At 37.3% G+C, this 144,179-nt stretch overlaps 1 protein-coding gene across 3 annotated transcripts; it reads right to left on the bottom strand.

Annotated features, from left to right (window-relative positions):
• FHL5 (four and a half LIM domains 5) lies at nt 92,540-140,755 on the bottom strand. 3 transcript variants are annotated; one of them, XM_021084440.1, is made up of 7 exons: nt 140,520-140,755; nt 137,846-138,070; nt 108,184-108,355; nt 107,125-107,299; nt 105,061-105,230; nt 100,043-100,229; nt 92,540-94,796 (listed from the first exon to the last, which is right to left on the bottom strand). In XM_021084440.1, the coding sequence occupies exons 2-7, from the start codon at nt 137,866-137,868 to the stop codon at nt 94,633-94,635; spliced, it is 891 nt and encodes a 296-aa protein (XP_020940099.1). In that variant the 5' UTR covers nt 137,869-138,070; nt 140,520-140,755; the 3' UTR covers nt 92,540-94,632.

The raw sequence follows: 144,179 nt of genomic DNA, 5'->3' as shown, positions 1-144,179 counted from the left end.
TGACTTAGCTACATTTTGGTTCTTGTACTTTTGTAAAATCAACAATAAAAGAGTAGCATATTACCATTTAAGATTAATGTGCTATATCTTGCTCTAGTGTATGTGCCATGCTGATCATTATTTTAAATGTTTATAGTATTCATATGTATTTTATAGATGGAGAAATTGAAGTACAGAAAACTTAAACATCTTGCCTATAGTCACTTTAGTCACTTCATCTAGAACTCATAATTCTTTTCACTTAAGTATTTGCCAGTTGGACCACTCTGCTTTTAGGTAGTTTTAAAATCTGAGCCATTTTATTATATGTATGTGTATATATAAAATAAAAAACATATGTATACTTATATTTTATATTATATTTTATTGTGTATATATATATGTATGTATATATATATACACACACATAAAGTCCCATAGAGATAATTTTTTCCTCTATTATAACTATTATATAAGAGAGTATAATCTGCTTACCTTATTGAATATATTTTTATGATGAAATACTTAACGTAAACATTATATTTATTAGTGAATTTTGCAGTGACCTATAAAGTAATTTAAGCATAAAATTCAATTCTTTAAGTATATGTTGAAGTGAACTTTACATACTACTTTCTCATTAGTTCCCTTCAGAATTGATAGAGTGTTTTTATAACATAAAGCTTCATTCGAACTTCCAAATTGACATCTTTCCCTTACTTAAAGCTTATCAGTTCTTTAGACAGAGAAAGTGTTGTTTCTTATATTTAGTAAGCTCAGTAGAACAATAAGAACTTCTTGCAGCCTTGGAGTTTTATAGTGGAAAATAAAATGACTGTCTTCTTAAAACACAAATGGAGGATTATGTAATGAGTATAAAAAAATAATTAACAATGATTTTTACACATATTGAAAAGGATACACTTTAGGAGAGTGGCCATATACCAATTTGGTTATTAAGGATAAACATGAAATTAATAACGAGTGAATTTAAATATATATATTTGAGATCTATTCTGGCTTACTCATATTTTCAGCACAGGAATAGACTAAGAAAACAGTATTTCTTAATGAAGTCCTTCCCTGGATAATCTCTGGATCCTCGTTCAAATCCTAAACTTAAAAATCCATACCTGCTAGATGTTAGATCGTGGACATCTGACAAACCCCAATGGATATCTATTCTCCTTGATCTCTTTGATTTTTTTTTTTTTTTTTTTTTTTTGCTTTTCTGCTCCTCTCCTCCTTGGGAAATGTTCTCTTTCTCTTTGACTTAGGGTCTCTGAGAGCTTGGTTCTCCTCCTGTCTCCATCACTGCTTTCTTTCAGTCTATACCCTTTCCTCTTTTGCTCCTGCTTTGTTGCTAGTCCCCAGTTCAGCCCTCAGCCCTTTGTTATTTCTCTTTCTCACTCCTTCAGCTTTCATTCATGCACTCAGCTTCCACTTTCTCTTCTGTTTCTATAGACAAATAAAGCTTTTGAAATGGCTTCCAATGGATTTTTCCTTCTCAAGTATTTCTTTTTCATTCGTTGTGTTCCAGCCTCATCAAGGCTAAGTCAGAGACCAATACTTATTGCTCAAAGGAAGGAAAGAAGAGAGACTGTCTACAAACCAGAAGTCATTGTTCAACTTTTAATTTCAGATCTGACATTTTTAAAGCCATAGAGAGGCTATATGTTAAAAAGCTAAGGGGCTGTCTTTAAATACTCAGATAAATTCAGAAGATCCAAGGTTTCCCAAAGTATAGCTTGAGGGAGCATGCATGGCTCTCAGAGAAGTCCAGATTGATTCATCACCATGCCCACCAAGATGTGAAAATGATTAACAAAGAGGAAGGTGGGTGGTCTAAGCAGTTGGGCTTAATAACAACTTCACTGGATAGAGAATACATCAGAATGATGCAGAGAAATCAACTGAGAATTCCAAGGTCCCTAAGAGGCAAGTGACATAGATATGCTGAGAGGACGGCAAGAGGCCTTTGATAAGGATAAGGATGAGGTGGTTGCACTATCCTGCAGCTGAAGGCCGTTGCATCTGCATCAGTGTCAGAGTGATGCTGAAATATCCACATGGGATGGTCTCAACTCAGCAGAGACCAGTGTAGTACACCCAGGGACCTTGTTGTAGGGTTAGGGTTAGGGTAGACATATGAAGATTCAGAACAAGGCATTAAGGGCTGAGCATCTCTTCCCATAAAAGCTACATGGATATGTATGGTTTCTAGAATCCTCATATAGAAGTGGAAAGAGAAGGGGAGGTCCATTAAGAAAGAGAGAAATCTGTACAACTAGATGGTTATCACAATGAGGCTATTTTAAAATCAGAAGTGTTTGCAATATGTTTGATTAGCAAGATCAGATATTTTCCTCATCAACAACCATGTCCACCATATACTAGGTGCAGCTGGCTGTGTTTGGATTTGTGGTAATGAGAAAAAGACTATGTTCCCACTTCCATGGAGTTCAGGGTTAGTTGGCAGTACTTCCACGTCATCTTTCTCTCTCTGTTTCTGACCAATGGATTTGACCTCAGTACGCTAAACTTAACCTGTGCAACACTTAACTCATTGTTTTCCTTAGCACTTCCTGTTCTGACTAAATTCTCTATTCTATCAAATATACTTTAAAAATTGAAGTATATTTGATTTACAATATTGTGTTTATGGAGTTCCCGTTGTGGCTCAGTGGTTAATGAATCCGATCAGGAACCATGAGGTTGAGGGTTCGATCCCTGGCCTTGCTCAGTGGGTTAAGGATCAGTGTTGCTGTGAGTTGTGGTGTAGGTTGCAGATGTGGCTCGGATCCCGCGTTGCTGTGGCTGTGGTATACGCCGGTGGCTACAGCTCCGATTAGACCCCTGGCCTGGGAATCTCCATATGTTGCAGGTGCGGCCCTAGAAAAGACAAAAAGACACACACACACGAAAAAACCCAACAAACAATATTGTGTTTCAGGTGTATAGCAAAATGATTCAGATATATATATATATATATATATATATGTTTATGTATATATATCACATTATTTTCCATTATGGGTTATTAGAACATACTGAATATAGTTCCCTGTGCTATACAATAAATCTTTGTTGCTTCAATTGTACTTCTTACACTTATAATTTAGATATCTTCTTTGAATTTTCCTTCTTTCTTCCAAGTTCCTCAGAGACAATTTATAAGACACCATATCTACGTTTCTTTCTCCATTGCTACCACAATAGTTCAGAAAGCCAGGAATAAATGTAACATCATGGTTTATCTTCAAAATGTGAATTTATTCCCACCCCTATCTTAGAAACAAACAAAAAATGCATGCAGGGGATATTCCTGGTTATTTAGTACAGTCCTCCAGTTTCCTGAGACCTTATTTTTAAGGTAACATATTACCACAAACGGGAGTGGCTTAAGACAACCCATATTTAATCTTTTCCAGTTCTGGAGGTTAAAAGTCGAACATCAAAGGATTGGCAGGGCTATGTTCCCTCAAAGGAGAGTCTGTTCCCTTGTCTTTTCAGGTTCGAAAGGCCACCTGCCCTCCTTGGCTCATGGCCCTTCCTTGTATCATCCAACTTCTTGCTTTCGTCATAACATCTCTTTCTACTCACCCTGACCTCCTTAAATCCCTATATAAGGACCCCGGTGATTATATAGTGCCCATGTGGATAATCCAAGATAATCTCCTCTCAAAATTCTTAAATTAATCACTTCTGCAAAGTTCCTTTGTCATATAAGGTTAACATTCACAGGTTTCAGGTATTGGGCATGGATATCTTTGGGCGGGGGGGGGGGGGCATCTCAGTTTCGTCTCTCATACCCACTGACCATTCTAGGCTATCTTCCACTGTACCAACCTCTGTTGTAGCCAGAGTCTTGCAACTGGTGTCCCATAAATGGGACCCTGTGCATTCTTATCTCAATACCTTTGCTCTTGACTTTTTGCATAGTTGAAATGCTTTTAATTAGTGATACCAGCAACTAAAATTCTGCTTACTCTTTGGTTCTCAGCTTCCTTTCCTCACCACCCCAACCCACTCTGCCTTTCTTCTTCCTAACCTCTTCTCATTGCTGTTTTTATATGCCATGTGGGGAAGAAGGTATTTACTATATTGTATCTTGCATTATTATAATAATTACCATGAAAAAATTAATCAAGTTCTAATATGCATAAAGCATTAATTTCAGATGTTCAGGGAAATACAGACACATGTAAAAGGGTGATTCCCTACCTAACAGAATTTGTAATCTATTAAGAAATTTAAGAATCATTGTTAGGTCAATGTGATGTGTTGAAAAGAACAGACTTTTTCATTTTAACATCCTGAGTCGAATTATTGCTCTAGCTTGGGCAACTTACCTATCTCCACTGAAATTCAAATCTTCTCATCTATGTAATAGAGATTTTTCACTATAAGATTCAAAGTGCAAAAAAATAATAGTTTGTAAAATATCTGGTTCATAATATAAACTCAGTAAATTTTCCTAAATGAGTTTTTAACATTAAAAAAAAAAATCTGTGGAGGAGAGTTCCTGTTGTGGACTCAGTACATTGCAAACACAACCAGTATCCATGAAGATGTGAGTTCGATCCCTGGCCCTGCTCAGTGGGTTAAGTATCTGGCGTTGCTGTGGCTATGGTGGAGGCTGGCAGCTGTAGCTCCAGTTCGACCTCCTAGTCTGGGAACCCTCCATATGCTGTGAGCACGGCTCTAAAAGGTAAAAAAAAAAAATTCTATGGGTGTTCAGGGGACAGAGAGAACACTGAGTCAGAGAAGGCTTTGTGGAGAAAGTAGGCCTTAAAATCTGGATGTAATTTACTTCTTATAGATATAAAATAGGATCCTGGACATGGGAATTTGGTTTCAAATGATATATGCAGACAACCACTTGGGGAAAAGCATAGTATACTCCCTCAAGGAAGACATAAATATAGGCTTAAGAATTTGAAGGACAGACTAAGGGTTCATCCTATTGTCAAAAAAGGCTGATTTGTTCACAAGCCTTTGTTTAGGCTTTCATCATTTCTTACCTGTGCTATTAAAAGTTCTATAGTGATAGGAACTATTCTGTCTTATGCATTTCTAGCATCAGGACAGGGCTTGGTACGTATTAAGTACTTAGGAAATAAGTACTTCTTAAACAAAGAAGCATAATGTTTATCTAAACATTACCATGTAATAATTATTATTTTTTCATCTCATGCAGAACAAAATGATCTGAAAATAGAGACATTTTGTACACCTTTTCCAGGCTTTCACTCTTCCTAAAAAATGGTAGTGAGGACTATAAATTGAGAGAAAAATGATCTGCTGTGTTAGAAGCCAGATACCTACAAATATTTAGTCCTTTTAAAAATACAATAAGCAAAAGTATCATGCATTATAAGACTCAAAGTCTTTTCTGTGAAAAACAGTTATTAACCTTATTCCTATGATTCTGAAAGTTTGACTGCTTTGGTAATTTATAGTGATAGTTTTGTACATAGACTCAGGAGGATGGGTTTCATAAATAATTGAAAAAGAATAAACAGATTCAATTTGCTGATGCTTTATGGTTTTTAAACAAATGTGTGTGCTTGCATAATTCATAATATCTCTCACCAAGTCTATCTTCCCAGTAAGTCATAATGACTGTATGATGCATCAAATGCTTATCTCTTTGAAGACTGATTGCTGGAGCTGATAAGGGGAAGAAAAACCTACACCACAGACAAAGAGAAAAATCTTTTACATATCAGAGCCTGAATTGGTTTCTAATATTCAAACTTCTGTTTGAGAACTTTAGATCTTACAACCTGCTAATAAACTGAAATCGCTCCTCAGCTTTTAATGTATATTTTCTAACGAGCAGAAGGAAGCAAGTTTAATCATTAATAGGTAGATAACCATGGCGACACCATAGTTACACTGCTATAATCACCATCATTTTCTATCTGAACTAAGAATAGCATAACATGTTGAGAATTTTATTTTAAATATGATTTCTAAGACTGGAGGTTGGTGGATGAGAAGGTTTAAATGTCACATTATAATTGCTCAGCCAGCAGTTTGCATTTTCTCGCAGATAATGGGAGTGATTTATTGAGATGCCGGTGATATCTTCATCAAATGTCAGTTGGTATATTTTCACCACATCAGGCTACATTAGCCTAAAGGAATATGTAAGATTTTTAATTAATAATTTCTTTCTAGTCAGCATCAGAAAAGTAGTCACTTGGGAAGTAAAAAAAAATTAAAGAAGGTCACAGAATAAGGGAAATATAGAAACCTTTTTTTTTTTTTTGATGTATATGGCAAAAACTAGTTGGTTACTATGAGAATAATTCTTGCCAGTGGAACATGAGAACTAAGTGTCACCATCCTGGCTGAGATGATCAGACCAGGTGTCACCTTCCTTCTCTTACCACTTGTCAGCTGTCCAGATGGAGAGGAGCTAACAAAGGAAGAATGGTGGGGTCACTAGTCAGAGGGACCTATGGTCCTGGAATCATTGCATAAAATAGAGCTCACCACCTACCCTCACTGCACTGCCACAAAATGAGCAGGAAATCTTGTGTTAAGCTCTAAAATTTAGATTTTGTTTGTTTCAGGGATTATCCTGAAACAAAGGATGGAAGATTTTGAAAGTCAAGGAAATCCCACCTTCTTCTGATGCCTCAGGCTAAGGACGGGATGTTGGCATACGCATCAAAATATATTCACAGGAATTCATCGCTTTTCTCTTTGTCCAGTGAGCCATGGCAGGGGCTGTGGATATCCTGTCTTTCCCCATCTCATCACCTGTGCTTCTGGGGTACCTATTTTTAATCAACAAAGGCCATACCATGTGTCCTGCCTTGAGTGCATGACACAGAGCTGAGCTTGGTTGAGGTGAACTGCCAAAACCATTATGTGTGGAAAAATTAAGAAATTTAGCTAAGCTGCTGCTTGAAACTCATTTAATCCACTGATGTTTTTGCTAGTAAATACAAAGCCATTAGAATAGCTTCATTTCTTTTCTTATTTATGAGTGTTTGAGTCTCTGTATTTACTATTTCCTAAAATATTGTACAGAGATATTGATAAAATCTTTGGGAAACTTTTTTTGTAATATAACTTCCTTTAATAATACACCTAATGTCAAGAAGGAAAGCACTCAACAAATTTTAACTTAGAGTGCAAATTTTTTTTTTTTTTTTTACATTTGGTAGTTCTGAATAAACCTTGGGTGTATTTATTCCCATGTATGAATTTTTTAATTAGCCAAAATATATTTGCCTTACCTTAAAAATGTTTCTTCAAGAAATAGAAAATCATATAATCACCTGGGTCATGGATTACTTATGGTTTATATTTTATTTATTTTTAATTTTATTTTTGGCCATGCCCATATCACAGCAGCTACCCAACCCACGGCAGTGACAACGCTGGATCTTTAACCTGCTGAGTCACCAAAAACTACTTGGATGACTTATTTGGGGTTTAAATTTAAAAAGAAAATATACTTTCAGCTTTCCCTTAAGAAGTCATCTATGAAGGTGCTGCTGAGAATATTTGTAAGAGAGTGAAAGTGACCCACAGGAAGCTGACATACAGGATGATTTAAAAGAAGCCTTTCTACATAAAAGACACCTCCTCCCTAGTTTTTGGATTTATGGCTTCCACCTGCTTGATTCATAGTAAGAAGTATTTGTGGCTCCAAATTCAGGCATCAGACATGGGTGCATTCTGTCTCTTGCAGAACTGAGAGTGACAGATGATCTTCGATCAAGGCTACTGAGAGGCAGAGAAGAGCAGGGGAAAGGCAGACAGAGAGATGTAGGAATGTCTGGGTGCTGCCTCTCATCTTTCAGTGCTTTAAATGATACAGTCTTTTCTTTAAACTTAGGGTGCCATAGCAAGCCCAAACATACTCAGTTTGAAGAAAATATATTCCTTAAGAATTAGTTATATATTTTCCTAAGGAATGACTGTTCTTAAGGCCCCTGAATAGTTTCTTTCGACAATAACAACTGCAAAAGTGTTATGTAGAATACTCAGCAAAAACAATATTTACTTTATTTTCCCTTCTGAAGAAAAGAGGCCGATAATGAAATGTGCATACCTGAGTATGGGGAACATATCAATAAACTGTGTTTTACTGCCCTGGAGTATTGGGAATTATTCCAGCTATCTCTTTCTGTGTAATGAGACATCCTCCCCTCCAACTTAGTGGGATAAAACAACAACCATTTTATTTACCTAACACTTTTTAAGGGTCAGAAATTTGCCCAAGGCACTGTGTTTGTTCCCCAAAGTTTGGTGCCTCAGCTGGAGTGATTCAAATGGCTAGGGCTGGAATCACTTATCTGGTGCCTTGCCTGAGATGTTTCAAAAGCTGTGTCTCTGTATGCAGATGACATGATACTATATATAGAAAACTCCAAGGACTCAACCCCAAAATTACTTGAACTGATCAACAAATTCAGCAAAGTAGCAGGATATAATAAGGTTAACATCCAGAAATCAGTCGCATTTCTGTATACCAACAATGAAATATTATAAAAGAAATACAAAAATAAAATACCTCTTAAAATTACACTCCAAAAAATCAAATACCTGGGAATACGCCTGATCAAGGAGGTAAAGGACTTATATGCCAAGAACAATAAAACATTAATCAAGGAAATAAAGAAGATGCAAAGAAATGGAAAGATATTCCATGTTCCTGGGTTGGAAAAATTAATATTGTAAAAATGGTCATACTACCCAAAGCAATCTACAGATTCAATGCAGTCCCTATCAAATTACCCATGACATTTTTCACAGAACTAGAACAAACAATCCAAACATTTATATGGAACCACAAAAGACCCAGAATTGCCAAAGCAATCCTGAGAAACAAAAACCAAGCAGGAGGCAGAACTCTCCCAGACTTCAGGCAATATTACGAAGCCACAGTCATCAAGACAGTGTGGTACTGGTACCAAAACAGACAGACAGACAGACCAATGGAACAGAATAGAGAACCCAGAAATAAACCCAGACACCTATGGTCAATTAATCTTTGACAAAGGAGGCAAGAACATAAAATGGGAAAAACACAGTCTTTTCAGCAAGTATTGCTGGGAAACCTGGACAGCTGCATGCAAATCAAGGAAACTAGAACACACCCTCACACCATGCATGAAAATAAACTAAAAATGCCTGAAAGACTTAGATATAAGACAAGACACCATCAAACTCCTGGAAGAGAACATAGGCAAAACATTCTCTGACATCAGCCTTACAAATGTTTTCTCAGGTCAGTCTCCCAAGGCAACAGAAATAAAAGCAAAAATAAACCAATGGGACCTAATCAAACTGACAAGCTTTTGCACAGCAAAGGAAACCCAAAAGAAAACAAAAAGACAACTTACAGAATGGGAGAAAATAGTTTCAAACGATGCAGTGGACAAGGACTTAATCTCTAGAATATACAAACAACTTATACAACTCAACAGCAAAAAAACCAACAACCCAATAGAAAAATGGGCAAAAGACCTGAATAGACATTTCTCCAAGGAAGATCTACAGATGGCTAATAATAACATGAAAAAATGCTCAACATCCCTGATTATTAGAGAAATGAAAATCAAAACTTCCATGAGATACCACCTCACACCAGTCAGAATGGCCATCATCAACAAGTTCACAAATAACAAATGCTGGATGGGGTGTGGAGAAAAGGGAGCCCTCTTGCACTGTTAGTGGGAATGTAAGCTGGTACAACAACTATGGAGACCAGTATGAAGGTACCTTAGAAATCTATACACAGAACTACCATATGACCCAGCAATCCCAGTCTTGGGCATATATCCAGATAAAACTTTCCTTAAAAAAACACATGCACCCGCATGTTCATTGCAGCACTCTTCACAATAGCCAAGACGTGGAAACAACCCAAATGTCCATCAACAGGTAATTGGATTAGGAAGATGTGGTATATATGCACAATGGAATACTACTCAGCCATAAAAAAGAACCACACAATGCCATTTGCAGCAACATGGATGGAACTAGAGACTGTCATCCTGAGTGAAGTAAGTCAGAAAGAGAAAGACAAATACCATATGATATCACTTATATCTGGAATCTAATATACAGCACAAATGAACTTTTCCACAGAAAAGAAAATCATGGACTTGGAGAATAGATTTGTGGTTTCCAAAGGGGTGGGAGTGGGATGGATTGGGAACTTGGGGTGAATAGATGCAGACTATTGCCTTTGGAATGCATTAGCAATGAGATCCTGCTGTATAGCACTGGGAACTATGTCTAGTCACTTATGATAGAGCATGATAATGGGATAAAATAGAATGTATACATGTATGTGTAATTTGGTCAACCATGCTGTACAGTAGAAAAAAAACTTATTGGGGAAATAACTTAAAAAAAAAAAAGCTGTGTCTGTTGACTTGCATTCCTGCATGATACCTCTTCATGGTGTCCTCAAGGTAACTGTATTTCTTCCCTGGTAGATTAGGGCTTCCAAGGAAGGTTTTCTGCAAATCAGGCAGAGGTGCCATGGGTTTTTATGATTTATCTTCAAAAGTTACATTGTGTTTCTTCCTACATACTCTATTGTCCAAGAAGCCACTGCCTATCAGATTCCAGGGGAAGGGGCATAGACCACACCTCCTGATGGGAGAAGGATGGAAGAATCTATAGCCCTATTTTAACATCACCACAGTAGAAATAGATGCAGATGAAATTTAGAATTTAGCAAATTATTTTTCTTGATCTCTCAGTATTCCGAGGACTAGGTGTAAGGATATTAGTTTTCTCCTTTGGCCCATTCCTACCTTTCATACCCTCACATTTTGGATTCCTGAGAATGTTAATAATTTTTTCTTGTGATATTCTTTCTGTTTCTGAGCATTAGCAAGCATCTACAAAGTAACATTAAACAACATTAAACATTGTTTCCTCTGTGTTTAACTGGTCACATATCCTTAACAAGACTAGAGAGTCTTGCTTAGAAAGTTAGACACTGATACAGTATTATACATCCCCTGGAAGAAAGAGAACCACTTGGGGGAATCTCAGTGTTTGATGTGCTCCCCTCTATTAGCTTACCCTGCAGAACTGATTGTTTGCTCTCCAAGGTTTTCTTTCTCAGGAATTGGCTTCCCCTGATTGGAAAGAGTAATGCAGACTGAATGGTGGCATCCATCTGCCTCAACCTTCCAGGCATTGACTGGATGTGTGTTTGTACTTAAACCTGCCTTTTTTTTTCTCTTGCTCATATACCTCTTGATTTCTGTCTAGTCTTCTAGAAATATCCTCTAAACCTAATCATTGAATATATCTATCACAAAAAGACTCCTGATCAGCTGACTTCCTCTGAGCTTGCTTGTACTTACAACCCTCCTTGTATATGTGACAAATCAGCTAACTCCTGAATCCTGGTATTCTCTGGTCACTTGTCATTCACCATAATTTCTGCCTGCGTGACACCAACAGTGGCTCACCCTCCCCAGAGACCCATGTGACTGTAAAGAACAGAATGCTAACCTATGGAGAAAGTCTTCCCAATGTGCATCCTGGCCAGATGGTAGGAAAAGTCAGAGTGGGAAGGTTTCTTTTTTCTTTTTTTTTTTTTTTGACAAATTTCACCCATCAAGGTGAGTTATTGCTTCAGTTCAATTATAAGATCACACAGCCCGTGAGACTAGCACTAACTTTCTAAAGAAAAATATCTAGTCCTATGCTTTTTTTTATTTACTTGTGAAATAATCAAGGAATTTGTTGTTATAGTTTAAATCAGTTGTACTCATTATTGTAATTTTTAAATTTAATTAAATAATATGGAAGTGAATGAAATATAAATGCAAAAAGACAGCTGTGGCTTCTTGGGAAAATTAATTAAATGCATAAATTGCTTTATTAAATGCTTTATTAGGCAAAATCTTTGTACGATTAGGTGAGAGAGAGGTAAGTATAAAAGGTAGTAAGATTATTGTAAAATAGAAGGATCTTGCACTGAGTTTGCTACTTCATATGAGATTTTGAAGTCCTCATTAAATGATAGCTATTTTGTATTACATTTAAGGATAAAAAACCAGGTGGACAAAGTACATATTAGGTTCTTTTGTTTTTGGACTAATACTTGAAACAGAACTTGGGTGGGAGGGAAGAGATTGTGTTTCACTTTCAAGGCATAAAAAAAATGTGTCTTTATCAAAAAGCTTGATTCTTCCAAGCTTTGATGGGCACAGTCTGTCAGATGGTGATAAATTGTATGTTTGCTCAAATGATGTGTCCTGGACCCAAGACCTTGTATCAAGGAATTTTTGTAATCTAAAATTGAAGAACAAGAGAGTTCCCGTCGCGGCGCAGTGGAAACGAATCCGACTAGGAACCATGAGGTTGCAGGAACCTTGGCCTTGCTCAGTGGGTTAAGGATCTGGTGTTGCTGTGAGCTGTGGCGTAGGTTGCAGATGTGGCTTGGATCTGGCATTGTTGTGGCATAGGCCAGCAGCTGTAGCTTCAATTAGACCCCTAGCCTGGGAACCTCCATATGCTGCGGGTGTGGCCCTAAAAAAAAAGACAATAAAATAAAATAAAATAAGATAAGATAAAATAAAATAAAATAAAATAGAAGAACAAAAGTTTCACATGATACAGCCTCATTTCTATAGGTAAAATTGTCCACCGGCAGGATAGCCATGTGATTAAACAACACACAGTGATTAGATATGCACAAGACAGTGGGGACTTGCCTAATCCCCTTACTTAAAATTGCAACCCTTACCCCATCCCTTGTCCATGGTTCTCCCTACACTCTTTCCTGCTCTTGTTTTTCCCTCATAATAATGATCATCTTATTATATACTATAAAATATCCTTATTTATTTTATTGCTTCTTTTCTCCCACACCCTAGATTATAAATTCATATGAGCAGTGATTTTTCATGTTTAACTCACAGCTATAACATAGCATTAAGAACATATGGTAAATACACCCTCATGCACATGTGCACCTGCACACACACACAGTTATGAATAAATGGATTTATGAATGAAAAAAATGTGGTTAGTTATACTAGTAATTAATAGAAAGTTCCCACTCTGTAACATAATAAAGCTTACCTTGAAGTCACTGCAGGATTAGACTAGATTATTTCATTTTTTCTTATTTGGCTGCCCTGCAGCATATGGAGTTCCCAGGCTAGAGATCAGATCCAAGCCACGATTCTGACCTATATGTTGGGCCCTTTAATCCACTGTGCTGGTCCAGGGATTGAACCTTGTCTGGTGTTGCAGAGATGTTGCTGATCCCTTTTCACCACAGTAGGAATTCCTAGGCTAGATTATTTTATATTAAGTTGGACTGTAGACACAAACACACATAAAATCAGTAAGTGATCTGTGATAGATACTTATGTCCATTAGGATAACTTTGAAGATAATGTCAGATTCAATAAAACTGAAACCCATCTCAAAATGGCTTAAACAACAAGAATACTTATTTCTTTATGTAACAAGAGGTTCCAGAAGCAGTGTAGCTCCATTCTGTTTAATACAGGAGTAAAACACAGATACCATGGACCCAGCTTCCCTGAATCTTTCAGTTCCCACTCTTAAAAAGAATTAGATTTATTGTCAGGCAACAATCCAAGTACTACAGCCAAATGCAACAATGTTCAGAAGAAGAATAGATTTTTTGCTTCTATGAGTTTCCTTTTAAAAATTAGGAAACATTTCCTGGAAGCCTTCCAACCAAGTTACCCTCATGTCTCATTGGTCAGAATTGTATCTGACCTACAGTCCTAAGAGATCCTGAGATCACCATGGCTGACCAATTAAGACTCTCCCTCTGGCACCAGACCTGACCTGAAGCACATGGCTACAAGAAGGAAGGAACTGGAATAAACAGATTTTTGGAGAAGGGGAAAAAGGGAGGAGGCAGAAATAGATGCTTGATAATGTTTGCTACAACACTAAATGCATATGTATGTGGAGGTTAAGGCTAAATATTTGTAGGATTGTTTGAAGTATTTAGTTTAAAACAACACAATAAAACCAACCTCTTTAATGGTTTTTATATTTTTCCTTATACTTAATTCTTTGTCAGAAGAGACATTTGCCTGATTTCATAAAATCTTCAATTTTATTTCAGTTTTAAAAATTATCTATTTTTAAAATTCAAGTAAAATTGTATTTCTTACTTAAAATATGACATATTTTAAAGTTATTTATGTATATATTAATCTGTTTCTGTATTATTATTCTATATATTTACACATAAATAACTGGAATGAAGTTCATTTAATGTTAATGCGAGTTAATTTTAGTTGTTTAAATTTTGTGTATATTTTTGCTACCTTTTTTTGTACTCTTCTGGAGAGCTTGAAAACTTTGGAATGAGAAAGTTTCATTATTATGAAAATAATAATGGTATTATAAAAGGTTTAAAAAGTACATGTATATATACATATACATGTTTTATATAATATTATAAAAGAAAGCATACTGTTAAATCCAATAAGAAAATTATTTAAAAAAATGTGCAGTGTAATCCCATTTTGTAAATAAGTAAATAATTATAAAAAGAGAGGGAAAACTATGTTATTAAAGAAATAGAAAAATTCTAGATACATATATAAAACAGAAAACCATTCTTATCTCTGGGGATGATGTTGATTTATGGGGACTTGCAATTTTCAAAGTTTCTATATTGTTTAATTCTTCAATGATTGTGTAATTCTTGCGTAAGTATTAAATATGGTAGATATAAATATATAAATAATCATCAATCCCATTCCGCAATAATTGATCCCTTTTTTTGGGTTACTCTCCCAAAGCTACAAATTCCACCTTCCCGTGGCCTCTGCAAAGGATATTGTCAGCTTGTCATTTTCTACTGATCCATGAAGCCCCTGACTGTTGAATCTCTCTCCCCAAGATTACAGGGGCGAGTCCCAGGTGCCTCCCCCATTATTGTAAGTACTGACTATTGCTGCCAAGGCCAGTTCAATGGGAGGTCAGTGCTATGACCCTGGCCCTTGCACTTAAACACCCCACTCTGCCCTCTTTGCATTCTAACAGAGGTGTCTTGATAAGTGCACAGCAAATGGTGACCTTGATCTGTTACTGTAAAGTTAATGATAAAATGATTGTTTCCCTTCCTGCTGTATAGCACTGGGAACTATATCTAGTCACTTGTGATGGAGCTTGATGGAGGATAATGTGAGAAAAAGAATGTATATATGTATGTGTGACTGAGTCACTTTGCTGTACAGTAGAAAACTGATAGAACACTGTAAACCAACTATAATGGAAACCATTAAAATCATTGAAAAAATAAAGACAAATTTTTGTATTAGAAAAAAAAAATTCTTGACCTTTTAGTGCCCTAGGGGCATCATAGGTAAGGCCAGCACTGTGCAGGCAGTTGGAATTTCTTTGTGACTGAGCCTATCAGATTTGGACTCAGAGAGGTTGATTTTTAGGTATTTGTTTCCTCAAGTAAGTGTTGGATTTTAAGTCCAGTTTTCCTCAGTGTTGTCAATTTTCTCCTTCTTTTATCATGAAGATTAATTCTTCAATAGAAAATCTCTTCCTGAATGCTTAAGTTTGTAAGTTACAAAATGTCAGCTTTAGGAGCACCTGTTGTGCATTTTTAACTTCCCACTGAAATATCAACAAACAGGGCAAAATGACCAAGCATACACCACCACTAAGGCAGTTTCAGACATGTCATTGCTGTATTTTGGTAGCATTTCATTAAGAAAAAAGATGAGGGAGCTGCATTGCGAATTCCTGGCCTTCATGAAACAGAGTACTAAAAACACTGCAGTGAAACTAGAGATTGTTCCTATCTGAATGAACATAATGGGATGCCATATCAAAATAGCAAAATCTGGGTGGCTTAAAAACAACATAAACTTGTTTTTTCATAGCTCCAGAGAATAAGAGAAGTCGGAAATCACAGTGTTATCCAGACCATGCTCCCTTTGCAGGTTCTGGGGAAGAATTCCACTTGGCCTCTCCTGGCTATTGTTAGCCTCCAGCAATCCTAGGCGTTCCTTGTTTGTAGATGCAACACTCAGTCTCTGTGCATGGCTTTTCCACGGCCACCTTCTTTTCAGAGGGCCCTCTTCCCTGCACATATATCTATCTCTGTATGCTCTTCCTTTCTTCTCTTAAGGTCAGCAGGAATTAGATTTAGGGCCAATACTTATCCAGTATGACCTCATCTTAACTTCTGCAAACACCCTATTTCTGAATATGATCACACTCACAGGCATTGGGGGGGTTAAGACTTAAACTTAACTTTGGGGGGACACAATTCAACCCATTACACTACCTGTAGTGAAGATAACTACCCCAAGTGAATGCACACTAGATCTCCTTTTTAGTGAACTGTTAGTGAGTAAGGCAGTGGTGACAAAACAGCCCTGAAATCACTGACATACTGAGATTTATTAGTGGCTTATATTGAATGTCAACCGTAGTTCTGCAAGGCTTTTCTTAACATATCTTCTTCATTCTTGGATTCAGTATGGAAAGGCAGTTGTGAATTGGGACATTATTATATGTTGAATTGTGCCCCACCCCCCATTTTCATATGTTGAAAACTTAACTCTCAGTGCTTTAAAATGTGATTTTATTTGAAGACAGGGATGTTGCAGGTATGCAACTGCTGTGTGCGTTCCATTCTGGCACAAAAACTTCTGCATGCTGTGGGTGCAGCCAAAAAAAAAAAAAAAAGCTAAGTAAAAAGGACAGGAGAAATTGGGACACAGAGACAGATATGTAGAGAAAAAAGACAATGTGAAAACACAGGGAGAACATAGCCATCAACAAACAATGAAAGATTCCTGGAAACTTCTCTTACTCCCTCAGAAAGACCCAACCCTTCCATCACCTTAACTTAGGGTTTATAGACTCCAGAACTGTCAGACAATAAATTCTGTGAAGCACCATAGTTTGTGATAGCATGTTACCACACCCCTAGGTAACAAATATAGTCATGCCAATCTCATGGCAGAGGGAAAAGTGTGTATGAGGAAACATGCAGTGACTTTTGAAATTTCTCCTCAGAGCTAGCTTACATAAATTACTCTCATATTCCTTTGGTCAAACCTGACAATGGGGTGACTTGAAATAGAATCTGGAGGAACCAGGCATGTATGGGTCTGCTGAGTACTGGGGCAAAAACGTGATGGGGTCTGGACTGAATAGTGAAATGAAATTTCCCGCAGTCTTCCAGAGCTTTCATAGGCAAAGCCCTGCTGGAGGAGTGGGCCCGTCATAAACACAGGCATGGCCTCAAATATCTGACACTAAGGTGAAACTTAGTAGTATCTAAAATTACAGCCATCTTGAGTCAACTCAGTTCTTGGTTACAGCCCAGGAATCAGCCTCTCCCTTTATTTGCCAGGTAGAGGAAATGCAAGTCTTCTCTGAAAAATGTAGGGTGAGGATAATACTGACTTCACTTTCTACCATCCCCTTGTATGAAAATGTCTGGAAGAAAAAAAGAGAAAGAAAGCCATGTAATGAAGCAGGAAAAGATAATTAATCAGGTTATAGATTTGGTACCAGGCAAAGAGTTTTCCTCCTGTGGTCTTTTAGGCAGAAGCTTTTAGGCATCTGTATTAGCTCAGTGCATCTGTATTGCTCAGACAACTGCATCTGTGAGGACTCCACACCACCCCCCACTTTAGAACCTGAGACCTATGTTCAATTTTCAGTAGGACAAGGAAAAATAGTATATATTTAAAATTTTAAAGGATACTTATGATTCTAACCGCATGCTTTGAAATTATGAGAACCAAAAGAAAATTAAAGCTAATTTCTTAGTATGTTTCATAACCACCAATTTATTTATTTGTTCAACAAATATGTTCCAGGCACTGTGCTAAGTGTTAGAAATCTGGGAATGAACAAGACACCCTCAAGTTCTGTCTCAATGGAGTTTAGAGTAGGACAGGCAGAACCACTGATTAATGAAATTGAAGGCCAAAGGCTGTTAGGGTGAAACAAATACAGGGCTCTATTCCCCCAAATGGTGTTTCTGGACCCCAGTGCTAGAATGAAGATGGGATCCATCTCTCTCTTGTGAGTGGGCATTTCAGTCATTTGCCTCAGGGGCTCTGGCTCCTGCCTATTCTTATGAAAACCAACTCCTATGAAAGACTCCTCCCCCAAACTCATAGTTGTTTCAGCTGGAGAATCTGCTTAGAAGATTTCTGCATAGAAGATTGCTTCAAGGGGCCACATGAGACCCATGCCAGAGGCCCTGACCAGCAGTTTCACCCTCCATTGTTTTCAGCCAAAGTGGGATATGTTTCTGTTAACATACTTTCCTTCTCTTTTCCACCCTTGCTCTTTTGGGAAGTCCCTGTGCTGTCTGTTTATTCTTCTTGTTATGTTAATATCTTTACGCCTCTCATCAATAATGACAATAAATTCCATGGGTAACAGTAAGATAGTCACCATACGCAGGCCCTGCTCTAAAGACTTTCCCTATATCAATTCATTTTATCCTTAAACCACCTGGGTATAGTGTTCCTTTGTAATTATTTTATTATAATAAAACATTATTGTTTCCTATTGTATTTCTCTCATTATTGATCTATTCTGGCCTTTGAGAGCTCATGTTTCCTTTAATATCCACATCTGTTTCCTCAGATCTTAACCTTTCTCTGGAGGAAATTTCTTCCTTCTTCAAGTTTAATCAGTCTGTCTTCCTTGATTTGTTTTCATTCTTCCACAGCCTTTCTTCTGAGTATAACACTAAACCAACTTTTTTTAAAAAAATCATTCTCAATTTCTCCTTGATTCCTGGGCAAACTAGATTGCTAGAGGCAAAATATTCCAAGTGTGGGCTTTTTTTTTTTTTTTTTTTGTAAACATAGGTTTATTTATTTATATTTTTATTAAAGTATAGTTGATTTACAACGTTATGTTGATTTCTTCTGTACAGCAAAGTGATTTAGTTATACATATATACATATTCTTTTCCATATTCTTCTCTATTATGGTTTATCATAGGATACTGAGTATAATTTCTGTGCTGTAACAGTAGGATCTTGTTGCTTATCCATTCTAAATGTAATAGTTTGCATCTGATAACCCTAAACTCCTTGTCCATCCCCCGCCCCTTGGCAACAGTAAGTGTTTTCTATGTCTGTGAGTCTGTTTCTATTTTATAGATAGGTCCATTTGTATCATATTTTAGATTCCACATATAAGCAGCATGTATAGTATTTGTCTTTCTCATTCTGACTTCTCTAAGTATGATAATCTCTAGTTGCATCCTTGTTGCTGCAAATGGCATTATTTCGTTTTTTATGGCTGAGTAGTATTCCATTATATACATACCATATCTTTATTCATTCTTCTGTTGGTGGGAATTTAGGTTGTTTCCATGACTTAGCTATTGTAAATAGTGCTGTTATGAATATAAGGGTGCATGTATCTTTTTGAATTATAGTTTTGTCTGGATATATGCCCAGGAATGGGATTACAGGATCATATGGTAATTCTATTTTTAGTTTTCTGAAGAACTTCTATATTGTTTTCCTTAGTGTCTACTCCAGTTTGCACTCCCATCAATAGCCAAGCACAGGCTTTTGAAATCCTATCTTTGTTTCTGCAATACTTTTAAGCCCCCAAAAGCAGCATTTATCTATGTATTAAAGGCCTTGTTCTTTTTTATTTATTTAATAATGAAATGTACCACTCTTCCATGAATTTAGTCACAATTTGAGACTTGTATAACTTTTAAGTCACTTAAGAATTTAGGTAATTAATAATCCAGAGCCAGCTTGAGGGGAGACTTTTAAGACCCTGTGGATAAGCCACATATATCCAAGCTCAGCTCCTCCACCATTTCCAGTTTTTTGTAAGTGAAGTTCAGAATGGCATTAAACATTGCAGAATTTGGGGAAATCTGTCCCACTGCTGACCTAAGCATCATATGAATAATTTATTTATTTTATTTATTTATTTATTTTTTTGTCTTTTGTCTTTTTGTTGTTGTTGTTGTTACTGCTATTTCTTGGGCCGCTCCCGCGGCATATGGAGGTTCCCAGGCTAGGGGTCGAATTGGAGCTGTAGCCACCGGCCTACGCCAGAGCCACAGCAACGCGAGCTCCGAGCTGCGTCTGCAACCTACACCACAGCTCACGGCAACGCCGGATCGTTAACCCACTGAGCAAGGGCAGGGACCGAACCCGCAACCTCATGGTTCCTAGTCGGATTCGTTAACCACTGCGCCACGATGGGAACTCCCATATGAATAATTTAAAGCTAAAAATCAGCACCCTATTTTTCTCTAGTACCTATAGAACGTAATCATAATTTAAAATTTGATCTAGTTGACAAAACAAAACACAAACAATAAAAAAAAAACCTAAGCAAGGAGTTCTCACTGTGGCTCAGTGGATTAAGAATCTGACAGCGTTTCCATGAGGATGAGGGTTTGATCCCTGGTTTGCTCAGTGGGTTAAGGATCTAGCATTGCTGCAAGCTGTGATATAGGTCACAGATGTGGCACAGATTCAGTGTTGCTGTGGCCGGCAGGTATAGCTCTGATTCAACCCCTAGCCCTGAAACTTCCATAAGCAGCAGGTGAGGCCATAAAAAAGGAAAAAACAAAACAAAAAAACCCTAAGCAAAACACCAAATCATGTCCATGACCCCCGAATATCTAAAAAGCCTGACACGGAAAAGTTTTTCCTCTGTAATCAAATTCTCTCACTATGGCCCTTGAGACTCACCTGCATTTGCTAAGTCCCAGCTGTATTTATTGTCTATCCTGGAGTCTGTGTTATTTCACGGTTAAGCTATAGCAGCATTCAGCCTGAGGCATGGGCCTTTGCTGACTCTGGGGCAGCCTGGGAATCATATGCTATGCTGAGACTAAGGCACCCTGTGCTTTTGCTGAGGGAGGCTTGAATTTTCCTAATGACAGAAATGATGTACAAAGTAGCTATTTGCCTATGAACAAAGCTTCCTGGTATGTCAAGGAAAAATTTGTGCAGCTTTACTCGCTCTGTTCCCACCCCTCCCCTCATGCCTCAATTCTTTCCTTATTGTCCCCTAAATTCAGTTTTCTATCCTTTTCTGAACTTTCCAACAGATTTCTGAGGTTTGCTGAACCCCAATGAATGTCTCCCTTGATTTCACTACCCAAGATTTGAACCAGTTGAGTGAAACAAAGAAGTGGCAAATAGAGAAAAAAATATCTCCATTACTGACAGAGCATTTCTGGTGGCCTATGGGAGTGGCAACACTGAGCTCTCTAAATTTGAACCGTAGAATTAGGCACACTTGCACACTGGGCCCCAGACTTCTCAAGTTGAGCTGCCATTCTACAACTTGCAGCAAAGAGGAGCAGATAAGACAAGTGCTTCCTGTAGTTTCTGTTACGGCAGGACAAGGATGTTGGATGAAGAGTAAAGCTGGGCCTGCTCAGTTCCTTACCCTAAACTCACCAATCAGATATTTCTCATCCCAGAGATAGAGGGATTGTGTGGAGGGGAGGGGGGTTGAAGGACCAGGAGCGTTAAGCAGTGGGGGTCCATTCACATAGAAGGTGTTTTGGTCTAAATGTTTATATCCCCAAATTCTTCCATTGAAATCCTAAGACCCAAGAAAATGGTATCAGGAAGCGGACTTTTGAAAAGTGATTAGGTCATATTGATAGAGCCCCCATGAATAGGATTAGTGCTTTTCTAATAGAGTTCTCCAACCCCTTCCACCATGAAAGGATACAAGGAAAATCTGTATCTGGAAGGGGGCCTTCGTGCAGCTATGCTATGCTGGCCCTCTCATGCTGGTCTTTCAGTCCCCAGGACTATGGGTAATAGGTTTCTGTTGTTCATAAGCCACCTGGTCTGTGGTATTTTGTCCCAGTAACATAAATGGACAGAGGGAAACAACAGGAGTGGGAAGGTACATTCCTTTACTCACTTTTCAATAAAGAAAATACTAACAATTATGCTAATTAGGCAAAGGACAACAGAACAAGAAAATTTTCTATAGGAAATTAGGCTAAAGACATAATTAACAGAAAAATCCAAATTATAAATAAGTAACTTAAAAATTCTCCAATATTATTTGTTGTCAAATAATAGAAATTTAAAATAATGATGAGGTACTATTTTTCCTCCAAAGGAGATAAAAAATATTACTGAATTTCTCGAAAGTATTTTGATGCAAAAACTTGAGTTTCTGAAATATAGGCCAAGTAAATGAGGATAATGTAGACAAATATTTAAGCACAAAGACGTTTCTTATAATGTAATTTATACTAGCCTAAAATGGGTTAATAATCTCAATATTCAACTGTGGGGAACTGGTGAATTAACTAGGGCATGATGGAATATTATGTATCCATTAACATTAATATTCAGTACAATTTAACAGATTGGAGGAATGCCCATGATCAAAGTTTAAATAAAAAAATCAAGCAGCAAATCTATCTACCTGCAAAATGATGAAAATTTTGTTGAACATGTATATGCTTAAAAAAATATGCTTAGAACAAATATATAAAAATAAACCTGTTTAATTTTTGTTTTTCTCTCTATACTTTTTATGTACTTTATAATTCTTTGGCAAAAGTATATATTACTGTTTTACAATGAGGAAAATATACATATTTAACATAAGTTATAAATTTTAATACAGATTAGTTCACAGTCATCAATCCCATTCCATAAAGAAGAAACCAGGGGAAGTAGGAGTTCAGAGCTCAGAACTGAAATAACTGAGAACAATTCAGCACCAAATGGAAGCATTTGGCCATCAGCTCATACTTTTATCATCACAGTGAGTATTCATTCCATTCTTAGTGCATCCCACATGCTGTCCTAGGAGCGTGACATGAATTAACACATTCAATCCTCACAACAACTCCGTGAGGGAAGCACTATTATTATTCTTATCTCATAATTGATAAAAAGACTGAAAGAGAGAGATTAGTTAACCCATCTGAGTTCTGACAGCCCCTAAGAGCAGAGGGTAGGATCTGATTAAAGGCCATCAAGATCCTGGAGTCCATGCTTTTAATCTTGACATTTCTCTGCCTTTCTGCTGGCATTAGTTCATCTGTGTTATGGTCCAGGAGGGACTTGTAGAACAGCATCTTATCTTGTAGGTACTTTGATTATACCATTTTCTTTATTGCTGTGTTAATTGTGTGGCTCCAGAAGTTTGGCAGGTTTCAACTCCAGGGTTGAATCCAAATTTCATGTTCTTTCTACCTTACCATGCAGAATACCAGGAAAGCTCTTTCTTGTAATTATAAGACTGAATTTTCTTATAAGAAAACTAATTACACAAAGAGGCCAGTTTTGTTCTGTCTTGGTAGCATCTTGGCACACACACTGCTGATTATTAAAGACAATATTTTGATTCATCATGAACCATTCATGTTTTGTTTTCTAGGTGGGTTAAGAGATAATGCTGTAGCCTAATTAGAAGGGCAAATTAGATTACTTTAAATATTAGGATGTAGCTAGATGGTGAACATTGTTTAAAGAGAACAGGACATAGAAAATCAACTTCAGAAGACATATATATCCCCACCTAGCTTACAACTAAGAGTAAATTAGTCAACAGGTTTTAGAAGTGATATCTATGGATTAAAGTAACCCAGTGGAAAAAAAATATGAACTCTTTCAGTATCCTGAGCTTCTACATGCCCTTAAAACATACCTAAATACGTCATTCAATTGTGGTCTTTAAACAAATGATCTTTCCTTTAATTGTGCTATAGTGGGAATTAGCTTTAAGAACCCCTAAAAACACTGTCAGTACAGAGAGGTTTGAGAATAATTTAAAAAGCAAAATAAATGACAGCCCATTAATCCCTAATTAAAACAAATTAACTGCAGAAAGTTGCCGTCAAAGAATGCTTTATAAGGCAAGTGAATATAATCTGGATAGCTCATTGATTGCAAAAGAAATTCAGATCATATGAGCTTTCATTAAGGAGCACTAGGCACTTAAAATCTTTGTTACAACTGATGGTTTTATCCTGTGTTCCCATAGTACTTCATACTTTTTTCCAAAATATTTTGCTTTAGTGAAAATTACAGGGTTTACAGTGTTATAAGTGCAATCCATGGACCAATTCTTGTGCTCTATGACTCTCCCTCCCCACAACTTTATTCATGGTATCAATTCTCAGCCATTCAAAGAAAATAATTTTCATAATGCACTAGATGGTTCTCTCTTTTCCCAATCTGGAAAAGTAGTCTGCTCTTGGATAAGCAGTTTCTTGAGAAAACTTTAATTTTGAAGACATTGTCTTAGACAACTTGCAGATGGAAATTAGGAAGGATTATAGAAGGAAAATGGATGGTTTTGATTAAAGATCAGCCTTGAATAAATCCTTTTCACCAGACCTCAATATGGAGAAATGATGGTATCTAGGACTGGCTGATCCTACCCAATGCCTCCCTCTGGTATGTAAGGTTGCAGAGCAGTGAGAGAGAGAGAAAAAAAAAGTGGTGAGCTGATTTTGTACACACACACACACACATACACACACACAGATTTCGGGATCTACCTCCTAAATTACCTGATCAAGAAAGGCATGTCAAAAAAAGGTGATCTTTAAGCTGAAACTTGAAGGATACATTGAAATAGATCATAAAAGTATGTGGAATCTAAAAAAGAGGAACTCATAGAAACATAGAGTAGAATGGTGGTTTCCAGGGTCTGAAGGATGGGGGAGACAGGGAATTGGTCAGTGAATATAAACTCCCAGCTTTAAGATGAATAAGTCCTTGAGATCTAATTACAGCGTGGTGGCTATAGTTATCAATACTGTAATATATATTGGAAAATTGCTCTGAGAGTGAATTTTAAATGTTCTGAACACATACACACACAGGCACATACAAATGGTAATTCTGTGAGGGGATGGAGGTGTTAACTAACCCTATTATGGTAATCATTTCAAAATATGTGTATGAAATCATCATGTTGTACAGCCTGAACTCACACAATGTTCAATGTCAATTATATTTTACTAAAGCTGGAAAACAAACAATTTAAAAAATTGTGGAGAACAGAGCATTCTAGGCAGAGGCTACAGCATGGGGCAAGCCCTAAGGCGGGAGAGTGCTTGCTCTTGGAGAAAACTGCAAGATGCCTGTGTGTGTGCGCATGTGTGTGTGTGTGTATCATAGTGAAAGAGGATGTGAGTGGTGCAAGGACAAGTAGGATAGGTAGACAGGAAACACATTGCCCTCTCAAAATACCCCACCCACCCACAGTGCTGGGATAGGTCAAATAGATTTAACTAGATCCTTGAACTAACTTCAGTCCATATTCTTTCCTTTGGAAATGCAGAATTGGGAATGAGCTGAGACAGTGGAGGGCAGCAAGGAGCTGAGCTGCATGGTCCTATTTCTGTGGGTCATTGTCAGCATTGAGGTGGAGGGAACAGAGCTAAGGATGTGGGGATCCAGAAACAGGAGTTTTCAGAAAAAGGTTTTCTTTTTTCTTTCTTTCTCTTTTTTTCTTTTCTATTTTTTAAGAGATAACAAAAGAACAGATGCTCAAAGAAAAACAAACATGAGTGCATGTGTGGATCTAGAGACTGACCATCAGAGAAATTTGTTGGCTGATGATTTTTCAGTTTCTAAGAGGTCCTACTCTTAATTCTTGTAAGATCCTGCTCTTCAAATTCCATGCGAGTCTGTGGTGGATACTCTCCATTTTTGTCTTCTCAACACTTATTTACTTCTTTTCCAACTATGGACTTTGGAGGGACTGTCAGTTATTGAAGTAGCAGTTATAATTATGGCCAATATCTACTGAGAAGCAGGAATTGTGGTAAGGAACTTGTAAGTGTTATAGCTACTGTGATATAACAATGTAGGCACTCTATTATGCTCTTTTTGTAGATAAGAAAACTAAGGATTAGAGAGGTTATTAGTTGTATTCTCCTATACAATAGGATGTGTATATGTGTCTGTCTGTCTGTCTATCTATCTATCTATATCTATATATCCATCCATCTATCTATATATTGATATTTATTTTAAGAAATTGGTTCATGTGATCATGGAGGCTTGGCAAGTCCAAAATCGGCAGGATATGCCAGCAGGCTGGAGACCAGGGAAGTTGCCATTCAAGTCTGAGGCAATCTGTGTTTGTGTGCTAATCTCTTCTTGTAAGTACATCAGGCATATTGCATTAGGACTGACCCTGGTACCTTCTTTTAATCTTAATTACCTCTCTTTTTTTTTGTCTTTTGTTTTTTAGGGCTGCACCCACAGCATATGGAAGTTCCCAGGGTCGGGGTCCAATTGGACCTGTAGCTGCCAGGCTATGCCAGGGCCACAGCAATGTGGGATCCAAGCTGCATATACGATCTACACCACAGCTCACGGCAATGCCAAATCCTTAACCCACTGAGTGAGGCCAGGGATTGAACCCACATCCTCATGGATGTTAGTTGGGTTCGTTAACTGCTGAGCCACAATGGTAATGCCCTTAATTACCTCTTTAAAGAGCCTGTCTACAAGTGCAGTCACATTCTGAAATATTGGCGGTTAGGATTTCAACATACAAATTTGAAGGGAACACTGTTCAGTCCAAAGCAGAGGTTCATTCATTTGTTCAACAAACGTTGACTGAGAGTTTACTATGAGTCTCTTTATGTGGGATTCTAGAGAAGGAGTAGCATATTTAAGATCACACAGCTGATTACCGTAGAAACACAGTTTTGTTTGATATCAAAGGATGTACTTTTAACCACTCTAATGTCTTTTAATAGCAAAAATCAGAAAATGAACTAATAAGTAGAGTGTTGTATAATCTTTTATTGGAATACTGTGCAACTTAAAAAGGCTGTTTATGAAGAAAAGAAATATGGGAGGCAGCACCAGAAAACTTAGAACTCATCAGTGAATTTGGCAAAGTTGCAGGCTACAAAATTAATACACAGTAATCAATTGCACTGCTACATACTAACAGTGAATGATAAGAAAGAGAAATCAGGAATTCCCATTGTGGCGCAGTGGAAATGAATCCGACTAGGAACCATGAGGTTGTGGGTTCAATCCCTGGCTTTTCTCAGTGGGTTAAGGATTCAGCATTGCTGTGAGCTGTAGTGTAGGGTGCAGACGCAGCTCAGATCTGGCATTGCTGTGGCTCTTGTATAGGCCAGAGGCTACAGCTCTGATTTGATCCCTAGCCTGGGAACTTCCATATGCTGCAGGTGCAGCCCTAAAAAGGCAAAAAGACAACAACAAAAAAAAAAAAAAAAAAGAAAAGAAAAGTAAGAGAAATCAGAGAAACCATCCCATTTACAATCGCATCAAAAAGAATAAAATACCTAGGAATAAACCTACCTAAATATACAAAAGACCTATACTCTGAAAACTATAAAATACTGATGAAAGAAATCAAAGATGACACAAACAGATGGAAAGATATAACATGCTCTTGGATTGGAAGAATCGATATTGTAAAAATGACTATACTACCCAAGGCAATCTGCAGATTCAGTGCAATCCCTATCAAATTACCAAAGACTTTCATCACAGAAATAGAACAGAATATTTTAAAATTTGTAATGGAAACACAAGAGACCCTGAATAACCAAAGCAATACTGAATAAGAAAAATGAAAATGGAGGAATCAAGCTTCCTGACTTTAGACAATATTACAAAGCTACAGTCATCGAAACATATGGTACTGGCACAAAGACAGAAATATAGACCAATAGAACAAGATAGAAAGTCCAGATATAAACCCAAGTACCCAAAGTAGGACAGAACATACAGTAGAAGAAATATAACCTCTTCAATAAGTAGTGCTGGGAAAACTGTAAAGCTACATGTAAAAGAATGAAATTAGAACATTCTCTAACACCATATATAAAAATAAACTCAAAATGGATTAAAGACAAAAAAGTAAGGCCAGACACTATAAAATTCCTAGAGGATAACATAGGCAGAACACTCTGACATAAATCACAACATCTTGTTTGATCCACCTCCTAGAATAATTACAATAAAGACACAAATAAACCAATGAGACCTAACTCAAAAACTTTTGCACAGCAAAGGAAATCTTCGAAAAAATGAAAAGACAACCCACAGAATGGGGGAAAATCTTTGCCAATGATGCAACAGACAAGAGCCTAATCTCCAAAATATAAAAACAACTCATGCAACTCTACAACAACAAAATAAACAACCCAGTTGAAAAATGGGAAGACCTAAATGGACATTTCTCCAAAGAAGACCTATGGATGGCCAATAGCCATATGAAAAAATGCTCAATATCACTAATTATTAGAGAAATGCAAATCAAAACCACAATGAGATACCACCTTACACCAGTCACAATGGCCATCATTAACAAGCCAACAAATAACAAATGCTGGAGAGAGTGTGAAGAAAAAGGTACTCTCCTCCACTGTTAGTGGGAATGTAAATTGGTACAACCACTGTGGAAAACAGTATGGAGGTACTTCAGAAAACTAAATATAGAGTTAACCTATGATCCAGTTATTCCACTGCTGGGCAAAACTTTCATTCAAAACTTTCGCATCCGGACAAACTTTCATTGAAAAATATATAGACACCCCTATATTTATAGCAGCACTATTCACAATAGCCAAAACATGGAAACAACGTCCATTGACAGGTGAATGGTTTGAGAAGATGTGGTGCATATGTAAAATGGAATAAGCCATAAAAAAGACAAACTAATGACATTTGCAGCAATGTGGATGGATCTAGAGATTCTCATACTAAGTGAAGTAAGCCAGAAAGAAAAAGACAAATACCATATGATATCACTTATTTGTGGAATCTAAAATATGGAACTGATGATCTTATCTAAAAATAACAAACAAACAAAAACCAGAAACAGAGCATGGCCCATAAGAGCAAACTCAGTGTTCCCAAGGGGGAAAGGGGAGGGAGTGGGATGGGTGGGCATCTGGGGTTTTTTTTTGGCTGCAAACTCTTACATTTGGGATGGATGGGTGATGGGATCCTACTGTACAGCACAGGGCAACGTGTGTGATTGAGTCACTTTGTTGTACAACAGAACTTGATGAAATATTGTAAATCAACTATATTTTAAGAATAATAAAAGAAAAAATATGGGAAAATGCTTTTGGTAGAAATAGAAAATGCCAGTTATTTATGATTATATATTGACTGCTTCTTTGAATAATTGCATAGGGGAAAAAAGTCTAAAAATATATACTTCAAAATACTAATATTATCTTTATTGGAGCAATAAATATTCTTAGCATTATTTTTTTTACTAGGAAGTTTTTATAAACAAACTTTTCTAAAATTTTCTAGGAGATTAATAAAGGTGATTATTTTTATTACTTATAAGACTCAGATGGAATAACTTTGACATAGCTAAATCTCTTTTTGGACATATTGGTTAATCAAGGAACCATGAGAATTAGAACCAGAATGTGAATATGGGGACAGTTAGTAAGTTAATGATATTAACTGCTGCCCATTTTACAAGCTAATAAGACTCACTGTCATCAGTATCTAAGTGATCTAATGATGTTGTTGACCAAAAATTCATTTATTTCATTCTTCAGCTCTATTAACTTTAAACACACTTTACTGCTTTAATGAATCTAGAAAGTCTCTGGCATTTAAAAAAATTATTATGTATGTTTCTTTCCCTTTTAATCATGGAAACTTAATGAGGTCTATGGGAATTTATGGCATGGTTAAATGGAAACATATATATTTTTATGACTCCCATAAATTTATTCATGTTATACTTCTGTAATGACTAATTAATCTTACTTTTGTGGTCTAGTTTCATGTACTTTTCCAAACATTAACTATTCTCATTGTCCTTCTCCAGCCTTTTCCAGGTTAAATTATTGTCTGTTACCATAAAGTAAAAAAAAAAAAAAAAAAAAAAAAAAAAAGCACAAATTATTAACCATTCAGTAAGCACATACAATGTTCTGACCACTGCCTGTTTTCCTTAGCAGGATGGCCAGAGCATTGGACTAAATTTCATCATTCTATCCAATAACACAGCCTGATCCTTTTTCCACAGCCACCCACTAATCAACAGAGGTTTGGTTTTAAGTAGACACTTTGAATGAGGTTATTAAATTAGAGGACACTGAAGAATACAAGGAAGAGAAAGGACTATAAACATGTTTCAGATGATTGATTGCTTATATAATATCCCACAGGGATCAACAAAAGTGCTTATTCCTTCCAATAAGAATTCCCTTCGATAAAACCTAAAATCTTCTATCAGTGATGATTAAATCAATCCTTTAGTACTTGAAAGTAGTCACACTGAAGACTCTGTGGCCTTGGTGTGAAAGAATTGTTAAAATGTTTGACACTAAAATAAGAGGCAACAGTCAGGCCCAAGAAAGAGGAACTAACTAGAGGGATGGATGGGCTGCTGAACAAGGAAAACTGACAAAAGGGAGAGCAAAGACGAATGATCCTATTATGATCTGAATGTGGGTGCCCCCCAAATTCATATGTTGAAATCCTTGTTCCCTATGTGGTAGTATTGGAAGATGGGGTCTTTGGGAGGCAGGTACATCACAAAGATGGAGCCCTTCTGGATGGGATTAGTACCCTTTTCAAAGAGACCCTAGAGAGCTCTCTCGCTCTCTCCTAACCCTGAGAGGATACAGGGAGAAGATAGCAGTGTGTGCCTTGGAAGAGCACCTCACTAGAACCTGATCACGCTGGCACTGTGATCTCAGAATTTAAGCCTCCAAAGCCTTGAGAAATAAATTGATGTTGTTTATTAGTCACTCAGTCTATGGCTTTCTGTTATAGCATCCAGAACTGATCTGAACAGATTTCAACCTCGCAAGAGTGCCTGGTGCTAAGCTTTATCCCAGCAAGGGCAAGTATGGAGACAGTGTGAGGGAGAAGGTGGGAGGGAGAGACTTACAGTTTGGAATGTATCTCTGTAAGTTGAATGGAAAGAATGACAAATAACATTGCAATCTCAATGCAAGGGCTAAAATCAGTTTCTCTTATTTTAAAGTGTGCCCTACTAGGAGGTGAGTCTGATGTCTGTGAGGGGTGGAGGTGACACGATGGAAGAAACTGTCTCCCCAGGCATTGATCATGGGTCAGCTTGGGTAAGCAATGTGAGCTAAGGGAACTATAAAGAGGATAGCAGAGGTCTTAGCCTCTTTGCCCTCTAGATTAACTTTTCATCTTTGACCCACATTCATACTATCCATTCTGTTCATACTATCCATTCTGTTTCTTATGTAACTACAGTAACTAGGAGGGCCTTGCTGTGTCTCCCACAGAAGAAGGGTGATTTTACATTGGAGAACTTCAGAAAGGGGAAGGCTTCAAAAATTCCTGGTCAGATCTTGGTAAACGGGTGGGGTGAGGAGAAAAGCTGAGAAAATGATGGCTATTACATGAATAGAAATGTAGGTTTTCCTTCTCTCTCTACTCAAAATGAGGATGTGTTATGTCATGTATTTTAGGGCAGTTGAAGAGTCAGAATGGTTGGCAACAGTCAGACCAGTGTGTGACTCTTTGTTCTGCCTGGATGACTTGGGGCAGTTCCTTATGCTACTAGCTTCCTTTCAATGACATAATACTATCTATTTCATGCTTGAAGATTGAGTTAAATGAGGTGGGTAGGACATTTAGCTCAGTACCAGGCACACAGAACTCAAGCAAAGAGTTACTGATTTCATTATTCTCCTGGGAATATTGGCCTGAAGAATGAGTGTGGTCGCAAAATAGTGCTCCCATCCCCACTCAAGAAGTCCACATCTGAATCCTCAGAATGTATGGCTATGTAAGCTTATGTGGCAAAAGAGACTGGCAGGTGTAATTAAAGATAACCACCTTGAGGTAGGGAAAGTATCTCCCATTAGCCAGGTGGGCTCAATTTAAATACATGGTCAGAGAGAGACATGGCTATGGAAGAGGGTGAGAGAGAGATTTGATATTCCTGGCTTTTGAAGATGGAGGAAGATAGCCACAAGCCAAGGAATGTGGGTGGGCACTAGAAGCTGAAAAATTCCAGTAGACATATGCTCCCTTGGAGCTTCCAAAAAAAGGTCTTGGTCCTATTGACGCTTTTTTTCCTAGCCCAGTGAGACCCATGTTGGACTTCTTACCTACCTGGAAAAGAATAAGAACCTACACTCTGCTGGGAGAAACATGGATATATACACACAGGTCAAGCGTGATTGTTCAAGGCAAGTACCACAGGGATATAGAAGAAGCAGAAAGAGCTGAGAATTTATGAAGGGTTGGGGAACAGGTAAATGACACAAACCTTGACAGATTTCAACAGACACAGAAGTGAGATGCAAATTAGTCTGAGGAGTAGCACAGTGGAAGCTTGAAAGGACAGTGTGTGTTCACTAGTTGGTATTCCCATCCCAAAGGACTGGAGCTCCACTTGGGGTAGGAGGAGAGAAGAGTAGAAAGTGATGCTTCTGTGAAGCCTGGATGGAGAGGCAGCATTGCCCACAAGAAGGTGCACAGCTCTGGGGGTAAAGAGACCATGGTTGACATCTTGAGATTGAACTCTCCAAAGATAACCAGGATTTCCCATCATGGCTCAGCATGTTAAGAACCTGACATAGTGTCCCTAAGGATGCAGGTTTGATCCCTGGCCTCACTCAGTGGGTTAAGGACCTGGCATTGCCACAAGCTTTGTCATAGGTCACTGATGTGGCTCAGATGCTAGTGTGGCTGTGGCTGTGGCTATGGCCAGCAGCTGCAGCTCTGATTCAACCTCTAGCCCAGGAAATTCCCTATGTCACAGGTACAGCCTTAAAAAAAGAAAAAAAATAACCAAGGAAAGCATCTGCAACTCTGTTCCAGCCCAGTGCACCTCTGCAATCTGAGTGGAGCATTTACAAAAGCACATTCTGGCACTAATGGCCTCAGAGGATTCATTCCAAGCTCACCTATAAACAGCTCACTGCAAGGCCACTTTGCGGAAACAGAACGGGAAAACACTGACTTGCCTATTTCTTTAAAATGGCCTTGCAAGTTAGCTTTAGACCATTTTTCTTTATGTTATTCCTTATCCCAAACCTCTTAACTTCGTACTTCCAAGGATATATTTAAAAAAAAAAAACAATCAAAACTAGAGACCTCCTTTCCTGACCCCTTGCCTGACGCACACTGTCCTCATATAAGTCAGATGTGCTTACCTGACTCCTTCTCAGTGCCCTGCCACCAACTGGGGCAGGGTAGACAGTTTGCAATCCCTGCACAGTGAGAAGATGCAGAGCCTGGCAAGCGGATCCCCAGAGGAGATAATTTGGCACCTAATACAATGTCCTGTGAGATCCAGGCTCTCATTTAGGCAGCTCAGACATTTCTATCTTTATTCTTGTGCCATTCCTAGTGAAATTTGCAAAGCTGAGCCATCCAGGCAAACCAAGGATACAGATCCAGTCACTGAGCCTACAGATTGAAGAAAAACTAAAATTTAGACTCAGGTAGAAAGAAGCTATGAAGGGCTTTATATTTGAGATATCCTAAACTGCTTTATAGAACAAGATTGTTATTTTGTTCTGGCCTAGGCTGTGTTGTGAAATCTGGAAACATAGACGCCAGTCACTGGAAACAGTTGGCAAGAAGAGTTTAATTGTTTCCATAATTGAAGTGATTACTTGCACTTTGGATGCAAATTTGCAGAGCTTGCAACAGCCCAGCATTCCCAGACAACCATTCTCCAATGGAGCCTGTAAAATTTCTCTTCTGATCTTTCCCTGGATCTCACGTCCTCATCATAACCATCATAACCCTCCTGGAGATAGCTTTAGTCTCCATGTTACTCTTTGATGAATCTACCCACTGATGCAGTAGACTCTGTAGGAGGTAGGGTGTCTAGGTGGGGTGGTGTTAGCTACAATTCCTGGGGCTTTTTAAAATAAATTAATTAAAAAACTCCTTCTCTTTTTTTTCCCCCTAAAAATGAGTTTCTAAAAATGTGGTCTTTTCCGGCACTGCATTGGAATCTCCTAGAGAATGATTGTTAAATTCAGATATCTGGTCTTAACAGACCCACTGCCTACCCAGGGAATGGAGACCTGGAACTCCATCTTTAGAAGGCACCCCAGGTAATTTTGTTGAGCACCATTGTTTGAAAATCATTGCTAAGGTAAAAGAATAAAACTACCCTCTTTCTCTCTCAGATTGCCTTATAGTGAACATTTTTTTTCCCATTCAAGTTTCCTTTGAAGATGTGCCTTAGTCTTTTTGGGCTTTATGATAGAACAGCATAAATTGTGTGCTTTATAAACTACAGACATTTATCTCTCACAGGTCTGGAGGCTGGGAAGTTCAAGATTAAGACTCTGGCAAATTCAGTGTTGAGTGAGTACATGATTCCTGGCTCACTGTGCCCTCACACGGGGGAAGGAAGACATGGGACCTCTGGGGTCTCTTTTATAAGAGTATGAATCTCATTTATGAGGCCTCTGCCCTCATGGCAAAATCACCTCCCCAAAGACTCCACTTTCCAATGCCATCATGCTTGAGATTAGGTTTTAACATATGAATTTGGTAGGGGACACCCACTTTCACTTTATAGCAATGTGTTTGAGGGTGCAGGAGGTTGGGCGGCAGGTAGGGGGCAGGAAAGAAGCAAGAAAGTTTGATGAAAAAGGACAAAATTCAAGATTCCTCCCTCATCACATCTTGATATCTGAGATCTTCCCCAGGACTTCAAACATGTAGATTTTGCCATAGATATGTTTAAAATGAATACCCTCGTTTCATGCAGAGTTATGGTTATCACAAGTTGGATGTCTCTGGAGAGAAACTTATTAAAGGCTAAGGATGAGTAGAATGGGAAGAAAGCTATAGCCAAGCCAAAAGTATTATATTTGTTTCAGACCGAATTTGGAATTTGGATGAGTAACTGTATGTTGTGTATTTCCTGGGAATATCAGGATTCTCTGCCATATTTACAGTATGTTAATACTCATTTTATTCATTTATCTATCAGCTCAGTACTTATCCCAGTGTGAGTAATAGGAGTTTGATAAATAATCTAGTGGAGGCATGTTCCTCATTATGTTTGCCATTATGTGATGTTGAGTGGTTGATCATGAATATAATATCAATTATGTTGCTGAAAAGATGGTGTGGCATAACAGACTTTGTAGATGAGGATTGTGGTTAACACGAAACAAGAGAGTTTTTGAAACTGTGTGGCAGAGTGCTGGGAATATAACCAATGATAAAAGTTTGGATCCTTTAGATTTGGTCTTGAAAAATATGATTCCCGTTATAAGTTCCTAAAAAGCATCTGATAGAAAGCAGAATTTAGACAGACTATGATGAGATGATGTGGATTTCTGGGGCTGATAAGGCTGTACTGCTGGACGTAGAGGCAGCATGAGGCACCATGGCATTTTCTCAGCAAGGGCAAGAAAGGAAGACAGCTCTGAAGAACCAAGTTTCCATTTCTCTTGGGTGGACACAGATGACAACCAGAACTAAACATGCAAATACTGTGCCAAGGATATGCACTTTAGTGACCATTTGTCTAACTCATTTGCCTTTTAACTGTTCATCCCAGATAATAAACAGACCTTTATGCATCATTCCTTTTCCACTGACTTGGATAAAAGCTAAAGTATAACAACTTTGTAGCAAAGTTATATAGGCAAACTAATACCTAGCATGTGAAAATAACACCAAAGTAAAATCAGTTAAGAGCAAGAAGACTACTTTTCTGCTTTTTGACCTTAGACAATTTACTTAGCTTCCTTTTAAGACTTATTTTTTACATCTTAGTAAAAATGGGAATAATAACATCTAAAAGGATTTCTTGAATTATTAAATAAGAAAATTGGGAGTTCCCGTCGTGGCGCAGTGGTTAACGAATCCAACTAGGAACCATGAGGTTGCGGGTTCCGTCCCTGCCCTTGCTCAGTGGGTTAACAATCCGGCGCTGCCGTGAGCTGTGGTGTAGGTTGCAGACACAGCTCGGATCCCGCGTTGCTGTGGCTGTGGCATAGGCCAGTGGCTACAGCTCCGATTAGACCCCTGGCCTGGGAACCTCCATATGCCGCGGGAGCAGCCCAAGAAATAGCAAAAAGACAAAAAAAAAAAAAAAAAAAAAAAAAAAAGAAAAGAAAATGTATGTAAAGTGCTTAGCATAATATAAATGCTCAATGAATGGGAGCCACTTATATGAAATGGAATAATACGGAAAGACTAATAGTCATTAGAGTTAAGTTATTAAAACATGTCTCTGAAGATAAGAATGGGGGTGTTGAGTTTAAGTCTGGATTTATTTTGACGACACTCTGGATATTTCCACTGCAGCATGTTAACTGCCTTCTCCCTGACATACACTATTTCCAGTGCTGAGGTGGATTTTAAAAATGGATCAGGGAAGGTAATTGGCTCTCTATCTAAAGTTACTATAATAATCCCCATAAGCCCCTCAAGCCAGCAATGTTCTCTTATCTGAGTAAATTGATTTAGTGAGTCATGCTTGATGTTTTAACTGTAAGCTGCACAGAAATCTTGATCAGTATATTTTATGGGAAAAATTACACTTTTAGGAATGAATTTTTCCCTCACAGAAATATAACTTGCAATGAAATCTCAGACTATTGCTTAGAATTATACAATTGCTACGCATCAATTAAAGCAGTAGAGATGAAGAAATGAGAGGAATTTTTTTAAAAAAAATGTTTTAAATCTTTCTGCTTTTCCAATACATACATAAACAAAAGGGTTAGGGAAAATATTGTATGGCTTTAGAAATTATTACATATCCTTATGTATTATGGTTTGGATAGTTTTAATCCAGTCAAATGAAGCCATGTGTTTATTGCTTTGGCAAAGATAAAAAAATAAGACACAATTCCCACAATTCCCTATCTAAAGGAAGGAAAATAATGATATAAAAAATCTGTTTAGCTTAATAAAAGCCAAATGAGATGTACAAAGTGCTATGCGTGGAGTGCACAGCTTTAAGGTGCTGGGAGAGGAGGCAGTGGCATGAGGGAATGCTTCATTGAGAAAGTACATTTGACTTAGGCTTTAGAAGGTTGAAAGGATTTGGATTCTGGAAATGGACATTCTGCTTCTCAGAAAAGACATAAGCCAAGTCACATAGAGAAGAAAATACATGTCAGACTAAGGAAACAAACAAAAAAAGGGCCAATTTTGGTTGGTGCCAGGGTCACAGGGAATAACATGTAATAAGTCATGATGGCAGATGTCATCTCCTCAGGTATTGTAAGCAAATTAATTGTTGTGCTGAGAAATAATCCTGATGGAAAATTGTTCATCTGAATAGCAATGAAGACAGTAAACAGATTGAGAACTACTCTAGTCAATGGGAAACAGTTGCTTTAGTCAACAGAAAACCTGATTATTTCCAAGCAGAAGATTGACATGCTCAAGGAATTAGGAGACTCTAGTTAACTTACTAGAGGAAATAAAGGAATAAAGGCCAAATATTCCAGTTAAGCATGAAAGTCAAATTAACTCTGCCCCCCAGCCCCAACCCACACTAAAATAACAGTGAAGAGATTTTAGCTTTTCAACCAAAAAGGACAAAGGAAATGGAGCGGAGCCAATAGCAAAAATTTGGGAGCTGACAAAGTAGATGCATGACCAAAAACTTAATTACTGGACCTGATAAATATTAAGATCTAAAAAGTAACCCAGTTTGCACTGCAGAATTCTCAGTGGGTGAGGAATAGTGGAACTGTATGCCTCTGGGAGTGTAAGTGAATTGGGGGCTATAAACAGAAGAATTAGTTGAAAGTTTGTTGAGGTAGAAGGTGGTCCCATGAGGAAGCCAACATTTTGGTGCTACAATCTTCGGTTCAGCTGGAACACTTTAACAAGACAAATTAACAAGAGGGAAACATTTATTAATGTGGGCTGCACACATCAGCAAGAGAAACCTAAACCCAAAGTAATTAAAAATGGTGTCTTAGAATTCCAGCCTGTACTGCATTTTCAACAAAGAACAGTACCTTTGTGGATAAATGACATAATAAAGGAAGGCAGTTTTAGCTTCCAAGGGCAGCAAACCATAGGAATGTAAATATATGGAAGAAACTACTGGAGGGAGGTTTGTTTGCAAATTCCTCTGGTACCTTCTCTGGACTGATAGGAGTGTGTCTTTAGTAAAAGGAGAATTGATATCCTGCCTTCAGAAAATGGGGAGCTTTCCATAGGTTGTCTAAATCTTGATTACCTCAGCTCAAAATATTTTTTATGTCAAAGAGGCATATTTTGTAGTGACATATTCTGGTTTCCTTTATCCTCTCTGTTCATTTTTCTGTTGCATGAAACCAAAATAATACCCTCTGTTAGCCACATAGAAGATCAGAGATTTATTCTCGAAGGATTGTAAAATACAGGGTCTTTGGAGTCAGGAATACCAAGCTAATTCGAGGGCAAGATTATTGCCTGAAAACAGACAAGTGAAAAGTTTGCTCTGAATCTGAGATCTTCTGCCTCTTTTCTCTCTTACTTATCATAATGCTGGTAGCAAGGCTTATACCGCCCAAGCAGACAGTGCAGGCTTTTCCCCAGGGAATCTGCTCAGTCAAAAAGAAAAGTTTTATGGAAATTGGTGTCAGATGTTTCTCCCAAAATCTAATCTGGCCTTTGAGATGATCTTTAATCAAGAGGCTTATTGAAAACCCCGCCTAGCCTCAGTGAACCATCCTGAAATATAAGCTGGCAGATGCCCCAAATCATTACAAATTTGAATAAAACTTCTGATATGGAAGATAGAAATGAAACTGACCTGAGAGAAACAGACTATGCAGGGATAAGAAAACCACAAAGAAATTAATCATTAATATCCTCTGAGAGACAAAAAAAAGAAGCATCCATGAAACAGCATCATGCAATGGAACAGAGTACAAAAAAGAATTACAAAAAAAGACTTTCTTAAAATTAAAAACATGATAGCAGAAATGAAAAAAGAAACCCACTACAAATAATTGGAAGCAAAAGTTAAGAAAATCTCCCAGAATACAGAGGAAAAGAGAAATATTCCAGGGAGTTTAATATCAAAATATTAGGAAACTCAAAGAGAAAACAGAGAAAGTGAAGAGGAATAATTTCATTTATACATAATATTTTAATTATTTATATATATAATCTTATAACATAATTTATGTATAGTATGAGATGATGTACAATATAATTTAAATATATTATATTATATAATAATATAATTATATAATTATATAATACCAATGTAATATTATGTAGTATATAATATAATGTACTAATATAATATTACATTAATATTACACTAATGTAATAATATAGGTTATATATTATATATATTATATACATACATCTCACTATTAAAGGGCATAAGTTTCTAATGGAAAGGGCTCTCTGAATTGATGCTCCCTAAAATGGATAAAAATAGATTCACACTAAAGCACATCTTTTTGAAATGTCAGAATACTGGAGACTAAAGAAGGATTCTACAAGCTTGAGAGAGAGAGAACAATAAACAGTAGTAGAAGGAGAGGAAGATTCATACAAAGAGAATCAAGAATAAAACTGTCACAAATAAAAGCAACACCGAGGACTAGATTTTGTTTTCTAACCCCTACAACAGTTATCTCTACTTACTCTCAATCAAATGGGAGGGTAGAATTTTAAAAGTCTCAAAAATTTACCTTTTCCTAGGATGTTACATCACCAACGTGAGAAGTTACAGCTGGAATGAAGACAGGGGGTCCAGAAAACAGAGATTCAACTCAGGAGTTGGGAGAAGGGGATCAGGATGCTGGTGAAGGAGACCTTAGTATGGCAGCAGTGCAGATGGCCTGGGTAGGGATGAGGGCTGGGGAACAGTGTTCGTGGAGGGCAGTGTTCATTGAGCACATCTGAAGTTCCAGTAAAAGATGTCTTGAAGATGAAATTGAAAAGACACTTGAGGAGTTCCTGTTGCGGCTCAGTGGAAACGAACCCAACTAGTATCCATGAGGATGAGTATTTGATTCCTTGCCCTGCTCAGTGGGTTAAGGATCCAGGGTTGCTGTGAGAGGTGGTGTAGGTCACAGACATGGCTTGCACCTGGCATTGCTGTGGCTGTGGCGTAGGCCGGCAGCTGTAGCTCTGATTGGACCACTCGACTGGGAATTTCTATAGCCTCACCCGCCCCCCTAAAAAAGAGAAAGAACACTTGAGCTGTTGAGAAGATACTGATGCAGCAGGGGAGAATTTGTGGTTAAATTCATGATGGAAAATCGTGAATGAAACTCTGGTGAAAACAAACTGTTCAGTAGGAAAGACATCATGCTATGCTACATGGATCAATAGAAACATTTACTTAGTCATAACAATGTAAATATTGATCCAATCTAGTTACAATATATTTGAAGAAAATGCAGATTGCAAAACATGTGGTGGGAGCTGGGGAGAGGAGCACTCAATCTTCCTCTTCTATTGTGAGAAATCAATAGTAAACACCGAACATTAAAAACAGTAACAGCAGACACATGTTATTTGGAAGTAAGGATGCACATATGCCAGAAGAAAGATTTAAAAGAGCAGAAAATATTTGGCTCTGGGATGAGAAAAAGGAAGTTGGATGGTCTAAAATTAGATGAGAGGGTGAGGTGAGGAAGGAGCTTTGGAGAAAGGAGACAGGACTAGATGAGTGAGAGGTGTCAAATTAAATCTGTAGGACTGGGCAAATGGTTGGATAAAAAAGGAAGTGTTTCAGGCAGGATAACTGAGAGGACAATAACGTCATTCACAGAATTAGGAAATCATGGGTTATAGCGGGGGAAGATAGGGGAATGAGTGGAATATAACAAGAATGTAACTGCTCAGAAATGGGAAGATTTTGACTCTGCCACCATGTCTACATGACCATGGCCAGACACCTAACTTCTACAGGTGGCCTGCTTACCTATAAAGCAGGAGAGGCAGAAGAGCATAGGGGTGAAGAACCCAGACTCTAGAACTGGATAGCTGGTTGAATGCCAGCAACTCCAATTATTTTATCCCATTTACTATTCATGTATTTTGGGCCATTTACTTCTATATGCTTCAGTTTCATCATTTGTAAAATGAAGGTAATAGTATCTGTATTATATATATTTTTGCAGAGTTAAACAAGTTAATACATGAAACACTTAGAACAAAAAGTCATATATTTATGATTTTTATTATGTCAACTCTAATGTCAATTCCACATCTACATTTTTATTAATACATATCAGGATATGTTGTATTTGAGCTTTCAGTGGGATATTCAGGGAAAGGAAGAGGACAACAGTTATAAATACACTTTTGGAACTTGTGAGGGGAATCAGAATGATAAAAATTTGCAAGTTATCTGACTACAAGTGATTGATGATGCTGGGATAATGAATTAGATTAAGGATAGGAGAGAAAAACAACTGATTGTATACAATAAAATCCCTGGTTGAACATAAAATATAGATGGACTAAATTTGAAAAATCACATGGAAGCATCTGTAGATTTTCTCCCAGTAGGCACTAAGTAGCACTAACAAATCATGGCAAAACTTGAACCTCAGACCTGATTTGAGTCTTGATTCTTAAGCCTTGTCAGTTGGGGGAAGTTTTTTATCCTATCTAAACACAGTCTACATCAGCTGAGAATTGCATTACAGTTTTGTATGAATTAAATTATGTATTATGAGGAATGTGCCCAATAAAGTGAATATAACAGAATGTACATTGGAGTGTTCTACACACACCGTGTTGGACACCTCATGGGAGTGATTTATGACTACTAGCCTGTATATTTCTGGGGTATCAATGTCCATGCTGTCTGGAAGTCAAGCTGCTTCCTAGATTTTTTCCTCCCCTTATTCAGTTCCTCATCTCTCTTGGAGTCCCTGTGAAGTCACAACTTTCTAATAAGTGTCATTATTCTGTTGTCTGCTCTGGAAATAAAGTGAACAAATGACCAAGAGCCATGACCAGGTGCAATGTAACCTCTATGAGGTAAGCATAGTAGTTTGCATCTGCGCCCTGAATTAATGCCTGATGCTATCATTGTATTCTCGAGAATATGGTTAGATTTGACAGTCCTAAGGTTTATACAATAATGAAGGAAATTCAAATCCTAGAAAATGATAGACTGACCTGACTGTGATGTTCATTAACTACGAGTGCAGAAAACAGTCAATTTTGATAGGGAGGTATGTACATCACTAGGGATTGGTGGCAAAATGGAAGAAAATAAGTAGGAGTTCAATACATGCTGGTTTTATTGACTGCCCAATCTTTCTACAATCCAAAGCATTGATCTATGTGCTTGAGGAAAGCAGAAAAATTTTTAAATTACAACAAAATAAAAACAAATAGAACTAGTTCTTGGGATAGATTGGAGCAGATAACTATAAGTTAGGACTCAGAGTATAGGATTTTCACTAATTATTATGGCTTATTTATTTATTTATTTATTTATTTAACTTTTTAGGGCTGCACCTGTGGCACATGGAAGTTCCCAGGCTAGTGGTAGAATCAGAGCTGTAGCTGCCAGGCCACACCATAGCCATGGCAGTGGGGGATCTGAGCCATGTCTGTGACCTACGCCCACAGCTCAGGGCAACACCAGATCCCCAACGCACTGAGTGAGGCCAGGGATCAAACCCGCATCCTAGTGAATGCTAGTTGGTTTGTTTCCGCTGTGCCACAACAGGAACTCCTATGGCATATTAATGGTCACATCATGATAAACATCTCAGCCTTTCCTTCCTATTTGAGTATTTTGTGCTTCTTCAAAAAATTTTTTATATTATTTCAGCATTTATAAAAAGCTATATGCAAGAGATCAAACACAACTCCCAGAATATATATTACACCCTCTAAAGTGTCCATATATTCATAACCTGGGTTTTGAAATTGTGTCTTTGCAGATGTAGAAAAAAAAAATCTGTTCTGTTCTATAAGATACAAGATGTGTCATGCTAGATGGGCCAATCTTTTTTTTTTTTTTTTTTAAATACTGCACCTGCAGCATATGGACATTCCCAGACTAGGGGTTGAATTGGAGCTGTGACTGCCAGCCACAGCCACAGCCATAGCAACACCAGATCTGAGCCGTATCTGTGACCTACACTGAAGCTTGTGGCAATGCCAAATCCTTAACCTGCTGAGCAAGGCCAAAGATCAAACTTGCAGCCTCACAGAGACAATGATGTGTTCTTAACCTGCTGAACCACAATAGGAACTCTAGATGGACAAATCTTATAGCAAGAGAGATGCCAGGAAAGAGAAGCACCCAAGACTGTTTCATTGCCCATCAAAAACTGAGTTCCACATGTGTTTGCTTCCAGTAACCATAGCATCATACCAACAGATTTATGCTCCTACTGGCAAGGAGTCAGCTGCTGGTCAGAGTCAAACCAATATTCAGAAATAGTGAATGATTATTAAGGTTTTATGTGCAGAAGGTTTTTTATGCCCAATCCAAGCTAGTCAACAGGGTCAGAGTGGCCTCCAGTGATAGACAATATTTTGGTTATTATGTAAAGTTTCCTGCTGCAAGTAATGATTTGCTTCCATCCAGCAAGGCCCAGGCAGCATGGGGAGGGCATTGGCTTTGAAGGCAGAAAGTTCTTATGTGTTATATGTCTTTGGCCAGCATTTAAAACATCAATTCCTCCATCTGTAAAATGAAGATAATAACACTTTGCAGGGTTCTTGTAAAGGCTGAATGATTGAACATAAAATATGACCACTTCAGGGTCTGGCATAGATTTAGAACTCAATAAATTTTAGCTGTTTTATTTCTCTCTGAGTGGAAAATGGTCTTAGGTAAATGACTGCAAAACTGATCTCTGGCTACCTGAAAGTAAAGAGGGGCTTACCCTTGTAATCACATTAGCTGTTTGCCAATTTGTTGTGCCCAGAGAGGTGAATGTCTGTTGGCTCTGCTAACTTAAATCTGCACAATCATTTTTTTTAGGTGGGGGGGGGGGCTGAGAAAGGCAGTCTTGGTTAAATGCCAGACATGTGCGGTTGCTCAATTGATATTAATTAATCCTCACTAGCAGCATTTTGGCACCAGACCTTGACTTCTGTGACCTTTCAGGCTGGATCAAATTACCCTCCGATGTTTCCTTTTCTCAACCAAGCCCTTCAGAACCTTCTTAGGCTGCTGGCAGAATTCCATGAGCACTACAGTTTCCTAAGAAATCTAAAGTTGGCATTTTCCATGTGTTATTGCTAAATAAGTAGAATGTGAGACATTACATATCCAATTTTGTTGATGGAAGATACCCAAATAATCATCATAAATATGCAAAAATCCCTACTCTGAGCTCTGCAGAGGCTCAGGATGGATTCAGGGAACAGTGTCCCGCCTCCTGCCTGCAATCATTCACAAGCCCTGTGGTTACACAGCACGTCCAGTCACCACAACAAGGGCTATTGCTGGCAAAACAACTGCTTCTCTCAGAGGATAAGAAGCTTACATTTGGTGCCTTGGGTAGCATTGGCTTTGTATTAGTTTTGAGTCCTTCTTTACTTTTTCTCCCGCTGTTTATGAAAAGGTGTTTTATTATGTGATTTTGTTCTGTGTTTGAAATGAAGGCAGCAACAGCCACAGAGCTGAAACCAAGAGCTGACACTTCTAGCCCTACCTGGATCTCTTCCTGCCTGAGATGACCATCCCCAGGTACCAGGGATGGCAAGTAAGGGACCTGTCATGTTTGCATCCTCACACCTGCATTTCCTTATAGGAAGTGTTTTATGCAATTTAAAATTCTACTGCAAAGATGATTTCCCAGAACTTGGTAATAGTGATTGTTATTTTGTAATGGGAGATTAGAACTGTTACAACTACTAATGCTTTTTCTTTCCTGGAACTACCCAGTACTGTCACAATATGTTGAAATAGTTTATTTTTTCTTTCTCTTCCACCATATTTTAAGATTTTTTCCCCCTTTGTATCCCAGTCACCTGGAACTGTGATGGGTACAGACTAAACTGTTGAATAAATATTTGCTGAATGAGTTAATCAATGATGAGGTCCTCAGAACGTAGTAGGACCCAGGTGATAGTGATGTAGCCAAATAAGTTACAGACTTGGTCCAATGAAAAGTAGCATTGGTTACATATTTTCTCCCCATCTCCAACCTGCTCTTAATTAACTCCAGTTTATCCTTCAGATACAAGTTTCTCAAGGAAGCCTTCTTTCATGTGATTTATCTTTTAACTTTACAAATATGGAGACCATGGTTGTTTTTGCCCAGCGTTCTATTCCTGGTACTCAGCACAGAGCCTGGGATGTTCTAGACACACAACAAATATTTGTTGAAAAATTCCCCTGTGTTTTGCGCCTCTTTTCTCTACCAACTATCAAATGGTCTAGGCACTCATCGCGTTTCATTTAGAACACTTGAGCGATCTTCTTGATGGACTTCATTCATCCAGCCTCACCACACTAGAATTAGTATGGACACAGCTGCCAAGATAAATTTCACCAAGCTGTTCTCGGGCCATAAACTTCCTCAAATGGCTTTCAAATTACTCCTCTTTATTCCCTTGTAAACAGGGGCTTTTAAGTTTTACACCAGTTGCTGTCCACTGTCTTTCGAAATCTCATTTCTCTATAGAAGTTCTTCGTACTACTGAAGACATGTTTGCTTTGTCTTTAAATGCATGCTTACTTCTTTCTGGTTATGCCCAGCTTTTTTGTCTTTCTCTCAGGTCTTCAGAGTCATGTTTATCCTGCATATCCCATGTGCCTTATATATGTGAAAGATACCCAGGAAATGTTTTCGCTCTATAGAAGATGAGCTCTTAATATTAAACAGCAAATAACAAGAGGAAATGAACCACACACAGACACTTGAAGTTTTCCATTGCTGTGGCTGTGGCACAGTCCAGCAGCTGCAGCTCTAATTTGATTCCTAGCCTGGGAACTTTCATATGCCACACATGTGGCCCTAAAAAGCAAAAGCAAAAACAAAAACAAAAACAAAACAAGAAAACAAACAAAAGATCAATTTAATACTACTACTTACTTGGGACTTTTAATGCAAAATAGCTCACTTTCATTTTTAAAACGAAATGTGTACTAGTCTCTTTTTCCCACATAAATATGTGTTTGTGTTCCTCTTACCAATTTTCATTTAATAAATATCAATTACTAATTATAACATAAAAATAAAATATTTTTCAATTTAAAAGTATAGTGTTTCTTAGCAAATTAAATTGCCCATTCCATTTGTGAGGAATTTTGTTCTGAAAGGTTACAGCAGTATACTCCAAGTAAATATACAATTGGTTTACCTTTTCTCTTTAAATTTAATATCACCAATTATTAATTTATTTCTCCACCAACAACCCAATGGAAAAATGGGCAAAAGACCTGAACAGACATTTCTCCAAGAAAGATATACAGATGGCCAATAAGCACATGAAAAAATACTCAACATCTCTGATTATTAGAGAAATGCAATTCAAAACTACCATAAGATACCACCTCACATCAGTCAGAATAGCCATCATTAATAAATCCACAGATAGCAAGTGCTGGAGGGGGTGTGGAGAAAAGGGAACCCTCCTGCACTGTTGGTGGGAATGTAAGCTGGTACAACCACTATGGAGAACAGTATGGAGGTACCTTAGAAAACCATACATAGGTCTACCATATGACCCAGCAACCCCACTCTTGGGCATATGTCTGGGCAAAATTTTCCTTAAAAAGACACATGCACCCTCATGTTCATTGCAGCTCTATTCACAATAGCCACGACATGGAAACAACCCAAATGTTCATCCACAGATGATTGGATTAGGAAGATGTGGTATATATACACAATGGAATGCTACTCAACCATAAAAAAGAATGGCATAATGCCATTTGCAGCAACATGGATGGAACTAGAGACTCTCACACTGAATGAAGTAAGTCAGAAAGACAAAGACAAATACCACATGATATCGCTCATATCTGGTATCTAATATACAAACAAATGAACCTTTCCACAGAAAAGAAAATCATGGCCTTGGAGAATAAACTTGTGGTTGCCTGGGGGCAAGGGGAGGGAGTGGGAGGGATTGGGAGCTTGGATGCAAACTATTGCTTTTGGAATGGATTAACAATGAGATCCTGCTGTGTAGCACTGAGGACTATGTCTAGTAACTTATGACGGAGCATGATAATAGGAGAAAAAAGTATGTATACATGTATCTGTAACTGGGTCCCCATGCTGTACAGTGGGAAAAAAAATTGTGTTGAGGAAATAACAATAAAAAAAAATTATTTCTCCATTAGGTCTTTCATCCTTTTAATCTATCTGCATATATAAATTGAATTTCTTATAGAGAACATATATTGGATCTTGAATTTTTTTTATTCTCATACTCTTTCTTTAATTGGTAGATTTAGATCGTTCACATTTAAAGTGATTATTGATAGTTTTTTAGTATCTAGCATGTTTGTAACTGTCTTTTGTCAGTTGCTATATGATCAGGCCACCCAAGACAGCTATTCTTTGCTCTCTGTACATCCTCTGGTCAACCAGTGCCTGCTTCACCTGCAGCCTCTCACACTCCCCTCTAACCCCCCACCTCAGCTGCTAATTGTTCTAATCTTTAGATAGAATATCTTCACCTGATAGCTTTCGAAGTGGTGGTGAGGGCTGTGCCTCTCTGCTGGTTTCCCTTGTAATTGATGAGCCAACCTGACATCAATTCCCCCTATAACTGGTAAACTCCCCCTCCATTCAGGAACAAAGACTACTTCCACATCCTGCCTCCTGTTTGCCACACAGGGTTGGGGGTTGCTCCAGGACCTTGCTTCAGACATGTAAGCTCCCCCTTTCTGTTAAACCATTGATGTCTTTGTTGCTGACTCCAGGTTCTCTCTTTGAACTTGAACCTGGGCAAGTATAAGGTCTTGTATGCCTATGGGGTGTACCCCAAAAGCAGCAGAGACAGTTGGGAGACCAAAAAAACTCCTATGAGAATACAGGACAGGGAATGAAAAGTTGAGGGGGTTATCTGATAACATGTGGAGACCAAAAGCTGCAAGTGTAACCCCAAGGTGGCCATCATGGGGCTCAAAATTTCCCATGGTGGCCCCAAAAGTTGCAGGGGTAATCTTGTGGTGGCTGTTCACTAATATGTGAGGTCCTGTGGTGGCTATCTTGATGAATTGGGGGGTGGTGCCAAGAGACTGTGGAGAACTCAGTGACCCCCCCCTCATAAAGTTGTGAAGATACTGGTCCCTGTTGTGGTGGGGAAAAAAGTAGATGATAAATTTGTGGCCACAGCTGTGGGCTGGACATTGCTTTTTGTATTAAGAAATGCCACAGAGGTTGAGCTAATAGCCGACAAAGTTTACCTTGAATGCCTATTCCTGTTTGTCTGAAAGTGAGGCATGTGGATGAAATGTATTATTGTCTATTACCATTATTTGCTTAAACTCTGTTGACTATTTAGAAACTGAAAAAAATCCCTGAAAATGGCCAAGATGCGAATCTTTTGATATTCTAAAACTGGTGCTTGCATATACCATTAGGAGAAGTTAGTTTTCTAAAAGGAATTGGTAGTCCTGTGTCTTTGTAATGTCCGTGACATAAATGGGCTCTGGAGAACTTTAATCAACTGTGATCTCTGAGAGTGAAGAAAATAGAGGACTTTTAAAACTCTAGCAAGAAAACTGTGAGGTTACTATCTATATAGATATATGAAGAGAATTTATTGATTATCTGGGTAATTTCAAACAGGATAAAACCCTGAACTATTAATCGCCGGGCAGGTCTAAGTGTAGCTACCTTTTCCCTCGTAGGAGAGGAAGACTATAAGTTTTCCAATGAGGAAATGTTGATATGACAAACAGTTTACAGTTACTTGTTCTTTGGTTTTTGCTAGAAATTAAGGTTTTTAAATATTAAGATTATAACCAGTCATAATTCTAGTTATTGTTACCAAGTTTCTTTATTGACTACATCGTATTCAGGTGTTTAACCATGGCTTTATAAGTCTTTTTTTCAGTTATAGACAGTTATTGTTGTATTCTGATGCTGTCGCAAAAGTGCTTCAAGAGGATTCGTAGGAAGGATATTTTGATAAATACTAGTCTCTGATAAATTTCAGACACTGCTGCTGAATGGGGAAAGAAATTAAAGACTCCTAATGGGAAAACCTGATGGCTTCATAAAAGTTTTGGTTACTGAGTGATCGGATGAATATGGTTATAATTTTTATTGTTTTTGTCTGAAATATTACCGGTTTTGATTTGGATTTTCCAGATACAGGGAAGGCTTTCTCCTTAAGTTAGTTATGACTTAACAGCAGCTTTGTAAACTACACCTGTGGGTAGAATTGAAACATTTTTATTTTCTCTCTGCCTGGTCCCCCCAGCAACTGGAGACTTGGGTTCTGGGCAACCTTATCATGTGAATGGGAAAAACTATCTCCTGGCATGTGCAGAAATCTTAATATTTTAGGGACCTCTAGAAGAGAAATTCACCAAGGAAGAGTCTGATGGCAGGCCTTTGGTTTGGCTTTCTCTGTTTAGAGAGGCTTTTTGGGAATTCAGTAAGACCCACTTCTGAATTCTGTGGGATGCTGCCACAGCCAGTTTAGAGGAGCCTATGTGGCCAATTGACCAGACTTATTTTGCAAACAAATTAGTCTTGATTTGGCTGTCTTCGGTGGAGATAAGGGTAATTTTGGGGAGAAAAAATTGTTTCATTGGATATTAAATTCTTGTTCTGCTAACTGATGTCTATATTTATGAAAGTTATTGTGTTAGCCATATTTTGCCCTGATGTTCAGAAAGGAAAGAGAATTCTCTAGTGAAGTTGTCACACATCATGAGTCATTATACTCTGTAAATACAGGTACAATGGGTCCACCCCCAATGGCACATAATATGGAGTAGCATACCTGTACTGTGATCAACTCTTGGCTAGGCCACCAGAATATTTTCTTTTAGAGTCAGGGTCTTGCCCTCCCCATGAGTGTGACTCTGAGTTTGTGAAAAGCAGAGGTGGCCTTACTTTCCTTATGTCTGGACAGGGTGCTGCTGCCACTAAGTCCCTTTCCATTGACCTGGTAAGTGCTTAACTTGAAAATTTGCCCACATCCTGGCAATGACTGCTTCTTAGTGTTAAATTATTCTTGATTTAGAGGTGTTTTTTTTTTTTTTTTTTTTTTTTTTTAGGTATCTTACTCAATAACTCTTAGGCTGCTGTTGATTTTATTGTATTTGTGGTGTCTGGTTGCTGTGCCCCATACATACCTGATCCCAGGAATATTGTGGAAGAGAGATGGATCAAGATTGTAAGGGTCGTGCAGGATGTGTAGAGGTAGAGTGTATGATCAGACCACCAAAGATGAATGTTCTCTTGCTTTCTGTACATCCTCTGCTCGACTAGTGCCTGCTTCGCCTACACCCAACTCACATGTCTGACCTTGGTAAACATTCCTCCAACTCCCCACCCCCAGCTGGTGACTAATGTAATCTCTAGATGAGAACATCTCAACCTGATAGCTTTCAAAGTGGTGGTGAGTGGGTGTGCCTCTCTGCTGGTTTCTCTAGTAATTGATAAGCCAACCTGACATTAATTCCCCCTATAATTGGTAACCTCCCCCTCCACCTGGGAGCAAAGACTGCCTCTATTTCCTGCCCACCATTAGCTACACATGGTGGGGTGTGGCTCCAGGACCTCGCTTCCACATGTAAGCTTCCTTGTCCATTAAACCATGGATGTCTCTGTTGCTGACTCCTAGCTCTTTGTTCAATTTTGAAGCTGGGCAAATAATGTCTTGCAGGCCTGTGGAGTACAGCCCAATATCTGCCCTTGCTCTCTCTCTCTTTTTTTTTTTCTTCTCGATCTTCCACTCTTTGTCTCCCTTCAGTAGTTTTAATTGAACATTTCATATGATCCTTTATTTTTTATTACTGTATAAATTATTTTAGGTTTTTTTTTAGCCATTGCCCCAGAATCTGCAACATGCATTTACAACTAATCTTCTTTCAAATAATACTATATTATATCTTATGGGTAGTATGTGTACCTTATAACAGTGTTCCCCATTCCTCCCTCCCATTCCTTATAACATAGCCATCATTTTACTTATCCATAAACAATAATTAATGGATAAATCACTGCTATCATAATTTTGTACAAAGTGTTATTAGATCATTAAAAAATGGAAAATAAAATAATCTCATTTTATCTTTACTTATTCCTTGTCTGATTCTCTTTATGCAGATAAGAATTTCTGACCTATGTCATTTCCCTCCTATCTGAAGAACTTCTAACGTTCTTGCAGGGTGGGTCTACTGTCAAAAACAATACAGCAATAATAAATTTGCTTGTTTGAGAAGTCTTTATTTCTCCTTTATTTTTGAAGGATAATTTTGCTGGATACAATTTTCTAGGCTAGTGGGGTTTTTTTGTTTGTTTTTTGTTTTTTTAACTTCACTCTTTTCTTGAATGCATGGTTTCTTTTCTTTTTTTTTTTTTTTTGTCTTTTTGCCATTTTTGGGGCCATTCCTGGGGCATATGGAGGTTCCCAGGCTCGGGGTGAATCGGAGCTGTAGCCGCCAGCCTACGCCACAGCCACAGCAACATGGGATCTGAGCCGTGTCTTTGACCTACACCACAGCTCATGGCAATGCTGGATATCCTTAACCCACTGAGCAAGGCCAGGGATCGAACCCACAACCTCATGGTTCTTAGTCGGATTTATTAACCACTGAGCCACGACGGGAACTCTGAATGGTTTCTGAAGAGAAATGTATGGACCTTCTTACCTTTGCTTTTCTATGTGTTTAAGTAGCTTTTTTTTCCCCTCTCACATGTTCAAAAATTTCTCTGGTTTTCTGAAATTTGAATATGATATGCATAAGTGTAACTATTTTTGTATTTATCTTGCTTGGTATTCTTTGAGATTTCTGGATCTGTAGTTTTGTGTATGTCTGTCATTAATTTTTGAAAATTCTTGGCCATTATTAAACTAGAGACTATCAGAGCGAATATATCTTAAAACTTGCCCAATAGGAAAGATACTCTATATACAAAAAAATGACAATTAGATAAACAGAAACTTTCTTTTCAAAAATAGGAACTTGAGTAAAATAAAATGATAGCTTTAAAGTACTGATAGGAAAATAAAAAACACTTTTAATAAATTATATACCCAGATAAACCACAACTTAATAGTGGGGTCACAATAAAAAACATTTTCAGAGAAAGACTAAGAGGGTCTACCAGTCCTTTTTAACTCTTTTAATAAGAACTATTAAAGGATATAGTTTAGTGAGGGGGGGAAAAATATCCAGAAGGGATTCTGGATTCTGTCAGAGAAAAATTGACTAATTTATGTTGGTTAACACGGTGGACTACATATCCTGAAGAAACTCACTCAACAAAACACAGACATTGTAAATATACGTAATGATAATTAACACATATTCACTTAAGTGCATACTTCAAAGATTAAAAATTCGAAACTGAGGAGTTCCCATCGTGGCTCAGCAAGTTAAGGACTCGATGTTTTCTCTGAGTTTGTGGGTTCAGTTCTTGGCTTTGCTCCATGAGTTAAGGATCCAGTGCTGCCTCAAGCCGTGGCATAGGTCATAGATGGGGCTCAGATCCAGTGTTTCCATGGCTGTGGCATGGGCCTCAACTGTTGCTCCAATTTGACTCCTAACCCAGGAACTTCCATATGCTGAAGGTACGGCCATAAAATGAATAAATTAAATAAATAATACAACTTTAAAAGTTGAGATCATGGTTGTAAGTGATCACAGATGCTTTGACTGCTCCAAGAGGGTTTATTAATGACTTTGGGTTTAGATTAGTAGAATTAGAAACGAGGCATGGGAGTGAGTTGGAAGTGTAATCCCTCTCCTCTCATACAGCTAAGAATCTTGTGTATGGCATTACTGTTCCCAGTTTTTCACTCCTGCCCTTTCAATGCATACCCTTTGCCATGTTGAAACTAAGTGAGAGGCAGTGACCATTATTACAGGCTTTTGGCTATGGAAGTCAGGATCTGTTCATAAATCAAGTAATATTTTAGCAGGCTGTCAATATACTTCATTCTCACGGATACGCTCATCTACTAGCTCACCAAACATCCCTATGAGTCAAAATATTTGGACCACCACTATGTGCCTGAGTCCTTTTTTATTTAGAATCACCTTGTCTCTGGCATCAAAGTGCTGAATTTTGGTCTGCTATTTTGAAGTCTCCAATGTATTGAGGGAACTCATCTCAGGGACAGTATCTCAAAAGTCACTACTATTTAAAAATGAGGACAAATAGATATTTTTAAAGGATATCCTCATTAGTATATTTCTTAGTGCCCAGTGAAGGGAGTGTCTTCTGGAGCTTCTCTAAGATATAGTTGGTATGTATCTGTATGTAGATTATACAGAATAAGTTCACTCTAACAGTCCTGTCTTCCTAAATCTTTGTATTCCTTTCTCTGCTTTAGTGAAGGGAAACATTGGCATTTCAATTTCATTTAGTACAGGCCACCATTAAGTTCAAGTTTTAGCCAGCCAACTACACTGTTAATTGTACAAACTAACACATTAATTTCAATATCTCTAGTAAGTTCATCTGTATCAAAGAATTTAGCCTAGTAGAGTAGTATAATATGTCCTCCTTAGTATAACAACTTTAAAATCTGTTCATATACATATTACCCAGGATTCTCCAATATACAGTAGCAAAATATTGCAGTTCTCTATTTCCTCTTTGATCACACTTGTATTTGACCCCCTGGAGCAAGTTCAGATTTGACCCTAGTTATGGATCTAGTGGCAAAGATATGGTTGGCATGCATCTCGAGCAGAACAGGCATTCCCTAGGAAAGCATTTGTCTATGATGAGGTTATTATAGAGTTACAAGCAGAGGAAGGATATTCTTCTTACAATGTACAATCTTCTTGGTGAGAAAGGCTAAGACTGACTCAGGATTTGAAGATTCTCAATTTCATCTGAGTCAAGCCAGATACTCATATTCTGTTTCAAGGCCTCATTCCTTGCCAAACAGTAGCCCTAAATTTTATGTGAGAACACTGAAGCCTTCAAAGTAAACTATCTTTGCAATTTTGCAACTCCTCTATTAATCTTGCATTCAATTTTAGTTAATGATTCTTAATATTAAAATTTTCCTATTCAAATTATTAGTAATCCTGACCAGATTCTGACAGGTACCAAACATGAATTACAAAAATGTTTGTTAGGTATTGACTTAAAGATAATGTCAACATTCAGTTAGAAGAGCAACACTATAGCAGCAGTGATGACAAACAACATGGACTGATAAAACAATAGATTTTGTTGAGTCCCCTAGCGTTCTTATATAAAGCAAATGACAAGCTCATCTCCAGTCACAGTCTGAGGACTGAGAGTTAATTTCTGGGAACCATGGGTCAGATGTTGCTGGAAAAATGTCTTTCTCTTCTAGTCTTGTCTTCTTCCTCTAACACCCACTTCTGGCAGAGCCTAACATCAAGGCAGCTGGCAAAGAAGAAAAGTCGTTCAGAGAGTTTAGATCCAGCATCATAAAGCAGGGAAAAGACAGGTAGGCTTGATGCTGGGAAGCAATAAGATAAGGGTTTAAAACAAACCTAAACTGCTACAGATAATCAGTTTTAAATTGAAAAAAAGTAAATCTGGTTTTCACTTAAAAAATTAGAGATTGCACTGTGATTCATAAGAAGAACTTTAACTTTTTGTAGAAAGGGACAAAAAACTCATGATTTAGCCACTCAGTTTTAAAATAATTTTTTTTTTTTTTTGTCTTTTTGCTATTTCTTTGGGCCACTCCCGCAGCATATGGAGGTTCCCAGGCTAGGGGTCTAATCGGAGCTGTAGCCACTGGCCTATGCCACAGCCACAGCAATGCGGGATCCGAGCCATGTCTGCCACCTACACCACAGCTCACGGCAACGCTGGATCGTTAACCCAATGAGCAAGGGCAGGGACCGAACCCTCAACCTCATGGTTCCTAGTTGGATTCGTTAACCACTGTGCCACGACGGGAACTCCTAAAATAATTTTTCTGATGTATAAAAATTGCACCCTTAGTATAGTGATCCTGTAGAGCACTACTTTATGGAATTTCAGAGATGGAAAACATTTGTTTGTTTTCTAGTGAATCTTCGTGTTTTTGACCTGTCTGGGTTACACAGTATTGATACTAGCCCTCTGAATTTCAAGTGAAAAATCCTAACCTAATGAGAGTTTAAGTCAAGTCAGGTTTTATTAATAATTAGCCTTCAATTTACTGTTTTCTTTTTAATTGGGCAAGTATATTGATTCCTTTGGTTCTTTCTTTATCATTGACATGAAAGTGTTGAGGTTTATTATGACTCCACACAGCTATGAAAATACCTCACAGAATGTCCTCACTTTCCATTGGGATTAGAAGTATCTGTAAGAATGATAAAGAGTCAGAACCACATTTCCAGTTAAAATAGGTATTTCCAGTAAAATAGGTATTTTACCAAATGGTAAAGAGGAAGAGGAAAAAATACTTCTAAATAACCCGTCCCAAGTTTTTAGTATTGAGAAGGTACAGGTGCACCAGTGTTTGTGGGTTTTACGGTAATGAGTTGGGTTTTCATCTGTTGGGATTTTTCAACTGTCATTTTAAAATGTATGACAGATGTTACTACAGCAGAATTAGAGAGTATTTAGCTCCTTAAAAGACAGAAGCAGCAAAATACTAAATTTCTTTTTTAGGTTTTAGATTTAACTGTAGCACTCGTGAATGTCTAAGGTTTCAAACTTGACTATTTCACATCCATATTCATGATGCTGTTTTTATCTGTAAGTGCTACCCACTAGGTTTATTTTAGATGATCTTGTTAACACCCTGACAAGCAGTGAACCTCCCATCTTTAGGACTTAGAAATGTGAAATAAAGATGTGGTGTGGTGTGGAAGGATGATTAAAAAGAAAGAGGATACCGGTGGGGGGGTAACCCTTCCATTAATGTTCAAATACCAACATGAAAAGATATTGAGAGTTAGAAATGAATCAGAAATTAAATAAAAAATGTATAGAATATATAAAAATTTATAAAATATAGTAATTGAGATGCAGAATATTTAATTCACTAAATTAATTTCAGAGTAGAAGGGTATTTTCAGCTATCTTAGAGATGTATTTCTCAAAGATCTTTTAAGTACCTGGAAGGGGAGCACTTGACTCCTTATTTAAAAATAAATCTGAGATCACTGAAGGATTGCTAATCATGCCTTTTGATCCAGGATTTTAGTTTTGATTAGGACATTTTCTATCATTTTTGTAAAAAGAAAAACATTTTTATGTGACAATACAAATCTAACAAAAAAGTAAATTTTGCTAATTTTTAATGTAATGTCTTCAGCTATAATTATAATTCATCCCTAAGGCAAAGCTACTTCAAAGCTTTTTCTATTTCTTATGCCTAGTCATCTTTTTTTTTTTCCTTCAAACTGCTGGAGTCTGGGGTAGATGTATATGTTGGTATTAAGAGAAGGAAAGAGAATCTATTTTTTAGAAACATCATAATCTGTAATTATTTTCTTTCTATAATTCAAAAACTTTAGTGGCATTTAAATGTACTTTTAAAAAGTACATTCAAATATATCCAATAAAATGTTGATAAGGGATTATATCATCCAATTGCTCATTAAACTATGGAAATGAGTTTGGACCCTTGCTCCCTCTTAAATTATGTTTGGCCAGATGGATGACACATGTAACTTGTCTATGTTCAATGAGAAATATATTCAGAACTGTTTTGCTGGACAGCCCATAGAGGTGTACTATTGAGTACTTCTGATTCCATTTTGAGTTGGAAACTGTAGAGCTCTTGAGAAAATAAGTGAGGAATGAAAAAGAAATGTAGAGAATTCTCTCTCTCTCTCTTTTTTTTTTTTTTTTTTTGTCTTTTTGCCATTTCTTGGGCCGCTCCCGCGGCATATGGAGGTTCCCAGGCTAGGGGTCTAATCAGAGCTGTAGCCGCCAGCCTACGCCAGAGCCACAGCAACACAGGATCCGAGCCGCGTCTGCAACCTACACCACAGCTCACGGCAACGCCGGATTGTTAACCCACTGAGCAAGGGCAGGGACTGAACCCGCAACCTCATGGTTCCTAGTTGGATTCGTTAACCACTGCGCCACGACGGGAACTCCGAGAATTCTCATTTTAATATTTGTCATTTAAAGTAGACCTTATTCTTGAGTTCCCTGCTGGCCTAGTGGTTCAGGATTTTGTGTTGTCACTGCTGTGGCTTCGCTTCAGTCCTTGGCCTAAGCACTTCTGCATGCTGCCAGAATGGCTTAAAAAAAAAAAAGAAAAGAAAAAGTATACCTCATTTTAACCAGTGTGAAAATATACCATTCCCACACTTACTCGGCTGATCATTTTCTCCTTGAGCCAGAGGAGTCTCAGAGAAATGGAGTTTTTATGGTAACCTCCAGAGATACTGAGGTAACGATAATATCTGTATTCTAGATCAGAATATGTCTCTCACTGGCAAAATGAAGTAGCATGACTAAAACTCAAATGAATCTTATTTCTACCTTTTTCCCACCTCCAGAGTACTTAACTGATTTTATTGTTATTGCTTGTTTAATTTTCCTCCTATGACAGTGTAAGCTAAGTAAGGGCAGGATCTGTATATACTTTATTTTGCACTGTTTTCGCAGTAATTAGTACATGGCTGTGATAAATTGTTGGCTCATGGTAAGCTGTTAAAAAATATCTGCTGCATGTACTTCTGAGAATTAAGTAACTGAATAATGCTGTGATCTCAGTTACTGAAGTGATGCTCTACTAAATGGAAAGCAAACATTTTACTAAGAGAATTATAGTCTATAGTAAGAATTATCAAATGATCAATCCTCAACCAAGGCTCAGTGGCTGAGCTGGTAATAGTGAACCTACAGGGAAACTCTAAGATTTAGTCATTCATTAATCACTTTGAAAAGCACTTATGGAACACCTATTAAGTACTAGTTCTTGGAATAAGCACTAAGGCCACAATTCCCAACAGCTGCAGTACCAACTCCCACCTCCTGTCCTGATAGTGGTTTGCAATTTATGGGGTATTTTAATTTTGTTAAAAGTATATTTAGTGGTTAGGAGCCAGTAATTCTAGACATCTTTGAATCTTAGGATAGCTCTTCATAGTGAAGAATTCATCCAAGCTTCCATAGGATTTTGAAATATTTTGCCATACATTCGCATAGCATATTTCATTTAATATAAGATACCATTGTTTTTTTTTAAGCTGTATCTTTATGTTATAATAACTGAGAAGGAAGAATTTCTGTAATATGATGACAAAAGCCTTTACTCTAGTTCTTTTTTTTTTTCTTTTTTCTTATTTTTAAAAAATTTTATTGGGACTTGTTGCTGTAGCACAGTGGTTAAGAATTCGATTGCAGCAGCTCTGGTCGCTTGCAAGGAGCAGGTTCAATCCTTGGCCTGGTGCAGTGTATTAAAGGATCCAGTGTTGCCACAGCTGTGGCACAGGTCTCAACTGTGGTTCAGATTCAATCCCTGGCCCAGGAACTTCCATATACTATGGGTGCAACCATAAAAATTTAAAAAAAGAAAAAAATTTACTGGAGTATAATTGACTTACAATGTTGTGCTAGTTTCAGGAGTACAGCAAAGTGAATCAGTCATATACATATATCATATATATATCAGTCATATATATATCAGTCATATATATATCAAATATATATCAGTCAAATATATATCAGTCAAATATATATCAGTCAAATATATATCAGTCAAATATATATCAGTCAAATATATATCAGTCAAATATATATCAGTCATATATATATCAGTCATATATATATCAGTCATATATATATCAGTCATATATATATCAGTCATATATATATCAGTCATATATATGTCGTATATATATCACATATATATCTGTCATATATATATCACATATACATCATATACATCTGTCATATATATCATATATGTGATATATCATATATGTATCAGTCATATATATATATATATATATATTATTACTTTCCAATTCCTTTTCCCAAGTAGGTTATTACAGAATATTGACTAGAGTTCCCTGTGCTATACAGTAGTTCCTTTTTAGTTATCTACTTTATAGAGTAGTGTGTTTATGTTAATCCCACCTCATAATTTATTTCTCCCCCCAATGTTTCCCCTTTGATAATCATAAATTTGATTTAGAATCTGTGAGTATGCTTCTGTTTTGTGAATAAGTTCTTTTGCATCTTTTTTATTTTTATTTTTTTAGATTATACATATGTGATGTGATAGATGATATTTGTCTTTCTCTTTCTTCACTTACAATGATAATCTCTTGGTCCATCAATGTTGCTGCAAATGGCATTATTCTTTCTTTTTTATGGTTGAGTAATATTCCATTGTAGATATATACCAATCTTCCTTTTTTTTTTTTTGTCTTTTTGCTATTTCTTTGGGCCGCTCCCGCGGCATATGGAGGTTCCCAGGCTAGGGGTCCAATTGGAGCTGTAGCCACCAGCCTACACCAGAGCCACAGCAACGCGGGATCTGAGCCGTGTCTGCAACCTACACCACAGCTCATGGCAATGCTGGATATCCTTACTCACTGAGCAAGGCCAGGGATCGAACCCACAACCTCATGGTTCTTAGTCGGATTTATTAACCACTGAGCCACGACGGGAACTCTGAATGGTTTCTGAAGAGAAATGTAAGGATCTTCTTACCTTTGCTTTTCTATGTGTTTAAGTAGCTTTTTTTTCCCCTGCACATGTATCATTAAGAAAATGTATGGTCACCATCTTTTTATGGTGTATACCTTCCTTAAAGAAGGAAGGTGCACATCTTTTTAAAGGAGGAAGTAATTTAGATGTTCCTTTGGGGGGAAAAATGTTGACTCTTGTGGCCATTCTTCCAATAATTAGTATTTTAAAATTTCAAAATGATGTCCAGTTATACTGCTTCAGTGCCTTTGAATAGGTCTTTACTTCAATGCTGAATAATAGCATGATCTTTTAAAATAGCATTTTGTATAGTAATTAAATTCAACACAGATAAAACCCACTTCAATAACACAATTGAAGTAATGCCACTAAGAGCAGCTGAGCAAGTTTACTGATCTTGACTGCCACCTGGTTGAAAGAGACTGTAAGAAGCCATTGATTGTAAGATAAACTTGCCAGTTTCAAAGAGATTAAAATGTGAAGGAAAATGTTCTGAGACAATAGGTGAAAGATGTGTTTTTGTAGTTATCCGAATCTGGAAACTAAATCCACTTTATTTATGTATGCTGAGTTTTCTAAGAATGTAAATTATCTGTAAATCACTCTAAGGTTGTACTTTGCTTTGCTCAAAACTTTGCAAGAGTTGTTCATCATTTTGGAAGGTCAGGTCACTGATGGAAAATATATTTGTGGTTTTAGAGGCTCTTCCATTATACCTTTCACTGTCAGCACTAGGAGTTACTACATTCAACATAATTCTTCATTGTTGCAAATAATCTAGTTCAAATGTTATCCTGTTTTAGGATTTATAGATTGACATATAGCCTCCTTATATTCTTCATTCTTCATTGTTGCAAATAATTCTTCATTGTTGCAAATAATCTAGTTCAAATGTTATCCTGTTTTAGGATTTATAGATTGACATATAGCCTCCTTAATTATAATTTCCCCTTATTATTCCCTTACACTGAATTCAGAGTATTTTGTTGATTTCTTTTGAACATAGTTTGCTGCTTTATTATGCTTAACAATATAAAAATAAAATTTCACTTGATCATATGAGTGATAGTTTATATATACTGAAATAGTGAGATAGTGTTTAAATAATACTTCAGATTCACTGACATTTCTTCATACAGATGCCCCCACATTTTTCCTAAGGTCTATAAACTTAATCTGACCTCATTCATCTTCTAGGAATTTTCATACATTCTTAATGAGTTAACTAAACTCAGGAATCTTTTTTCCTAGAAGAACTAGCCTTTTTTCACTAAAACAATTACTCCCCAAAGCAGCTGTGCTTAATGATATACAATAACTAATAGGATACATGCTTTTTGACCTAGTTCCTTTCTATTTGGAGCATAAGCAAAAAACTTTCACCTGGGCATCCAGACCACCTTTTAAAGATGGATCAAATCCTTGAAACGGAACTCTTTCAAAGGCATTTGACAGCCATTTCCCTTTCAGATGAGGATTATGACCTTCAGTCTTAAACTCTTCAGCTGTGAAGTCGTTAATTTCAGTTTTTTGAAGACTGTGAAGTTAGGGAAAGGTCTAAATAACTTTCAATTGTTCAGTGTGACTTAAGTAGTCATGAGCCTCTCCCAAACTTCTTGCAAAGTCACTTGTCTATAGGTCTGTGATGTGTGGCATCATGTAAGTGATGCTGAAAGGCCCCTGGTGACCTGTGTCTCCTGTCACCTGGTGAAGTTCTCTGTTCACCATAGGACTGGCAACTGGCATGACACCAGCACCAACAAAGGGAGTTTTTTGGGGTTTTTTGTTTTGTTTTGTTTTGTTTTTCATTTTTTGTTTTTTGTTTTGGTTTGGTTTGGTTTTTGATTCTAAGTGCACCTGATGATTCTTTGGTCATTGAGTTGGTTTTGGTTATGTCAATAACCTTTGGCAGTTGGTCTATTTCTTGATCTGAATAGTCTGAGTTAGCTCTTTGCGTTTCATCCCAAAGCCTTGACTTAAAATCTTGCTCCTGATCCCCTCTGGTGAGGAATCACAGATTGTCCAAAAAGTTTTTGGGATTCATTGGCATAGTCAGACCCACCCTCTTGGAATACAATTCTTCAGCCTATGTGGCTGCCTTGATAACCACAGTAAATCCTCCAAAACATCCTCTTAGAACTGATGTACCCTTCTTCTTGTAGCCACAGTGAGAATGTGCTCCATCATCCCTGGTCCTAAAGCTGGTGGCGGTGGAGCAACTCCTGCTCCAGCAGAGCCAGTGGGCAGGTGCCAGGAGTTGCATTCCACTCCTGTGCAGCAGGTGGCACCTCGGGCTACTGCAAAGGCTATAGGGCCTAATGATACTCTAAGTGTGTGTTTCTGTAGGTCACTTTAACTATAGATTTCATAGCAGATGAGAAATGTATGTAATTCTTTTGCTAAATAGGAGGGCTTGGTCTGAGAGATTGAGAATCACAAAACAGAAATATGCTATTCCTGCTCTCAAGTAGCTGATTGTGTCATTGGAGAGGTGGAAATAAACAGCTACAGCAAAGTGGAAAAAGCAGTGTGATCGTGGTAATCACAAGGTGGTGCTATAAAAGCACGAAGGAAGGTGCTTGCAGGCAGGGCTTCCTAGGGAAGGGGCTTTCTGAGCTGACTTGAAGAAAGAGTTGAAGTTAATAGCCAAGTGAATGGAAGTCATTCCAGGCAGATGAGCAAAGCTGTAAAGATGTGAGTCTGCGTAGCACAAGGAGACTGCAAGTGGTTTGGGAAGTTGAATACAAAAAGTTTTTAAAGGTGAATCTAGACTTCTTTTTAAAGGCCAGAATCTCATCCCCCACCCCCACCACCCATCCACAATAAGTGTCAATCTACAGGGAAAAAGAGAATGAAAGAAAGGATATTGGTAGATAAAATTTGTTACATTTTGTGACATTTGTGTATCGGAAGAAGGGATGATAGTTAAAATATTTTTTACAGCACAGGGTCTGAGAAGAACTGCCAGATGTAGTGCTGGAGCAGTTTTCTGGTGACCCTCTGCTAGACAGTCATGTGCTGCATGGTCTCTGCCAACCCTTGTTTGCCTCTTTAGATTTACTATCCACCTGACCTTTAGGGCTGAGAGGGCTCCCTTGCTCTTTGGCTTCCTGTTGGTTCAGCTAATGGAAACACCAGGAGATGTAGGGTCTTTATTCCAGACCCTGGCTCCTTTTCTCCTGGGTTAAGGTTTGGTAATGCCTTCTGTGATCTACCTAAGACCACAGTTTCTGTGGGATGATTATTCTGTAGTAATAGCTCGGCTTAGTTGTGGTAACTGTCCCCTTTTCTTGTCTTTTCAGGTTTAGGTGGTTATAGCTTTCTAATCTTTATGAATCTGGGGTCCTGCTCCATTGCCTCTTGATTTCCCTCAAACTTTTTCATAGCTCACTCAATGGTCTCTTCATTAAAACTTTCAGTGACCCACTGAGTTACTTTTGTGGCTCAGTGGTTAACAAACCCGACTAGGATCCATGAGAATGTGGGTTCAATCCCTGGCCTCGCTCAGTGGGTTAAGGATCTGGTGTTGTCATGAGCTATGGTGTAGGTTGCAGATGCGACTTGGACCTCAGGTTGCTGTGGCTGTGGCTTGGGCCGGCAGCTGTAGCTCTGATTAGACCCCTAACCTGAAAACCTCCACATGCCATGGGTGCAGCCCTAAAAAGACAAAACAAACAAACAAAAAACAAAATAACTTTCAGTGATCCATTTCAGGGCAGCATCTGCTTCCCATGAAGAGCTGTGAGTGTGTGTGTGTATTTGCGGGGGAGTGGGGAAGGAGGGAGGGAGGGAGAGATGGAAAGAGAGCGGAGGGTTCCTAGGAGATGATGTGGTGGCAAGAGGGCACACAAGAATTTTTGGGGTGGTAGCCGGTAACCACCACGTATAAGATTACTTCTATTTCAGAAGCTGCACTTAAGTGGTGAATGCTGTCGAGCATCAGCAATGGATGGAAAAACGATACTTAACAGAGCAGAAGTTTATACAGGAGAGAGGAGGGCTTATTTGCACTTTCAAATGCAGTCAGAACTTAGAGATGACATAAATATCAAAGAATAGGAAGTAATTTCCAGAACTGAAATTGGTATAAACTAAAGCATTTTTTTTTTCTCTATTTGGAACTGAAACCTCAACTACTATTTCCATCCCTGTGCACATAAAATGAATGAATAACTACATATGTATCTTTCAGACAAGAGATTGCGGGTTATGCTCTAAAAATTGAACAAAAGACTATTTGGAATTTAGAATAAATACAGGTTATTATTGAAAATCTTTGTTTGAGAATGATTGATATCTATTCCCTTGTCCCCATCTTGCCTACATTGCATGTGTAACCAGTTAGGAGATCGGAGATTTTTTCCTCTGGAGAACTGAATGGCTCTGGAGAAAAGTCCTTCATGTATTGAGCTCAATATGAAACAGGAATCCCAGGAACTCCCCAGTGGAATTATAAATCCCACCCAGTGATCCCAAAGTGAAACATGCAGGTTGACATATCTCATCCATACATAAAAAGCTATTGGCTTTTTATTTTTTTGTCTTTTAGGCTGCACCTGTTGAATATGGAAGTTCCCAGGCCAGGGATTGAATTCGAGTTCCGGCTGCAACCTACACCATGGCTGCGGCAACACTGCATTCTTAACCCACTCCTCTGGGCCAGGAATCAAACTAGTGCCTCTGCAGCGTCCTGAGCCATATTCTTAACCGTGACACAGCAGGAACTTCTGCTAGTTAGCTTTTTAAACATTCATGTTTAATACATATTTTCAACTAAAAATATATAGGCATGAGTAAAGCCCCCTAAATGAAAAAGAGAGGCAGAATGAATTTATGGAAAAAATACCCAAAGGGAACAGAAATAATGCAACATCAGAATTAACTCATCCCAGATAAAAACACTACAACTCTGATATTTTAAGATTAGTGAGAACATGTTGCAGCTATTTAAAAAAATAGAATACTTCTTTTAAAAATCAGTAAACATGTAAGAAGAGTTGTAAAAATTTGATAGCCAAAATAAATAAAGAAGGTTTGGGACCTAAAGTTAAAAGAATTTCTCAGAAAATATGACAAAGCAAGTGCAGAAAAATCAAAGAAAAGATGTTACTTAGAAGATGAATATAGAATTTCCACATCTGACTAGGCTTCAGAAATAAAAAGAGTGAAAAAGTGAAAGGAAAGAAATGATAACACATGAAATACAAGAAAATATTTTAGAATCGAAATATATGAATATCCCGATATAAATGACTTGCCAATTCCCCACTGCTAAGAATGAAAATGACCCACACTAGGGCCCTTCATAATGAAATTTCAGAGCACAGACAAAGAAAATTTCAGAACACAGGTGTGAATATCTCCCAAGTATCATATGCAAAGGATTGGGTATCAGAATAGAATCAGGTGTCTCAGGTCTAGAAACAACAAGGCAATAGAAGATGCTTTTCAAAATTCTAAAGGCAAGTCCATCTACTTGCTTGTTAGCTAGCTATCAGCTATCTTTTTGAGAACTGCATACTCTAATTACCAATGGAAAGTAGAGAAGATGAAGACTATTCAGAAGGTTTACCTTCCATGCAAACTTTTCTAAGCTATTAATGGGGGCTGTGTTCTAGTAAAAGGAGGGAATATAGCCAGAAAGAGGAAACTATAGAATCTAGGAAACCATGTCTCTAACAAAGGAGAGTAGCAAAGATATGTGCCAGGATAAAAGCTGTTCAGCAATCAAAAGGACAACCAGTCTTGTCTGGAGTAGGAGAGTGGAAGCCTTAATGACAGAGAGCTCCAGAAACAAAAAAGTGGACCCAAGAGATTGCATGAAATCATAGATAGTAAATTATAAAATAAACTCTTAAAGATACTTACATGGACATTATGAAAGGAAAAAGTTATCACAATACTAAACAAAAAGCTCTATAAGATAGGCACTAAAGTTTGGTAATATTTTTCCAGGCAGTAAATTGTATTTCCTAAATCATGTTACTAAATTGATTCAACTAAAAGTAGTTTTAGGTCTATTCAAATAATAGAGGGGAAGTAGAGGTATAAAAGCTAAAAGCACATATATCATAAATGGAAATCTGTAATGTGTAAACCATTGGTAAATCTAGATAGAAAAGTATGAGCGTAAGTAGCAAACTCGTAATTGTCATCCGGTAGACTGAGTCCCCTTCTTTAACAGGAAGAGCTGGTACAGAGCTGGCCCAGTGCAAGCACTGACTCTCCATCCTCACTGTGGCTGGGATGAAGTTTTGGCTAATGAGATGTATGCACACGTTTTAAGTAAAAGTCACCTGTAATCTCTCTTTAAGAACAAGCGCATATGCTCTTGCTCCTTCTTCTTTTCTCCCTCTTGCTGCCTGACACATGGATTCTACCTCAGACCCTGAGGATAAAGTCCACATGCTGGTGGTGATAGAATGTGAACTGGGAAAAGCCTAGGTGCTTCTACTACAAATCTTTTAAGTAAGAGAAAAAAAAAGCAAGGAAACAAACCCCCCTTTTATCTGACTTGAGCCACTGCTTTGAGTTTGTCGAAGCCAAACCTAATGCTATTTCAGAGTGTTATGAGAAATGTGGAGTTTGGCATCCAGAAGAATCAACTGAAAGGATGAGAAGTGGCTGTCTTTGGGAAGCAGGCCTGGAGTTAGGGAGGGACAAAGCAAGTAACTGCAGTTTTCCACTATAAACTTAATAACAATAGGTTGAAAATAAAATTGCTATTTTTGTATACTAAATTGAGTTGAACTTCAGCAATTTCATACCATTCAGTGTAATAGATTTTTTCAAACCAGGTGCATGTGTTTGTATGATTAAAATATTTGCCCATATTTGCAGGAGTTTCTTCTGTGGTGCAGGGGGTTAAGAACCCAAGTGCAGGGAGTTCCCACTGTGGCTCAGTGGGTTAAGAAGCTGATGTCTCTATGAGGATATATGTTTGATCTCTGGCCTAGCTCAGTGGGTTAAGTATCTGTAGTTTTGCCATAAGCTGTGGCTCCAATTTGACCCCCAGCCTGAACTTCCATATGCTACAGGTATAGTCATAAAAAGAAAAAAAAATTCAACTGCAGTGGGCTGGTTCTTTGCAGAGTTGTGCGCTAAATTCTACTGGCAGAGTTGGTGAAAGATCTGGCCATCACAGCTCATTGTAGGGCACAGCTGGCTCATATTCAATCCCTGGCCTGGGAACTTCTATATACTGTGGGTGTGGCCATAAAAATAATAAACTAAACTAAAATATTTGTAATCATACAAAAAGACGATACTGGGAAAGTAGACAGGAGTCACCTTGAATGACCTAGTATATTGTGGTAAAGAGTTTATAGCTGAATGTGATTGGATGGTGTTATGGGGGAGAATATGTAATATGGAGAATAGAGCAGAAGGAGCAAGAGTAAGCAGCTATACTCAACCAAAAAGAGAGGTTTTTATGGTAATCAAGTGACAGATAATGAAGTCAAACCAAGGCTACTGAAGAGAGGATCAGGTTAAGAAATGTTAGAGAGCTGGAACCAACAGAGCTGCACTATGCACCACAAGAAGAGGGTGGGAAGTGGAGGAGAGGTGGTACAACTAAGTTGTTCAGACCCTATCCCAGGATCCTTCCATTTGCTTCTGTCCATCTACATTTGACTTTAACAAGACTGTCAGGTGGCTGTTCTTCCCATTCCTCTGCAAAGTGCATAGAATAAGAGTACCTCCTCCTCAGTGTTGTGGTGAACATTAAGTGCAAGAGTACATATGAGGCACTTAGTGAACTGCCTCATGCAGAACTGAGCCTTGAGTAAATGTCAGCGACTATGATTACTGCAGGTGGATCCATTCATAGCCAGGCAGGCCAGGCACAGGCTCAGACTGGGGAGTGGGAAGCTCTTGAACTCTAGGCCAGAATGTGGAGTTTGGGTCCTGACTCCCCAAGTGGTTTGTCCACTGAAGAGGATTTCCAGGAGAAAAGTTGGGCTACATGTAGGGATCATTGGTATCCAAGTAGAATTGAAAGCTACAGGAATGAATGAATTCTATATCCAAGAGCAGTGTGCAGACTGGGGAGAGCATGGAAAAAAGCAGGAAAACCAATATTTAAGGAGAAGAGAGGCTTCAAAGAAATTACAAACGAGACATCAGCCATTCAGGAGGGGAACAGAGAGAAGTAACTCTTTCAGATAGTCTTTCAAACATGACAAGGCTGTTGAGCATGTCCACAGGCTTTAACTCCCAAGGGGTTGATGCCAATCCTGTGATTGTAGGAGCACAGGAGCCAGAGGGCGGAAAACAGAGACGCTGCAACATGAGGGAGATAAGGCGAACACCTGACTTGGCCTGCTCTTTCTAGGACCTTGTCTGGGAGTGAAAAACCTGGGAGAGATTTGAGAATGTGTACACCTGCAAAAACATAAGATGTCAGAAAGAAGGAAAAAAATATAGGGAAGAGAATACACCTCAAGAGAGCAAGATCCTTGAGGATCTGATCTCTGATTCTGCCATTCTTCTTTAAGTAGGATTGGTACATTCAAAAAGAGGAATCCTTATTCATGGCATTTACTTACATAAGATCTGTCTGTCTTAAAGGCCTCATGGGAGTGTGTGTTTTGTCCTGTTACATACTCTTTTTCTTAAAATAAGTAACAGCATATTCAAAGAACCGTGGGAGAGAGATCAACATGAAATGACATCACATGTCTAGGGATTATTCTCTGTGTACAAACAGAAATAGCTCTTTTTGGTATCTTTTCCTGTTAACATGCCACCTCTTGGAAGAATAGGAAAGTGCAGTGCCTCACAGCTAGAAAACTGTTTTCTATTTTAACTTCTCAAAAGTTGAGTGATTTCACCTGTCTATACAGGTAGCAGGTGTGTGTGTGTTTAAGAGACTTGGGAGTTGAAATTAAAGTTCTTTATATAATTAGAGATTTTTCAAACTGTCAGTGAAAATAGTCATAAATAAAATATATTTGATCTCAGGATGTGACAAAAGACAGTTCTTATAACCAGCAGTGAATGCATGCAGCTCTTGGGAGGGGCTCCTAGGCTGAGCTCTGCCCCTGCAACTCTGGTTCATAGCCACTATAAATAGAGACAGAGCACAGAGAACCAATATGCTTTTATACATCAGCATCTGATTGAACCCAGGAAATTAACTGCTATTAAAGCTGATGAAAAGAACTGGATGATTATTTTCAAATTATTTTGAATAGGTTTTCAATGTATATGCTGCCTGACATGTAAGGAAAAGCTTATTTCCATCTATCATTTTTGAGGGAGCTGATGAAAGGCTCAAAGAGAAATGACCTTTATGATGATCAAGCACACATCCTTCTATGCAAAATACTGTCATGTGTGTTCCTTATGCGAGTTCTCGATTATTTGTAGGTGCTGTACCATGTACTTTAAAAGCATTTACAATTTTCATCAGTTATAATCCTATGCTACAAATGGTAATATCACTCCGTTTAGCAGAGGAGGAATTTGAATCTCAATTAAAGGACTTTCTTACTTTTTGAGATTTGGCATGTGGGATTTAAAGCTAATTAGTGGGGAGCCAGGCCTCCGAGCAGTTTGAAAATAGAGGGATATTTTGGGGCAAAGCAACTAAGACTGTGGAAAATATCCTCATTGGGGGTACTGGTCATTTATCAAAATTTAGTCCTTATGTCTAAGAAATTTTCATCCTTTGTGAAAACCTCAGCAAAGTTATTTCTGTTCTAATTAGTATTTTCAGTCATATTTTATATATGTTAAATGATTAAAATCTATTGTCATTTTACAGGGTGCCTCATTTTATAAAATTGGTGTATTCCTCAAAGTTGTTCCTTATATATGTATATTATATATATTAGATGTATATATACATGTATGTGTATTATATTGTGTATTTTACATTATATATAAAATATATAGAAATATAACTATATTATATTATGCCTACAGCTCTATTTGAAAGGGACTCTGCTATGAACACTGAGTGTTCTGTAGCATAGTATAAATGATTTTTTTCCCAAATAAACACACTTGTATCTAGCTGCACCTGTGGGGACCTGAATACTTCAAACCATGTGGCGAAGATATGGACTGCTGTGCCTTGAGTCCCATGGCTCATGGTGGGCACTAGAGATGGGGTCACTCTCCATCTGGGCTGTAGAGCCAGCATGAGGCCTGGGCCTGCCTGCAGAGAAACAGCATGCCATCTCCTGTGCCCTTCTTGCTAAGGCTTATCTAGCATAGACTTGTATGATTCTTGCTATGTTTCCATGATTCCAAATCTTTTTTGAAAAATTTTTTATACATATTCTCTAGTTTCCTAAGAAAATTACATTATGTGCTCCTTTATTTCTTACTTGCAAGGCTGACAGAAATATGAGAATAGTTCCAAGAATTATGTCCATACCCTTAAACAGATAGACCAATTGCCTCCATTGCCTCCATCTTTCTCTACCATTCTCTCACTCTAAATGCTATTTTTTCCCAAAACATCTAAGAATAAGCCTGACATCATGCCCCTTGTCCTAAAGACTTCAATGTGTGTGTATCCTAGGAACAAAGGTATTCTACACAACCCGCATGACCACAATTGTAAAATCAGGATATTTAACAATGATATATTACTATTACCTAACGGTCCATAGTCATATTTTATCGATTGTCCCAATTATGTTCTTCGTAGATATTTTTTTCCCTGAGTCTAGGGTCCAATCCAGGAACATGCATTATTTTTAGTTATTTTGTCTCTTTAATCTGTAACTGCTCCTCACTCTTTGTCATTCATGATTTTAACAATCTAAAAAAGTACAATCTAGCTATTTGAGAGAATGTCCTTCAGTTGGGGTAGGTTTGATATTAACTCATAATTAGACAATAGACTGAGTGCTATTAGCAAGAATTACAGAGAAGTGAGGTATCCTTCCTGGTGTTTCTCAGCAGGCAGCACAAAATTCACTTAGTCCCACTACCAATGACCTGGATTTTCACCACTCACTTAACATGGTGTCCACCAAGCTTTTCCTCTGTAAAGTTACTGTTTTTCTCTTTGTCATTAATAAATAACTGTGATGCATCCATTGATGATTCTTTCTCAAATCAGTTATTATTGTGATCTTTAAAGATGTTGATTTTCTAAAATTTCCTTCTATAGCAAAGAACTTTTTCTCCCCTGTTAGATATTTTATTCACTTATCAGTTTGGACTCATGGATTTTATTTTATTCATTAGGATCAGTATTTCATTATCACATGTGGTGATGGATATGTTCATTTACTTCATGGGGGAACCACAATGTATATCGAGTCATCACATTAAATACTTTACATATCTTAAAATTTTCCTTGTCAGTGATACTTTAATAAAGTTTGAAAAAAATACATTCTCATAGCATGGAATTTTACTCTATTTAATTTATACAAAAGCAAATCTTTAATATCAGTGGTTTTGAAGAGTGGTATCTTTGTTGTAATTAATGTACAACTTCTAAACAATCTTCTAGTATCTTTCTTTGCTAAGCTAGTATAGTATAAAGTTCACCACTATCAGTAGGATAATTCTCTTAGGTATTAGGTTTTGATAAATTCATATTAGTCATACCTTCTATAAGTTCTTTAAGTTTTCTTTGCTCAGGCCCCCTCTCACCTCAAAGAAGAACAACTTTAGAGGTCAGGAGTTGTTTAAAATATACGTTGATAATAAATAGTTCCTCTTAATTATTAATTATTGATTCATTTCTCTGTGTAATTTAGCATTATCCATTTGAGCTCTTAACAATCTGTTTTGTTTGGAATATCTTCTGGTCAGTTTCCTTTTGAAAATCCTACATTGTAGAATTTTCAAAATTGGATCTTACTTACATGTGTACAAGGCTAAAAGCTTATGACCAAAAGTTTATGCCATTTCATTGAAGTGTGAATCTACTGATGACTGTTGGCTTCTCATGTTGTCATCAAATGACAGTTGTGTGGAATGGTTTAATTCAACTTGCACCAAGGAAACTCTATCTACTATTGTTTGGAGGCTAAAGACCAAGAAAGCTAATAATTAGAAAACTTGTTAGATAAAAACTACCTGAACAAAAATTAGAGTTTGGAAGGATTTCAAATTTAGATCAGAAGTATGGAAAACATACCTAATGCCTTTTTAACTAGGCTTCTTCTTGGACTTAGGAAAATAGGTAGGGTGATTAGGAGGGGAAAAAAGGATTCTGTTGGTTGAGAAGCATTGAAATAAGACTAAATTTTCCATTTAGAAGGTTATTTAGAATTTGCGTTAGTTTCATGTTTAGCCCAAATACGGCATTCTGATGTTTGGGGAAATATTTTCTCTACTGTAGATATTCCAAGTCCTTATTTTGTTCTGCGGTAATTTTAGAAAAGAGCCTTGACTCTCCATTAGAGGAAGGTTTGTTTGAGTATGCAAGTTGTTATTTTAGATGGCGAAATCCACACAGATGTGCAACTTCATCATAAATATGATCTTAAGTAGCACCTAGTCCTGATCATATTTAGATGCTTCTAATGGGAAAACAGATCTTGCTTTTAATTTTAGAGGAATAATATTTATTTGGCAGTGGCCTATCTGAAACAGCATTGGTGCTGGAAACCTAGCACTCTATGACAGGTTTGTGTTCATTTGCCAGAATGGCCGATACTGAAGTTTGAAGAGCTCTGTGCTTCCTATAGCAGCATATGCAAAGTGAATTCAGATAGCTTTCATCCATCTCCAGATGCTATGCTTCCATTCTTCTCACACTGATACAAACAATCTAGAAAACAAGCCAAATTTTAGCCATTGAAAGCTGCCACTCTGGTCTGTGGGTGTATAATGGCTTTCCTGTTCAACCCTGCAAAGCAGGCTGCAGCTCAATGATGACACATAGGCTCTGAGCGTCAGTGTGAGGATGATGGATCCATCCAAATTCCACGGTGCATTGCCCACTCTCATTTTCATCATGGCCTGTGTACTATTGCTATCATCCATTTTTCTTCGCAAGAATATGAGTATTTCCTTACAATTGTTTAGTCAGGAATCAAGCATCAAGTAAGCTGGGGACTGCTTTAATATTATAGGTGGTGAGTCAACGATTTCCTCATGTTTATGACCAGTTGATGACTAGTTCCAAGTTAGAAGCAAATGTTGACTGATAACATCTATTAAATACTTACAAATGGTAAATGCAGTATAAAGCCTAGAAAAGCCATGTTTCCTGTCATCTAGCAGCTCATAATCTAAGACTATTAAGATAGTCATACATTCACTCTCTGCCTTACTCACCAGATCCAAAGGAGAGTGGCTAAAAGGCTGTTAGTGAAATAATATCTTTCCTAGTCATTCTGAATTAAGTCAGCTTTTTGTCAAGTAGATGGTATTTGAGAATGTTTTCAGGATGGGCAGTTGATTACAAGTGGACCCATGGGAAGTTTGTGGTGATGGAAATGCCTTCAGTGTTTGTTGTGCTGATAGTGACATGAGTGAATACATTTGTCAAAATACATCAAACTACACATTTAGAATAGATGAATTTTAATATTTTTAAATCATATCTAGTTTCTAATTTATAAAACAATCTTAGAAATTAATATAAATCCCAACTACATGATAGAACATTCTTCAAAGTATATGAACAATCAATTCCTAGAAAAGGAAATACAAATGACTCTGAAGAAAATATACTGATGCTAGACTCCTCTCAAGACGAAGGCAATTGAAAAGAACATGAGATAACTTTCCTCAAATTTACAGGTTAAAAAAAAACTGCAACAAACACACTTTATAGGAAAACAGGTGCTTTCATGCTTAATTTGTTGAAGTGTAAATTGATGCTATTCCTATGGAAGTAGTTTGACAGTAACTATTAAAATTGCAAATGCATATACCTTTAGAACAAATAATTGTCTTGGGGGAACTTTTTCAAAATATATAGTGACATGCATGAAAAATAACATATATATAATGTATTACTTGAAGGATAATTAATAATAATTATTCAAATGTACAAAATAGGGGCCTGGCTAAATGAATCATGGGACATCCCTGGAGTGGAATACTGTGCAGCTGTAAAAATGATAAAGACTCTATGTACTGGTATAGTTCTTGATATTTAAGTGAAAAGACAAGGTACAATTTCCAGGAAAATAGAATGGATGGAATATCCCCTATTCCTCTCCTGAATACAAATAAAAGTCCTGGACATTATATATGTAAACAAACAATCAAAGAAAAGAAAACAGAATAGGACTCTAAAATGTTGGCAGAAAGCACAGCAGATGAGCTGGGAATCTCAGGACTCAAGAAACACATAGTGGTGCATGTTCTGGGTTTTCTTTCTGCTTCATATACTCCAGACTTGTTACTGAGAAAGCTGGTGATCTGGAAACACCAAAAGGAGCACAAAAAAATCTTGCCCTCTCCAGCCAAAGAAATGGGCAGTTTAGCATGAATAAAAACTTTAAGATAATAACTACTCAAGCCAAACATCACAGGAAAAACTATGGCCCCACCCCCAACCATACAAGCAAAGGCTAAGTATGGAGAGTTGACTTCCTGGCTGGTCGCACTCCCCAAACGAATGATGGTAGGGGTGGTATCAGAGGATGTACATCAATAGGGAGCTTGAACTTACATCCATAAATTGGAGTTAATCGCATTTTGAAATTTGCCTTTTGAAGACTCTATTAGAGGATGGAAAGCTCTACAAACTACGGACTAATAGAAAATATTTGCAAACCATAAATCCAACTTAAATATATTAAAAACTCTTGAAACTCAAAACATTTTTAAAAACCCAAATATACTTTTTCTTTAAAAAAAATATATATTTTTTTACGGCCACACCCGCGGCATATGAAAGTCCTCAGGCTAGGGGTTGAATTAAGTTGCGGCTGCCGACCTCTGCCACAACCACAGAAACCAGGATCTGAGCCATATCTGTGACCTATGCATCTTATAGCAACACCGGATATTTTACCCACTGAGAGAGGCTGGGGATCGAACCTATATCCTCATGAACACTATGACAGATTCTTAACCCACTGAGGCACAATGGGAACTCCCCCCAAAAAATCCAAATATAAAATGGGCAAAAAAAAAAAAAAATGAAGAAAGCTTTTCACTGAGGAGGATCTACAGATTGCCAAAAAAACGCAGAAACATATATTCATTAGCCATTAGGAAAATGCAAATTAAAACCAGAAGGAACTACCACTACACACCTATCATGGCTAGTAAAAACCAACAACAATGCCAAATGCTGGTGAGCATGCACAGAAATTGGATCACTCATACATGGCTCATGGGAATGTCAAATGGCATGGCCATGCTGGAAAATAGTTCGATAGTTTCTCATGAAACCAAACATTTAATTGACTGTGTGAGTCAATAATTGCACTCCTGGGCTCCTGGGAGTATATCCCAGAGAAAGGCAAACTTATATTCACATAAAAACATATATGTGAATGTTTATAGTGGTTTTATTCATAATAGACAAAAGTTAGTAATATCTTTTGAGTGAAAACTTAAGTGGTATTTCTTGGTATAGATACATTGTTTAACAATAAAAAGGAATGAGCTATTGATATGTGGGACAACCTGAAAGAATCTTCAGAGAATTGTGTTCAGTGAAGAAAGCCAAAGCCAAAAGGTCACATACTGCATGATTTCCTTTGTATAACAATCTTGAAATGACAAAAACTGTAGAAAATTGAGTACATACTTGTGGTTGCTGGGAGCTAGAGAGGGGGAGGGAGTAGGTGGGAAGTGGGTGTGGCTATCAAAGGACAGAATAGAGTCTTTGTGGTGATTCTGCATTCAGGTTGAATCACTGTCAACATCCGGCTGTCATGTTGTGCTATAGTTTTGTAAGCTGTTAGCATCAGGGGAAACCAGATAAAGGATATCTAGGATCTCTTTAAATTATCTCTTTCCTCTGTGTTTGACTCTGAGAGTACCTTAAAATAAAACGCTTCATTAAAAAGAATCAACCTACTGGAGTTCCCATTCTGGCGCAGTAGAAATGGATCTGACTAGGAACCAAGAGGTTGTGGTTTCGATCCCTGGGCTTGCTCAGTGGGTTAAGGATCCTGTGTTGCCATGAGCTGTGGTGTAGGTCACAGATGCAGCTAGATCTGGCATTGCTGTGGGTATGGCTGTGGCTGGCAGCTACAGCTCTGATTAGACCCCTAGCCTAGGAACCTCCATATGCTACAGGTGCAGCCCTAAAAAGACAAAAAGACAAAAAAAAAAAAAAAATCAACGTACAGATTAGCACGTGTAATATGGTACTTTGTATGTAAAAATTGTGAGAAACAATCTAATTGTCTTATAAATAAATAAAAGAATGCTAGAAAGATTCTTAAGAAACTTAAAAATGTGGCAAGGAGGGTTGGAGGGAAAAGGAGGGACATGAATAGAAAGGAGAACTTTCACTATATATTCCTTTAACTCTCCAGTTTGTTTATCACACTGTTTTAGATGATAAACTCCCACAGGCCAAGAATCTGTGTTTACTTAACACAGACCTTCCCATTTCTCCGTGCAATTAGTCACTTAATAATTTGTTTAATGCTTACGCACTGGTTTATAAATGTGAGAAGATTTTCCAAGAGGACAAATGTAGTTGAATAAAAATTTAGAACATGGAGAATGGATTAAAGCTGAAAGTTGAATAGTAAAATAGAAGATAGTAAGAAACATGAGAAATAAACATACTTATGAACACATCAAATTTAGGGTTTTTTTATCATTTTTTTTCATTTGATATGTACTCATCATTCTGAAGCTACCTCTTCTGTCAGATCTGGCTGTTGGGTAACTAGCTAGTTCTTGGATCAGTGTTCATTTAGTCTGTCTGCTTCATTGACTCAGCTCTTACGTCTTGCTTCTGCGTGTGCACGCATGCACATGTGTGAGAGAGAGAGAGAGATAGTGAGAGAGAAGTGTGTGTGAGAGTGAGTGAGTGAGAGAGAAAGAGAGAGAGAGAGGTGGAAAGGGATTAAGAAAGTAGGATAAATGTCAAATCCTAGAGTTTAGTCTTTAGGTTTCTTGTCATTTCTCAATTTACTTTCTACATACTAAACACTTAGATACCAGACACCATGCAAGTAATTTATACATTTGTTAACTTGATCCTTGTAACAATGCTATGAGGAAAGTTGTGTTATTACCATGCTCACCTTTATTTTTCTCACCTATAAAATGAGTGAGGTAAACAACTTTCCTAATGTCACATAGCTAGTAAGGAATGGAACCAAGACTCAGATCCAAAGTCTGTTTGACACCAAAGTGTTCACTCTTTCTTCTCTGCTTATCTGACTGAGGATTATCAAGTGAGCAGAGCAGAGGTGATGTGGTGATTAATGATGTGTAGCCCATCCCCAAAGGAATTAATGGGGCGAGAGGTGAGAATTGATAAACTCTTTTACTAGATTATGGTAGTCTGTATAATTAAATGCCTGAGTATCATAGACACTTAGGTCATCATAAAGGAAATGTGTGTTTTATAAAAAGAATGAAAGACATTTTGTCAAAAAATTGAACATGGGAGAAAAGAACAAAGCATTTGAGGTTCTGTACTGGGTAAAAGGACATGGTAGTGCCTTTTACTAGTGAAAATTGCTAGTAGAATTATCTTGGTTTATTAAAAAAGAGAAATAAAAGCTTCTACTGCCAGGTTCTGTTATATGCATTAGGATGTTACTTGGACAGAAAATGAGGGAGAAGATTGGCTATCGGAAGGAAGAGGAGAGGTTGGTGGTTTGAAGTGTATGAGGAAGCTGAGAATCAAGACAATTAGAATAGCTAAGCTTGTCTTTCTTTTTTTTTCATTTTTAAAAGTTTTATTGAAACATGGTTGATTTACCACGTTGTGATAATTTCTGCTATACAACAAAGTGATTAGGTTATACATATATACACATTCATTCTCTTTCAGATTCTTTTCCACATAGATTATCACAGAATATTGGGCAGAGCGCCCTGTGCCCTACAGCAGGTCCTTGTTTGCCAATCATTCCATATACCATAGTGTGTATATGCCAATCCCAAACCCCTAGTTCATTCCTCCCCTCCACAACTCATCCCCTTTTGTAACCATAAATTTTTGAAAATCTTTTGGTCTGTATCTGTTCTAAGATTCCACGTATGCATGATATCATACAATGTTTGTCTTTCACTGACTAACTTCACTTGGTATGAAAATCTCTAAGTCCATCCGTGTTGCTGCAAATGACATTATTTCATTCTTTTTTATGGCTGAGTAATATTCCAGTGTATATATGTACCATATTTTCCTTATCTATTCGTCTGTCGATGGATGTTGAAGTTGTTTCCACATCTTGGCTATTGTAAATATTGTGGCTAAGCTTGTCTTGACAGCATACTTGGGAAGAAAAGAACAGGACCAGAATGAAGATTAAGAATCCAGACTCCTAATTAGAGAAAATGAGGAGAAAAGAGAGAACTATGAATCAGTTCAATGATAGATTGATAGATTTGAAATAGATCTTTGAAAGAAAATATCAGATGTGCTTGGTATTAACACTAAGATAAGACGTTTCACTGTGCTGAATGACATCGGGATATAATTATCAGTTAATTTTAGGCTGATAGAAATAGCACTTTCATGTATTGCTCTTCTCCTCATGTTTGGATTTCTGCTGCTGAAAGTATACTTCAGGGACCCGTGTCATAATCAGGTGCCAAGTCCCATCTTAACTCTAAAATTAACAATGATATGGCCCTTTGGGAACCTCAAGGATGGACAGACTTCAATTTTAAATAGTCTCCTTTCCTTCATGCACCTCTTCACTCCGTGAGGCCAGAATTTATGCCTGACTTTCTCACTAGGAGGGCATAATGAGGACAATGGTTTAGAAAAATCCCTCTCTCTCTGATTTCAGTGAGTTTGCATGTATTGTGGGGGAATTAAACCTTGCTGTAACCCACCCCTCTGGGAATTCATGGCCCAAGTGGCTGCACATAGGAAGGCTCTCCCTGGGGGAAGAGAGCATCCACGTTAATCCAGTTATCTTCAAGAGAGAAAGTCTGAGCCCAAAGAGCTGCTCTCAAGATTTATCTCCTTGTTGAGGGTTCTTCCTTTAAATCAGCCTCCTTCCATTGCACTGTCCAGCTGCAATGGGAGTTTCTCTGCAGCTTAAAAATGATCACCCAATCCATAGTTTGGGGGCTGCAAAGTAAACCTCGGGGGTGTGTTAAATCACCATAGTCTACTATCTCATATGTTACTGACATTTAACTCAGAAGAAACAATTTTTTTTCCAAAAATAAAAATAGTTACTAAGGTGATGACAACTATCAGACAAGAATCAAACACAGTCTAAAGTTTGGACAAAGTGCTGGGAAAGAAAAGATAAACCATGGTATAGTGTGGAGGCCCTTTATATTCCTCCTGATTAAAATTTGCCTGATAATTTACTTCCTGAAATAAAATCTTCAGTGCTAACCTACAAATATTAAAAGCAGGGCATTCAATAATGAATGGGACCTAGATTAAATGGGTTCTAAAGTTGCAATTTTTACTTTATTAGATATTATGTTTTCTTAAACTCTTTTAGAGATATATACTAAATTATTTACATATGGAGAACAGTATGGCGATACCTTAGAAATCTATACATAGAACTACCATGTGACCCAGCAGTCCCACTCTTGGGCATATATCTGGACAAAACATTCCTTAAAAAAGACACATGCACCCACATGTTCATTGCAGCACTCTTCACAATAGCCAAGATGTGGAAACAACCCAAATGTCCATATACAGATGATTGGATTCGGAAGATGTGGTATATATACACAATGGAATACTACTCAGCCATAAAAAAGAATGACATAATGCCATTTGCAGCAACATGGATTGAACTAGATACTCTCATACTGAGTAAAATAAGTCAGAAAGAGAAAGACAAATACCATATGATAGCACTTATAACTGGAATCTAATATACAGCACAAATGAACCTTTCCACAGAAAAGAAAATCATAGACTTGGAGAATAGACTTGTGGTTGCCCGGGGGCGGGGATGGTGAGGGAGGGAGTGGGAGGGATCGGGAGCTTGGGGTTAATGCATGCAAACTATTGCTCTTGGAATGGATCTACAATGAGATCCTGCTTTGTAGCATTGAGAACTATGTCTAGATACTTACAACGCAACCCAAAAATGGGAGGAAAAAGTATGTATACATACATGTGTAACTTGGTCCCCATGCTGTACAGTGGAAAAAAATAAATAAAAATTTAAAAAAATTACAAATGAGGAGTTCCTGTTGTGCCTCAGTGCGTTAAGAACCTGACTAGTATGCAGGAGGATGTGGGTTCAATCCCTGGCATATCTCAGTGGGTCCAGCATTGCTGCCAACTGTGGCATAGGTTACAGATGCTGCTTGGATCTGGTATTACTGTGGCTATAGCATAGGCTGGCAGCTGAAGCTTTGATTTGACCCCTAGCCTGGGAACTTCCATATGCCCCAGGTGCAAAAATTACAATTGAGATAATAGGATGTCTAGGATTTCCTTGAAAATAATCCATCTGTAAGGGAAAGGGAATAGGTATAAATAAAGAAGATTATCTGGGAGTTAGTTACCCATCACCCAAATTCAGTAATTGTTATGTGTGTGTTTATTCTACTATTCACTGTACTCTTGTATATGTTTTCCATTATGAAAAGTTAAAAAAATATCACATAGTGGTCAACCTCACAGTCATTTAGTTCTTACGAGCGGGACTACTCTCCTCAAATACAGATCATCCAAATATTCATAGCAGCTGTACATCATAATTACTACTTAGCTCTACCCCCTAGATGTTTATTTAGCAGGAAATGTTTCCAAAAATATCATTATCTTTTCAAAGAGGAAGCTCCAATGAATTCATTTTGGTAAGCGAAGTAGGGAAGAGTCTGTATCACATCCACTTGGCGTTTCTAAGGAAGCAATGTCTGCTGGGTCAAGAGACCTCTATGTTCAAATGCCAGGAAGAGAAAAATGACCCTCTAAAAAGAGAGGACAGAGGTTGTATAGAACTCAATTTGTATTAGTCTCTATGAGCCTTGGAGTCAAATCCATGTCAATGGATGTTTGTGAAGTTTATTAGAATTTTCCTGAAAGTTCTAATACGTGTGTTTCAAATTTGCTTCTTCTGCAAAATACCAGGGATTACTGAGTTCAATTACAATTTCATCCAGAAAAAACAGCACTCCCAACGTACCAATCTTTTTTTTTTAAGAGTTAGCCTTTGCCAAAGTACGGTTCCCAGATATTTTTGCCAATTTTCCAACCAGGTTGGCAGCTACAGCTTAAATAACAATGTTGGAACCATTATTGTTAGAGCAGATGCAATTTAAATATAGGCAGAAAAATAGTGAGATGGATGTTGTTCCCTCATTAACCAACCATTTCAGAGGGAGTTATGGCATAAGGGTGTATGCTCAGCCTCTGGAACCAGACTGCCAGGAAGAATCTCAACATGCCTTCTTACCATGTGGTCTGGGGCAAGTTATGAAACTTCTTGTGTCTCATTTTTCCCCAACTCTTTCAATACTGTAGTGGATTAAGCTCATATTCATGAAAGATCTAGAACAGAATTAGTTCTTGCATTAATGAAGCCGATAGTAATATACATGCTGTTAGACAATGTCCATCTAGAATGCTGGAGGCTGAAAAAGACTGGAATGTCTAGTTGAGTCTTCTTATTTTATAGCTGAGGAGGTGTGAATGAATACCAATGTCCAGGCTCCCCCATCAGAGAACTGGTGTAGGGCCCTCCAGTGAGTTAAATGTGCAACCCAAGGTGAGAGCAGTGATTGAATGCTACAGAAAACTGTCCTAGTGGAGGCCTTTCCACTTTACTGTCTGACATCCAGATGGAACATTCTATGAGGGCTCTCAGCCCTTTGCCCAATATGTCTGTGCACCTGTTCCCACCATGGTAAAGCAGAGCAGCACAAACATATAATTAGTATGCTTGTACCTAATATTTATTACTGTGAAAACCTCTGATTTTTCGTCCCAGCTTAAAAATAGTCATTTGCTTTAAAATGCCATGCATGAAAAGGTCAGCATTGCTAAGGGTAGAGGTGAAGGCAATTGGCATAAATCTAAAGTTTAGCAAAGAGCCTGGACTAATCCAGTCATTATGCTTTGGACAGTAACAACTTTCTGCCACCTAGTGGATAATTCAAAGAACAAAAGACTTTATTTAAAAAAAATCAACATTGTCATAAAGTTATGACTTCTAAGAGTCCTGCTACGGGAAGGAAATGTTTTTGTGATCGTGAGATACTTTTCCACAAACTGTCTGAAATGTAGTTTTATATTTTTATTGATTTACTCAATTATTTTTTCAATGTAAAAAACTTATTGTGTCCCATCACTTCTCAATGTTGCAAAAAAAAATTGTGGACACACAAAATATGACTCCAAATATGCTCAATTCCTAAATATTTGCATACTTACAGGGCTGTGGTATAAATAAATGTGCTTATATTTGATTCTTTAAAATTTTCACCTTACTGGAAGAAATTAAAATACCATTTACATGGAGACTCCAAAGGAATCTACAAAACTAATCTTGGGACCAATAAATGGGTTTAGCAAAGTTGCACAAGGCCAACACACAAAATTCAACTGTATTCCTACAAAAAAGTAAAGTACAATGGAGAATCAAAGTTTTAAAAAATACTACTTACAAAACTCCAAAATAACAGAAATATTTATATATAAGTCTAACAAAACTTGTATGGACTCTGTATGCTTAAAATATCAATCAAGAAGTTCCTGTTGAGGCTCAGTGTGTTAAAAACCTGACATAGTGTCCATGAGGATGTGGGTTAGATCCCTGGCCTCGTTCAGTGGGTTAAGGATCCATTGTTGCCACAAGATATGCTGTAGGTCACAGATGTGGCTCAGATCTGTTGTTGCCGTGGCTGTGGTGTATGCCTCAGGTGCAGCTCCAATCTGACCCCTGGCCTGGGAATTTCCATATGCCACAGGTGCGGCCATAAAAAGAAAAAAAAAATCAGTCAAAATACCTACTGGCAGACAAATAACTATTCTGAAATTCAGGCAATTTTCTACCAGCCAAAATATAAATGTGTTAACAAAATTTCAATAATAATTTAATGTTCAGAAAAATAAAGCACATTATTTTTTAAAAAGTTCTCCTTTCCAGCATCCAAGGAAACAGTAATGGCAGTGGTGTCCAAGCTTAAAAGCATGAACTTGAAAGCCAAACCTCCTGATTTAAAGTTGGGGCTCTCCTTTGTAACAACTATAGGAACTTGAAGAACTTAACCTCTTTGTGCCACAGTTTTCCTATGTGATAAGGATAGTACGTGCCTCATAGGGCTGTTGAGAAGATGAAATCCATGCAAAGCCCTTAGTGTTCCATGGCATTAGTATTTTTACCTTCAGTATTTACTAATTATGGGGAATAAGTTCAGAAGCAGCTTGTACTGAGACTCAACCCAATTTAAAAAATTAACAAGCATTTATTTAGGCTCATTTTTATATCCAGCATTACAGGGAATACAAAGCTGAATCAGATACTGCCCTGTTTTTGAGTCAATATTCTCATAATCTAATGGGAGAGAATTAACTAATTCAAAGCAAATATATTGAGTGTGAGACTGAAGGTATCATAAAGTTCAGAGGTGTGGGGGGTATCCAGCTAGAGAAGACTTATGAGCTGTAACTTAAATAATGGCTTTAACGGAAATTAAATTGCCTAAGCGGAGAAGGCAGGGAGAACTCCACAGGCATATATTTTATTTTTTATTATTAAAATGATTTTTATTTTTTCCATTATAGCTGGTTTACAGTATTCTGTCAATTTTCTACTGTACAGCAAAGTGACCCAGTCACACAGACATATATACATTGTTTTTCTTACAATATCCTCCATCATAAGTGACTAGAAATAGTTCCCAGTGCTATACAGCATTTTCTCATTGCTTATCCATTCCAAAGGCAATAATAACTATTTCTAGTCACTTATGATGGAGCATGCTGGAGGATAATGTGAGAAAAAGACTGTATATATGTCCATGTGACTGGGTCACCTTGCTGTACAGTAGAAAATTGACAGAACACTGTAAACCAGCTATAATGGAAAAAATAAAAATCATTTTAAATTTAAAAAATAGCACAGGGACATATTTTAAACAAAAGAACGAAGTAGGGGAAAATCTTGGATGTATTTATTTTGGATGCAGTGGGTAATAGGATCTGGCTAAAGCATAATATTTCTTCATTCTTTCACCCAGCACTTCTGTGATCTGTTAAAGGTACATACATGATGGTTCAAGAGAGTAAACAAAGACTCCATCCTTAAAGATGCACATTATTGGGAAGTGGGAGGAAAACTGAGAGAGAAATGTGGGAAGACAGGGTGGGCTAGATTTGGGAGGGGACCTAATGAAAGGCCAACAAAGGCTACTGAGTCAGATGAGCCATGATCAGATGCTAGCTGAGAAATACTTACCTGGTGGAGGAAATGAGTGTCATAGATAAAAGGATGGGGCCAGAGAGGCTTAGCAACATGCTTCAATAGGAAGCAAAATTTAAAAGAGTCCAGGCGAGAAGCAATGAAGCCCTGAACCTTGGATCCGAAAAGGAGAAAACTGACTTAGAAGACATCCAGCTGGTGGAGCAGGACTTGGGCCACTGGCAGGAGGACAGGAGAGAAATGATGCAAAATGAGTCCCCGAGGCTTGCTGCAGAGAGAGGAGGCAGGTCACCCAGGATGTCATCAGCATCACTGGCAGTAGAGACTCTGGAATCAGACCCACCTGTATCGTAATGACTCAAGCCAATTATTCTAGCTCTATAAACCTCGGTTCCCTCATCAGCACAGTAGAAATAATTGAAAGTACCACTTTATTAAATGATTGTAGAAAATAAAGAGAAGTACTTCCCACATTACTGCAGACATGGCGAGCACTCAGCCTGGGGGCTATTCTTGGGAGATGAAAGGAAGGCTAAGCAAAGTCCCCTGTGCCTGCTTGTATTTGGCATCAGATGTGTTTGCTGGGGAGGTTGCTCTCACCTTAAGGTTGACAATTCACAAAGAAGATAATTAAACCAGAGTTTTTCAACAATTATTCCACATTGGAAAATGAACCACAAATTAAAGGACCTTGTTTTGTATTTGGGAATTCAAGCAGTTGTCAATTTTGGTAACATTCTCCTCATAAACTGGCATAGACCTCATTTTAGCAGCTAGAAACATACGTCTTATGAGGGATAGATATTTCATGAAAAACCTAAGAATGAGAATTGGACCAAAAGTTCAATAGCCAGAGTGGGTTTTTTGTTTGTTAGTTTATTTCTTTTAGGGCTGCACCTGTAGCATATGGACATTCCCAGGCAAGGGGCTGAATTGGAGCTGTAGCCTCAGCAACACAGAATCCGAGCTTAATCTGCTACCTACACCACAGCTCACAGCAACGCTGGATCCTTAACCCACTGAGAAAGTTCAGGGATCGAACCTGCATCCTCATGGATAATAGTCGGGTTGGTTACTGCTGAGCCACAATGGGAAATCCCCTAGAGTGTTTTATTTTCCCCCAATCTCAGGACCTGTCTTGGAACATTTGCTAGCTGAAGACTTTTATTATCCGATCTTTAATTTTTTTTTATTTTTACTTTTTTTGCTTTTTAGGGCCACCCCTGTGACATAAGGAAGTTCCCAGACTAGGGGTTGAATCAGAGCGGTAGCTGCCAGCCTACACTACAGCCATGGCAATGCTGGATCCTTAACCCACTGAGTGAGGCCAGGGATTGAAACTCTGTGCTCATGAATGCTAGTCAGATTCGTTTCTGCTGAGCCACGATGGGAACTCCATATTATCCCATCTTTAGAATCTACCTATAGAGCATAATATCAGGCAGCAGAATTGTGCATGCTGGTTAAGAACCAGGCAATGTGGATCAAGAAATGTGCCTAATTGTCTTTGTTCTGGAATTCCTTCCAAAGTAATTATGTGAATGGTCTGAACCTATATCCAAATGGAATTAATGCATGTTAACAGAAAGAGAATGCTGAAATGGGAGAGGTGAAATTGTCAAGGAAAGGGGAAGCTTAATGAGGAACAAGAGAAATGCTGCACCCTAGGAGGACAGAGGCAGCTCACCCATGCTGTTCTGCTGTAATAAGAGAATTTAGGAGGCCTAGAGCTACTGCAACTGGTTAAAGAAGAATTGTCTGCACTTTTGAGAGAGACAGAGAACACACTTTGCAGTTTAAGCAAAGTGAGTACAATTACATTTCTAACGGTTTATAATAAGTACATGATACAAAATTTATTGGACAGATTGACTCCAAATTTGGGAAGAGTATTTGGGATGGTCTGGCTTAACATAAAAGCTACTGTGCATGCAAAATTTACTTTGAGGGCAAAGGAGGAAACTTCAAATACAGGCAGTTATTTTCCAGAGCACCTGAAAATCAAGTGCCTTCAAGATGCCCATGTGAATGCTGGTTGAAAGAAGCACTCTACAGATCAGTAGTTTCTGGACAGAGGAAACTGCAATACTAAATTCAAAAATTCAATGCCGATGCTTGAAGATGCAGGTGTTTATTTGCAATAGCTGCTTCTCACATGGGCCACTTCTTATAACATGATCAAGATGAGTATCAAAAAAGATTTACATATTTACCATGGCTACTGACAATCATCATAAGAAAAATACTATAACCATAGTAACACTTTAACAGCTAAAATTTATTTTTTTTCTTTTTAAAATGTTATTAATGCTTTTCTTTTTTTTTCTTTTCCCACTGTACAGCAAGGGGGTCAGGTTATCATTACATGTATACATTGCAATTACAATTTTTCCCCCACCCTTTCTTCTGTTGCAACATGAGTATCTAGACATAGTTCTCAATGCTATTCAGCGGGATCTCCTTGTAAATCTATTCTAGGTTGTGTCTGATAAGCCCAAGCTCCCGATCCCTCCCACTCCCTCCCCTTCCCATCAGGCAGCCACAAGTCTCTTCTCCAAGTCCATGATTTTCTTTTCTGAGGAGATGTTCATTTGTGCTGGATATTAGATTCCAGTTATAAGTGATATCATATGGTATTTGTCTTTGTCTTTCTGGCTCATTTCACTCAGGATGGGATTCTCTAGTTCCATCCATGTTGCTACAAATGGCATGATGTCATCCTTTTTTATGGCTGAGTAGTATTCCATTGTGTATATATACCACATCTTCCGAATCCAATCATCTGTCGATGGACATTTGGATTGTTTCCATGTCCTGGCTATTGTGAATAGTGAACAGCTAAAATTTAATTCAATGAGTATTTATTGGTTGTCTACCAAATGCCAGATCTTTTGCCAGCTACTGAATTTATAAAGGATGGTCTGGGGTGGAGTGAGGGTGGAAAGGAAGGCAAAGATAACTGATGTTTAATAAATTTTAATAAAAGTTAAAAATGTTCTCGGTAGATGTGAAGCAATTTACCTCTATTTCATTTGCTATTTGGAACAGCTTACTGAAGTTCATATTATAGACCTCCAATTAAATGTTGGAAAACCAAGGTTCGGAGAGTTCAGTAGCTACCAAATGTCACACATCAAGGAAGCGGCAAGGCTGGGATCTGAACCTAGTTTATCAGGCTCCAAAACCCATCATCTTTTAATTAGATTACCTCCCATTCCTAATTGTAATATAAAGCAAGTGATTTAAATTGTTCACAGAACTGTAAAAGAAGTGGGAAAACAATTCATTTTTTTCCAAGGGATATTAGTAAGGATTTGACATAAAAGGTAACTTTGATCTGGGCTTTAGAGGTTGATTAACATGTTGACAGGCAAGGAAGAGGAGGAGGATCCAAGGCACAGAGAGTATAAAGGAATGAAATTTGGGGGAAACAACAAAAAAAGGCTTGCGGGCAAAAGTTTGAAATTGTGGCTTTTCTCACAGGAATTAGATTTAATGAACTGGGGAGAGGGAGGAGCCAAGACAGATTTAAAAAAAAAAAACGAAGGACTTATCAAGATGTACTTTACGTTGGGTGCAATTCACTCATTTCAAGTGTATAATGCAATAATTCTTAGTAATTTTACCAAGTGGTCCCACCATCACCATAAACCTGTTTTAGAATATTTTCATTCCTCTCAGTAAAGATCCCTCATGCCCATTTACAATAAATCCCTATTCTACTCCCAGCCCTAAGAAACCATGAATCTACTTTCCATTTCTATAAATTTGTACTTTTGGGACATTTCATAAAAATGGAGTCATGCAATATGTGACCTGTTTGGGTCTGATTTCTTTCATAAAGAATAATTTTTTCAAAGTTTATCCATGAACTTCATTCTTTTTTATGATCGACTAATATTCCATTGTATGGCTATTCTGTTTATCAGTTGAATACTTGAGTTGTTCTTCTTTTTTGGCTCTTAGGAATAATGCTGCTATGAATGTTTATGTGGCCATATGTTTTCATTTCTCTTGAGTAGATATCTAGAATTGCTGGGTTGATGGTAGTTTTATATTTAACTTTTCAAGAAATTGCCAAACCATTTTCCAAAGTGGCTACATCATTTTACATTCCTATGGCAGTATGGGAGGGCTCCTGTTTCTCTACGTCTTAACAGCACTTATTGTCTGACTTATAAGTCACAGCAATTCTAAGTCTGTGTGAAATTGTATCTTGTTGTGGTGTTACTTTGCATTTTCCCAATAGCTAATGGTGTTGAGCATCTTTTCATGTGCCCAAGACATAAATCTAAAGGCTCTGTTTGGATGATGCATTTACATAAGATGCAGAGCATAAGAAAATAAGTGGAATTTGTAGAAAGGACAATAAAGTTGTGAGCTGTCAGCATAATATTGAGTTGCAGATGTCCAGAGGCAGAGAGAAACTTGGGTCTGGAGCTCAGAAAACAATTTTAGGCAGGACATATAGATTTGAACTCTGATTTTGAAGGAATACAGGAAGACCAATAATAGCACATAACTCACAACAGGATAGAAAGGTGAAGATTTTGGCAACTGTATATCTATTGGTGGCATCTGAGAGAATAATTTTCCCTTGAAAAGGAGAGACATCGAATTATGGTTCTCAAGTCAAAAATGTTATCAAAATTTTTCTTTTCCTTTTTCATTTACTTTGCTCTCTTTAAATGCCTCGTGGTTTTGAAAAAGTTTTATTATACTTCAGGGAAGAAGTTTTAAAAATTTAATTAAATTTTCTATTTTTTCAGAAATGTTAAGATTTTTTAATCACCACTTTTTTTTTCCACCCAGTTCTCCTTTATCTATACCCCATTCATTTTCTGTTTGAGAGCTTGGGTTTGAGTTCTTAGATAAATAGCTTCACAAATGATGCTACAGAGACAAATCAGGGATAGGCTGTCATTTGTATAAAGAAAGAATAAGCCTTTGGGATTCAGTATGTGGACTGCCATAAATGTCAAACAATTTTTGTTTTTGCATGTGGTGGGAATAGCATTTAATGTCACTGCTTGAGTCATTGAATGGATGTCTGTTGAGCTCATTAACGTTCCTCATTCAGAGAACACTTTAAGGACATCCACTCCATAAGTTTATTACCATTCGTGGGAAAATATTTGACCTGAATACTCTTTGCTTCTCTGTGACATGGATCATAATTCTATCACAATGAGCTGTTCCCTTTCTCAACCACAGAAATTCACAATCCAAATACACGGAAACTCTGTTATTTCTTTTATAAACTCACACTTGAGCATGAATTGCTTCTGTTTCTTTCCCCTCATTTTTTGATTCCCAATTTGAGGAAAATCTCCTCCAACCCCATATGCAGCAGGGTATCTGATCCTAAAGCTGGTCATCTGGGAAAGTTCAGAATGTTCAGAATTCTGAAAAACAACTTTACTAATTCTCTCTGGATGGTGCATTTTTAGAACCGCCTAGGAAGCCGTGTGGATGACTGAGGGGATGGACTTGTTGCTAGTTTTCCTAGAGTTTGATGGTTTAAATGAAGACTCTTGGTATCTTTGTTCCTTGGTGTCCTGTTCATTATGTTGGCAAAACAAAATATAGGTACAGTAACTTCTGAGAAGTTGTGAGGTTGAATCTGTCTTCTGACCTCTCCCCCAATTATTGCTAGGTCTCCTTTATCTTTACTGACAAAGAGGACCTCAGAAGCTCCCCAGGCATTTCTTTATAGTTATCCCAGCTGACTCTTGGAATGTTTTTGGTAGAATAATGAAGATTTAAAAGGTCTTATGCTTCTAGGGGAGTAGGTTTAGGATGAAAATAGTATGCTGGTAAGTATAATTTTTAGTGTTACTCTATTTTGTTGAAGAAACACCTTTCAAAGACATAAATTTTATCTTTTGAGTACTCATAGAATTTCAAAACCATATGATTTTAAAAAAGGAACTATAGGAGTTCAAGTTGTGGCTTAGTGGAAACGAATCTGACTAGCATCCATGAGGACACAGGTTTGATTTCTGGCCTTGCTCAGTGGGTTAAGGATCCAGCATTGCCATGAGCTGTGGTGTGGGTCACAGATGTGGCTTGGATCTGGCATTGCTGTGGCTGTGGTGTAGGCTGGCTCCATTTTGACCCTTGGGAACCTCCATATGCTGCAGGTGCAGCCCTAAAAAGACAAAAAATTAAAATGTAAGTGTTTGGTGAGAGATGTTCCAAATTTTTCTTTGCAGAACACATTTTGGCATTAAATTAGTAATACAAAGTATCTCTGGAGACAAAATATAATGTAACTCTGGAGAGAACCTCACAGATGCTTATAGTGTGGATTAGCTCAAGTTTCCTGAAGTCATGAAGTCTGTATTACAGACACAGATTTTGCTTTAGATGGAATAAGAAATTAAAAGCACTAAGGGTTTTAACAATTCCTCTGCTATATAAATGAAAGATATTAGCAGAAGACTACCTCAGTCAAAACAGGAAAATCTACTTGAAGTGGAATATTTCTGATAGAATATTTTTAGAATCACAGAAATGATAATTAAAATAATTCTTCTTACTTTAGAATATTTTAAAATTTGATCACTATAAGAAAGAGTATATATGTAGAGGCATTATTATTTGTTCATAGAATTGAATTATGGTATTTTTGTATTAAGACCCTGAAATGATATTTGAACATAATAGTTAGTTTAGGTGTTGTGGAAATGAATTCAAGAACATAGAAGTCATTATGCCCCTTCATGTAATAGAAGTAGAAACATTCCAAAGTTATTCCATACCTATTTTGCTTGCTGCACAGTTAACATAAAAAAAAAAAGTCTCTAAAAACAATTTGAGGAAGTTCCCTGGTAGCCTAGTGGTTAAGGATCTGGCCTTGTCAGTCCTGTGGCTCAGGTTCAATCCCTGGCCTGGGAACTTCTGCAAACCACAGTCATGGCCAAAAGAAAACAAAAATAAAACTTAAATAAAAACAATTTGAGAGATATGTACTACACCAATTTATTCAGCATAAGAAACTTGTGAAAACCAGCATCAGAATTTTTAAAACAAGTAAAAACTGTATTATTGTGATAATAAACATCTATCTGTAAATGTATTTGAGAATAATTTATGTGCTTAATATATCTAAAACATACATAACAATCATTTTCTTATTTAAAATGTGAATTATCAATACACCAAGTAAATTAAAATGTATTTTTTTCTTAAATTCAAAATGGTGTTACTAACATCACACATAGGTTTCTAGGTTGATTTTTTCATTAATAGCACTAAATTTTGCAGTGCTATTTAACCAAGGCCATTTGTGACAGTGTTCTTCCTTTTCACAATGATTAACCAATTTTTTACTCCAATGTACAGCTTAATGTTTCTTTTTTTAAAAGTTACAGTGATCATGTAAATTTTGAACCCATGATGGTAGCGCTATCACACTTCACTCAACCAATGGGCCTGGATTGTCCCAATATAACATGTTTATGATTTTGTTAAGGGAAAATTGAACACTTGGACACCCTTCCTGTTGTCATGACAGTAGAAATTCTTTCCTGCTTTTTTTCTTTTTCATCTCTAACCCCAACATGACAACATAAAACCTATGATTCATTGACTTGATTACTCATCTATATCAGCAAATATAGCTCTTGGCTTGTGTTACCTGTTGCCACTCTCTTTTCATTTCAGTGGCCACTAACCCAATGTGTTGCTGTGGTCAGAGATCTAACCTTTGGAACCTTGCCCTCTTCAGGTCTAGGCCACATGGGATCATTAGTGCGATGCTCCTCATACCCTGTCATAATGTTTTTCCTCCGCTATTGAAAAATAGTTAATAACTTTCTATTGCCTCTTTTATGAACTATAAACATTTTACCCTAGGAGTTCATATTCTCCCTTTGACCTCTTCTTATTTAGCAGTCTCATTTCTTCTCACTCTTTGGCACAGTTGATTTGCAAGCCATTTGGCTGTTATTAGCACATAGGACTTCACTTCTAACTCCTTCCCTGCCCATGCAGATGCCATGCCCTGAACCACTGAGGGCCTATAGCTTCCTGAAGTAGCCCACTCCATCTTTGGATAGGGCCATTAGAGAGCTTTTCTATTGATTGACCTAAATCACCTATAGCATATCATAGTATAATGTGTATGGTTTTTACTTTTATCTTTGTATGTATCAGTCTAATGGTGTCTCCTTTCTCAGTTGTTATGTTTATGTGTGTTATGTCTACAGCAGAAGTTTTTTTTTTAAGCTCTCTGCCTTTGGCACTCCCACACGTCCATACCTGATCTATTCTCCCACCATCCCAGGACCACAGCAGCTTGAGCTTAAAATGTGCATAGTACATGTTTCATACATGTTTGATGACTAAGCTACTTTCCAAATATGGAATTATTTCTATGTGAAAGTGTATATACTTAACTATACTTATCAAAGGATCACAAAATCTCTTTCTTAGAAGTGTTCTGTGAATTTTATTGTAAAGATCAAACACAAGCCTGATCATATGCCTACTCACATTCCCCCAACCCCACACAGCAAAATAAATAAACATGACCAATTGTTTAACCAAGAAAGACCATTCCATTTTGTATGTTTGCTTATAATTGATTAATGGAGCCAGTTTTAAATGTTGTATATCTATCCAGATTCATAATGGCTTGGTTTTCTACGTAATACACTGTTATTTTCTAGATAATTGGCACATTCAGTTCCACATGCGCAATTTCAAACAATGCAGGAAAAATATTGATATATTTGCCTACGTTTAACAATGTGAAGATGAGAAAATATCTTGGAATTGTTAATACAAAAAAGAGACAATGATATCTTTCAAATAGCCTGTGTAGCCTGACTTTTCATTAGTGTCTCTAAATTGCTAGCATTTCCAAATGCCCTTGCATTTTAAACTATTTCCAAAATTGTTTCCATAACAATTTTAATTGAATCTCCTGTGATGCTATTTTAATCATTGTAATCAGCCAGAGCACATAATTAGATTTCAGTCACAACTTTAATGCTGTGCAATAATTTGAGATTAGACACTTAGAAAAATGTTATGTCAATGCAGTTTTCTCCCCCGACCTCTCTCTGCTCCACCCAAGTGACACTATAACCAAGGGTGATAACTGAGCATGGAGATCAGAGGTTGCTTTCCATTTGTCCCACATGATATGGAAAATTTTATCCAGGGGCAGCTGGGTAGGGTCATGATCAAGGGGTGTTTGGTATAAAGAGACACATGTGATGATAGGCTTTTCACTAAGGCTGTGACCAAGAATCACTGGCTTATTTGTAGAATGGATACTGAGGGTTGAGTGTATCTCTCACAGTCCTGCAAGAGTCTGAAGCGAGGGGATATGGTTGGCATAGATGAGGTGGATGGTATGCATGTGGAAGAACAGTGAGGGGGGCTCATCTACAGACCACATTGCTCTGTTGTGCTGCTTTGCAGGTCCACAACAATCAGCAGTGGATTATTCTTTCTCAGTTCTTATTACTAGATTTCTTTATAGCCCACTTTTATGTCTTCCTATTAATAATCTATATAATTTTGGAAGGCAAAATGCATGAGGCTCCAAGCTAATTATGCATTCTGTCACGCTTTTAGATATCTGGATGAAAGTCAGGTTCCAACACCAATTCCTTCCCTAAAACTCATTTCCACAAGTGATGATTTAATGATCTATTTACCTTAAAGGTTTGCCTTTGGGGACAGTGATTATCCTGGTTAGTTCATTTGAAAGAATAGATTTTTCTTTCATGGAATCATTAAGTATTTAGAAAAAATCATTGTGGGCTTTGAAAATGCATTTAAGACAAAATGTGTTGAAACCTATGCTTTTAACCTCCCCACATAGAAAGGACCCGTTTATCTCTATGCAGAGAATGAGAGTCAGTGTCCAGAAATCCCAGATTCCATTGATTAAATACGATAACGAACTAGCTGTGGGAGCAGGTAGATGAGGGCAAATTGTAGCTTTGTTTTTCAACTCCAAAGTCAGTACACATGAACAATTAAAGAATGATAAAATGACAGAATACTTAAATGTGGTGATTACTAATCTATTTTCCTGGATCATTTTTGTTCTACCATTCATAGCCAATCACATTGTGTTTATAACTAGCTCGTTAGGAATGCAAACATGAGTCATGTATGCCTTCAATTTGATCTCTTTGTTTCCTCTCTACTCTGCAGTTTTGGGACACAGCAGTCTTCAGTAATAATAGCCATGACTTCTAGGTATGGGTCATACACTGGATTATAATAAAGAGATATGTTCCTGTATTTCTAACAGCAGAGTGCAGCATTTTGCAAGGAAAGGTGCCTTTGTGATTCAGTATAGATTCATTTCTGTTAGACTGCTTTTTTTTTTTTTTTAGTTCTTATATTTCAATCAGAATGTGTGCAAAAACTCTTCCGCTATAAACTCTACATTAATTTGTTCTAAAAATTAAGTCAGAAACATGATATCATTCGAGCTCTGGATTTAGTGAGAACAAAAGCAAGGTGGATATTTCAGTGGGAAAGGACTGTCTCCTTCTAGTTGTCAGCGTCCACCCCGGAGCCACATTTGCGGCAGAAGATTTCCTTGTTCTGGGTCAGGAAGCCTTCCCCCACCAAAGACACAGAGCACTTCCCGCAGTTAAAGCACTCACTGTGCCACTGGCGGTCTTGAAAGCAGATAAACTTGGCGCCTCTGAGACCTAGAAAGGAATTGGAGAAAAAGAATAATCTATTCTTTCAACAAATAGATTGAACAGTCTATGAGATCCTCTTCTGGAAACTGGAGAGACAGAAGTGAGCAAGACTGCTCACTGGAAATATGTAACCTTACAAGGAATGCTGCCCTCAGTGGCCCCATGTCCATTTGGGAATGTCACCCATGGACAAATTCTTCTTAGGAGACCCAGTCAGAGTCCTAGCCAATTTTTTCCATAATAAATATAAGTAGGTCAAACCTGGGTATACAAAGCATACGTTTTTGAAAATAGTTAATGATTGCCTAAGACATAAGGAAAACAGGTGTGCAGTGAGAAGAAGGTAGAGGTTTTGAAGTCAGACATGTCTAAGTATGAATACCTTTTTTTTTTCCTCTTCATGTCCCTGTTTACTTAGAAGCAAAATTAAGATAAAATAAATGTGTATTCACAGCTGATATCTCTTACTTTTAGTTCTCTTCTCCCTTTTTCCAAGTTTAATTTCATTTGGATAAAGTCTCATGGTCATACTGTGACAATTTCCAAAAAGTCCCCAAAAGAGAATTCCGTCCAGACTCTCCTGTAGCTAGGCTAATGTGACCAACCCATTACCTTGCCCAGAGATTACTTCAGCTTAGGCTTGCAACAGAAATCTGTGAATCTGATCCTCTGGCCACTGAGCCTGTGCTACCCAATGATTAGTTTCTAAGAAATGCCTTGTCAGCCTCCACCACCTCAGCTTGGGCCTCTCTTGAATCAAAGGGTTTCTGTGAAAGGCATTAAAATTCAAGTCTTCAGTGAGACTCTATATGCCAAATATGAATCCAGGATCCAGTTCAAGGAACTGATTTTGAGGATTTGTAGAAAAGGAGAAAAGATCTTAAGAATTGGGTTGGGATGCCCTAAGCTTGAGTCTTTATTTATTTGTCAAATTTTCTCCAAGTGATCTTAGTGCTATGAACTTTATGTGATTTGCATAAATGTTTCATGTGCTGATTCACATATAATTTCTAAATATTCCACTTGCGATGCTGAAGCAGAAAGGGTGAATAAATATTCTAGTTCAGATAAATTCTCCTTAAATATGATAATGAAGTTTTGTTTCCATCCTAGAAAAATTTTCTGATGGCTTCACATATAATTTGCTAGTTCAGGGATAAATTTACATCAAATTCTTGTACTTTTCTTGATTAAATTTATAGCTTGCTTATTTATGATGCTGTCATCACTACTTTCTAATAAGAGTAAATCAATAAGGTACCAATTAATTCCCTTAATGTTATTCAAAACATTAATAAGCTGACAGCAAGAATAATGTTCTATATATACATACATCATTTCTGTTTATAAAACTAATTATTATACATCCAGCACTTGGATGAGCATGAGGTTTTCTTGATCTTATTATTAAGCCTTGTACAGCTGGCAAATGTAAAAATAATTCTTCTGGAATTTTTTACAAAGAAGAAAAAAAAAGAAGCATCTATTAGCAAGAATTTAAGAAAGGCCTGATTCAGCATGTGAGATGATAGTTAATTGTTTCAATTTTGGATATAGCTGACTCCCTCAGGTCATGAGGGTCGTTTGCAATAAGAAGGCCTCTGACACCTGTTTTATCTGGCTTCATTTATTCCTGAAAATTCAGGAAACTAAGAAGTAGCATTTGGTGAAATGCTACTTGACTTGAAGATGAGTCAGTCACTATTCTAAGCTCTTGACTTCATATAGCTCGCACCTCACCTTCATGCCATAGATAAAACACTCAGCCTGACATTGCAAACAAGAAACAGAGAACTTAAACCTCTTGGCCAAGTCACCCAGCTGGTGAGTGGCAGATCTGGGAGTCAATCCTAGGCCATCTGACTTCAGAGACTAAGCTCCTAATTTCATCAAATTAAGTCTGAATTTTTCTTTTGTGAAAAACATTACCAGGAACATTAGCATCCCTTCCTGAAGAAATCCACATTTGAAACTCCTTTTACTGAAAATAAACAGAAAGTGAAGAAAGTGAAGATGTCACCTCATTTAGCTACTCCTTTTGCAAATGAGGCAAATGAGGACTCCAGAGCTGCATCGTGTACACACAGCCACACAGTAGTCAGGGACAGAGGCAACATCAGGGTATTTTACTCCCTAGGACAGAGCTCTTGCCACCAGATCAAGCTCCTTCATCTATCCCAGAAAGTTTGAAAAGTAAATCCTATCTTAGAAGAGAAAAATACTGTAGTTATAACTTGAGAATCAATTGAGATTTAAAATAGTGTTTTAAAAACATTCTAAGATAGTTTCTTATCTTTCTCATGGAGGGTGTCATGTTTGTATGAATGTACAACTTTGAAAAAACAAATACATGGTGGTATAGTTCTCTGTGGTATATTACTTCAAATAGCTTAGTTTTAAAGAAGCTCAACTACAGGGCTTGTATATATTTAAGACCAAAACAAATCAAAGTGAGCTGGAAGTTTTTGCAGGCATATAGTGCCTGGTATGTCTCAATCACAGAGCCAAAAGGAGATTAAGATCATTATCAAAAGACTGACTGTTCTAAACTAAATACATATTCTGTATTGGAATGACTTTAGGGTCAAATCATTGGTTCCTGATCACTTTTATGTTTCATGTGGAACAATGCGGGTTTTTTGTCTGACCTAAAAAAGTTGGGCTCAGTGATTGACCTGCAGAATCTGGCAGAAAAATCATTCAAACCCATGACTCTGTGATGGATCAGAATTGAAACTTATCAAGTTAAGGGCTCTTATAGGCTCTTTCAGGTAAGTATTAGCCCTTAGAGTCCCCAGAAAGTTTTCAAACCCATTTGGAGTTGTTAATTGTTCTCATTTTTTTGTAGAAGCCCCCCACCCCTTTTATTTTCTGGCTAATTAAAGAAAAGTGTTATCCGATACATCTACTGAGTCTCCATTGGGCTGTGATTGCAGATTCTACTAAGATTTTGGAGTGTTTCTGGAAGTGCCCCCCCCCTTCTTTTTTAGGGCAGCACTTGCAGCATATGGAATTTCCCAGGCTAGGGTTCAAATTGTAGCTGCAGCTGCTGGTCTGCACCACACCACAGCCATGCTAGATCCGAGCTGCATCTACGACCCATAGTACAGCTCACAGTAGTGCCGGATCCTTAACCCACTGAGCGAGGCCAGAGGTCAAACCTGCGTCCTCATGGATATTGGTTGAGTTGGTTACCACTAAGCCATGATAGGAACTCCTGGAAGTCCCATTTTTAACTAAAACCAGTGGGATGGTAGCTTATTTTTTTGGTTGCGGGAGTTGCCAGATGTATAGAAGCAGGAGAGCAGAGTGCTTAAGACCCCAAGCTTTGGAGCCTGATAGGCTTGGATTTGCCAGTGCAAGTCTGTGAAAGGACTGGGGAGGTGACATAGCTGAGTGGTGGAGACCTGGTGGAAGGAACACAGGGCTCATGCCCTACACAATGGGCCAGCCACTCAGCTCGGTATGATGGCAACCCAGCCAGGAATGTGAGGGCAGTCTGCTCACCCTGGGCAGGTTCTTTATTTACTTTTGTGCATACATGGACTTCACATTAGTTATTTCCAAACATGTGCAGGCCAAACAAAACATGCTTGCTGGCCAGATGTAACCCATGGGCCAGTGTGAGATTCTGACAATCATCGTGCCTTGTACCACAGGACTGGGTTCTGTTTATCCAGGAAACTCCCTCCCTTGCAAGGAAGTGAAAGCCTTTCAAGCTGGGTTTACAGCAAAACTCTTTTCTTTGCATACGAATGAATATTCACTTTTACTTTGTGACATATTTGAAGATGGAGGAGGAAGAAAAGTATAAAATAATCTTTAATTCTATGTTACATAAACTGAGCTAAAAAAATGAAACATGGTCTAAGAGTACTAGAAATGGGGAATAGAAGTGGCATTCTGCCACTTTATTTGGTGATCATATCTTGCTTACGGAGAATAGCTGTTGGGTTTCTCAGGTGTGATGGAAACTTAATTCTTTTACTACAAAATCAGCATTTTAGACTTGTCTCTGAGGAAAATAGATTTTTTTTACCTTGAAAATTCATTTAACACGGATGGATTTACCATTTATGTTATTTTCAAATATGTCCCATATATTTCGTTTCTTCAAGAGAATGCTATCTTGTTTTATCTCATCTATTCATAATTAAAACTTAGTGTAAGGGCATAGAAAAAGAGAATAAGACATTTGTTAGAAGCATCTTAAATTAAGGTTTAATTAATTCCCGACCTATGCTATCCTAGTTATTATAACTTCAGATTTTTATACAATACTTGTGTTTAATTAAAACTTTTTCGGAGTTCCCGTTGTGGCTCAGTGGTTAACAAATCCAACTAAGAACCCACTGGCCTTGCTCAGTGGGTTAAGGATCCGGTGTTGCCGTGAGCTGTGGTGTGGGTCACAGACATGTCTGGGAGCCTACGTTGCTGTAGCTGTGGTGTAGGCTTGGCAGCTACAGCTCCGATTCAACCCCTAGCCTGGGAACCTCCACATGCCGCGGGTGCGGCCCTAGAAAAGGCAAAATGACAAAAAAATAAACCTTTTCTATTTTGGAGTTCTCATTGTGGCTCAGTGGTAATGAACCTGACTAGTATCCATGAGGATGCAGGTTCCATCCCTGGCCCCACTCAGTGGGCTAAATGATCTGGTGCTGCTGTAAGCTACAGTGTGGGTCGCAGATACAGCTCAGATCTGACGTGGCTGTGGCTGTGTCTGTGGTGTAGGCCAGCAGCTGTAGCTCTGATTCGACCCCTAGCCTGGGAACTTCCATATGCTGCAGGTACAGACTAAAAAGACAAAAAGAAAAAAGAAAAAGAAACTTTTTCTATTTTAAGGCCACTTCACCCTCTTTTGGAACTTATCAGGATGTTGATTTATAAATATCCTTTCCCCAGTCAACTCTTTAAAGTTTTTGCCTCATATCATGCCTCCTTGTAAAGATCTCCAACCTCTCAGCTTGTCTTGTTCTCCTCCTGCCCCGAGCTATTACTTCATGAAGAGTCAGTACAGTTAAGTTTAGTATTAATTACCCTCTTTAGAGCAGAGCTACCTTAATTACACTTTATATGTGCCATGAAGTTTCTGTGTAATACATATATTTATTTATTGGTCCCCAGGTTTATTTCAAAAGGAACCATAAAGGAAAGATCATGATTTTTTCACTTGCATTTCCTAAATTAGCTAAACAGCATTTACATAGCCACAACTGTCCCCTGGTAGGAGTGTATTAAACTGAAGAACTCACCAGTAATAGGTTTGGTGCAGGCAGAGCACTTTTTGGCATAAAGATGGTTGTAGCAGTCCAAGCAGAATGGATAATCATCTTTGGACATAAACTCTTCTTCACAGAGCTCCTTCCTACAGCCACTGCACAGAAAACACTCTTTATGCCATGGCTGGTCATGAAATGTTATCCCACCTGAAGTTATCACCTGGCAAAGGATCACAAAAAAGGCAATGACCATGGAAGCTATTAGAATTCAGATGCTTTTCTGTGTCCACAAGTGGTACCTGGGGCTATTCTATCACATTATGTCAGGATATCTTTTCCCTGTTGTTGTTGCTGTTGTTTTAAACTACTAAGAGAAACAAATGGCTATAGGGATTAAATAGAACTGGTGAGAAATATCCTAGGTTTTCTTCTACAATGGAACAGAAAAGAAGCAGGATCATAATGGACTCAGGAAGATGAAAAAGAAATAGGTCCTTGATTTCCTTGCTCATCTTTTTCTTCTTGGTCTTCAAAAGACCTGCCATTAGAGGATACTTTCTATGCTTTGTTCTTACGTCCATGTATAACTTTTAAGGATATTTAAAAAAAAATCCCATTTTTCATGAATGCTTTATTCCAGCAGTAGCAACTTTGAAAGGAATTGATAAACACAATCATTTGCTAATAATAACTAATATTTCTTAGGTTTTATTTTTTTTCATTCTTCAGCCATGTGCTTAATCTCTTCTTAACATTCTCAACATCCTGACACAGTAGGGACTATTATCTTTCTCTTTTTATTTTTTATTTTTTTGCCTTTTCTAGGGCCACACCCACGGCATATGGAGGTTCCCAGGCTAGGGGTCTAATCAGAGCTGTAGCCCCTAGCCTATGCCAGAGCCACAGCAACACAGGATCCAAGCCATGTCTGCGACCTACACCACAGGTCACAGCAATGCCAGATCCTTAACCCGCTGAGCGAGGCCAGGGATCGAACACACAACCTCATGATTCCTAGTCGGATTCATTAACCACTGAGCTACAATGGGAACTCCTATCTTTTTAGAGAAGAGTAACTACTGAGTGTTAGAGTAGTTAAGTCACTTGCTAGGATCGCATTCAAACCTGCACAGTCTGACTCCACAGCCCATGTGCTTAATCTTGAACGCAGCACTGAGGCAAGATTCCTTTGCACCAATAAACCCTTGACAAGTCTTTGTCGAATGAACAAACACCAAGGGAAAAAAATGTTTGGAATGTAATTCCAATATTGTATCTAGAACACATGGGGGTGCTGTTGGTAACTTCATGAGATTTCAGCATGAGGGCTCAAAGTCATGAGGGCTCAAAGTCATGAGGGCTGGTTAGACATTAAATATTCCTGGGTCATGTGCTAGTTTGGCAGGGATACATACTATTCCTCCATATGATTATTTTTTCTAAACCAGTTGAATCTATGGATTCCACTTTTTTAAAAGGCTGAGATATCTTTATTTAAAAATCAGATGGAAAAGTATTAGACAACTTTTCTTGTGTGGCAGTTTTCAAGTCATAGCCTCTGTCAAAGCCATGGCTGCTGAGTTCCTGGGGTGTCTGTGGAACCTGGCCTGCGTTCATGGAAATGTCTTATACTGACTGAAGTAATGGGATATCTGAGATGGTGCCTGCAATCTTTGTATTCAAGTTAACTAGATATTAGAAAATGTAGAGTCTACTCTAAGCCATCCTATTGTAGACAAATTAAATGTATATGTCTATGCTCTAGGATTTTGAAAAGATTATTTTAAATCTTACAATGACTATCTTAAAAATTAAAGATATTTGATAGAAAATTTTTTTTTTTTTTACAAAGGAGAAAAATATACTAGTCTAAATAAGTAAATGGAAAACATAATGGCGTGTGTGAACTAAAGCAATTTAAAATACCCCCTACTGACTTCAAATGCCTTACAGCAAGCACAGCAGAATCCAAGGTTCCTTTGATTTGTTTGGTCAAACGATTAGCAGGAAATGCTTAAAAGATTCAGAACTTGAAAAATGTATTCACAGAAAAAAAAATCCAGCAATTTGATGTACACAGCAAAGATCATTTAGCTAGGGTGAAGAAACTGGAATATTAAAATATAGTTTGCTTATGATTATATTCCTTTTGAGGAGGCAGACCGGCTAAAATGAAGTCTAACATTCTGGCTTGTTTTTTGCCACTAATTGCTCCCAGGATTTAGAACAAGTTTCTTCTCTGGCAAAGTGGAGGCAATGATGACTTTGCCCTCCGTGGACAACAGCCGATGAATCGAGAATACTCCATGTGAAACTGGGGGAGTCTGAATTCAAAGCACTACAGTTTGAGGTTACTTGTTTTGGGGTAGGAAATAAATTTTAGTTTCACAAAATAAAATCTATGGAAAATGTTCTAAGGGCCTGGCTGTTAAGTAGGTTTTGCTTATTTTCTTCTATTTTATATTTGGTCTTCGGCTTGAGTTGAAACAAATTGCTTATCCTCAGCTTGGATCATCTTGATCACAAACATTTTTATCCAACTTTCCTTAAAGGACTTGTGGTTTTAAAAAATTAAATAGAAAACAATCTGGCATGTTGTTATATGTCTACTACCCAATAAAAACATTTCATAAATTTTTTTGGTGACTTTAAATCATATCCTAAATATAGGGCAGGCTCCTATAACCTGGGAAATGCCAATGCTTTGACTACAAATAGTGCTTAGCACCGATGGACTAGAGAAGTTCTCTTGAATTTTTATAGCATTGAAAGAAGATTTTACTCTGTGCCCAACAAAAGATTTTAAGATAATTCCCACATCTCATTAATATTTTAGTGTAAATCCTTAAGAAACATAGCCTAAAAATGGCCAACTTAGTTGTCCCTCGAAACAGTGAGATAAATACATTTTATTTCTTTTATAGTCGATTTACAATGTTCTGTTGATTTCTGCTGAACAGCAAAATGTCAGCTGGGACATATATGACTGGGACATTATATATATATACATACTTTTTCTCACCTTATCCTCCTTCATGTTCCATCACAAAGTGACTAGATATAGTTCCCTGTGCTATACAAGAGGATCTCATTGCTTATCCACTCCAGATGCAATAGTTTGCATCTAGCATCTCTTTCTAAATGCATGTATTGAGTGATAATTTTTTAGTGCTTTATCTGTCACAGGGTCATAGTATCTGACTATTTCTTATAAAGTCATTACCTAAGTTGGCATTTCTGGTAAAGTAATGGCAGTCTCCGGGTATAAGATGGTTTTGTGTCATGTTACTTTTCATTGTAATGTTCAGCTATCATTAGAGTGAAATTCAGTAATTACAACTAATGGAGTTCTCATTGTGGCTCAGTGGAAACAAATCCGACTAGTATCCATGAAGATATGGGTTTGGCCTCGCTTAGTGGGTTAAGGATTTAGTGTTGCCATTAGCTGTGGTATAGATCGCATACACAGCTCAGATCCCATGTTCCTGTGGCTGTGGTGTAGACTGGCAGCTACAGCTCTGATTCTACCCCTAGCCTGGGAACTTTGATATGTGGTGGATAAGGCCCTAAAAAGCAAAAAACAAAAACAAAACCCCTACAACTTAGGAGTTGATTAATGCCTTCTCAGATGCAGTACTAATATTTTGAATATATATAGAAAATTGTGTGTGTGTGTTTGTGTGCGTGTTTGCATATACACTTGTAGAAAGTGGCAATGATACTTCTAGCTGTCCAGATACAAGCATGCAAATAGTCTTTTTTTTTTTAAATTAGTGAATAAACTAAAGATACATGTAATGGCAGGGTTAAATCTCACTAACATAAGATTCACTACAAAATAGAAAAACTGATCTACATTACTACTTATGAAAATATTCTAAACTTAAAACAATGTCAACCACTCTTTTGGTTATATAAATATTAGTTAAAAAGGTAAGGATATGGATTGGATATTTACAAAATTCAGGATGGTGGCTGAATATAAGGAAACAAGGAAGGAAAGATGATAGGTAATAATTTATAAGGGAATATAGGGAAATTTAATCTATTCATAGTTACTTTTTTTAAAAAAATTATTGGAATATAGTTGACTTACAAAGTTATGTTAATTTCAGGTGCAGAGCAAAGTAAATCAGATACCTTTATCCACATACATATATCCATTCCTTTTTGGATTCTTTTCCCATATAGGCTATCAGAGAGGATTGAGTAGAGTTCCTACTGTATATAAAACAGTAGGTCCTCATTACCCATCTATTTTATATGTAATCATTATGTATGTCAGTCACATTATATATGTCAGTCCCAACCCCCTGATTTACCCCTTCCTCCATGTTTCTGCAAAGGTTCTCAAGAGATCTGCCCAAGTAGCCTGCATATCAAACATGTTTAGAAACAAGTGTCCTAATCCAACATGTTTTCATGATTTAAACTTTCTCATCATAATGTATTTGAAATTTTGATGCCTCACAGGTCAAAGATTTCTTTGAGAACATCAATACATATTTCATGGACTATAGTCAGGTTTATCAAGGTGACAGAGATGAGTGACTTTTCATATAAAAGCTTAGAAATAAAAAAGCTTCAAGTCAAGAAGGTATTTACATTGTTTGGACATAATGTGAGGAAGGAAATAGCCTGTTTAAATTGGTTCTCTTAGTCACTCTGTGAGACAAATCCATATGTCTCTGAAACTAAGTGGACCAAAAACTATTTTCCAAAAAATATTTTGTATTCAAAGAGAGATGTGTGCCTCCTACCAGGATACGTGAAGTCTTCAGTTAATCACAGTGAATGGAACTGGGATATCAAATCAACTGAGCTTCTGGAATATCAAATTAATATTCTGGGTGGAACTTTATGGGGATAAAAATAGATGGCCATCCTCACAGCTACAGGTAGTGCTTTTGAACAGGTTGGAATTCAAAACCGACACGGATGTGTAAAGACAGATACAGCATGATAGTATGGGTTTATTACAAATACGTAGCACAAGCTAAGAAGAAATGGTTTGGAAGATTTCACAAGCTTCAACCTCTTGAGATAATTACCTTCTTACAAAAGCTGCAGTAGTGAGCAAACTCCTTCTCAAAACAGGGCACACAATAATTGCCATTCTCTTTGGAAATCAATGGTTTAGTTCCTATTGGTTGTCGGCAGTGCTCACACACAAAGCAGGTTTCGTGCCAGTAGTTTCCCTTAAATTCCATTTTGCGGGAACCTGTACCCCAACAGCAAGAACTGTTAGTATAAATCAAGCCTGATTTCTTTCTCCCCCACCCCCTTTTTTGACCACAACCATGGCATGCGGAAAGTTCCCGGGCCAGCTATGAACCCATGCTACAGTTGCAGCCTGCACTGCAGTTGCAGCAGTGCTTAACCTACTGCACTACAAGAGAACTTCTGTAATGGTTTTCTTTTAAGGAAAATATGTCAAGATATTTAAAATATACATTAAAGTTAAGGTGATCAACTAATCATCCACATAGAAAAAATAGTGTTTTGTCAAAACATTTATCTGAAAAAAAAAAAAAAGAGATGTAAGTAAAGAGAGTTCAGCCCTGCTGATGGTGAATCACTCTTTCACTGGAAACTCGTGCTGTCTCACAATTTTGAGATGGGAAAGTACTATAAATGCAGACTCTGAAAGCATGGTTTAGATAAATTGGGCTGTAATAACCATTACAAGGATATTAGAAATGCCCAGGGCACAAACTCTGGAGATTGATGTTGTGCACTTGGAGTCTCCTAGAAAATCTTTGAATCTATAATGAGAAAATGAGAGAGAATTGTGTTCTCATGCTGCTGTCTATAGGGATTGAGAAGAGGATCAAAACAGAATTAGTGCTTGCCTACAGGTGTAACAATTTACGTGGGTCCTTGTTTTCCCTAAGAGAAAATAAAGATGACTGACCCTCAAACGAATCTGTGTTGAGCTACAAAATGAGGATCGGTTCCATTCTCCTGTGATGGATTATGTTTCCTGATGCTGTTAGGCCTGCCTAGGACAGGGTATTTAATTCAGTGTTAGTATTATTTATTGGTATAGGTTTTAGCATTATTCCATGGCTCAGATTCTGGTTCAAAAGGTTGCTATAAAATTAGGTTTATGAAAATACACAGAACGCAGTAACTTAGCAATTGAAGACAGAATAATCTTTGTATTTCTAAAGTACACCAAATGAGATGAAGATATATCAAGAAAGATGTCTTTTCTCAAAAATAAAGTCCTATATAGTAGTCCCCCCACTTTATCTGTGGAGGTATGTTCCAAGACCCCCATTGATGCCTAAAACTATATGAGGATTGTATAGAACCCCATATAAGATTTTTTTTTCCTATTCATATGACCTCTGTTAAAGTTTATTTATAGACTAGGCATTACGGGAGGTTAGCATCAATAAAATAATAAAATAGAACAATTATAACAATATGCTGAATAGAAGTTACATGAATGTAGTCTCTCTCTCAAAATATTGTGTTGTACAAATTCAATACCTTTTCCATCTTAACTAAACATTTGTCATGCACCATGGCCCTAATTTTTGCAGTTGGAGGTGCAACAGCAAAAGCACAAACTTCTTTTTTCTACTTTACAATTTCATGGATGGAAAATTTGTTCTTACATTAGATCTTAGCAACCTCAACATAGGATTTATTTTCTTTCCTTGTTAGGTCAAGAACTTTCTTTTCATTTAAAGGAAGTACTTTATAGCTTTTCTTCAGCATATCTGAATTGCCACCATCACTCTCCTTGCATTTTAACTAAAATAGGGGTTTCTTGAACACAAGCACTATGATAATAGTGTCCAATCTGATAACTGAGATAGTTGTTAAGTGACTACTGGGCAGGATGCTGTGGACAAAGAGATGATTCACATCATGGGCAGGATGGAGGGGGACAATGAGAGATTTCATCACACCTTGCAGAACAGCACACAATTTAAAACTTAGGAAATGTTTGTTTCTGGAGTTTTCCATTTAATATTTTCAGGCTGAGGCTGACCTGAAACCATGGATTGCGGGGGACTATTATACTACTCTTTTCCTGTGTTTGGGTTTAATTCAAAGCATTGCAGCTTCAGTTCTAGACTAAAGCTCCCTCGCGGTCTTACCTGGCATGATGGTCCTCTTGCAGTGGAAGCACTTGGAGGAGCACTCATTAGAATAGCATTCTGAGCACAGCAGGCGCTCATCCTTGGCAGCAAAAGGTTTTTCCACCAAGGAGTGATTGCATTTGGCACAATTGAAGCATCCTTCATGCCAGTGACGGCCTTTGTAACAAAGATCCTTTGAGACAGTAAGTCAAAATTAATTAAATGTGTTTGTGATGCAACTGGTCGTTTTATAAGACAAAACCAAACACTCCTGGGACTCTGGTGCCAGTAGGTTGTGCTGGTAGCTTGAGGGAATGTTGTTATTGATACTATTACCCATAGAAAGGAGATTGTCTGGGGCAATTAAGAACTAGAGCCTCGGGCTTCCTTGGTTGGTTACAAAAGCCAGATGGAAAGTAAGTGGACTCTCCTATTTCTTCAGATTTTGTCTACTTTCCTTTTATAAATTATAAGAGAAGTTTTTCATGGAATGATGTTTATTTTTAGGTTGTAATATCCTGTTACTCTTTGAGTTTCAACTAAACAAAATCTTAACACTGTTTAGCCAAAGCAAAGGCCAAAAAAAAAAAAAAAACCCCAACCCCCCCAAAAAAAAACACAAAAAAACCCCAAAGACAACAACAACAACAACAAAACAATAATGTGCATTGTGGGAAGAATGGGCTGTATGTGTGAGAAGTATCAGGGCACTATGGTTTTAGGAGAAATGAGGCTGATTTAAAGTTAGATAATATAAATGCTTGAATTTTTACACTTACAATTATGTATTTCATTCTAGAAATACATGTTTTAGCTCTGTGACTTTCGGCAAATAACTCTTTTAATCTTTAGCATTCTAAATTATCTCCTAATATCACTATAAGGATTAAAGCATATGTTACGGTTTGCAGCATTGAGCAGAGTGCCTGGACCTTGATTGAAGGTAGCTTTGAAAAACCTTATATCTAGTAGCAGAGCAATAGGGTATTAACAGTCAACACTGAAGAAAAAGAGGCCTTCCAAAACAGTTGTCTGCTGTCCATATGCAGTCATTCTGTGAATTGAGGTAAGACCTACCTTGGAATCTGATTCAATTGGTTCTTTGCACTCCTCACAATAGTTAGAAAAGATGCGATCATAACAAGAAACACAGTATGGATTGTCATCCTTTAGTACATACTTCTTCCCAAGAAGTGATGCCGTGCAGTATTGACAATCAAATTGAGCAGTCGTCATTTTGGTTTTTGTCCTTCAAATAAAAAAAATTCACATATATAAAGGCAAAATTTTTGATAAGGTAAATTATAAAGCCTCAATACACTTGAGTTAAGCACTCAAATGGGTTTATATTTTTTACATGAAAATGCCCTAATTTAGCAAAAATGCTGTTGTCATGGTGATAAGTGGAGTGACTTAGGAAAGGCTACTCTCCCATTGTGGCAGTTCTCTATGTGTTTTGCCAGCCAAAATGCATCAAGTCAGCAGCCAGACTGTGGGAAAAAAATCTTGTATTCATCATTTGCCAATGTAGAATTCAATGAGAAAATGATATGCATTGAAATAGTCTCTATATGTGCTAACTGAAGTAGAAATTACTGATGAAGTGCAATGTCATTTTCTGCATCGCTCTTTGATCTCCCAACTCTTTACTGGGCACCTAATGGGGGTTCTGCTCAGTAGTTCTAAGGCCTTGCTGTACCACAGCCTCTCCCTTGCGACATCCTCCTCAGCTGTGGCTTGAACCTCTCCAAATGTACTTTTGACTCTGAAATCTCTAGTTTTAGCCTGTTCATTGTTTGCCTCCTGGGCATCTCCATTTAAGTGACCCACACCTGGTTGGTCAAAACAACCTCCTCAGCAGTGAGGATTCAGTCCAAGTGTTAGGTCTTGGTGACTGCCATTGAGTCATTTCCCAGATGTGGATGTTGGTTAAAAATGACAGTGGTACAGTCATCAAAACAGAGTGGTACTGGTATCAAAACAGACAGACAGACCAATGGAACATAATAGAGAATCTGGAAATAAACCCTGACACCTATGGTCAATTAATCTTTGACAAGGGAGGCAAGAACATAAAATGGGAAAAGGAAAGTCTATTCAGCAAGCATTGCTGGGAAACCTGGACAGCTGCATGCAAAGCAATGAAACTAGAACACACCCTCACACCATGCACAAAAATAAACTCCAAATGGCTGAAAGACTTAAATATATGACAGGACACCATCAAACTCCTAGAAGAAAACATAGGCAAAACACTCTCTGACATCAACATCATGAATATTTTCTCAGGGCAGTCTCCCAAAGCAATAGAAATTAGAGCAAAAATAAACCCATGGGACCTCATCAAATTGACAAGCTTCTGCACAGCAAAGGAAACCAAAAAGAAAACAAAAAGACAGCTTACAGAATGGGAGAAAATAGTTTCAAATGATGCAACTGACAAGGGCTTAATCTCTAGAATATATAAGCAACTTATACAACCCAACAGCAAAAAAACCAATCAATCAATGGAAAAATGGGCAAAAGACCTGAATAGACATTTCTCCAAAGAAGATATACAGATGGCCAACAAACACATGAAAAAATGCTCAACATCGCTGATTATAAGAGAAATGCAAATCAAAACTACCATGAGATACCACCTCACACCAGTCAGAATGGCCATCATTAATAAATCCACAAATAACAAGTGCTGGAGGGGCTGTGGAGAAAAGGGAACCCTCCTGCACTGTTGGTGGGAATGTAAACTGGTACAGCCACTATGGAGAACAGTTTGGAGATACCTTAGAAATCTATACATAGAACTTCCATATGACCCTGCAATCCCACTCTTGGGCATCTATCCTGACAAAGCTCTACTTAAAAGAGACACATGTACCCGCATGTTCATTGCAGCACTATTCACAATAGCCAGGACATGGAAACAACCCAAATGTCCATCGACAGAGGATTGGATTCGGAAGAAGTGGTATATATACACAATGGAATACTACTCAGCCATAAAAGAAAAATGACATCATGCCATTTGCAGCAACATGGATGGAACTAGAGAATCTCATCCTGAGTGAAATGAGCCAGAAAGACAAAGGCAAATACCATATGATATCACTTATAATTGGAATCTAATATCCAGCACAAATGAACATCTCCTCAGAAAAGAAAATCATGGACTTGGAGAAGAGACTTGTGGTTGCCTGATGGGAGGGGGAGGGGATGGGAGGGATCGGGAGCTTGGGCTTATCAGACACAACCTAGAATAGATTTACAAGGAGATCCTGCTGAATAGCATTGAGAACTATGTCTAGATACTCATGTCGCAACAGAAGAAAGGGTGGGGGAAAAAACTGTAACTGCAATGTATACATCTAAGGATAACCTGACCCCCTTGCTGTACAGTGGGAAAATAAAAAAAAATAAAAAAAAAAAAGAAAACAACCCCCCCCCAAAAAAAAATGACAGTGGTAGAAAAGAGCTTTAGGTCAATTCTGGTTTTAGGGCTAAATGAACATGTACCCAGAAAGAATAATAATGGCAACATCTTACAGGATGAAAAACTGATATGAAACACAAAGTCAAAGTCAGGATAAGAATTCTGGTTATTTTGTAAGTTTATGAAAACCATCAAAGAACAAAATGCGTGAATTTCAAAAAGGATAATTAGGCATTGAACACGAGTTTTTTTAATCATCAAAAACAGTACCACTGATTTTCTTGGAAAATAAATATATTAGGAATTACAAATATATTCTATTTCTCCACCTCAGAAATTTGTTTTTTTAACTTGAGCCAAGTCAGAAAATCAATTAATTATTCTGATGCTTTCATAGTGCATTAATACTAGCTTTTATTTACTACACTCAAACTGTATTTCCATATATTTGCCACCTTTTATTTTAATAATGAAGTTTCCAGCACAATGTCTTGCTGAATTTACATTGTCATTAATTCTCTATATAGCAGATCTTCACTATCAGAGAAAAAACTGAGGATTTGGCACATGTGTGCCTTTTCCCAGGAAAAATGCACATTCAGACTAGAAGTTCCCAATGGAACATGCCAAAATTATCTGCAAAGAACACTGAATTCCCTATTTAATTTTCCACAGTAATGTCCCTGCTTAGTGAACATAAACACACTAAAAGAGTTACTGAGGTCTTGGAAACAGGAGGAAAATAGTCCTGATTCTCTTGAAAGATTTAAAAAAACCTAAGTTTTATTCATATTTACAGTGATCAAGTGTTTATCTCTTACTAGTGCTATGACAGTAGAGTATATATCTTAAGTGTTCATCACTTAATATGTAAATGCCATTTTCGTTATTAATATTTATTTAGTTTTAGGGTATGTAATAGCACTATGAAACACAGCCTCTCGGGACTTAGGAGTACTCAGGCTACTTCCATTTTGTGCGGCTTTTAGTATATTATAAAATGAAGAAACAACTAAGGGATCACATTTGTAGAATTTCTAGCATTTATTTTATTTTATTTTTTTTAAATTTTTTTATTTTCTCACTGCACAGCAAGGGGGTCAGGTTATCCTTACATGTATACAATTACATTTTTTTTCCCCATCCTTTGTTCTGTTGCAACATGAGTATCTAGACAAAGTTCTCAATGCTATTCAGCAGGATCTCCTTGTATATCTATTCTAAGTTGTGTCTGATAAGTCCAAGCTCCTGATCCCTCCCACCCCCTCCCCCTCCCATCAGGCAGCCACAAGTCTAGCATTTATTTTAAATAACACTTTTTTTTTTTTTTTTTTTTGGTCTTTTGTCTTTTTTTTTTTAGAGCTGCACTTGTGGCACATGGAGGTTCCCAGGCTGGGGGTCTAATCGGAGCTGTAGCTGCTGCCTATGCCAGAGCCACAGCAAAGCCAGATACGAGTCTTGTCTGCAAACTACGCCACAGATCATGGCAACGCCAGATCCTTAACCCACTGAACAAGGCCAGGGTTTGAACCCGCAACCCCATGGTTCCTAGTCTGATTCGTTTCCACTGCGCCACGAGAGGAAGCTACCCAAACAACACTTTAGAAATACAACATTACAATGCCTGTACCTTATGTGGTGATCAGAGCAGAAGCCTAAACATCTAAAATCTAAATATCTGAAAGGGATATTTTATAAATATATGAATATTGATATAGAAATATATAACAATAAATATAAATACTTGTCTAAATATAAGAATATGTGGTCTTGCCCACTCCCATCCCAATCACATAATAGACCTTGCTCCTTAGAAAATTCTAATGAAATTGACTATATTCCATATTTTCTTCTTCTTCTTTTTTTTAAAGGAAAAAATTACTTCCTATTCCTTCTTTTTTTCAAAGCAACATCATGGAGTTGAGAGGGTGAGAACAGTCCATTCAGTACCTCAACACTATATAATTTTGCATTTTATAGAATTTTTTCCCTACAGCGAGAGAGGTATTTGATCCAGGTCAACATGTAATAAATAGCTAGTAAGTAATAGTTGAACTCCCTGCCCTCAAGAAGTCTAGATTGTTTTATTTCTTACCCTGGTAATAGTGACTATAATTTGAGGAAAGAGAATAAACTGAACATTCACTCTCTTATTCTTTCTTGGGGAAAATATACGAAAGAAATTTAGTCTTCATTTTCATGAACTATATCATCAGGTACACAAATAGATGAATACATCCATAGTTTCTTAAACAGAGGTTTTATAACCATAAATATGACACATATTTCCCTAGGACTATGTAGGATTCTTAGCAACTAATAGAAAGGAGTGGGGAAATATAGGGAGACTTTTCTAGGAAGATTTTTAGGAAGTTAAGCTTTTGCAGATGTATTAAGAAGGGGAGAAGGATCTTGATTAGCAGGGAAGAAAGGGGAAAAGACAAATGTGAGAATGGCACAGATCGCATCTCAAGTTGGGAAAAGGTGAGTTATTGCCAACAGATTTTCACCCAAGTATATCAGGATTAAAAAAAAAAAGACCTTAGAAGTATTTAAACTTTTTAAAGCTATCTGAATTTTTTAATACAATCAGTCCTAAAGGGGTTGGGGACAGGCAAGAGGCAAGAGTGTGAATTTTTCCAATCAGGTTACATTTTACCACTGTATTCTCTTCTAAACATCATTCTGTACTTTTTCCTCTTCTTCATCCTTCACATTATATTTTTGAATAATCAGGGAATAACTTGTGTCCACAAGAGCAGACCAAATGGCTTGTTTTTAATCATCTTCTAACAGGTAAACAGGAAAAGGGAGTAGGGGACTATGTGATTCATATCTCAGAAGCCCCCATCTGAGCATTAATTTGGCAAAGATATTGAAGAATTTTTGTTCAAAGATTTGAAATCCTTGAACAGAGCTGATGTATAACTATGTATAACTAAAAGAGATCTAGGGAGTTCCCATCGTGGCGCAGTGGTTAACGAATCCGACAAGGAACCATGAGGTTGTGGGTTCGGTCCCTGCCCTTGCTCAGTGGGTTAACGATCTGGCATTGCCGTGAGCTGTGGTGTAGGTCACAGACGCGGCTTGGATCCCGCATTGCTGTGGCCCTGGCATAGGCCGGTGGCTACAGCTCCGATTCGACCCCTAGCCTGGGAACCTCCATATGCCGTGGGAGCGGCCCAAAGAAATAGCAAAAAAAAAAAAAAAAAAAAAAAAAAGAGAGAGAGAGAGATCTTAAAGTTTTAAATCTTAAAGTTTAATTTAATTTAATTTTTTTTTTTTTTTTTTTTTTTTTTTTTTTTTTTTTTTTTTTTGCTTTTTAGGGTTGCAGGTGCAGCATATGGAAGTTCCCAGGCTAGGGGTCAAATCAGAGCTACAGCTGCCACCTTACACCACAGCCACAGCACTGGGGGATCCAAGCCAAGTCTGCGACCTATACCACAGCTCACAGCAATGCCAGATCCTTAGCCTGCTGAGCAGGGCCAGGGATTGAACCCACATCCTCATGGATAGAGGTTAGTTTCGTTTCTGCTGAGCCACAGAACTTCAAGAAATCTTAATGTTAACGAATACCCAACTGGATAGCATTTGACTTTTCTAGGCATGAACTCCAAAATGCTAGTATCAACATCAATAGGACATTCTTGTCAACCTTTTCAAAGGGATCAGATTAGATATACTCTTGTCAAACTTCTTTCAGAATCATTCTGCAGTTATACAATAATTTAAGCACAGAATTTTTATCATTGCATACTGAGATTTTAGAAGATTGAGTTAAAGGTACATTGATATATTAAAGAACCTATGAAGATACATAAATAGCTCAGAAATCCAATGTTGTGAATGGAATTGGTTTTTTTTTTTCAATTTCTCCCTTTAGATTTTAGATTTCTGCATAAAAGAATGTGAGTTTGTCATAGCTTCCATAACTGAGAATGCTGTTTCTTAGATGTTATTTTAAAACCAGGAATAATTTTGTGTCAAGTCCTGTTATACGGTGAGTTATTGATTAGAAGGCTAATGTTGTGAGCAATATATACATATTTTTACTATGCTGAGCAAAATTAATAGATTCACAAGAAATACATGTTAAAGAATGTCAAGCAGGAGGGAGGCAAGGATTTGAGGCTATACATGATATCTTTAATATGTTTTTTGTTTGCAAGGCATCACATACCATTCATTCATTCATTCATTCATTTGATAAACAGGTAAATATTTTGTATTTGCAAAGTAACCTGCTAGAAGGTGTGAAGGATATAAAAATTGATTAGACTCAAATCCCATCTGCAGAGAGTTTATAATCTAGTAGGAAGACTGAGGACAGTTTACAAATAACTAAACAAAATTTGGAAGCGATGAAAAAATGAAAGGTTATGATCATTTAGAGCAATGATTCTAAACACAATTCATGTTAGAATTTTAAAAATTTCCAAAGTACTGCCCTAGCCAAAACCATTTAAAACAGGGTTTCTGGGGATAGAGTATGAGAAGTATTTTTTTAGCTCTCAGGAGGTTCAAATGGCCAGTGATAATTAAAAACCATCAGTTTAGAGAAGGAAGAGGGGAATTATTTTTAGCTGGGAAAAATTCAGGAGCAACTTAGGTGGCATTTGAATTGATCCTGTGGTAGATATTATGGCTTGGTTCTCCCAACCTTGGCTCTATCCTACTTCTACTTGGAGAGGTCAGGCAGCTAGATATTTTCTGGACCCTGTTAAAGCTACTGTTCAGGATACAAATTTGGCTCTGCTCACTGCAAACAGGTGTGTAAACTGGAAGGTGGGAGAAAAGCAGAGGGCATGTTCCTGCTGCTGTTGATGCTGGCAGGCTCGGTTGTAGAACTGTGGGGTTTCCCCCTTTCAGAATGCCTGGACTCGGGTTTTCTGGGGTCCAGGGATTTGTTTATGGTCTGAGAGAAAGTTGCGGCTGTAGTCTCAGTGGCGGCAGCAGCAGGTTCCTCACCTCCAGATTACAGAGCAGAATGGGTGTTGGGAAGCCTCTACCACCTTGGAGGAATTGTTAACTGTACTAACAATGAGATCTAATGTTCCTATGTTTCCTGAGAGCCAGGTACTGTGTAAAGTTCCTTATTAGATGATCTCTCATAAACATCAATGTAGGGTGGGTCTATTATTATTTTCATCCCCATTTGACAGATGAAGAAACCAAAGCTTAGAGAGGCCAAGATCACTTGGCTGATAAAAATGCTGAATCCAGGATTTAAACCTACACCTGTTAGAAACTGAAGCCCAAGATATAAGTATTCTTTCCTGAAGATGTGGGGAAGGGCATTTGGGATTGACCAATAGGATTAGAAAAGATGTTGGAGTTCCCATTGTGGCGCAGTGGAAATGAATCTGACTAGGAACCATGAGGTTGTGGGTTCGATCCCTGGTCTCGCTCAGTGGGTTAAGGATCTGGTGTTGCTGTGAGCTGTGGTATAGGTCACAGATGTGGCTCAGATCCTGCATTGCTGTGGCTGTGGTATAGGCCAGCAGCTGTAGCTCTGATTCAACCCCTAGCCTGGGAATCTCCATATGCTGCAGGAAAAAAAAAAAGAATTAGAAAAGATGTTTACTTGATAGAAGAGGCTCATATAAAAAACAGAAAATAATATATTTGAAGTGGCTTGCAGGACATGAGAAGGATAAGTTTGGAGGACAAGTTTGGAAAGGTAGACTGGGCAAGATCACCAATGCTTAAGTTTCAACTTAAAGTTGAACATATATTTTTTCAACATAAAATATATAAGCATTGAAGGAGTTCTCTAGTGGCACAATAGATTAAGGATCTGATGTGGTCACTGCTGTAGCACGGGTTCAATCCCTAGCCTGGGAACTTCCATATGCCATAAACACTGCATACGCACACATCTGAAAGTATTGATGATTAAGAATAAATTAGTCAAGTGTTTTTTAGCTGAGATTTGTGAAAATTAATTTAGGAATACTAATAGAAGTTATTGGAAGGTAGATATATCACAGACAAGAAATCAGTTTATTTTTCAGTATTCCATTTAATCAACAAATATTATTATTCCCATGTAAAAAGAGATGTTTTACGTATTTTGGTGTGTATATAAAGGAGAAGTCTTATTGAAGGAATAATGGCCAGTCTATTAAAACCGACAAAATACATCATGTTATAAATTTAAAAAACAAAGCAAAAAATATGAACCTCCCACAGACTAAAAACACAATCTAGGGACCTCTGGGTAAACCTACTAAAAATCAAAGACAAATTACATCTTAAAAATAGGTTAAAATACTACCTTTAGAGTAACAAAAAATAAGTCACCTACCACTCACAGAAAAAAAAAAAAAAAAGGAAAGTAAATGATGGAATGTTAAAATTTCTGAAAGAAACTAGAAGCCAATTTAGAAGTCAATACTCAGATAAAATATTTTTTGATAATGAAGATGAAAAAAAGATATTTTCAGACAGTGAGAAACAGAATATATCAGTAGTACACACATTTTAAAGAAAATACCAAACAATGTTCTTCAAGCAAGAGGACACCGAACTCAGATTGAAGCTCAGAGATAAAGTGGTGAAAAACAACAAAAATGATAAATCTGAATAAATATGAACATAGAACAACTTTAACCAAAGAATTTGCAAATGTAGATAAAATGAGAAATGTCTAGGATAAGGAAAAAACATTAAAACTGACACAGGAAGAAATATAAATTTCAACTGGTTGGTATTATTAATGAAATTGAATTTGAAATTAGAAGCTTATGTAGAAAGTAAAATACAATCCCACATAGCTTTACCAGTAGGTTTTATCAAGCTTTTAGGAAAAAAATAATACCAATCTTAACAAACAATATCAAATAATTAAAAACAAGAATGATCCACTTAATTTTGAGCCCATTAAAACTTTGATACCAAAACCTAAAAATATTATGAGAGACATTGTGCAGATCAAACTCATAATAATACATTCTCAAGTAAATATAAAAGTTTCAGCAAATCACTAATTGAATCCAGTGATATATGAAAAAATTTATAAGTTGAGTTTATCCCAGGAATACAATTTTGATTTAAAATTGAAAAGAGAATCATTGTATTTTACCACATTTACTAAATAAATGAGAAAGCTAAGTAATTATTTTAGCAGATGCAGAGAGGGCATTTGATAAAATTTACTTCAATTCATGATTTAAAACTTATCAAACTAAGAATAAAGGAATTTTCTCAATATAATTTAAGGAATATTTCAAACATTATCAAAAAGGCTGAATGTTAGTAGCTTTACTGAGATGGGAAATGGGAAAAGAATGTCCATGATCCTCCTTTCTATTCTGTTACAGCAAAAGTCATAGACTGTGACTAAGCTGAGAAAAAGAAAAGCATAAGAATTGAAAGGAAAAATACTCATAATTTGTTGATGGATAATTTTGTGAAGAAAACCCAAATAATTCTGTAAGTTGCCAGAGTTGCTGGATAAAATATCTATGTATAAAAATCTATTGTATTCTTATATGATGGCAACAAACAGAAAATGAAATTTCAATATATAGCATTTATAATATAATTAAAAAGATCCTCAAATACCCTGTAATAAGTCTTATAAGAATGTGTAAGACCTCTACATAAAAGAAAAATTTGAAGGAACATAAAGAAAACTCAAATAAATATGTGGAAAGATACAATATTCATGGACTTTAAAACTCACTATTTTGAAGGTATTATTTCTTTTAGTCCTTTCAGAAAATGGGAAAATATTTTCATTAACTTGTAATGGGGAAATATTTCTTAAGCAAGGCGGAAAACATACTAGCCACATAGGGAAAATTTAATAAATTAAAACTACATTAAAATTAAGAACCACTGTTTTTCAAAAGACAGGGTGAAAATGATAGCAGAGTCATAGAAAGGTATTACAACTCAAGAACCAACAAACGTATCATAGAGAACCAGAACACATAAAGAAATTCTGCAAGTAAATAAGGAAAAAAATAGACAATCCAATAAAGATGCAAAAGATTTGTATAAATACTACACAAAATAGAACATTCAAATGATGTTAAACCTAAGATTGTGCTTAATCTCATTAACTATCACTGAAAGTTTCACAAGTACCTTGATACAAGAGCAATATAAGAAAACTCATGGAATTACTCTACCCTAGAAATATAATGTTTAAAAAAACCCATGTTCAAAATCAATAAAAATTGTACTTGTATTAAATGTAGTATGATAAATAAAAAACTTCATGAGTGGATTAGCTTGTCATATGAAATATTAAAATTTAAGATAATTAAGGTAATATAGTATTGAAACTGACTAAACCAAAAGATCAGTGTAATAGAAAAGAAAATGAAATCATATATATTATCTATATTTATATGGAAATCTGATATATTAAAACACTTAGTTTAGTAAAAGAAAAATTATTCAATAAATGTTACTGGAATAATTTGTTATTTACATAACAAAAAAATTAATTGGGTCCTCCCTTACACCATACTCAAAACAATTCCACATTCAATATGAAAAGCAAAACTTAAAATTTAGGAGTAAATTTCTATGAAGTCAGAGTAGGGAAAGTTTTTTTAAAAGATGCAAAAATAGAGAGTTCCCTTTGTGGCGCAGTGGTTAACAAACCCAACTAGGATCCATGAGGATGCGGGTTTAATCCCTGGTCTCGCTTAGTGGGTTAAGGATCCTGCTTTGCTGTGAGCTGTGGTGTAGGGCACAGACACAGCTCAGATCCCACAGTTGCTGTGATGGTGGTGCAGGCCGGCAGCTGTAGCTCTGATTTGATCCCTAGCCTGGGAACTTCCATATCCGTGGTTATGGCCCCAAAAATCTAACTAACTAACTAACTAAATAAATATAAGCTAATGAAAAAATGGGCAAAAGATATAAGCAAAAAATCTTTTTAAAATGATAAATATTTTATTTATTTATTTATTTATTTATTTATTTATTTATTTATTTATTTATCTTTTTGCCATTTCTAGGGCCGCTCCCGTGGCATATGGAGGTTCCCAGGCTAGGGGCTGAATCAGAGCTGTAGCTGCTGGCCTACTCCAGAGCCACAGCAACGCAGGATCCGAGCCGTGTCTTCAACCTACACCACAGCTCACAGCAACACCAGATCCTTAACCCACTGAGCAAGGCCAGGGATTGAACCCTCAACGTCATGGTTCCTAGTCGGATTTGTTAACCACTGAGCCATGACAGGAACTCCATAAAATGATAAATATTTTAAAGAAAGCTCAACCTACCCAATGAAATATGAATTTACCTGACCAGCAAACTGTAATGAAATAATTTATACTCACAAGTTCAGAAAAAATTAACAAGTATGACCACATAAAATGTTGGTGAGGATAAGGAGCAAATGGAATTCACACACTGAAATAAGAATGAAAGATGGATGTATAAAAGCACTCTGAAAAACAATTTTTCATTAGATTGTAAAGTTGAACATGTACCTTTCATATGACTCAGTAATTTCACCCCTAGGTGTGTGACTTATAAAATTGTGTAGGGGTCACCTAAAAGAATGCTTATGGCAGCATATTTTATAGTAAACCTAACAGCAGGAAACTCTGAACTTCTGTCAAAGGGAAACTAGATAAATAAGCAGATGTATGGTCATATAACACACTGCTATATGGCAAGAAAAATAGATGAATTATAGGTGCCCTCCTCAATATAGATAACTGTCACAATATCGAGTGAAACAAGTAAGTCATAAAATAGTAAATGCACCAGGATTACATCTTTGTAAAATTCAAAAACAGTCAAAATTGATTATTGGTAATTATAATAAATATGTTAACGTGTTTTTAAATATAATAAATGTCATTAGAGCTATTAAAAAACATGATTATGATAAACCCAAAAATCAGGATGGGATTTAAGATTATCTAACTTTTAGAATTAGATAAGGATTGGGAAGTTGTAGGGGTTTTCCATATGGGGTTTTCCAAAATATTTGATTTCTTAAGCCAAATTATTTTATACTTTGCATATATTAAAATATTCTTTTCTGTATAGGTAGTGTTTTATTTTTTAAGGTTTAAAAATGAGTGGATGAAAATCAAGAAGTAGTATATATTAAACTATTCCTTCCTTATGTTTGTCAACAAAGAGGTAATCCAGAGAGATGTAGCAGTACCAGAGATTATTTCTGCGTGCTGATGGTAGTCATGGAATTTATTGATCAAACAGAAAAGATATGGGGATAATTGTGGGTTGATTCAAAGGTGACCATTTTAGATGCAAAATAAGGGAGAAGGACCCAAAATTCTCTCTCTCTCTTTCTCTTTCAATACTCAGTTACCACGGAAGTGTGCAAAGCCAAGGCATGGTTCCAATATGCACAAGCTTTGTGCATGAGAATAGTGCAAATAAGAAACAACTTATTAATATTTTATTACTTTCCTGCCAGAGATTACAAGTTTCTAAAGTAAGAGGGCTTTACTTCTTGTGGTTTGGTTGAAATGTGCTAGGCTATAACTGGGCCTTCTGGTTTCCAATAACATTTCCATGTCGGTATGGTTTTGAGGAATTTTATTTACTTAAGGGAGTTGAATTGTCATATATCCTTTATTCTAAATACCAAATATAAGTTGTTACAGTGATTTAATTATAGCTTCTTGTTCCCCATGGAGGTAGGTAATACTATATAAAATCATCACATTGATTATGTCTTAATAAGAGGATATACATGATCTGTAAATTTCACTAAATAGGTGAAAATAATGCCACAACCACTACTTTTGCACATATCTAAAAGTGAACTGTTCTTTAATTCAAAGTTGGCTGGGTTGTCTGCCTGAATTTTCATCTATCCAAAGTAGCTTCATTCAGCCTATAGAGATACATCTCTGTTCATCTAAAAGTGCTGTGTGACAGTTCTATAGCCTGTTCAGCTCTTTCATTGACTCTGTAAAGTAGATTTGTTTCTGCTTTTCTTTAGGAAAGAACTTAAATCTAAATGGCATGAGGAATATTAAAATGCCCTTGGGCAATGTTAGTTGAAAATGTTGAAGTCTTTGAAACTTGTGTGATTGATATTTCGGACTTGGATGTGTCGGAAAGTGGATGAGGAATCTTGATTTGAACTATACCTAAATGGATATAGCTGTGCTGATTTTTCCCGTTTAGGATTTTAATTTGAATTGTTGCTCTGAGGGTAGGTGGGGCCGACACCAGTCAAGATTCATTCGGGAAACCTCATTGAACAAGGCATATATAGAGCTCTATGCTCTCTAAGGAGGTATAGAAACCATCCACGGCATGTGGAATACAATCCACCTCTTCTGCCAAGGCAGTTGTTTCAGTCATTCTCTCTTCCATCTCTGCCCTTACATGTATTTATCAGAAGCGTGCCTTGAATCTTTGTTTAGATCCTCCTTTTATCTCTGACAGACCATAGTGGCTTATCTTGAACTGAAGATATTATTAAAAATTTCTCATTCTATTGAGTGGAACCAAGCACATTTCTGCTATGTGACTTCTGTTCTCTAAATAAGCTCAATTTCCCTGGTAGTTCCAGAACATCCTCCACAATGCTCAAGAAATATCTTTCTCATATTCATGAGATCATCTCCCTTCCCTAGAGAAAAACCTCCAATAGCTCTTTGACTATAAAATAAAGCCCAAACTCCATTACTTAGCATAGAGACACTTTGCTACTTTTCTCATTCTCTCTCCATCCCTTTCCCAGCCCTGCCCTCATACATACACCCCACACCTATGCTTTAAAACACTTCCCGTGACTCCCTATTCTTCAAGTATACTATGTTCTTTTATGCCTTTGAAACTTCACACAACTTTTCTCTCTAATGACTTCCTCCTTGTCACCTACCTACTTTGTCCTCCTAGATTAAGGACTGGTTAAAAAATTCTTCTCTCTCTATCTTTCTCAGATCTCTCAGGATACAGAAGTTTCTGTCAGTAGTTCACATATAAGTCTGTTTTCCTTTTGTCACATGTAGTAACAACTGTTTTGTGCTGTGTATTTCTCTCTCACTTAGCTCCTCAAGGGTAAAGATGTTACTTCTGTTTATCTCAGGTCAGAGCATAGCAGGACCTCAGAACATGCTTTATGGCTAAAGAAATAAGTGGGAAACTTCCTGTTGCCTATCACAATGTTGTAAATAAACTATACTTCAATAAAACTTTTGTAAAAAAGAAAACTTCCTGTTCTCCAAGAGCTTGGAATCCAAGACAAGGACTAATGAAAACACATATGCAAGGAAGATTCTAAAAGTTTAAGACTTTGCATATGTTTACTTGAATAGTGAATTAATTCATGTCTATTATATCTGTGGAAAATATGTCCAAGGACTGTGATAAAGTTTAGAGAACAGAAGGTGAAGCTCTAAGGGCCTGTCTATGGCAAGGAGAGTCCTTTCAGTTTCCCTGAGGAAGGCAGCTGGAGTGCCCCTTGAATACCAGCTGAGGAAGATATCGAAATAGCAGAAGGTAGTCAAGCTGTTGACATTATTAAAGGATTTTATTCTAAACTCTGGGCACAGTAAGCATCTATTAACAGTTTTTTAACTATTTGATCAGTTACTTCAATTTTCCGTTAAAAGATGCACCAGCCTTTCTCCATCTGTGAATATGATTTTTGGAGACAAATCGTGACTTTACCAAAATTGCAAGGTCATTGTCTTCTGAGATCTATGATGTTAGCTGAAGTACTCTTTCACTAACATGTTATTTCACTGACTAAATTTGACGAAATTTGGGTGGTGGTAAATGAGATAATGAAAAATACGTATCTTCCATAGTCTGTGTGAACTAGGTCAGACAAAATAAGTATATGTTCTACAACAGAAAATTTAAATCCACAGATTTTAAAATATCATGGAGTAGAATAACTAGTAAAGTTCTACTTTTAGGTTTTCCCTTGTTTCTTTTCCTAGTCCTGAGGATGGAGTTGAGCAGACCTGTGTGTATTTCCTTATATGTTTTCTGCTTATAGCCCAAGACATGACATATTGAGAAAAGTATTGGGTTAGAAAGCAGAGGCCATAGATTGTTGCACTGGTTTGTTTAGCACTGGCATATAACTTACCCATTGTTATAGAAATCATTTAACCATTCCGGCACTTACTTTCCTCAAGTATGAAATGAGAACATTATCAGCTTCTTATGCTCCCACTCAAGGATCAAGTGAGATTAGAGTGAAAAAGTCAGGACTGTAGGTGTACTTGACTTGATGGAAAAAGTAAAATTATAACTGTAGTTCCCACTTTGAAGAAGGAGGCTATTTTCTTGATCCCTCAAACACTACTTTTTAAAACTCAACAAACAATTTTAAAAATAACTAAAGCCATAACTTCAGGCCATCAATCAAAAATAACCTAAAACAAGCATCATAGTCTTGTGGTGGAATGTTTGATATTAGTCTCGAGGGACATATTCACAAGCCCAGTTTGTTGGAAGCTGAATGTCTTGTGTAGAGAGGTCAGATAGGAATTCTCCTGAGAGCTGGTGAGCTACTCTCCCATGAAGCAAAACAGCTGACGAGAGCTTTCCATCTGGTTAGTTTGTTCTGTGGATACCAACAAAGAAAAAAAAAAGTGCTTCGTATGATTTTCTTGGAGGGATGATGTTCAGAACCATGTAATTATGGTGGCTATTACTGGAAGAGGGGTAAAATGTAGTTCATGGTGATATATAGCCATATTTTATCAAACATCATATTTGCTACAAAATTTTTTAAAGAGTAGGACTCTTAACACCATCCTTGATTTTTTTTTTCTCTCACTGGGATATAGGAAAAAATTAAACACATAAAAATACCACCTTTTACAGTGAAACTAGGTTATCCAGATCTCTATCCTGATACCAACTTCCTGCTTTTAATCCATCTTTGGGCTTGCCTCAATTTTTATCCCAAAAGAACCACTGTCATTTCAGTAGGCATAAGCTGTCTATCCCTTCTACTCCCTGTAAACTTGCTATTATTTCTGTAAAAGATGTTCTGAAAGAGTAAATACAGTCCCTAGGTCACCTGAGGATCTTCTCAAGGTCTTGTCGAAGTTCTCATTTAGTGCCTGGGTTTGGTATGTACAAGGGCTGAACTAAAAGAGGTAATTGATCTAAATGTATTTACTATAGGGTCAGCACAGAGTAGAGGTAGGGTAAGTATTTCTTATGCATGAATCCCTCAAATCAATCTCATTTCCTAGAAATGGAGTCTACAGGGACATTGCAGATCTAATATACATATCAGAGAGAATTCCACGCCCCCCATGCTTTTTGAAAAAGTCAACATCAACAAGTACTCAATGGAATTCTTTGAGAGTAGTAATTGTGTTAGTTTTTTTGGTCTGTTTGGTTTTACTTTGTTTCGTTGGTCATCCTTTCTCTTTGAATATCTCCTTCATCATGCTCATTCACTACTATTAGTATCTGAGCTCTAGTACCTATTTTCTCAGCAGTGAGGAGAGAGCACCATTGATTCATCGATTTAACATGGTTCCTACCTGCTTCCTTCTAATGACAAATGCAAGCTAATTTAGCAAGAAGTGTGATCTGCCACTGGAGAAGCTAAGTCTGCTGTGGAAGAACTGCATCTCTAATACATGCTAGTCAGCTAAATAACCCTCACAGGGCCGGGTATGCGACTGCGCAAGATCAGATGAAAAATGTGCTATTGCCCAGCAGAATACACTCCATCAGAGAGGAAATACAGTATCTTTTGTACCTTTTTTCCTTCAATTTTTGAGTTCAGTAGCATGTGTTTATAAAGATATTGTGACTTGATCACTGTAAAACCAAGATAAGCTATTTTATTTTCCAGGGTATTTTAAAATAAACTCTAATTTCCTTCCATAATTAGTGATGAGAAAACATTATCCTTAATTAATTCACCTTAAGAAGATGACAAACATATTCAATTTACACAAAGGCTGGAGAGCAGATTAGGTTAATAACCACAGACCGAGGAATTTAGAGCTGAACCGAGGAATTTAGAGCTGAACCAAGTTCTCCAATGATCACCATTCAGTTAATTCATCTTAACCCCATGTAATCTTGAAAACCTAAAAGTACACACTCCTTAAAATACAGAAGAATCAAGCAAAAAATCCTTTCTATGATTTTCTTTCCAATCAATGTGTTTTTAAGTATGAGAAATAACCCATTTCTATTTTGACGAAAGATAGGATTAGAAACCGTCTGATGAAATACAGAGTGTGCTATATTTGGAATGTGGTCAATATAAAATGATAGATGTATTCTTTATCTAATAGAGCCTATAAAGAGTTTCTAAATCAATGACTTAAAATGACAACTCCAGTTAAATTAGGAAGAACTGTGAGTCATTCAACTACGAGAACTAAATAAGATTTCACAATCAATCCCATTAACTCTTCCTGAGAATAAGACCCATCTAACCATGTAATATATTGGCTTTCATGTATCCTGGCATTAATGTAAATTACAGATTCTGTTGTTTTATGACCTTCTTCAAATTCATGAAACACGATGATGAAAGAAGAGCCCATTTCTGGGCTCCCTAAAAGAAGGAGAGTCTGTCAAAAAACTGTTTCTCCTCGATTAAAGCAATAGACATTTTTGAATTTTAAGGTGTATGGTTTTATATTATAAGGCATATAACTGGTACAGGAGTTACATTTATAAGTTGTATTATGATATATTCAATGAATGCCCTTTGTGTTTCTCTTAGATAATTTTTATATTCTCCCTCTTATCATAAATTTTGGAGGGGAGATTCTTGTATTCCTTATGATTATAATGTAAGCTCACCTAGAGCAACCACTGTGTCTTACTCATTTCTGTACTCCAGCCTGGCAGTGCCCAGTATTTACTAAGTGATCTTTTAAAATGTCTCAGATAAAACGTATATGGTAATTTTTAGAGGATTTCTATTTGATCAAAAGTGATGATGGCCCAAACCAAGAAAATAATCTGAAACATCCTCAGTCTTGAATCTTCTATTGGAAGGCATCATTGTGATTGACCAGTGACTAGAAGCATGCTAGGCAAGCATTCTTCCCTCGATTTCTAGGGAGAATATTTGATACCCTTCCTTCTCACCTGGACTGATAGGTGAGTCTAAGGATAACAGGGGTCTTATCTCTTTGCACATCTACCAGCAGTTTTGTAGATGGATGCAGGTGTGGAGTAGGTATCTCTTTGGAATTTTTTATTCTGTTTTCAACAACAGTAGTGCCTGCAGCCTTTACACTTCTACTGAGCTTGTAGCAGGAGCCCTCCTTGGCCCCTCACAGACTGGTGTGGGGGTGGGGGACAATTCAGCAGCCTGCCACTGAGGACTGGCCCTAAGGCATATGTGCCTCTTGTCATATGCATACACTTTCCAATCATTCTCCAAATTCGTAACTCTCAGTTGATCATTTTCATGATTTCCTTTGGGACAGGTTGCAGTAACACTTAATAAAATTACTCCATTACCAGCATCCCATTTGGCATTTTGACAGCATCTAAATATATATATGTCAAAGCAACTTGACATTTATGTTCTGCCTTATGAGGCAGAATATTGTAAATTATACCCATAGATGGTGCTTTATAAAGAGCAAATGAAATAATACATATCAAAACTCCTTAAAAACAGTTATGAGTGATGCAAAAATAAATCTTGCTGAGGATATACAGGAATTAAAGTAATGGTAGATAGAAAATTTTAAGAATATTTATAATAGTACTGTAATATTTGGTACCTATTAAAACCAAACTTACTTTCTCTTTAACATATAATTGAAAAAAAAACATATAACTTAAAAATACCTAGGCATTTTTCATCATAAAAACAGTGATGAATAGATAGGGGCAGTAATGAGATTTACTTTCCACTTCTATATATCATTTTACATCTTTTGAATTTTGTACCAAATGTATGTATGGCCTATTTTAAAAATTAAATGAAATCTTAACATGAGTCAAAAGACTAAACTTATTTCCCTTGAATCACTTGCTCTTGACCATAGAACATGAGAACTATTAGAGACAGATCAGTATTAGCTCCTCATTTACAGGGATAGAAACTGAAATCCAAAGAGGATATTCATACACTAGTATTTCTTTCCAGAAAAATTAGGAAAAAATGAAATATATCTTCCAAATAAAATTTTGTAAATACTTAAAATACCCACGTTGTTAATCACAATGAATTTTAACCAGATTCTTTTTGGACTAGATTACTTGTTTGTAATGAATGAACTCTTTAGAACCAGACTGTTAAATAGAAACGAGATTTTCTTTAAGATTGGCCAAAATTGGATGCTAGTTCAGTGACCCATTTAAAAGAATCTTACATTTACTACCATTTTGGTAATTTTGCACAATTTGTTTCTCAGCTTTGCTCTGTGCGACCTCGTTTTCTCAAGGAGAAAGAATTGGCTTCTACTCCTCATTACCTTAGTTGTAGAACCAGTCTTTTCTCTAACAGTTTACTAAAATAATTAAATCCTAACCATTAGGACAAGGAAGAGGAAGAGAGATTAAAAGGAAAGATGAAGTATGGGGAAACAAAGAAGAGGAGAATTATAGAGAATCTCAGGAAAAGGAATTGACTATAGATACAAGAAGATATTTAGAGAGAACCTCTTAGTGCTGCAGTCATTTTGGTGTTTTTCCTTCCTGATTTAAAAAAAAAAAAGTTTCTGATCCAAGCCCATTCTCACAGAACCTCTAAATCTAGGAGCTGAGAGGGAGTTTTTGAAATTCTCCAGTTTGTTCCTCTCATCTCTCGAACAACTGAAGTTCAGGAAGGCAGATAGACATTGTTAAGCTAACAAAGAGGTTAGTAAAAAAAAGCCTCAGCCAGAATTCAGATTTCCTGGCTCCTAATAGAAGCCATTTTTTGTGACTGTGTTCATATGTAAATAGGCAAAAATTTTGTATGGAAGGACAGTTTCGGTTACCCTGTGATTTTTTTTTTTTTTTTTGGTCCTTTTTGTCTGTTTAGGGGCACACCTGTGGTATATGGAGGTTCCCAGCGTAGGGGCCGAATCATAGCTGTAGCTGCCAGCCATAGCCACAGCCACAGCAATGCAGGATCCATGTCTGAGACCTACACCACAGCTCACGGCAACACCAGATCCTTAACCCACTGAGCAGGGATCAAACCTGTGTCCTCATGGATGCTAGTCAGGTTCATTTCCACTGAGCCGTGATGGGAACTCCCACTGTGATGTTTTTAAAAAGAGAAAAGATGAAAGCCCTTTTTATATTTGTATCTGGCACTCCAGCTTCCCATTGCTGACCAGATAACAGACTCACAGGCAAGAAGATGAAAGTTCATTCCAAGCCTGAGGCCCAGCTGCCACTAGCCCTACAAAACCAACCCTTATCCTCAAAAGCGAGTACTCGTCCCCTCCAACATTCAAGGCAACTCAATTTCTATTGGTTTATGTTTATTATAGTTACTATTGGTTTACTGTGGAGTTGGAAGAAAGGGCCAAAAGCACATTTGGCTTTATTTTCTGGATCCTCACCTAAAAAATGAGGCAGCGGTGTGTGTGCCTGTGTGGTGTGTGTGTATGTTCATTGTGAAGACTGTGTATGGGTCGGGATTGAAGAGGAGATGGAAGTTGATATGAGCTAGTTTTTCCAATATTTATGCCTGAAGAAAAATAATCTTCTTCCTGCTGGAATATGATTTAAAAAGATATGAAGCAGAGCCATATTCTGTGCTTCATTGATAGCACTAATCAATAATTACAAGCTACTATCCTGACAGTTTCAAAACTTTTTGGTGATGAAGGAGTGGCCACTGAAACAGTTGTATGGCAAGTTATAAAACTTGTTTTGATTTTTTTATCTGTTCTCAGTCTCAGAGATTTAACCAAAGTTGGTTCTCAGCATCTGTCAAAGGAAAACGATCGGAGCCAAAGGATTCACAGCCTTCTCTCAGCAGCTGTGGGCTTACAGCTTTAGAAACACATGTGGATCTCGGGTTGTTTATGCTAATTCTGTGTATAAAGTACAGGGGGAAAAAATCTGTTATCATTCCTTTGGAAACCAAATGTTCTCAGTATTAGTTGCCAAGTATTGGTTCTGTGTAGTGCTGTTTTCACCTTCGCCCCAGGCCTCCCTCCATGCGTGAGTTTTTAAGGCATGTCAACCTGCCATACAGCAGGAGCAGAGACATTTCCTCCATTGCTCAGGGCTGCGTCTCTGGCACCTAAAGCAGAGCCTGGCACAAATGAATGACCAAAGATAATTCAGTTGTTTGGCCATAGAATCTTAAAGGTTTAGAGCCAAACAGCCACTTCTCTCTAGTTTTATAAATAGAAGCAGAAACATAGTCTTTAAATGACTGTCTTTGAACCAGACTATTTTCTGTCACCTTCCTAGCCCAGGCTCTTTAGCACAACATTTCAGACCTTTCAAAATCTGACATCCGCCTTGACCTGGTTCTTTCAGTTTTAAACCCAGCAACATCAAAGGACACTCCAAACATAGTGAATTTAAAGCTACGGGTGTCACAAAGATCTCTTGAGGGCCAAACACGGTGCTTGGCAGTGAGGGGAAAACCAGGCCTCTCCCTGAGAAAAGCTTCCATTCTGGCATGGGAGAGACTCACAAATAATTCTTTACTCCATCCCTCTTCCACCAGATTAGGGCCCTGGATCAGAGGCCTCCTGGCTCTTCTTTCTTCGGCACACACTCTCCACTATAGCCCTGGTTAATCATCTTTCTTGCTCAGCAGTAAGCTTCAGGCAGGCCAGATGCTATGTCACTACCAAACTAACTGGTATCTCACGTATCATCAGCGCGTGCTAGGTGCTTGCTAGATACTGTGGATGAGAGAGAGAGAGGACAGAAGAAGAGAGGCCATCTGGAAATGGTAGGCACAGGATGCCCTGGAAATTTTAGGGCATTTCTAGAAAAGGTCAGGTAATGCTTCTTCTAGAGATGTAGCTTGAAAAAGGAATAAAAGCTGCTCTCTAAGAAAAGGTGATGAAGATCAGAGGCAACTTCACACAGTTGGTGGAGGTGGGTAAGCAGCTCATGGGGGTGTGGACTAGGCCTGAGGGCTTGCCTAGGGCTGCCTGGGGCTCACACCTGAAGGAGGGCGTTTTGTCCATACTTACATAGTAGAAAGGTGACTTATGAAATGAAATATTTTTACATGTCAGAGCTTTAAAAACTCAGCTACACATTTCTATGAATATATTTAGTCCACTGTTCTCTTCTTGGCCAATGGAAGACCATGCAGTTAAAAGCAGGCCTGGGACATATGCCATCAACTAGAAATTTCTCTTACTTGGCATTTTGACAATTCACACTGATGATTTAAATTTATATAGAACTAAATTAAACTTATACAAAAAAGCAGGTTTTTTTTTTTTTAATTAAAAATACATAGGAGAGAACCTCTCATTTCCCTCAAGTTTCTACACTGGTTGTGGAAAGGAATTCTTCCCTGTTGAAAGTGTTGGGGGTAAAATGTTCCTTCCGGGCTCAGTGATTCTGTCCTACCTGGGGAGTGATTGAACTGAGAAGTATCTGGGCAAAGGGACCCCATCGAGTGTCCACCAGTTCCCTCCCCCTCACCAGGTAGGATTTGCCAGTGCACAGGCCTAAATTCTGCCCTCCCCCATGGAGGGAGCCCATTGAGCCCCATCCTGACCTGCCAAGGAGCCCCCCTCTGAGTCCCACTTGTCTACCCCACTGCAAATAGCTCATTCAGGCTGGGAGGGGCAGTCTCTGACAAAGGTTTGTTTTCCAACCTAGCTTTAACAATAATAAAATTGACTTTTCTCTAGTTCTAAGCCCAGAAGTGGGATTGCTGGATTATATGGTAGTTCCATATTTAAGATTTTTTTAAGGAACTTCCATACTGTCCTCCATAGTGGCTGCATCAGAGATTATCATATTAGGTAAGTCAGACAAAGACAAATGTCATAGACTGTCACTTATAGGTGGAATCTAATAAAAAATGATGCAAAGGAACTTAGTTAACAAACAAACTCACAGACTCCAAAATCAATATTATGGTTATCACAGGTAAAACCATTGGGGGGAGGGAAGAATTGGGAGGCTGGAAATAACACCACTGTATAAAATAGATGATTAATGAGAACCTATTGCATAGCAAGGGAAAATCTACTCAGTAGTTTGTAATAACCTATATGGAAAAAAAGAATAGACATATTTATATGCATGACTGATTCACTTTGTTGTACACCTGAACACAGCACTGTAAATTAACTACACTTCAATAAAATCAAATTTAAAAAATAATAAAATCAGGGAGTTCCTGTCGTGGCTCAGCAGTTAACCAATCTGACTAGCATCCATGAGGACGCAGGTTCAATCCCTGACCTCACTCAGTGGGTTAAGGATCCGGTATTGCCGTGAGCTGTGGTGTAGGTCACAGATGTGGCTTGGATCTAACGTTGCTGTGGCTATGGTGTAGGCCAGTGACTATAGCTCCGATTCGACCCCAAGACTGGGAACCTCCATATGCTGTAGGTGCGGACCTATAAAGCAAAAAAATAAAAAATAAATAAAGTAATAAATTGATTCATGTATGAATCAATTGTCTATTTCACATTTGTCTTGGAACTCTTGAAAGGAGAGATACACGATTAACTGGGACTTGCAAATCCACACATACATTACAGTAAAGGGGTTTTTATTCCTAAGTGTTTACTGTACTGTGTGTTTATGTGTATGTGGCAGGAGGGAAGAAAAAAAAGAATAATATATACATTAGTTTTTATTAACCAGGATGGTAAATTAGGATTCTCTGATTATGCTAGCTTTGTAGTTTAAAGTTAACAGTAACAAAATGAGGGAATGAATAGTGTCATTTCTAAGCTCTTGTCTCAGTCAAAAAAAAAAAAAAAAAAAAAACCAAAACAATATCCTCATTTCTTTGATCAGAGTAACCATTAATTCTTTTTTAAAATGTGTTTGGTAATTTAATTGTTATTTTGGTAATTTAATTGTTATCTATTTTCTCCTTAGGTGATAGTTATATTTTGGATTTTGAGTTTCAGTTTCTCAGGTGGAATTCTGAAAATGGCATACATTTATTTTTATTAATCAATTTTTTCAGATCATTTGGTTTCTAAGCAAAAAGTATCAAAAGGGAAGTACTAATAGGTATTTTAATATTAATTTGTGGTTTACAAAGTGTTTATCATGTATGTTATCTAGAACAGTAATGATTTCATATTGCAATAATTTTCTCTTTGATCATTTTCTTTCCTAATAAAAATGAAACTGAACTAACACAGCCTCAAAAAAACTTTTTGTATTATGGTTGATTTACAATATTCTGTCACTTTCTGCTGTACAGCAAAGTGACCCGGTTATACATATATATACATTCTTTTATTTTGTTCACTACTGAATTTTCAGAGGCTAGGACAGGCACTGACACTAATACATATTTCTGAATGAATGAACAGTGTAGATGCCTAGGAGTAGAACAATAATTCTTAAACATTTTTATCTTGAGAATTTTTTTAGCACTTAGTGAAAGTTATTTACCTCTTCTTAAGAATATATACATATTCCTGTGTTCACAGAACTTTCTCAAATCTGATGAAGACAGGGTTCTTGGAACCAGGCTGTAGTGTGGAGGTTGCCAGCTGTAGCCCAAGAACCAAAATCTAGCCACAACCTGTGTTGGTGTGGCTTGAGACCTAAAAATACATTTATATTTTAAATGATCAAAAAAAAAAAATTCCAAAAGGGATAAATTTTTTTTGTATGTGAGATTATATGGCATTCAAATTTCAGTGTCTATAAAATTTTATTGAACATAGCCTTACCCTTTCATTTACATACAGTCTGTGGTTATTTTTGAACTATTACATCAGAGTGGAGTAGTTTTTTAAACTTTTATTGGGGTATAGTTGAGTTGCAGTGTTGTATTATTTTCAGGTTTACAGCAAAGCGAGTCAGTTATATATACAGCCATCCTTTATTTCCCATATAAGTTATTACAGAACACTGAGTAGACCTCCCTGTGCTGCACAGTAGGTCCTTATTAAGTTATCTATGTTATGTATAGTAGTGTGTATGTGTTAATCCCTTCCTCCCAATTTATCCATGCTTAAAAGAATATAAATTGTCTACTAAATGACTTTTAAAATAACACTAGAAATCATTAACATGGTGTTTGGAAAATTACTCAATGACATGCCCAAAAGCTTCTGATATTCCATTAAATGAAAAAAATAGTATGGATTAAAAAATCTGAATGATCTTAACCCCATAAATACTTTTTTTTTTAAAGAGTAGAAACTAGTTTAGAACAAAATATGCTCAAATGTTGACTCCATTATGGATTTTTAAAGATTTTTAAAAGTACTTTCTAAATAATGCATAATGTATCACTCTGATAAGGAAAAATAAAATATTCAACAAAATTAGAGAACAGTCATTCAGTTTTTCAAAAACAAAAAAATTCTCAGAAATGAGAATCTTCTGTGATAGTAAACTGTAGAAATCTTCAAGAGAACAAATTAATAGAATGAATGTAATTACAAGACCAGAAATCATTTAAAAATCTTAGCGTTCCTGCTATAGTGCCCAGGAATTGGCGGTGTCTTGGGAGTGCCGGGACACAAGTTTTATCCCCAGCCCCACACAGTGCATGAGAGATCCAGCCTTGCTGCAGCTGTGGCTTCAATCTGATTCCCAGCCCGGGAATTTCATATCCCACAGGGGTACCAAAAAAACAAACAAACAGACAAAAAAAAAAACCTTACTTCATTTAGGTGGTATGACAGCTTGGTGTCAGGTTGTTTTTTGTTTTTTGTTTTTTCCTGATGCAAATAATACTCATGAATCTGCGAAAGAGGTGCCACATTTTATGAAGAAAAAATACTGTGCAAAGTCAAACCATTTTTATTTCTATACTGAGAATTCTTTGGTCAAAATTTGTGATAGGCAACTCCTTGTTCAAAGGAGACCCATGAAATGGTCATTCATGGTGCAGAGACTCATGGTATAAGCGGTTGAACACTGTAATGAATATACTCTACTGACTTGATCTACTTGATAAATGAATGAGTGAATATGTGAGTGAATGAAATACCTGTATGTATTTTTTGGCTCTCTCAAAAAATGATAAATAGTTTGATACCTTGAGCAGAACAACTATGAACCGTCTTTTAGAACATATTAGGTGTTACATGATTATGACATGTTACTTAAATAGTCTTATCAACAGTAGGAATCATTAAATGTAAAGAAAGGATCATTAAAGGGAACAGAATCAAACTGGAAAACAAGAACCTCAGAAGCCCATTTCCTTACCATCTTCAATGCGTGCCATAATTGCAATTAAACTGAAAATACAACTCCAAAGTGTATTCTTAAATAACATGAGGGGAGAATCTGATATATCAAAGTAATTTATTGATATATAAGGATCCATTGATTATACCACTCTGGCAAAATGAATAAGCAAAGGAATATCTCAAAGCTTTGCCAACAAACAACTAAGATGGGTTTAAGGCCCAGAGGCAACAGAATTATAAGAGCAGAACTTGAGAAGAGATAAAAATAAAAATGAATACTGTTGGCATTACTCTAATACAAAACTCTGCAAGATGAGTATTTTGATTCCAACTTTCAGATAGTGAGGCAAATTAATTTGTGTGAGTTCACAGAGAACTCAACTGGACCAGACTTCAAAGTTTTGACTCTCTTCTTTGTATCACACTATTGCTCTTGCATTTACTTTCTAGTCTTGCATATTTATTTAATGAATTTAAAACATTTTTTTTCTTTCCAGTGGGTTAACAGTCCAACCCAGAGGTAGCATTTGGAAAGAAGCTCATTCTATTATATCCAGTATTTCCTTTTTTTCAAACCAGATCTTAAAGCTTTCTGTTCCCTATCTCCATGTCTCACCTTATAGGTTTTTGGAAATGTGTCTATAAAATGAATTCTTTCTTACTGATAACCTGAAATAAGCAAACATGTGTGGGATGCTAGAAATTCAAGGATAATTGCCACAGTCCCCTGCTTTAATAGAGCAAATAGTCTTATGGAGGTACAGATAAATAAATGAGATTATAATGTGAGCCCAAGAGGGCACATTGATAGCATGAGAATGTGCAGAAATGGCACCAAACATAGATTTCGATGGAGGGTCTGTAAGTTCCTTCCAGAGAAGGAAGAACCTGAGGGCAATTAGGATGAGTTAGGTGTGTATGCAGAACTTTAAAAAAGAGGCATTTGCTTAGTTCTTAATTCACTGAAGCTCATTTGCTGTGATGGAGCAGTGGAGTGTACGCACGTTTGTGCATGTGTGTGTGTGTGTGTGTGTGTGCGCATGCACACACGTGCGCACATACATGTAAATGACATAGTAAAAATTGTTTTGGAGAAGAATGTAGAGGCTAAATCATTCGGGGTCTTGATTAATAATAATAACAACTATTTGCAGTTAACACCTATTCTGTGCCAGGCACTCTTGCAAGTAATTTTAATATAACACATGTATTTCTCATTACAAAACTAAAAAAGAGTTATACTATCATGATCTCGATTTCATATACAAGAAAAATGACACACACAGAGGCTAAGTGACACCTCTAAGTTTCCAAACCTAGTGAGTAATAAAACTGAGACCTGAGCTCCAGCCAACTGGCATAAAAAATGTAGCCCATGGACCAGTATTGGAGCTTGTTAGAAATGCAAAAAGGCAGGCACAAACCCAGAGCTACAGAACCAGAATCCATGTTTTAACAAAGACTCAGATGTGGTTCCTGAGTACCTTAAAGTTTGAGGACATCTTCTGTAATTCACTAAATTCTATTGCTTCCCTATAACCTTGAGAAGGAACCTCAGCATTACCCTAAGGCCAATGCACAGTCAGGAAAGGGTTTAAAGTAAGAGATTGACAAAATCAAGTCTGGTTTTAGGCCAGTAGTTTTAGGTTAATCACTCTGGCTTCAGGATGGAAAATGCAGCAGAAGAGGGCAGCTCTGGGGGCAAGGAGAGCCATGAAAGGGCTACTGTTCACCAAATAAAAGAAGATGGTAGCTTGAAATAGAGTGATAGTAATGACAAAGGAGAGAAGCACTGACAGAATTTGGAGATTCTTTGGGTATATGAATTGAGGGAGAGGTAGAGTTAGTTCATCCCCTTTTGGCTTGAGCAGCTGGTTGCATCATGGTGTCATTTTCTATACAAGAGTATATTTGGGGGGTGGTTCCCTGGTGGCTCTGTGGGTTAAGGATCTGGTGTTGTCACTGCTGTACCTCTGGTTATTGCTGTAGCATGGGTTTGCTTTCTGGTCTGAGAACTTCTGTATGCGGTGGGCACAGCCACAAAAAAAAAGAGAAAAAAATAGTATACTTGGGGGAAGTAGAATGGAAAGTAGGAAAAAGAAATGATGAATTCACTTTTAGATTACCAAGAGGTTTGACCAAAGTGGGTGAGTTGTAGGATGGACTGGGAGTTTGTGGTTGTTATATACAAACTATTACATTTATAATGGATAAGCAATGAGTTCCTACTGTACAAAACTGAGAACTATATCCAATCTCTTGTGATAGGACATGATGCAGTATAATAGGAGAAAAAGAATGTACATATATGTATGACTGGCTCACTTTGCTGTACAGCAGAAATTGGCACAACATTGTAAATCAACTATACTTTAATTAAACAAATGAAAAATGCCACTATAGATTAACCAAAAAAAAAAATGAGGCTTTAGAGGATTGTAAGAAAGCCAAGTAGACCTATGCATCTAGGGCCAAAGAGACATGGCAGAGAAATCATAAAAATTACTTGGGCATTTGTGAAGGAATCCTAGGGCAGATTCTGTGTCAGAATGTTTACCCGGCTTGCACATGATGCCTCCCTCTTCCCCAGTTGTATTATTGCCTGTGGCCTGAGCCTATTCTGGGCTGCCCTGTACTCAGCAGCCAGTTGGATATAGAGGTTTATAGCTCAGAAAAGATACCCTTTTTAGAGATGAAGATTTTGGATTCATAAGCATACAGAGTAGGTGGTAAGAGAAGCAATGAAATTGCTCAGAAAGAGAAAAGCATCTAGGATATAGGAGAGAAGAAGAGAAATCTATGAAACTGAGAATAGATGTCTTAGAGGTGAGAGGAAAACCAGGAGCTTGATGTCATGGAAACCTTGGGTACAGTGTGTTTCAAGATGGGAAACTGGAGAATCAAATGCTTCTGAGACACTAAGAAGATAGAATGAGGAAGTTCTGCTGGATTTAGCAATGCACTAGTGATTGATCACTTCAGGGAGAGCTGAGGAAACTGATGAGGACCAAAGCCAGACAGGTATAGACTGAGAAGTGGGGGCTAAGAAAGAGGAGATTCTTACCAGAGTGTAGATAGTACCTTCATGAGATGAACTTACAAAGCTGAGATATGAGGGTAACTTGTGGATCTCAGTAATGAAGGAGAAGCTTTTCCAGATGGGAAATTTGAGCATATTTAAATGCTGATGGAATATAGTACTGGAATCTGTATTGTGGCAAGCACTTGAATTTAAACCTCTCAGATATTTGTAATAACATGCATATGAATTGAGAAGAAACTTCATTTCCTAAGAGAGAATACAGAATTCATTCAAAGAATAAAAACATTCATTTTAACTGATATAAAACAAATGCCTTCTGTAGAAACAAAAATTTTAAAGGTCATTATCTTTAAATTTTTTTTCAAATATAGTTTATTTGAAATAGAGTCAAATAAAGAAGCAAAGATTAAAGGCCATGATCCCTGAAGCAGAGGGTATGAGATAATAGGCACTAGTTTAGATTCTTCCCTTTTATGTTGGGAAGCTACCAGTAGGTTACTTTGGGGATTCAGGAGAATGGACAGAGAAATGCAAAGATCCAACCAAGTTTGCCTGTTTCACATTCTGGGGCCTCTAGAGGCTTAATCCTATCACCTTTCTCTTCTAAACCTTACTCTCCACAAAAGCAACTATTCTGCTACTTGAATCTTCCACTTTTATTTCCTTGGACACACTGCCCAGAGCAAGAATGGCCATGAATTAACTACGTAACTGCTTTGTAAATGAACTCTTAAAGTTCACCTTCAGTTAAAAGCCTTGCCTTGACCTTACTTATCCTCAGGTTAGGACAGTTGAAAGAGACAAGTGTAGGCATACTTGCGCCTTAGGCCTTTTAGAGATTTGGGGACACTGACAACCCCAAGGTATGTCTGATGCTGAGGTTTATGGCATCAGAATCCCCCAAGAATATGCAAAGACAGGCTTCAAAAGTCTAGCACTGTAAACCAGCTATAAAGGAAAAAATAAAAAGCATTATATATTAAAAAATCTTTCAACCTGAAAAGTCATTGAAAAATCTACTTGCAATGGGCTTTTTTTTTTTTTTTTTTTTCCCTAAAAAAAAAAAAGACCCACTGATTTTTGTCTGATTCTTTAGGGAATCTGGGATCCCAAAGTGGTATAATGTGGAGAGAAATAAACACTCAATCTGATCATTTTGGCAGAAAGAAGCCCTCTTCCTCCTCCTCCTCCTTCTTTTCATAGCTCCCTCCAGGGAGCTACAGGTTACTAAAAGGTAACCACGAAGAATGATAATAATCAGGAAAAAGAGAATTACAAGAACATAGAAATGCACTGTTGTTTAGCTGACATCTGGCTCAGAACTTCCCATGTGAACCCAAGTATTTGGTTTTCAGTTCTAAAGAGATCATATTTCTTAGACTGAAAATGTAAACAGACAAATCAAAGCTTCTCCAGTGTGTTCTAGATAAACATTTTATTTTCAACATTATAGTAGAAAGTTGCTAGGCTTGCCAAAGGAACCCAAATTAATTCACCTTCACTTAGAATGTTGTTGGTAAGTATAATAAAAATTAGAGGTACACTTGTAGCTAAGTGATGTTACATTAAAACACAATTCTGCTGCTCTTGTTTAGGTAGAACAGTCCCAGAATTGGAAACTAATGATAACACATGGGAATAAATAAAACAAGTGCAGAAAACAAACATCTGAGTTTACCTTCCCCACTAAGCAATTTGGATTATGGCTTTAGGCATATACCATAACAACATGTTAAGAAATATCTTGTGTGATAAATGTGTTTGCAACATTTTTGTTAAAGCTTAATCCGTATATGTTATTAATGAAATTCCTGGAATTTATACACAATAGTACTGTGAAGGTAAAATGATGGCTTAAATGACTTGAAGAATTTCTTATATTTTATTTATTAGAATTACACATTTTACTAATGACTTTTTTATTTCTCACATTTCCAAAACCCAAATTGACAAGCTGAGGAGTTACATTTGGTTTTCAAATGGATGACAGACACCTAAGAGGGTCTGATTAAAATAGTGAGGGAAAAAGCATAAAAACATACAGGAAAGATACTCTTGCCTATGTAAGGCTATCACAGTTTTAGGAAGTAATGCTCTAGATTTCATGTAGTATATTATATTCCTGTGTGGGCCAGATACAAAGACATTTTAAATCAATCTTAGAAAGCCTGAGATTAGGAATAGTCTTTATGCCGGTTTATGGAAAGTAGGCAGATTGGGTTTTTTGTTTTTTTGTGTCTTAATAGCAGGAATCTCACAAAGTCACTTAAAATCTGTAAATAACTTTTAGCTATTCTCTGGATATATAAATCCATCCCTAAAATATCCTTAGTGATAAAATTAGTCATTCAAATAAATTAAGCCAAATAAAATCCCAGAATTGAGATTTTTTTATGAATACAACGAATATGCCTCCAATTATAAAGACAATTTTCATAACTCATGGGCAACTCCTAAGAGTTATCTGGCAACTGTGTTGCCTTCACACATGGTATCGAAATGAGAAATCTGAAAGACAGCATATAATTTTGATAACTGAATTTCTAAGAAACTTCAAAAGTAAAAGCAAGTAACTAGAAAGTTTCTTTTAAGCAGTCACTAGAAAGTTTATAAGAACACCTCATACTTAAAAGAAGCCTCAAAACCACATTAAACATACACACACACATTACGGAAAAAAAAAAACAAAACTTACTTTTTCTTAAAGCTCCTTCTTCCAGTTATTTAAACAGTATGAAAGGGGAATATATGATGATTTATTTTCCCTTCCAACACATCCGTATGTCAACTCCAAGTGAACAGAATAGGCCACCAAAACTATCTGAGGGTCCCTCCCTTCAGCTTTTCTTTAACATAGTGGAAGAAAATAGGAGGGTGTGTGGATTTCCTCCAAGTCTTATGACGTGCACATAGCTGACTCCAAGCACTTCTTGTCAATTCTTACTTAAAATTATGAGTAAGGAATTCTCTGCAGGACATCCTTAAAGGGAAATCCTGCCAGAATTAGTGCTTGAAATGTCTGGATAATCTCCGAAAAGTTTAAAATAAAAGTGCACATCCAGACTTTCACATACACTCAAAAAATTTCCACTGCCTAGGCTGAATGAAGTACATATTTAAATTTTAAAAATTATATAAAGAGTGATGTGTTTTCTGTTTCCCTCATTAATCTGGTTTTTGTTTTGTTATTCAGTGACTATCAGAATCCTTCTTATAGGTTAGAAATGACCAAACTACAGAACTTTTCTGCTAGTATCTGGAAAGAGATGAGGCCCAATGTTCTCACCTGCAGAGCTTTTGGTAGTTTGAGAGATGAGCAGTGGGTTGTGGCCTCTATCACTGCCTTCCTGGGAAATTTTCAAACTTTGAGTCTGGATTTGACTAGCTCAAAGTAGTTACCTGCTTCCTGCACCTGCCCTGTGGACTTGACATTGCCTGCTGCTGCCTATTTCCCTATGAGCTGCCAACAATTGTTATGTCATGCCAAGCTATATGACTTCATTTAAGCACAGACTTAGTTTTTTGAAATCTTAAGTCAAAACTTGCAAAGTGGCTAGATATTTCAAGAGTTGGATCAAAAGAAAACTTTAATGAACTATTCCACAACAGGAATTCTTAGTGGGTCAAATTGATTTATAAAGTAAGTGGCATTTGATCCAAAACTCTCTATTTGAGGCTGTTTCTTCAGTTTGCAAAGATGGGTGAGGAAGGAAATGTTCTGCCTTAACTTCATTTATCCCCAGACCAAACTTGAACTGTCCTTGTTCTAAGTGCCAGAGTAATGATATGTTAATATTTTCTGAGGCCACACTCAGTTATGTACAACCAAAAAATTAAGCTAGGGAAATAAAAAGCCAATCAATTCTATACTTTGTTATTCACCTGACTTTGATGATGAAGATATTATGAAAATGAAACATGGGTGATTAGCAGCAACAAATTGATTCAGTGAAAGGACACAAGTACATTCAATTAGTGATAGGTTTTAATCCTCGTGACACCAGAGATAGACATTAATCTTCTCCTTTCTCCTAGAGTCTAGGAGATAGAAGGCTGCCTATATCCCCTTCTAGCTATGGAGCTACCACCCTCTTTATTACTCCTGTGCTTCCTGAGAGGGTTATCTACACTGAATGATCCAACCTCTAGATTCCTGCTCCCTCCTCAAACTCCCCACCAAAGCTTCATTAAGCTCACAAAAGATCTTAATTAGCATCCCAGAGAGCACTATTTTTTTTTTGTTTTTTGTTTTCTTTTTATGGCCACACCCGTGGCTTGGAGAGGTTCCAAGGCTAGGGGTCCAATTTGAGCTGCCGCTGTGGGCCTACACCATGCCTTCCCTTTCTTCCATCACACCCCATAATAATCCCTTCCTTCTTGCTCTTCAAGCACAGATCCAGGTTAAGTCTTACTAATCATTGAAGAGGAACAGAGGTGCAAATAGAGGCAAGCCTGGAAAAACAGATTAAACACAACATGGGAACTTAAAAAAATTTAAGTAGTCGTTCCTTCCTTTTCTGTATGATGTAAATGGAAGTAACACTGTTTCTGAAGGCCCAAAAGTCAAGATTTCTTGCTGAGAGGGTTTGGAAGAAGTCTGTCCTGGGTTCTAGTTTTTTCTTAAAATTATTTTTATAAGAAATATAGCTGATTTAAAATGTTTCAGGTGTACAGCAGTGATTTAGTTATACCCACACATATACATGTATATATATATATATTTTCAAATTCTTTTCTATTATAGGTTATTACAAGATATTGAGTATATATAGTACCCTGTGCTATACAGAAGGTCCTTGTTTATTTCCTATATAGTAGCATCTGTTAATCCGAATTTACAAATTTATCCCCATCTCCCCTTCCCCCCTTTGTTTTCTATTTGTTTGGAAATAAGTTCCCTTACACCATTTTTTTTAAGATTCCACATATAAGTGATCGCATGTGTGTCTTTCTCTGACTTCATATGATAATTTCTAGGTGTCTTCATGTTGATGGAAATGGCAGTTTTCATTCCTTTTCATGTCTGAGTAATATTTCATCGTGTGTGTATATACTATGTCTTTATCCATTCATCTGTGGATGGAAGTTTAGATTGTTTCCATGTCTTGGCTATTGTAAATAGTGCTGCTATGAACATTGGTGTGCATGTATCTGTATGAATTCGTTTTTGTTTTTTCCAGATAAATGCCCAGGAGTGGGATTGCTAGATCATATGGTAACTCTTATTTTCAGTTTAAGGAATTCCCAGAATGTTCTCCACAGTGGCTGTGCCAATCTATATTCCCACCAACAATGTAAGAGTATTTCTTTTTCTCCATACCCTCTGCAGCATTTATTATTTGCAGTCATTTTAATGATGGTCATTCTGACTGGTATCAGGTGATACCTCATTGTAGTTTTCATTTGCATTTCTCTAATAATTAGTGATTTTTTTGTGTGTGTCTTTTGAGGGCTGCACCCGTGTCATATGGAGGGAGGTTCCCAGGCTAGGGGTTTAATTAGAGCTGTGGCCAGCCTACGCCACAGCCACAGCAATGTGGAATCCATACTGCATTTGCAACCTACACCACAGCTCATGGCAACGCCAGACCCTTAACTCACTGAAAGAGGCCAGGGATTGAACCTGCAACCTCATGGTTACAAGTTGGGTTCGTTAACCACTGAGCCATGACGGGAACTCCTAATTGGTGATGTTGAACATTTTTTCATGTGCCTACTGGCCATTTGTATGTCTTTTATGGAGAAATGTCTACTTAGATTCTCTGCCCATTTTTTGATTTTTTTAAATATTGACCTCTATAAACTATGTATTTTGGAAATTAAGCCCGTATTGGTCACATCATTGGCACATATTTTCTCTCATCCTGTAAGTTGTCAAATTGTTTATGGTTTCTTTTGCTGTGTAGTCTTTTAATTTTATTTGGCTCCAATTTTTGTTTTGTTTCCATTACTTTAGGAGATAGATCCAAAACATACTGTTGTGATGTATGTCAGAGTGTTCTGCCTATGTTTTCATCTTGGAATTTTATTTATTTTGCTTTTTAGGGCCCCACCCACAGCACATGGAGGTTCCCAGGCTAGGGGTCCAATCAGAGATACAGCTGCCAGCCTACACCACAGCCACAGCAACTCAGGGCCGAGCCGCCATCTGAGACACACCACAGCTCACAGCAACACCAGATTCTTAACCCACTGATCAAGGCCAGTGATGGGACCCGCAAACTCATGGTTCCTAGTTGGATTGGTTTCCACTGTGCCATGACAGGAACGCCTGTCTTGGAGTTTTATAATGTCGTCTTATATTTAGGTGTTTAATCAATCTTATTTTTGTATATATGGTATTACATAATGTTCT

Source organism: Sus scrofa, chromosome 1, assembly GCF_000003025.6.
Source record: "Sus scrofa isolate TJ Tabasco breed Duroc chromosome 1, Sscrofa11.1, whole genome shotgun sequence".
In the NCBI taxonomy this organism is placed as follows: domain Eukaryota; kingdom Metazoa; phylum Chordata; class Mammalia; order Artiodactyla; family Suidae; genus Sus; species Sus scrofa.
The sequence above is the reverse complement of the archived record's forward strand: the minus strand, read 5'-3'. Positions and strand labels throughout refer to the sequence as shown.

What these genes read in the sequence shown, in the direction of transcription:
- FHL5 (XM_021084440.1), bottom strand. Translation starts at nt 137,868, where the DNA reads ATGAAGGTACTATCTACACTCTG. An exon ending in CAATTGAATCAGATTCCAAG is followed by an intron (nt 107,300 to 108,183) that starts GTAGGTCTTACC and finishes ACTGTCTCAAAG; the next exon opens with GATCTTTGTTACAAAGGCCG. An exon ending in CAAGAGGACCATCATGCCAG is followed by an intron (nt 105,231 to 107,124) that starts GTAAGACCGCGA and finishes GTTGGGGTACAG; the next exon opens with GTTCCCGCAAAATGGAATTT.